Source organism: Anastrepha ludens, chromosome 5, assembly GCF_028408465.1.
Source record: "Anastrepha ludens isolate Willacy chromosome 5, idAnaLude1.1, whole genome shotgun sequence".
NCBI lineage: Eukaryota > Metazoa > Arthropoda > Insecta > Diptera > Tephritidae > Anastrepha > Anastrepha ludens.
The window spans coordinates 20,477,922-20,599,817 of record NC_071501.1 but is presented as its reverse complement, the minus strand read 5'-3'; the positions used below and the strand labels follow the sequence as shown (position 1 = coordinate 20,599,817).

Below are 121,896 nucleotides of genomic sequence, written 5' to 3'. Positions count from 1 at the left end.
TACATATTTTGTATGCCAATGTATCAACAGCTGTTGCTTTTGCTGCTGCCGCTATCGCTGCCACCGTCATCACCTCACCTCTGCAAAACAGTGCAGTCGACAGTGAATTTCGGCGTAGTGTAGGTTCTTACCTACACTCCCAATAAACACCACTCGACGGCGACTAGCATCAACAGAGTTGCTGGTCTCCGATGGTCTGGTCTGTTGTGCTATTGTCTGCGTCTCGGACAACAGGTCTCATTCTCGGCTGTCAGACTAGCTTTCGACATCATCGATATGCACATTCAGTTGGTCGGTCAGCTCGCTGTCAGTTATCGCGTTTCATTGGAGCTGTTCGGTTCAGTTTAGCTCAGCAATAGCCAACGTCTTCGTGGTCTTCATTGTGGCCGATAGTGATTAGCTTGAGTGCGCGCGTCTTAATCCCAAAAACCGACAAAACAAAATACCCAGACATCGGCAGGCGTTTAAAGCAGACAACACATCGTACACAAAGGCAAAAGAGTGCGGCCGAGACGCTTGGAGTCGCATTGAGTAGCGTTGAGTTGAACAATTCGAAACGATTCTGCTGTGTATTACGTTCGGAAAGTGGTTCAGTCAGTGATCTTTGTCGGTTAGCGCTAGACGTACACGCGGAAGCTCGAGAACTCGCAGACAAACAAACCATAAATCAAAAAACAAAAAATCTTACAACGAACTAAAATTTTTCTCACCAACAACAACTCATATTTGTATTTCATTGTAGGAATACAAATTTGAGTTTTTTGCCGCAATAACCGTGAAATAGAAAAGTAAATAAGCTAAAAATAAGTTTTCGAAATTACAAAATTTGTTATATAAAAAAATGTTTAAATAAAAAGAAACGAGAAAATTTTGTTTCAGTCCTCGATTTGTAAAAGCGCAAAACAAGTGTGAGAGTGGCGATATTTTTGTTAGTTTTGTTTGTGTAAATTTCCTGAGTTTTTATATGACTGCGCTTTTATTGCTCTAATTCCTTTTCGATTTTATTTTGCTTGAATATTTGCATAAAAACCGTTTCAAGAAGTATGGGTAAAAACAGACTAGTGAATTGCGCAAAATCAGTTGTACTGTGAAATAATAAAATGAAAAGATTCTGGCGTAAAAATACTTATAAATTTTATTCTTGTACGAAATTTTGCAGAAATACAAAAATTATAATACAAATATGATTGGATACCTGGAGTGAATGAAATTCGAAATTCTGTTTTATGTTAAAACAATTTAAGCAAACTAATTGGAATCAGTAATTTTTAATTTATTTAAAACAAAACTGCATCAACAACTTTTTAAGTGAATCAAAATCGTATATTAAAAACAACAGATTTATAAAAAAATTTAAACTAAAACTAAATTAGATTGACACCAAATTTTTTTATTTTTATCTTTGCGCTTGAAAATTGGGCAAGAAAAAATTATTATTTTTTTATAGCTTAAAACTAAGCATCCCTAAAGGCAAAACCTTCAACTAGAGAAATTTAGTATAACAGGGCAAACAGGAACATATAAATATTTTTAACCAAAAATGGAAATGAATGTGATTTAGAAGTATTTAGAATGAGAAGTAATTCTGAAAGTTTATTATGCGAAATTCGAATGCAGGCAATTTATTAAAGCAGTAGATTTCCAAATAGAAAATGTCTAAAAACTGAAAAATCTTAAAAAAATACGTTGTTAAAGAATATTTCTGGAAAATATATATTTCATTTTTTTTAACTCCTACTGAAGCATAGCAACACTTAATTTTAAAAATTTCTGGGCTTAGTATGGAGAAACAAATCAATTAAGAAGAATTTAAAATTTAAAGAATTTTACTTGCAAACTCCATATTTAAAACATAGCAATAAAATAAAATAGTGGAAGAATTAGAATAAAATTAATCAAATTAAAATGAAATAAAAATAAGTATAAAAAAAGAAAAGAAAAAAAATAATGAAATGAAATGAATTAAATTAAAATTAAATCAAACAAAATAAAAATACAAATACAAAATAAAATAAAAAAAAATTAAAAATTTAAAAAAAATGGAATTAAATAGAACAAATTAGAATAAAAAAATTCTGTGACAGATTTTGTTATATAGGGTTTTTCAATTGGCGCGGGTCGATTTTGGCGCCCTGTGACAGCCATTTTGTTTTGGTGACATCTGTCAAATCTTTTGTTTATTATTCAGTTGTTTATACCAAATCATCATGGCAAGTTACACGATTGAACAGCACGTTCAAATGATAAAACTTTATTATCAAAATGAGTGTTCATTAACGCAAACGTTGCGCGCATTGTGCCCATTTTTCGATAGATGTGGTGGCCCTTCCAATTTCTTATGGCCAATATGGACCTAGACGACATGTGGTTCCAGCAGGACGGCGCTACGTGCCACACAGCAAACGCCATTTTATTCCATTTCAACATCTACCCGACCTTATTGAAAAACCCTTTATAAAACCAAATTATATTCAAGAAAAACCAAATATAAAAAATTACTTAAAAACTTAAATAAAATGGAATATAATCGAATAAAATATTATTAAAATAAATTAAAATAAAAAGGTTGTACAAAGCGAGGGAAGTCAATATACATATAATATGTAGTACCAATAATTATAGCTTCCACTGGATTAGTGCCTAAACATCCAATCAAAAATTTGAAGAAGTATGGCTGCCAACACCTTTTAGAAGACGTGGAGAAGTCAACCATACTGAACACATGTGGCCGGTTTTTAAATATTTAAGCAACCACCACAGCTCCACCAGAGCACAACCTCTTGAAAATTTAATCCAGGATGTGTAATCTCCCGGAACAACCGAGATGGATTAAGCTCAAAAGGTTTAAAATTTAAAATTAAAAATTGAAAAAAATTAAATTAAATAACATAATAATAATTCATAATATAACAAATTAAATAAAATAAATAAGGATAAAAAATAAATTAAAGTAAAATAAAATGAAGTAACATAAAATAAAAAAATTAAAATTAGTTAAATAAATTAAAGTAAAATGAAATAAAATGAATGAAAAATAAATAATTTAAAAAATAAAATTAAATAACATAATAATAAATAATAATAATTAATTACAAAATAAATTAAATAGAATAAATGAAAATAAAAAAATAAAAAAAGAATAAAAAAAATAAAAATGTAAAATTAAAACGACAAAATTAAAATTATTAGATTAAATTAAAGTAAAATGAAATAAAATAAATAATTCTAAAAATAAAATTAAATAGTATAATAATAATAAATAACATAATAAATTAAGTAGAATAAATGAAGATCAAAAAATAAAATAAATAAAAATTAAAAATGTAAAATTAAAAAAAATACATTAAAGTAAAATAAAATAAATTGAATCAAAATAAAATTAAAATAAAAAATATTAAACCATAAAACAAAATAATTTATAAAAATTTAAAAATTAAATTAAATAATGTAATAATAATTAATAACATAATAAATTAAAAAAATATGTCAGGATAAAAAATAAATTAAAGTAAAACAAAAAAAAAAATAAAACAAAATTTAAAAAAAAAATTAAAATAAAATAGAATGAGGTAACACATAAAATAAAAAAAAATAAAAATGTTAAATGGAAAATTAAAAAAAAAAATTATTTAATTAAATGAAAGTAAAATAAAACAAAATGACTCAATGTAAAGTAAAAATAAACAACTTGTAAGCTTCTCATTAAGGACGCACTAATCAGGTCTGTAAATCAAAGATGGATTAGTGTCAATACCTGTGAAATTGCTAGGCAAACATGGCCATGGCTAAATTTACGTCTGTCCAAGAGTATTATAAAACTGAGTAGACTTCAAATAAGGACCTTAGTAGGGGCCCTCACAGGACATTGTCTCATAGGAAATTACGCAAGGAGATTTGGCGTTTACACGCAGGGTTTCTGTCGTAGCTGCAGAAATGAGGAGGAGTTGGAAACAATTCAACACCTTTTTTGCACAAGCCCATCTCTAGCCAGAAGCAGGAACCGATTTTTAAAATCCTGCTTCTTAACGAATATAGATAATTGATACAGTTTAGGTATCAACAACCTTTTGCGATTTGTCAAAAGCTCAGGATGGTTCAATATGGAGAGGGAAATGTAGCCCAGTTCCCGCGGCTCACACTGGACCCATTTCGTGGTCTAAGTGGCATCGCTGTCTCTATGTGCGATCCGGCTGCCAAACCTAACCTAAAGTAAAAATATAAAAATAAAAAACAATAAAAAAATAATCATTTAAAAAAAATGTATACCAAATGAATTACATAAAATAAAAAAATAAAAATTTAAAATTAAAAAAATAAGAACTTAAAAAAACTTAAAAAAAATTCAAAAATTAAATCAAGTCAAATTAAAATAAATTAAATTAAAATAAAATAAGATTTTATTATATTGTACAATGTAAGGTAATTTTACCTTTATATAACCGAAAAAGAAAACGCACTTTTCCACTGCTCGGTTGCTTTATTTCAACTCACTGTACATTTGCATTTGCATTAAAAAAATATAAAACAAGAAAACAACTAAAGAAATACATCAAATTCAGAATTCACTTAATACAAAAAGTACCTGAAAATATGCTCAAACCCGCACTCTCAGCAACTCCACATGCGTTTGCCCCATCCCCTTAAGAGAGTTTTTAAATTTAAGTCTCTGCCGCCCAAAAACAATACATAATTGCCCCTCACAGAAGTCATTATGAATTTATAATTATAATTACAAGTCAGCTAGTGTGAATGCAAAAACAAACCAAAAAAAAGCAAAAACAATAATTGGCTCATTCTTATTGTATACCTATTCATTTTGTGTTTTTGGTTTTTGTTTTTGATTTTTCGCTTATCATCTATACCTTTGTAACAACAAATTCTGATACACCCGCGATAGGAAACAACAACAATAACAACACAGTTCGATCATTTTGAGCTTCTCGCAGTCGGAGTGTTAGTCGGTCGGTCAGTCGTCAAGTGAACGCGTGCAAAATGTCGACAAAGAAGAATGGCAATGCCGTAACGGAATTCCAATTCCCTCAACCTAAGGAGAAGAAGACCTGCATGGAAATAATCTACAATAGCAAGGATGGCACCTATTTCGGACGCACACCCAAAAATTGGGGTGAGTAATTGAGCAAACACATATTATATTTTATAATACATACAAACATGCGCGAATAAGCAGAGCAAATAAAAATGTTCCAAAACAAAATACTCGTATATGTAGTATAATCGTATATGTATATATATATACATATGTATACGTACACTAGGCAAAACAAGTCAACGCCCAGTTTCCCTTTCTACAATATTTAGAATGTTTTTTATGCTCAATTTATGCCTCCAATTTCTTATGCAAATATAATTCGTACTACAAGGTGGCGCCAAGTTAACCAGCCCATAGAAAGATTTTTAATTTTTGCAAATGACGTCGTGCATCAGTCGTATTTGACATTGGTGAACTAAACTTCTGCAGTATACGAACAGACAAGCAAAGGAGCTCGTAAAAGTCAAAATAAAGATTTCAATCAAAACAATTTTTTTTATGTAGTAAAAAAGTTATTCAAAAACAAATTACGTGATTAATTTTGCGCCACCTTGCATACAAATTTAATAAAAATAAAATAAAATTCAAGAAAATTTAATAAATTTCAAATTCTCATAAAAATAAACAGAATTGATGATTAATTTTGGGACACCTTGCATAAAAAAATCTGTCAAAGAAAATTTCAAACCTTGTTCAAAATTCACAAAAGTTTAATAAATTTCAAATTCTCATAAAAATAAACAGAATTGATGATTAATTTTGGGCCACCTTGCATAAAAAAAAATCTGTCAATCGAAATTTTAAACTTTGTTCAAAATTCAAGAAAATTTAATAAATTTCAAATTCTCATAAAAATAAACGAAATTGATGATTATTTGCGCCACCTTGTATAAAAAAACCTCTAAATTGGCATTTCAATTTAACACAAAAATTGTTAAATTTCACAAAATTCTCATATAAATGCCAGATTTTTTTTTAATAGAATTTGAAGAATTTTTTTAGGTATGCAGTTTTGTAGTTCCTTCAAATTCTATAAAACAGAGTGCAAAATAAGAGCCGCTCAAAAAGCGCTTTGATTTTGGACAATTTTTTTTTTTCGTGCAATGTTGCGCATTTTATTACGAACATGTTCGTAAGTCTCGTACTTTTTCTAGTCAGTGTAACATACAATATATAGTAATAATTATAATAATAAAGAAATTATAAAGAAGGAAATTATGATGACAAAGGATAGACCGAAGTTATGAAAAAATTATAATATTAAGGATATTAATATTAAAAGCAAAGGATGGCCAGAGATTTTAATATTACTCGAATAATCGATTATTCGGTCCCATTTCGTTTTTACGGTTACTAAGCGGTTTATGATATTTGAATAATGGTTTTTTATATCTTAATCAAATACTGAACATATTAACTGGCTAGTAAGAACTTAAGTTAAGTATTTGGCTGTGTTGATGTAGCGAGGCCTCCAGTTCTTAAAACATGCGAGATATGTATGAAGCCTTCTCAGGTTTCATTTACCTATTAAACCGCACCAGAGTACCTGCAAACCACATTGAACCTACATGGACTAAGTGAGTTGGCTACTCTAAGCCGACTGCCACAAAAAAGGCGGATAAGGATGGATCTGATGTGGCAGTCAGATGCTGGGTGCTAGGAATCTGATGCTAAGAGCTTGCCATTAATTACTTATTTGTAACTTTTATTTTTGAAAAGCGTCCTCGAAATAAGAAAACAACAATCTACGACACTTTATTCTATTTCTCATTCCCTCTATAGCAGCCTAAGTTATTTCATTCTGACTGGGTTGCTGTTTTTTCACGTGCAAAATAACTAGAATTCAGTGGTTAGTTTAGTTTGAGAAAGCGTTGAAGAACTCAGCACCCAAGTAGCATATCAGTGTCATACTCGTATTACTAAGTTAATATTAACAAGCGATGCAATTGACATTGTCGGGAACGTTCCCACGAAAGTCGGTTCTACGTTACCGGAACGACCCGGCTTTATATTCGGCCATGGACTGCCACTCCAGCAGCATTTCCCGTACATTTATGGGGAATGTTTATGCTGCTACAACAACAACATCGTTATGAATGTTCCCACGAAAAACGGTTCTACGTTACCGAAACGACCCGGATATATACCTATTCGCGCAATGTTTATGCTGTTATAGCAACAACCATAGCGTTGGGCTGTAACGGTGGGTCTGAAGGTCTTACTCATAATTGTGCTCAGCTATCTCCAGATTAGTCATCCGCTATAAAGCTGGGCGTCTATACATCGAGGCACTCACTTATCTAATCATTTTCTTACCTGCAATCTTCGCAGCTACCATTATAAGCAATAAGTATAGCTGGCCTTCAGAAATGAATTGGACGATTTCCAATAAGAACTGAGATGAGCTTCGACATATCAATTCTGGCCTTCACGAATAGATTGCATTGGAGTGATAAAGAAATGCTACAGTCTATAATTTTATTTGGCCTGGTACTCAATCCCCGCTAAAGGCCGTCATGAAACACTATTTGGCTAAATAATCAGCGGCCTCTGTTCAAAAGTTATTTCGAAGTCCAGATACAAATTAAGCCCACGGGTTATGATTTGGTTGTGAAAGATGTCAGAGTCTGAATAACAGCCTAGTTGTAGTTGGATAGTAACGAGCTCGTCTTGAAATTGCTGTGGCTCACTGTGCTTCTAAAGACAGCAGGCTTTGACAAACACTTTGATGAAACATTTATATTATAAGAGAGTTTGTTACCTTTTGTACTTGGTGCCCAAAAGTGAAAACACAGTAAAATTGTAATGAAAATGGCTTTACAGCTTTTCAAAATATACTCCTTGGAAGTCAATACATTTCGGCATTCCCTTGAACCGCGACCCTATGCTCTAATGGGAGCTGAAGGGAACGATTGTGATCATGATTATGATTCGGTTGAATCAATTCCCACAGAACCTTAAAAACTAGCTATTTAAAGGTTTCATTAGCAACCGCTGAAAACCGTTGGCCTCGCATTTTATTTTTGATGTTCCAGAACAAAAAGAAATCATTAGGTACCAAATCAGTGCGGATAACCCATAAATTTGTTCTTTGAGTGCTCAAAAACTCTTTTGTGTGAGCCGATACTTTGTATTAAGGAAGATGGATTCGTCTGCAACGGTTGAGTTTCCTTAATTCTCCAAAATTATCTGTTCAACAAATGCTTCTGTATCACTCACAATTGACGGTTTTAAGTTTCTCTACTGGTACAGTTGCCACGAAACTAGATTTTTCTTTTCGTTTCTTTTGGGCGAGATGAATTTTTCAACTCACTGAGAAAAGGAATAAACAAAGCTTGTATGCGAGTTTATGCTAAAAAATACCAAGCTTTTTCATAGAAATATCGAATTACAGCTCGTCACACGTAATGCTGCAAAGGCGCAAAATATAAAAGGCAGCGCTCGTAGTAAATAGTCTACTTTGGAAAACAATAGCAAAATCAGACAGATGTAAGGAAAGACCAAGCCCAAATACCGGTGCTTTCTTTCAAGCAAATATAGTAAGTGGAATTCCTGGCCTATTGACAGAGAAAGAACTCCAAAGGGTCACTATAAAAATTTTGGGTCTAAAATTGATATTTTATTTACCTGTCACCTACTTTATGAGATCTCGATCGAGAAGTTCTTTAAAATAGAATTCAGTATTGATTATGTGTAGAAATGATTTCGATTTGCCAAATACAGACTCGTATGTCTCAATAGATTATAAACTTTTAAAACCAGCGTCTAATTGTATTATTATTTTGAACATGCTAAGATAGAATTTGCAGCCTGTATAGGAATGAACTTTGAGTTTATAGTTCTCCAAAGATTTCTCTTATTTTTCATACCCCACGACTATTTACTCGAACACAATAGGCCACAATATCGTCATAAGCGCTCTCAGAGAGTCAAATGGAAAATGACTAGGGTCATATTATTCTTAAGTGCCTACAGACTGATAAAGTCAATAATAAGGAAAAATATTATCAAAATGTATTTACTTAGCTTTCATTCAAACTAATTAAGTAAGCAGTGTGTTAAAATATGGCATTAGATAAAACAGTCAACTAATCTTTAAACTGCAATTATCAAGATAGGAGCTGGCAAAGCGTAAACAAATGACAGCAAGGCAAATATGTGGGTGAAATGTTGAAATGAATTGTCGATTTTAATGTACTTTATGTTGATATGGAATATTGCCTATGAATATGAAAAATGTAGAAAAGTCGCATTTTAGAAATAAATATCCGCACGTTTTGTGGAAATTATAAACAAAAAGGTGGATGCATAGCTACATATATACATAAGTAAGTTAACTTATTCAAAATAATGAAGAGTGAATATATTTTGTAAGTACACATCAGCCATCGTAGTATTGCCACTTAGAGAGCTGGTAAGAAGTTATAACGAGATAAGAGAGCACTACAAATTTGAATAAATGAGTAGATAGGTATTCACATATTTGAGAACTCACACAGGAGAGAACAAACATACATATCCAACGGAAAATCACGAAGACGCAGATGCTATCAGATATCGAAATATGCAGTTTATGCGAAGGCAAGTCTTATATTGAATTTAAAAATAAATCAATAAACCAAAAATGTTGTTTTTATACTTAAAAAAAATTAAAAAAAGTAAATAACTAGTAATGCTAAAACTATGAAAAAAATAAATAAATAACTAGTGATGTTAAAACTAGTTATGACAAGTCGTTTTAAGAAAAACTACACCCAATCCTAATTCGATCACCTTCCGATGTTAACTTGAAAACAATTTTATAAATTTTTTTTTCAATTCAAATCAACTATACAATGGTTGGCGGTACTAAAAAAAATACCGGTATCTCGAAAGGTCGTTATTCGGGGCATCAAGATTTGCGGGACTATCAATTACGCCTGCTTGTTGACGAGTATGACACTGAGTTAATACTTGGGTGCTGAGTTCTTCAACGTCAACTCAATCTAACCTAAGCACAAAGTTCTGCCTTTGGAACTAAAAAACGTCAACACAGCCAGAATGAAATAATTTAAGCGGATATAGAGGTAATGAAAAAGAAGCAAAACTATAGTAGATACTTTCTTTCACCCGAATCAGTCAAATGGAAATATAACGTTTTGATATCATGAAGGAATGAATGATTCTGTAAGATTGGGCGAAAAAGGTTAAGAGAATATTTAATATATTACTATTCTTGATAAGTTAGGTGTTTGGCAGAGCTCTAATCTACTCTAATTTGAAGTGTGCGCTTACTTAAGGGAGGGGTCTAGGGTTTGAGCATTTTTTTAATGAATTTTTGAGACTTTGCTTTAGAGATATGAATAGTGAAAATGTAATATATTTAAACTTTTTGTACATTATAAAGCATCATTTCCACAATATTGTACTAAATTTTTGTAAGAAAATATCCGGAAATAAGCCGGGGAGGTAACTTTGCGGTGACTATCGTATCTAGTTGTAGAATCATCTGAAATAAAAAAAACAGAATTATTTGGTTAAATTATCACCAAAACCTCCCCCGCACTGGCTCCGATTTTTTTTTTTTTCATTTTTACGTTGCCAGCGCGTTTTTGAAGCAAAAAGTGCGATTTTCACTGATTTTTTCGCTGTATAAGTGGAAACCGCCCTTAATGTAAAACAAAAAAGTGAAAAATCTCTCAGGGGGGGGGGAGGTATTTTATATATAGAAGTTGTATACCAAATTTGAAAAGGATCGGTTAAATATTGTTGAAGTTCTAATAGTCACGGACTTTGAAAAAGTGGTTTCGAGAAAAACTTTAGATGTTCTCGGCATTTTTGTAACGCTCCACTCCAAACGCTCGCAGCTGTCGCAGAGGAGTGGGGACAAAAACGTCTATAACTCCAAAAGTTTTGCTCCGATTGAGCTGAAATTTTGGGACAATATTTTTGAGATGATTTACTATAAGAAAAAGCTATTTCCAAAAAATCGATTTTTTGAAAGTCAAACCCTAGACCCCTCCCTTAAAATTTTCTTTCTATTCGCATCAAGTATTCAGAAGATTGTGGTGCTCAAAAATTACCGGGATCCCGAAGTCCCTTGAAATAGTTCATCACATAAAAATCACACCGCTGTTCGATTACCTTTGGATGTCAACTTGAAAAAAATTAATAAATTTTCTTTGAATTCAAATCAACCACTCAAAGGTTTGTGGTACTCAAACAGCACCGGGATCCTGAAATGCCATTATTCGTGATTTCGGAGTATCGCAAACCTTTACATAATTCATCACAAAAAAATCACATCAAACCCTGTTCGATTAACTTTAGATGTTAACTTGAAAAAAATTAATAAATTTTCTTTTAATTCAAATCAAACATTTAAAGGTTTGTGGGATGGTTTATCGGGATCCAGCTGTTTTTTTTTCTTCTATAAGATTGGGATGCCGCTATTTTTTGAGTATCGCAAACCCTTAAATAATCCATTTCAATTCAAGAAAAATTTTATAATTTTTTTCAATGCCGTTTTTCTGGACCTCGGGATTTCGGGACTCAATATTGACTACAAACCGAACTATTTTCGGTACTTAAAAACACCATGGTTCAAACCAACTATTGAAAGGTGTCTGAGACTCAAGAAATATCGGAATCACGAAATTACGTCATTCGAAATTTCGGGATCCCGTTTTTTTCGAACCGCAAATATTTAAGTAGTCCATGTCAACTCGAGAAGAATTTAAAAATTTGTTTGTATTTCCGTCATTCGGGACCCCGGGGTTTCGGGACTCAATATTGGCCACTAACCAAAATATTTTCAGTACTTAAACATACCATGATGTCAATCTCGGAATGCCGAAATACGTCTACCCTGAGTCAAGAAATTACATCCCTAATAAAGATTTTAAAGATTTAAAGATTTTTAGACAGCTACTCTACTGACCAGATCATTTCTTACTATACTGAAAGCCGTCCACGTGGTATCCGCTGATGCTGCCAGAGAAAGAGTAAAACATCCTTTCAAGCAGAGAAAGATCAAGTGTTAGACAGACTTGACTTCACTTGGTGTGTCCCACTGAAATAGTTTAGAGGTTTACCGCACCCATCAAGAGGAGAAATAACACAGATAGTCGTCTAAGTTCAGCAGTCAGCTTCGAGCTGGGTATCTACATATGCCCTCATATACAAACTCATACATACAGATAACACTTACATATACATATGTACATATCTAAGCATGCAGGCATCATTTGTTACGTGTGAAATCAGCTAATAGATTTACAAGAGAGCTAATTAATTCAGCAAATAAAAAACTCACAGCAATTTTATATTTAACTTGACAACAGTTAAGAGTTTTATATTTTTCCGCAGTACTCGCGCAACAAAAAAGGGAATAGGGTGGAAAATAAGAGTAAAAACAAAGAAAAGCCAAATGGAAATAAAATGAAATAAGCAAATCAACAGAAATTCAATACAATCGCTGTAGGGCACACACCCATCCCCCAACCCCCCGTCGTTATACACCCACCATACAGACCATACAAACCACAATCGTTGCTTTGCGGCATACCCGCATAAGTAAAGTAATGAGAACAAAAAAACAAAAACAAAAACAAAATTCGATTGTATGAGTCGAGCGAAAAATATCAAAAGTGCTGATAAGAAAATTTACGCGCACGAAGCGACAAAAAGGCAAACACTTGCATGCACACCGTTGATAGATGGACGTATTGATGAATTACTGTGATGAGTGAATGCATATTTGAACGCATGAGGAAATGATTAGATGATAGTGCGCCTATGGCAGCAAATGAATCAATGGCTCACGCTATCTAAAGAGAGTCTAGGAGCCACATGTCGAGTGATGACTGTCGATTACTAAAAACAAAAAACACAAGAAAAAAACAAAAAATGAGTACGAGTATACGCGGAAAGAAGGCGCTTTAATTGCAAGAAGCATTAAACTCGCGTATAAATATCTGTACATATATACATATACACATACATGTAATCAAAAGCGGGAGTGTAACTCGCGCACGTTTTCAATAGCCCTATGAATCACTGGGTCAACAAGTTGTCAGGTTTAGCATGGGCTGGCCGGCCTACGCTTTTTATCATTATAATGAAAAAATATGTACTATGTAGCTGAAAGAAAGGAGACGACATGAAAATGCCGGTGATATGACTGACTGCCTTAAGTCCACCTGACCAGTCATTTACCGCAAAACTGTCAGTGAGTGGTGTCGTCAGCGACATTTCCGAGTCCATTTGGCGCGCCAACACGCAAAGTGGGCACGTGGATAACGACTGGCCATGGGTACAAGTCATAAGGTGTTGTCATTAGACAAGGCAATCACTAAAAAAGTGAATATACAAACCAAGCCAAATTTGTCTTGCTTGCAAGCGTACATACAAGACCTTTTATTTCGCTTGTGTATTTGCTCAGAATTTGTAGTTGATAATTTATGAAACAGCTTAAAGCGCATGCTTTAGAGAGCCACATGCACAATTGACTGCAAGCAGTTTTTTTAGACTAAGTGGCAACTCCCTTGTTACCATGTTAATTTTGCTATTTTTAGACGACTATGACGAACTGAGTTTTATTACTATGGCGAGAGGACTCACAACTTTGAATTGAATTTGGGAAGCATATGGCCGTAAATAAACAGCCGTCCATCTCTCAGCTGCTTGGAAAAGAGCGCAAACAACTGCGAACGTGACTGACAATAAGTGTGGCGAGACTGGATCAGCTTTACAGCTAAAAAACAACAAAAAAAAAAAGGCTGGTGGTATTAGTTCCTTCAGCGTTATAATATTTATTGTATATTAATTTCTAATAAATATATATAAAAATAAAAAAAAAGGTTGCCAATGTTTAAAGTTTTTCTGAATTGCCACTTTTAACTAATTTCGAAGATGGCAGATTAATGCAATGGATTTAAGCTTCACTTATAAAGTATTTAAATTAACATGATAACAAGAGCTGCCTTTGGTATTCAAGATAGAGCCTCTCCCTTACTAGAACAATTATCTGCTTTCCAATCTTGGGTATTGAGGGCAAAGAACTTGGCACTAGACACCACCTTTGAATCACAGATAGTTGTTAGTACTTTCAAGCGTTTCCATGTCAAGTGATCCAAGTACTTTGGGCATAATCTCTACTATTTCTAAAAATTGGTTTATTTCTTGGCTTGAGTAAATAGAAGTAAACTGAGAAAACCTTGAAAAAAATTTATATTTTTTAAAATTTTGGTGTGGATGGATCTTTTTAAAAAGTCTAATATTTTATAGTTCTTTCTAACATTTTTAAATTTTTTTAGAATTATAGAACTTAAAAAAAAATTCTTCATATTTTACAAAAGAAAATTTTTTGAGTTTTAAAAATTTTGAAAAAACAACTATTTTCCAAAAATACAATATAAGAATTTTGGAAAATATATTTTGGAGGCATTTTTGTTTCATGTTTATTTTACTTTAAAACATGAAGCCAAAAAAATTTTCTAGGAAATGAATTCTAAGAACTATGAGCAAAAAATATTTTCTACTTAATATTTTATTTGGAAAAATAATTTTTTCTATTTCCAAAAATATTTTCCAAAAAATATTTTTATATTAATATTTTGTTTTGGAAAAATATTTTTTTTTGGAAGTTTTTGTTTGTTTCATTTATTTTATTCTAAAACATAAAACACAAAAATGTTATAAAAAAAACTCATGAAAATTTTGAGCAAAAAATACTTTTATATTAATATTTTCTTTCGAAAAATATTTTTGTTTGGAAATTTTTTTTTAACTTAATTTTGTTCTACAATATGAAACACAAAAATGATGAATGCAAAAAACAAGAAAATCACCCAAACATTTGGGAAATACTTTTTTGCTAAAAATATTTAGGGTTTTTTTTTTGTCAGAACAGAAAAACAACGATTTTTTCTTATTTTCTTCATTTTTTTTTCATGTAATAAGAAATAAACTGAGAACATCTTGGAAAAATTTAAAGTTTGAAAAACATTTTATGGAGCTTTTTGAAGTCAAATATTTTCGGTTCTTTTTAACACATTTATAATTTTTGTGTTAGAATAGAATCAACTATAAAAAAAATTCAAAACAAATCCTAAAAATTATGAGCAAAAAAATATTTTGCCAAAACACAATATTGGAATTTGGGAAAATATTTAGTTTGGAAGCATTTTTGTTTTAAATTTATTTCTTTCTAAAACATGAAATAAAAAAAATATTTTCCAAAACAAGATGCCTAATGATTTTGAACAAAAAAATAAAATATACATACATATATAAAAATTATATTATTATTTTGTTTGAAAACATATTTTTGTTTGTTAAATTTATTATTTTTTTTTTAAAATTTTTCTCCCAAAATTTATTTAGTGTTCATTTGGAAAAAAAAAATTTTTAATTTCTTTGTTGAAAATTTTTTTTGCTAAAATTTATCTATTTTTTGTCATTTGTAAAAACCACAGAAAAAATTTGAATTTTTTATTTTGTTTTTTCATTAGAAGCTGAGACTACGCTCAGCAATCCCTGAAAGTTTCATAGTTACACTCCAATAACTTTTGCAGTCATATTCAAATACGCACAGCGAATCAATGAAAAAGCAATGCAAAAAAATTTAAAATTTTGGTATGGCGATTTTTAAAGTCAAATATTTTAACGTTTTTTTTTTTTTTTAAAATTCCAAACAAAATTTTTTTTCTTCAATATGTTTTTAAATTTTAATTTTTTTTTGTCATTTGTGAAAAACAGAACAGAAAAAATTTAAATTAAATTTTATTTTTCATATAATATGAAGTAAACTTTGAAAATCTTCAAAAAAATTATATTTTTAAACAATTTGGTATGGAGCTTTTTAAATCAAATATTTTACTATTCTTTTTAGCAATTTTATAAGTTAAAGAAAAAATTTCCAAAAAAAAATTAATTTTGCTCAGAATTGCAGGTATCTCTTCTTTTTTTTTCATTTGCACATACAAAAAGAACTGAAAATTTTGATTTTTTTCTTATTTTAACTTTTCAAGTTATATTCAAATACGCACAGCGAACTAGTGAAAACTCAGTGAAAAACCAGTGCAAATCACTGCTGTTGTTATTGTTGTAGCTTAGATTAGATTTGTTGGGAGGTTGGACAAGTCCAAGCACTCAGTTAGTAGACCATTGTACTACACCCGGATAGATATCAGTAGAAAAAATAAAGATAGGAAAGGTAAAAAGTGGATGGTAAAACGGATAAATTAGTTTGAGGTCACTCCTCCACAAATCTCTTGGATTCATTGATGAATTTTGTCCGGGAGAGCAAGAGTATGCACTTTGTCCATACTCAGTATATCGCAACCCAGTATCCTAAGTCTGATTCTGGAAAATGCAGGGCAGCTACAGAGAAAATGCTCTGCAATGTCGTCATTCTCAAGACAGGATAGGCATATCGGGTTGTCTACGACCCCCATGGTAGCCATATGCTGACCACAGACGTTGTGTACTGTGCGTTGTTGTAGCTCACTAAACCCTGTCAGTGCGATGGACTTACTGGTCGTCTTCGTCTAACTCACCTAACGGTAGACCCGGGAAGCGTGCTGTTTCGGCACCAGAGGGAGAGGGGTGTTAGGTGAGTTGGTTTGCATCCTGCGCCACAACTTTCCTTATCTTCCTCTGTTTTGAGCCGTGGCCTCGACAAAATTACAGACGATTGCTGACCACATAGATAGCGGACCATCTCTTCAGTCCCATGGCAGCCGGTTCTACGTACCAGATTAACTCGGGTTTTTCACGATCAAGGGTTGTCGTCCCAGTAAACTAGCTCTTTCTAGTGCACTGAATCTCACCGCTCGTTTATAAATTGGTTATCTTCATTTTTTTTTAAACGAACTAGTAATCGGATAAAATTAAAGTTTTTTCGCTGGAGAGAGAATATGACAGCTATCAAAACGCAGTTTTTTGTTGTCCAGATATTTTTTTCTTCAAGGCTAACCTTTAAAATTTTATTTTCTGTAATTTTCTCTGAAGAAAAATTTTAAAATATCACTTTTTTTCATTCGCCAGGACTTTCTTCTTTCGTTTGATACTCCTGTCATTAGACTGCGTAAAATGTAAACCATGTTTTAATTTTTTTAGTGAAAAAAGCTTAAAATTGTTCATGATACAGACCTCAGGTAGGCATTATTTCAGTAGGCTTGCCCCTAAGCGACAGAGTTGACTAGCACGTTGTTACAAAAATTTAATGACAAAAAAACTAAAATAGTGTATTTATTTTTAAATTTTCATTCTTACTCGCTAATTTTTCTCCAAATATTTACACCCAACGCCACCAGTTCGCTCATTCGGTCAATATTATTTACAATCGACACATTTTCTCTTCCACTCGGTTAACAACACGCAAATGCTATGTTAATTTTAATAATCAGCCACTTCCTTATTGCTGGTATTCATAAAGTATTCGTACACAAATTGTTACATGTGTCATTTTCGATGGAGTTTCAAAATTGGGGCAGTGTCCTCAAATAGTTTACCTAATTTATAGTGAAACACGAAAGCAGGTGGTCAGCGATACTTGCATGTGTATGTGTGTGAATACACACCTACGACAATACGAACATATGTTGGAATGTGTGTATGCATGTGAGGAGCAGACTGCTGTTGGTGTGGGTCAGTGGGTGGCGCCGCACCCAAAATAAACCTTTGCGAAAAATGCTGTTTGTATTCTACTAACTAAAGCGCAACGCTTGGAATGCTTGAAACGGCTGTTGCTGCTCCTATTGCTGTTGCTGTTGCTGTCTCTGTTGTTGCTGCTGCTGCTGCTGCTGCTGTTGAATGAACGCTGCTGTAGACATGCGCCAAAAGGTTAACAACCCTTTGGAACGCATTGACGGGACTGTACGACGCTTGCATATCCTTATTGACTGCAAATACAGGCGCACACGCAAAAGTAGGGTATGTATGTGTGTGTGCTTTAGCTTTCGCAAGTATGCATGCGAGAGAGTTATGTATGCGTGCGTGTGTGTGTGTGTATTACTATGTAGTTCAGTTGCAGGATGTAAAAGCGAAAAATTTTTACTACGCCACGCCATTAGTATACGTAGCATAGCAGTGCGGCCAAGTTGTAGCAATACGTACCGATTTATGTGTGTATGTGCGTGTATGTACAATTGAAACACGAAAGTAGAATGAACTCAATATTGTGCAGGACATTTATGCAAGGACCTGCGCATATATTTCTCATAGTTAGGTATACCTGTATATGTGTATGTGTGTATATGTGTGGGTATACAGGTACATAGCGGGAATATAGTGGAAATAGCGAAAGTGTAACAACAGATGCCCGCCTCCCCACCCAACTTGTACGTACGTACTAGCATCTGCAACAGCAACTGCAGCAACAACACTTTGCCTTGAATGGTAAATAAAATATCCATGTCAATGCATTAACCGTGAGTGGAGCAAACAAATATGGAATTCACTTCAGTCGCTGGGACAGTTGCAGGTGTTGTGTAAAAATCATCGCTGATTACTGGTCATTAGAACGAGGACATGTGAGACAGCTGAGTTTTATGTCCTCTTACAGCAACTTTGATTCTCTGGTGTAGATTTACTGTGAAGGGAAGTGCTATTAATGCCAGTAACTGCATTTTTATGGCAATATTTTCATGGAGAATAACCGTTTTCTGATTTCCACAACAATTTTACTAAGCATGTGAGGGTCACAATTAACGGGTTGTTTACTGAATGATAAATTTCCATATTCTTGTTTTTCCCCAAGGAAAGATATTAAGTGTTTTATAAAATAAAATTGCAATGATGTTGTTGTTGTTGTTGCTATTGGTGATGTAGTTGTTGTTGTACACATTGCGTCAGTGACGCCAGCAAGAGGAAGCGCGCAACCGCGGCAATAGCGCATACACAACAAAAATTTAGCGAAGTCCTCAACTATCTGTGCGATCCTTCTGGCCGAAAAATGTGAAACACAGATGGCGCTCTAAGCAGGAAAAAGGAGGAGTGAACAAAGGCAAAAAAAGTGTTTGTTGTGGTTGTCGTTATTATTCTTTTTGGTATTTGTTGTTGTTGTTTTTGTATTAGCAGATATGTACGGCGAATTCGTTTAGAGTGTCAGTCCTTGGCCTGATACATATGCACTATACGAAGGTACAGGATCCGAGAAACCCAATGAACGTAAGGCAACTTTGAGAAACAGCCTCTGCATACGCTCTATCCTATCCCATCAATGTGGTACTGGTGGAAAGGACGGCAGATTGTTGCAACATGCTCCAGATGCGCGCGAACAATAGAGAGAAAAGAGTTTTATGGTGTACGGATTGGAAAATTCAGTGCTATTAAAAAATAAATAAATAATTAATGCCTACACTCCTGTTAGGTGCTTGGCCGCGCTCCTCTTCCTCCTATTTGTGGTGTGCGTCTTGATGTTGTTCCACAAATGGAGGGACCTACAGTTTTAAGCTGACTGAGAGGTTTTCCATTGCCTGCCGAGCAACGACCGCTATTAGAAAACATACTTTTGTACTATATGACGTTTCATGCCCATATCGAATGGTAGTCACGCACATCATTCCGCTACGGCAGGCACGCAATGATGGTAGTATTAAAAATGTAAACAATTTTTATAGTATACCTTCAGGAGCAGTCAGAACAGTAACAATACAAACAGAACAGGGAGCATTACCTAAATTTTGTGTGGTACAATTTTCGTGCGGAAAATTACTTTTTACTTTATATTTAGCATAAATGTATATTTTCGGTAATACGCGAAGCAAATGATTTAATTATTTGATAATAACAGACTTAGTATTGCTAAAAAAGCACACAGCAGATGTGAAACTTGTAAATAACATAAAAATGCGGGCATGTCTGTTAGCGATCTGTTATCGGCTAGAATCAAATGTTAAGCTAACATTATTGGAGAGAAAGGGCTCTAGCATAACAGAGCACTTTACTATGGTTAAGTTTTTGGAAGTCATAGTCGAAAATTTCAATTTAAATGTTGATGCTTCAGAAAAAAAAGGATCGATTTTGCGGTATTGTGAGCGTAAGCCGTACCATCAAATAGAAAAGCCAGACCATCAAATAGAAAATACTACAACGAAACTAAGTGCAAATTATGTTAGAAAATGATATAATAAAAAGTATCAAAATACAATATAAAGTTTATACCTACAAAACCGGAAATTTTTATTCTTCGTAAATGTTGAAAAAATATTTTTAATTTTTTTTTCGCAAATATTTTTTTTCGGAGATTTTTATTTTTTGGAAAATATTCATAAAACTACTCATAAAATGTAGTAGAGTTCAAGTATCTTGTGGCTTCGCCACAAATATGAGTAAATATGAAGCTCGCTGAAAGAGGAAGGCCTCTTTAGAAAGAGAAAAGGCTATTTTGCGTTAAAAAGATTAAGTGGAAAAATTATTGCTTTTGTCCAACTGGCAGCAGTTAGCTCGAGAGAAAATGTAATGACTTATTTAACTGGGACAAATTCGCTTATTTTCGCGTTATTGCACCTATTAAGAGGTTACATGGGTTTCGTTGGTTCAAAAAATCGATTTATTTTTTTTTGGCTTATTAATTTCTGCAACATCTCAGGAATATTATCTTAAATTTTCAAATCGATCCGAATAATAATTTCGGAGATACATCCTTTGGAATGTGTGCGCTCCAAGCCACTTTTATTGTTACTCAAAACTTTAAACGCGTTTTTCTCGGAACCGTGTTTTCAAAGTCGGTTGTCAAATGTTCTCGAAAAATACTCAACCGATCTTGACGAAATTTAACACAGGTGTTCGAAACACAATTTACTCGTGCTTGAACGAAGGATTTTGTTTTTTTTTTCAATTACAACTATTTAAAAAAAACAATGGCAAGCAAATTTGACCGAAACTTTTATTTTTTTGGAAAAATGTCTGCCAAAATTCCAATTTTTATTTTTTTTTTCTTTCGTTCGTTCAAGCACGACTTTATGGTCTTACGAGTAACTAAAACACTTATTTTCGTTTTTTCATTTTTGATGAGCCTGTCAAGAATTATGCTGACAACCCCCTTTTTTCGAGGGGTCACCGGAAATGACGTCTCAATGGAGGAGTTATAATTTTTTTTTGTTTTTTGAAAATTTCAGAAATTATTCTTTAAATATGTATCTATTAGGCAGAAAAAAGTTTGAATTAAATAAATAATTTTTTACACAGAAAAAAAATATTGAGAATAGGCCTTTTTTTACCCGACGAAACCCATGTAACCCCTTAAGAAGGGGAAGTTAGATACGTTCCCGCGATAGTCGACTCTACGTTAGCGGAACGACCCGTATTTATATCCGGCTGTCATATCAGCGGCATTCCCCGTACATGTGTGGGGATCGTTTATGCTGCTACAACAACAAGAAAAACAACGTGATAGATTTAGAGTTGTTAGGAAGCAATTTAGAAAACTTTTGGTCTAAAAGTTGTTTCACAAAAAAAAAATTGTAATAGTTTTTCCCCAGATTTCAAGAATCTTTTAAATCAAAACATTCGAGATCCTTGCAGAATATGGGAAATTTAACGAGCAGGGGAATCCTTTTATTATTATTATTATAGTTTGCTTAAGCACCGATTATGTGGCGCATAGTGCCAAAGTTAATAGTTTCCACATACTTCTATAATTTCGGTTTTGCCTCAATTGAGTCCAGCTGAGATCGTTGCGAGGTATTTCGCCATGCAGGCTGTGTCGCCAAGATCATCTTGGTCTACCCCTGCGTCTATGCCCTTGTGGGTTCCACTCTAAGGCCATCGTTGGTATTTCTTGTGCTGGTTTTCTGAGAGCGTCCAACCCATGCCCACTTCCTCTTATGGATATCGACGTCCATTGTAACTTGATTGCATCTTCTGTGCGTTCTTCAGTGTTCGCTATCCAGTTTTCTGACCAACAATCGCGTATTATTGTGCCGATGCATAAGTTTAGAGGCATCAGGTTTTGCAGTTGAAACACAATCTGCAGTGATGTTGGCCAGGATTCACAACCATACAATACAAGACCGGTCTTTGGTGTTAGAATTGGAGTATCATACTTTTTTAAGCGTCCCAAAGGCTGCTATTGCTTTCATTAAACTTGCTATTATATCAGTGGAAGAGTCACCATTTGCAGTATTTTGGGCAACCGAGATACGTAAACTCTTCACCTTCTTCAATATGTTCAACCTGTTGGCCAGCAATGGTAATATTATTAGGCTGTATAGCATTTATATTAATTGATTTCGTTTTCCGAATATTTATTTTGAGGTCGTACCTTAAAGATTGGTCGCGCAAATCATTCGGTTTGGACTGTAGATGAGCCTATGTTTACTTGAGAAAAGATCGATGTCGTCAGCATAATCGAAGTCCTTTTGATGCTCGCCGGTTAGGGGATTCCATACAACACCTAAGCTTTTATAAGGGCACAAAACATTTGCAAATATTCAGTCACATGACCAGCCATACTGAACAACTTAGACTTAACTGAAACTTAGACTTACTTAAAAAAAAAGATTCTCTAACGCCCCTCTCCTGCCACCAACTCAGTGGAAGTTTCCATTAATAGCATCCACAGATGAAAACTCCACTTCACTGCTCCAAAAGCTACCCAAAAGAACTAATACTAACACACTCAAAGGGTCGAGTTGACACTAAACTACCGCAATTTCGATTATAATAGGACTATGAATAAGTTCGTGCGGTTTTACAACAGATGGCGTAACTTGATTATTATTCCATCGATCCACATTTCCAAACATTCATTGGAGAGCTACTGTCGTAAGGCACAAACGTCAGTATAAGTTTTTTATTTGAAGCGTAAACAACAATATTTTTACCACACTTGAAAATGTCGAATTTCGTGCCAAATAATGTGTTTTTGCGGGGAATTCTTCTTCATTATTTTAATATGAAGAAAAAAGCAGCCGAAAGTCATCGTATCTTGGTGGAAGTTTATGGTGAGCATGCTCTATCTGAGCGAACGTGCCAGAAGTGGTTTGCACGCTTTAAAAGTAGTGATTTTGGCTTGGAAGACGAAGAACGCGAGGGTGCGCCGCCAAAGTTCATGGATACCGAATTGGAGGAATTGCTCGATCAAGATCCGGCTCAAACGCAAGAAGAGGTTGCAAAAACTTTGGGAGTTGATCAATCAACCATTTCCAAACGTTTAAAAGCCATGGGAATGATCCGAAAGGTAGGCCATTGGGTGCCGTATGAATTGAAGCCAAGAGACGTTGAACGCCGTTTTATGGCATGCGAACAACTGCTTCAACGGCACAAAAGAAAGGGTTTTTTGCATCGAATTGTGACTGGCGATGAAAAGTGGGTCCATTACGACAATCCAAAACGTCGGGCAACGTATGGATACCCTGGCCATGCTTCAACATCGACGTCGGCGCAGAATATTCATGGCCTGAAGGTTATGCTGTGTATCTGGTGGGACCAGCTGGGTGTTGTGTATTATGAGCTACTGAAACCGAATGAAACGATTACGGGGGATGTCTACCGACGACAATTGATGCGTTTGAGCCGAGCACTGCGAGAAAAACGGCCGCAATACGCCGATAGACACGACAAAGTTATTTTGCAACATGACAATGCTCGGCCACATGTTGCACAAGTGGTCAAAACATACTTAGAAACGCTCAAATGGGATGTCCTACCCCACCCGCCGTATAGTCCAGACCTTGCGCCATCCGATTACTATCTCTTCCGATCGATGCAACATGGCCTGGCTGACCAGCACTTCCGTAATTACGATGAAGTCAAAAAATGGATCGATTCGTGGATTGCGGCAAAACCGACCGAATTTTTCACAAAGGGAATCCGTGAATTGCCAGAAAGATGGGGAAAAAGTAGTAGTAAGCGATGGACAATATTTTGAATATTAAATTTGTAACCATTTTACGTCAATAAAGTTTCAAATTTCGAAAAAAACCGCACGAACTTATTCATAGTCCTATTAAGTCACGTCACACACATTCAAAGCCAAATGCAGGCACGTGCTAACTGAGTGTTCATTCCACAAAAACAAGTAAAGGAACAGAGAAAAATAAATGCGTCCAAACGCTTTAGCCTTCAGCGCAAACTGTTGAAACAAAAAAAAAGTCTTTGTATATATTCCGCCGTTGCACCGAAGGGTTAAGAGCACGCTGAGGCCGCATGTGTAGCAGCAACCCCATTCATGATTTTCGTTTACCATTCGCTTTACTACATGCACAATGCCCTGAGCATGTCAAGGATATGTTGCCGTGGTATGACTTGGTTTGGTTTCTGGTGCATGGTGCACGCGTCCAGTGAGTGATCAGTGCAATGGACGCGAATGAAAACATAGTTTATGCCAGCATCGCAGCAGATTTCATGCACACCAATACATATACACATATATATATATATATATATGCACAAACAAGCACATTATCCCATTTAGAGTCCATTGAACTCGACATAAAACAAGGAATAGGAAAATGATTTGAAGGATTAAAGGCGTCATTTATGGCATACGAAGGCAGCCAAGTGGCGCGGTTGTAAAAACAAGTAACCGCAAATGCTTGTAGATTTTTTAAGATAAGAGCGCACATAAATTGAAAAATTCTGGTGCGACGACAGGCAATTTGATCTGAAAAAAACGAGCAAAAAATTGTAATGGTTTTTAAAACATTTTTTATTGAAAATGACTTTGTTTAATATTTTCTGCACAAATTCATGTCCATTTTATTTCTTCATGTGCATACATACATACATACTTCTCTACACATATGCATACATACATACATACATATGTATTGCATGTATCTACATACATACATATGAAACAAGCTACAGTTTTCACTTCGCAGAAAATATTGATGCTTTTGCTCTTGAAATATTCAAAACGAAAGACAGAAAATCAGAACAATTTTACATACATACGTTACAATATAAAAATAGGAATGTGTAATTAATTTTCTATTTTGCTACTTAAACGCAAAATCGGCACGCATTCCCTGTAGGAAAGCCACTAGCACGGAACTGGTTCGCTTTGAGTGAAATTTGGCCCATGACGCATTCGCATTTTCATTATTCTCCATATAAGCAGGTCATTTGGTCAGTTTAACCAGGTAATACTTAAGAAATTATGATTTCTTTTTTCGCTGCATATATTTTTCAATAGCTCTCAATTAGTACCAAATGCGGTGGTTGGGAACTAGTGTGCACTACATTCCTTTTGTGACAACTCAGGACCAGTTTAGAAATAAAAAATTCTAAATAATATTTATATATTTATTACAATAGCCAAAAGAGTTAGTGCGCTTTGAGGAACCCTGCAATGGGTTCGATTTTGTGAGTAGGTAAAAAATGTTCAATTATTCGATTTTTTTTTTCAAATATTTTTTTTTTCGTTAACTGAATTTAATGTCAGCGTTCCGAGAGCAATCTTTAGTTACTAGTATTGACCACCAGTCGTTTTTCTTTCGGAAATTACGTTATTTTAAGCTTGCGAAAGGAAAGCAAGGGCATCGCTAAAATGGCACTCGAGTGGAACTCCCAAGGCTCACGAAGGAGAGGACGACCCGTACTTCTGGTTTGGATACTAATGGAACAGAACGGAATGGATATGAACGGTACATGTGGAATGTCAACAAAGTGGTAGCAGGTCTTATGATCGAGGAATCACACAAAATCATAATAGATGGAATTCGTTAGTAATCGCCCTAGTTTCCGACTAGGAACGACAATAAATTGTAACGTTACATATATTTTTTTTTTGTTTTTGTGTGTATTAAATTTATAGTCAAGGAAATTAAAAAAATTACCACCCGGACAAGGCATCCACCCAGAGGAAGGCCTCCTCTGCGTTAGAAAGATGAGGTGGAGTTGGACTTGGCTTCCCTCGTTGGGTCCAACTGGCGCCGTTCAGCAAGAGAAAGAAACGACATTAAACTCAAACGACATCACTTAAGCGGTTATCACGCCAATCAAGAAGGAGAAGAAGATGAAGGGCAACCCAAAATATGGTCCAGATTTTGTTTAAAAATAAACCCGTTTTACAAAAAATAAAAAAAATATTAAATTTGAGTTACATTTCCCAGAGAATATTTCAGCATAGTTTGCACTAAATAAATATTTATTTTTTACGTTTAGAACTAATTAGATATAATAATTTCTGTAATAATAGCAACATGGTAACACTGTGTCGAAAATCAAGTGAATGTCAGAAATAAATATAATAAATTAAATTATCTCAGCGCGAGAAATAATATAGAATAATTTGCTCTTAGGCCGTCAGACATTTCTTTTTTCTTCAAAAATCAACGGGATTTTCAAGCTACTTCAAACATGCACTTTATTAGACTAAAATTCAACAAGTTATAACCCTGCGTACTCGAAATTTTTTTAAAAATTCAGACTAAAAAGTTTGAAATTTTGATGAAATAAAAAATACATTTTTTTTTAATTTTTTTTTAGTGTGCACAAAGTTTGAAACTTCGATTTAGTAGAATAATGAATTAAAAAAAAAAATTATTTAAAACTAACAAAAGGTAGGTAGAACCAAGCTTTTTCACAAGAGTTCCTATCACCCAGTGATCGCTACAAGCTTGGAAATTGAATGGCAGGGATGCCCAGCATCCTGCTTCTATCGTACTGAGGCCAAAGCGATTTTGAGATAGCACACGGGGAAATAGATTGTGCAGAATCACAAAGTTGCACATCAAGACCACGACACGTGCCTTGAAACCCCATTTTTCACCGAACATAGATTGACAGGAGTAGAAAGCTATGCTGGCCTTCTTTACTCAATTTTCGATGTCCAGCTTCAATGGAACTTGCGGACAAATATTACACCAAGGTACTTGACTTCCAACGAGAGCAAAAGAAACTGGTTGATTAATCTAGGAAGTCTAAAAGGCGAAGGTTTGTATTTTCTAGTAAATAGCACCAGCTGCGTTTTGTCAAAGTTGAATCTAACACCTTCCGAAATTTAAGCCATGACTGAGGGGAAGTTGCCTGAAATCAGCAGGATCAAGTCATCGGCATATGCTAGCACTAGAAATGTTGTTTCACTTGTTTAGGTTTTCCCTACAGGGGCCTTACATGTATGCACACATACTTTTGTGAAGAAAGCATGTCCACACACACACAGAGACACACTTAGTCAGAAGTGTGCGCTTTACTTAGCAACAGTTTGGAACTGTGCCGATTTTTTGAAATAAAACAGCGCCCACTTGTGACGTTCGGAGAAGCGGAAGTAATGAAATACTGAAAAGAAAATTGGCAAGTCATAGAATGAAAAATGAAATGAAAAAATTCTATTGTAAATCAGCAAAGATCGAGTGCAAGTCCTTCTAAATATAGTTAATTTTTTTCTGTTAATCTTAATAATTTTCCGAAATTTAATAAATTTTATAATTCCGATGGAAAATCAGTAGAAAATATTTCCTTATGTTTTCGTGTGTTTCTTGTATCGATATCGATAACTATGGTTTTACAGCTGAGAATGGCAAGCTGTGTTAACACATCGCTTCAGTAAAGATAAGCAAGTCATGACGAAACCTGTAACGCCAGAACAACACTTTCAAATTGTGGAAATTTACTTTAAGGGGTTAAGGGTAGTCAGAATTTTTAAAGTCTTGGATTTTTCTGTTTGCATTTTCTTAAAGTATAATATCTTAAAAGTATTGTGTGAAAATTTAAAGTGAATCCGTCAAATATTTTTCGAGTTATTCAACAAATAACAAAGGGCGTTCGGGCGCTCCGGAGCGTTCAAGAGCAAGTAGCTAATCTTTAAATGCGTTTTTCTCAAAACTATGTTTTTTGAACTGGTGATCACTGTTACTTAAAAGCCGCTTGGTAGATTTCAATAAAATGTATACTGCTTTTAAAAAACGTAAAAAACTCGTGCCTGATCGAAGAATTTTTTTTACAAAATTTTTATTTTTTTTTAACCAATTAATTGTCGGTTTATTTCTCGAAAATCTGAAAACTATTTCCCGAGGCCGATATATTGTTAATTTTGAAAAAAAAACTAATTTTTCTTGTCCGAATGATTTTAGATGAATCTCCAAAGACTTGGGATGATAACCGGAAGGGACTTCTGGAGAAACAGGCTCCACATAAACAGCGATAACTCTTAAAGTTATAATTTTTTTTTTTTGAAATTTTGCTAAAGTTAAATCGAATAATGATGTACCTATTAATGCTATGTTTTTATTTTTGTAAAATAAAGCAATTGACTAGCAAACAAAATTCATTGAAAATCTTCGTTTTTTTTTTGGGTCTCTGACTACCCCTAACCCCTTATAAAACAGAGGTTGTCTGTAACGTCATAAGAAATACTAACGTCATAAGAAATACGGAATGGTTGTATTTTTCAAAAGAAAATTTTAATTTTGTTTGTTTGATAGATATTTTGTATGGATATAGAGAAGGAGGTAAATGGAATCGCAATGGAATAGGTCAAGTTAAATTTACTCAAACGTGAAAAATGACGAAACATTTGTCAAATTCATGAAAGATATGCTCAATTTCGATTGTGCATCAGACGTTAATAAGTCAACAACACTAAGAGGCACCATCAGCGATTTGACTTTTTCAAAACACATTACACTCGAAACACTCCCTTTCATTTCCTACTTTTTCTATCATCGTCCTATTCTCAACAGAGAAATGGTTCATTACCATGCACACAGGAAGAAGTCATATGCAAATACAAATATGTGAATTTTTACACCTATGCGCATATACATACATATATATGCTCACTCAAGTAGGAGAGAGCCAGATGCCAAACTTTGCCGAACGCGGGGGCCGATTGTGCCTCTTTGTCGTTCGTTCCGCGCTCTCGCTCGCAGTTCAAGCAAGGTAACGACGCATTTTTGGTGCATGCAGCCGGCTGCATCGAATTATAAGACGTTATCTATCAAAAATAAATCTGTTCGCGAAATTCATATAGCGAAGTGTTGAAGAAGACGTCGAAAAGTCGATTCATCGCCGTTCTCAACTTATTGGCCTTTTTCCTTCGACTACGTGGAAATTTTATCTAAGAATCTTGGCTAACGCGCCTATAAAATACAGCTCGTGCCAAAATTGAACCCAAAGGAACATCGTTTGCGTAGCATTTTTGCTGATTGGGCTCATTTAAATTTATTATTAAGATTTATTGTTAGTCGAAAAATAAAAACTAGTCGAAAATTGGACTGATCGATGAACTGAACGTAGCCGCGGCGGCTATATTCGGCATATTGATGATTTGAATAATAATTCAAGAAATGGCCAACCAGAGCACAATAACAACAATATTTCTGTTTCTTATTATAATTTTAGTTTCTCAACCTTTTAACAAACACCCGATATTTAACAGCAAATATTGTTAAATTTGTTTATTTTCATAAGCTTTTTTGTTGATCCTCCTTAAATTTGCTACATAACACATGTACATATATATATGTGTGTGTGTGCTTATGTGCATGTGTGTGCGTGTGTGCATGTGCGCTTGTATGACTCCATAAACACCAATTTATGATTACAAATTTATTCTAAATAAATATCGAATTGCCTTCGAAATCAAGTCGAATGCCTCATAATTTTATTTGCACTCGCATTTATTTTTCGGCGCTGCTTTATTTGAAAAGCCTTTACACTTTTTTCACGCCTATCGTTTGCCGATCGATTATTGATCTAATTGCGTGCGATCAATTTGGAGCACACAGTCCCTTTCCCTCTATGCCCCTCTCGCATGCGCTGAATTGTTACACCTTCAATCGATTGCATACAAAATTGTCATAATCAAAACAACAACAATTAGGAATTGTGGTGTTTTCGGTTGCGGTTGAATAATTCAAAAGTCAATATGAGTGCAAGTAGACATACGCACGTACGTCTGTATGTATGTGTGTATGTATAGCCGTATGGATTTGTAAAGGCATACACAGACTTAGTAAACAATACTAAATATCTACATAAATGTGTGTGAGTAGAAAAGGCGCATGGCGGGAAAATGGAAAAACATTTTCTAAATGCGCGCTTGTCATAGGAAGGTCGCATTCCCACCAAAGCAATTCGATTCGATTCGATTCAATTATGTCAGCGCATTAAAGTAACTTAAATGAATTTAAATGCATAGTGTAGCGGAATTGTGCGAACACGCACGCAGATTACAAAGAAAAGGGGGGGCGAGTTACCGGAAAGCGTATTATCGAATGTTAACAAGTCAAATACTATTGATTTTATTATAAAATTACTCGTTCATTGGTTGAAGGGAAGTCTTTCAGTATAGTGGGGGTTGAAAAATTGTAAAAATGTCTAAGCTCAGTGGTAATGATAGGAGCATAAAAGTACGCGCGCATACAATATTACATACACGCATACATACGCAGATCATTAGAGACCTACGTATAAAAAAAATCAAGTTCAAGATCATTTTGTAAAAGGCTGAGTAATGTAAATTTCATCAGCACGCATTTGGCCATTTACGCTTGGTATGAGCACAGGTAGATGCGGGGTGGATTGCAGTGGCTATCACTACAAAAGTTGGCACACTTACCCTTTCTGTTAGTCAGAGAATAATTTCCAAATTAGGCGATTATTGCACCGCTCGCACAGTCTATAGAGGAACTCCTCAAGTAGGAGTTCTTTGTCCTCTTCTGTGGAACCAGACCGTCAACGATTGCTGCTCGATGGACGGGGCTGTAAAGTAATTGCTTACGCAGATATTATAGTTGTTGCCACATGGGACAAATATCTTTCAACTCTAAGCAATCTAATGCATACCGTTCTTTATAAGCTGCCTAGATCGGCTCTACATAGCAGTTTGGGTGTGAACCCTTAGAAAACAGAATTAGTGCTGGTCTAGAAGAAATACAAAATTCCACAATTTGTGAATCCAACAATAAATATTGTAAGGCTGGAAATAGAAGATAGCGCCAGATATTTAGGTGTAATTCTCGACAATAAACTAAATTGGAACATGAGTTGAGTAAGGAAAGATATTGAGGCTCTATTCTCATGCAAAACGGGCATAGGACGTAGATGGGGTCTTTCTCCGAAGAACACTCACTGGTTGTATATGACCCTCTGAGCCTCCGCCTTTTAAGCTTCCAAGACTAAACCACCAGTGTCTTACACTCGCAGCGGAAGTCAGGTTTCTCGGTGTAATACTTGACCCCAAGCTCCACTGAAAGCTGCACATAGGAAATCGAGTTAAGAAGGCCAGTAAAGCCTTTTATGCCTGTAAATCTACGTTCGGCAAAAAATGGGGTCTCAAGTCACGTATCGTACTTTGGATGTACAACTTAGTGGCTCTGCCAATTTTAACATATGGTTGCCTAGTTTGGTGGGTAGTTCTTCAGAAGGGCTACAACACCACTAAACTAGAGAGAGTGCCGAGAACTGCATGTGTGGACATCACTGAGGCTTGTAGAACATGTCCCACTGCTGCGCTCAACGTTATTCTGCATTTACTGCCTGTGAATCTGCAAGTTAAATCAATTGCTGCTCAGAGCGCTATTAGGTTGAAGGAGCTTGGCCTCTGGAGGCAATTTCCTGTAGGACATAGTAGCATCTTGAAGCAGATATCCCCTTCCTTCTCTGTTCTTCGCACTGAGCTCTCCATCCACACACTGGGATTTGAGGGTTGTACTAAGGCTATCTTTCCGAGCAGACAAGACTGGAACTTCTGTTTTCACTGACGGATCCAAGATGGAATCTGGAGTGGGAGCGGGCGTTTTCTCTAAATCAGCCAGCATTTCGGTCTCCTTTAAACTGCCGGAAACGAGCAGCGTTTTTCAAACAGAGGTCTTCGCAATCCTGCAGGCCTGCAAAATGCTTCGGGATCGCTGTTGGGAGGAAGACATTAATATTTTTTCCGAAAGCAAAGCTGAGATCAAGGCCCTGTCGTCGCCGTATTGCAGCTCTCTTCTGGTGAACTCCTGTAAGGAGGAGCTCAAACATCTCGATCGAGCAGGAAACATCTTCCTTATCTGGGTTCATGGGCACAGGAATATAGAGGGTAATGAAATTGCCGACGAGCTTGCCAAGAAGGGGTCGACTGCACCGGTTTCAGCTGTCCCCCTCTCAGACATCGGTATCCGTTTGTCCGTTGTTAAAGGGAAACTACACAATTTCTCTAAAAAAAAAGCGCAAAACAGATGGAGGTCTATCTCATCGTGTGATATTTCGAAAACACTATGGCGTCAATACGATAGAAACAGATCGCTTAAGGTTATGGGAATCCCCCGCCATTCAATTTCCAAACTCATTGCGGTGTTCACTAGTCACTGGGTGATCGGTACTCATGCGGAGAAGGTTGGAATTGCGTACAACCCCTATTGCAGAAGCTGTGGGGACCCTGCAGAGAAAGAGACTGTTGAACACTTTCTCTGCAAATTTCCGGCTCTGGCGGCTAGGCGCTTGAGATTCCTTAGCGTGCCCTTTGGGGGTGACTTGAAGAAATTCTCCAGCCTAGATCCCTTTTCTCTCCTCCACTACATCAACAGCACTGGATGGCTGTAGAAGGCTCTCTCTTCCCAAAAATTTATCTTTGCACAGGTAATGGTCCACATTATGGTATCAAAATGGCACGTAAGTGCTACTTGAAGTGTGCCTGTGGCACTCTTGCCATTTTACCTATCCACCATATGACCTTTAGTAAAGAAGTACTCGATCATAGTCTCGTGGACGGCTCTCAACAAGACTACGATTAGAAACAGGCTTCAGAGAGTTCAACGTATGGTGCTTAAATGTATCAGCGGCGATCTTAGAACCACACCCTCTGAGGCTCAGAATAATCCTTTCTTCTTATCTCTCCTATATTTAGTTGGTAAACAAAATGTGGGTAACACTGCTGCTCAGCTTGCCGCAACTAATCAATGAAGTGATTTAGGTGTTGTTGTTGTTGTTGTTGTAGCAGCATAAACATTCCCCATACTTACATACGGGGAATGCTGCTGGAGTGACAGTCCTTGGCCGGATATAAATCCGGGTCGTTTCGGTAACGTAGAACCGACTGTCGTGGTGTTCGACACTCGGTCTGGATCCAACTAATCCTGTTGATTATTGTCTGAATTAACCATACTTTAATAGGTTTTTAGTACTAGAATTAAAGCTAGACTTAAGTGGGTCCACAATATAACTGATGGGAAAAACTGCTTACGATTATTTACAGATGGCTCAAAGCTTGACGTTAAAGTTGACTTTGGTGTCTCCTGTAAGAAACCAAAAGTCAGAGTTTCAGCTCGACTTCTTCATAACTGTAGCGTATTTCAGGTTGAAATTCCTGGCATGGTAGATACTTTGGCTCATCATTTTTGAATGATACAGATGACCTTTATGATGAAGTGTCAGCGAAATCAAGGGGCTTGCATTTACAATAAAATGATTTAAGAAGGTACTGCGGTATCACAATGGAGCAGCAACGGTCTAAGTGAGTTGGTTTAGAGACCGACTGCCTCGCTACTTGCCGACTTATCACATCTGTTGTCATATCAAGGGTACGAATTTATTTTATATTCTTGAGCTCCCTACTGCCTCCAAGAAAAATTTACCTCTAAGGCTTTTCACCATTTAGTATTCACTACTTTAAATGGGGTTCCCATTGCAAGCTCTGTTAATTTTTTTTTTTTGTGTTACCAAATCCCGTCGCAATAATCAGATGTTGTGATTCAAGTTTTGTGAATTCAAGTAATAATAGAAATTGGATAAGTCGTGTATTCATTGGAGATAAGAGATGAGAATTTGGGATGAGTTCCCAAGACAGTCGGTTTTGCATTACCGCAACGATCCGGATTTACATATAGTATATCCGGCCAAGGACTGTCACTCCCAACATGCTACAAAAACAACAATCTGTAAAGAAAGTCAACAGTAGGTACATAGGAAAGGGGAACATCCAAGGGTTTTATTATTATCGGCCGTCGTACCAGAATAGATTTACACGTTGCTACCATTCACTAAGCCCACTTTGGGGTGGGTCCTTTATAGGAAAACTTCTTCTGTTCCAGTACGAAGCTAAGATAAGAGCAACTCTCGTAAAGCTTGGATCCTGAGATACTTTACAATCATTGCGATTGCTGGGGCTCCAGCTCCGTGGTCGAAAAACCGAAAAGCAAGGCAGAAAATTAGGTCTTGTTCCTTCCATGTTCTACCACCTGGAAATCGTTTCTTAAAATATCTCTCAGAAACGGGCGCGTTAAATTGATCTGCGACGTTCAACAGACAGCTAAACATTTCATTCAAGGCTGAAAGCCGAGCGCACCTAAGCTTTATATTTCCCCTTAAATCTATACAACCAAATGGTTATGAACCAAACAAATTTTGCTCAGTGTAAATTACATTTAAATCAAAATGTTTGCAAAAATATGCATTCATAATTTTTATACACATTTTCACTTTAAGACTGCTTTTACTACCTGAATGTCAATGTATGTATGTATGAGTATATTTGCGTGTATGTATTTACACTTGTATATATACTATAGTAGGCACATATTTGAGTTACGTCCACCTAAGTTGTATCACCGTTCAGTATTTCAAAACTGACGTTTCTTAAGTGATAAGCATTAACTTATTAATATATTCTCGTGTAGTCGGTATGGTTTATACTTCTATATATTCATACGAACGAATAGGCCTTTAGTAACTACTAAAATCGTTGAGTGTGCATTAGGGTGGGATATTTTTTCGATATGGTGTCTAGTTTCAGCGGTTTCAAGTTACATAAAATTAGAAAAAAATAGAACATAAAACAAAGCTCTAAAGTCAATTTCGAGTCCCTCAAGTTTTAAAGGAAGCTATCTCTGGTTACTGATGTGCCCGAAATGGCGGAAGGAGTAGGAGCGGCTGTCTTTTGTCCGCAATTCAATCTCCAAAAGTCTTTCAGACTTCCTAATTAGTGTAATATATTTCAAGCTGAAATGTATACCGCAGCAATAGCAGCTGAATTGGCTCTGGAATTAATTCATTTTAATACTCGCGCAAACATTTAATTGATATCCAAGTGGTTATTAAAGCAATTGTGGCTCCTTGAACCAACTCAGAATGTGTTCAACAATGCAGATCCGAAATAGATGGACTCTGCGCAAATGGGCAGGTCATTTTTTACTGGATATCGGAACACAAAGAAATATAAGGAAATGAGAGAGCTGATGTGCTCGCTAAGGCAGGTATTCAATTGCTGAGATTGAGCACGTCGGACATATACCCATTACTCTCCCTTCTGAAAACTGAGCTAAATGAGGAACTAGCTCCGAAAACTCAGTCGATATGGCAACACTCAACCTCTGCCAAAATTATGCTAAGGACTTGGAATACGAAAACTACAAACTTTATTTTATGATTCTCTCGAAAAGACTGCAAATTATTGGCTGGAATACTGAAGGGACAGTGTCTAACTCCACAACACGCAGCCAAAATGGGGTTAGTCTAGAGGAATGCGTGTAGCATATGCAAGGAAGCGAATGTTAAGGGTACTTTGGGACTCCTACTTTACCACATCCCTTCTCGTTGTAGGAGTCAGCAAATGTGCCTAGGATCAACATATTTTTCATTCTTGAAGAATATTGCTGGCAAAAGGCTGAACGACTTGTTAAAACTCGCGAAGCATTAAGAAATACATCTTATCTTCCACTCCAAAAATGTAGCACTGGCAACACATTGGACCCTAGTGGTCTAAGTGAGATCTTTTTACAGATCAGCTAGCACTACCTAACCTAACCTATCACGGGTTAATACAAAGTTAATGTGAAGATTAAAATTAACTTAAGCATTATGAACGATATTTTTTTTAATATGAACGTCCGCTTGGGCATTTTTGGGACGAATAATTTTTTATACAATATATTGTATAAATTTTTTTTTTTAAAGATCCCAAAGATGGCGATTTGCTAAAGCAAATGGTTGCAATTCTTTAATATTTTAATAGGAAAAGTGACCGCAAGAAATTTATTTATTTGCAAATTGCGAAAAACTAAAAACAATTAAATTTTACAACATTTCAAAAATGTAATATATTTAAAATTTTTTTTATGTAAATCAAACTAAAACCAAACTTGAAAAAAACTATTAAATTTTATAATATTACAAAATTTATTTACAAATTTTTATTAATCGTTTGTTTTCTATAATTAAAAAGTATATACTACAAAATCACTTTAGTTTTAGAGCCCTTTTACTAAGAACCCGTTTTTACTTTAGCCCGTTCAACTGAGGTATAATTTTTCTACTTTCTATCTCATAGCCATAACTTTCGTTCTTATTAATTATTAATTTAAGATTTTCTTATAAATTCAAGATTTTAAAATTTTCGGTACAGGAATTTGATGCAAATTTGTTCCTAGAATTATATGTAGAATCCGAATCCGCTAGAAACGATGTCGAAAAAATGATTCCATACAAATTGACCCACCCTAGTGTATATACTATACTAACATATATACGTATTATATAAATTGTTTAGACGTGCTTGGGTTCCTACTCTCATTGTGAAGGGCAAAGATAGTGTAATCGTGTGCCCATACATTCATACATGCATACATACCTGCAGTTGGAATTGTAAATATTTTAACTGTAAATGAACGAGGATCGGGTATACAGCATTTGCGTAATGGTCTTCAGGATAAAAAACTGAAAAGTAGTGAAGGATGGCTCAGATATATCCTTAGATCAGATCAGATAGGGCTGGAAGCCTAGAAAATTAACGAATATATCTGCAGTATTGTCCGAGTTCTTTACCACCATTTAATAATAAAATCCAGTAGGTAGGTGAAATGGTTGAAGTGTCAGTTTTGCACTACTCAAGTAGCACTAAAGCGCCTCCAGTAGCAATCTTAAAAAAAATGTAACGAACTGTCATAAACTTTTTGGTCTTCTGTTAGTAGGCAACTTCAAACTCTTGAATTGTTTTCCATCAAGCATCTTAAGGTTGTGCGAAGTACTCTCACATTTCGGGTATTCTCTTGTTATGCGCTTTTGCTGTATATTTAGTCCCAAGTAGGCCCAAATTTGAAGGCGTGAGTCACAAGCCTTGGCTCAAGCCTTGAGTTTTCTCCTTTGAGTAATAATTAAATATAGTTTGAAGTCACACAAGAAATGGAAAAATGCTTTATTAGCTTTTCAAATTATGGCTTAAAAACTTGTTTTCATAGAAAAGCATTTTTATATAAGTTTAAATAAAGTTCCTTTAGGGTTTGGCAAATCGTGTGTTCGATAACAGCTAATAGGACGTAGAACATCAATCATGTCGGAAAACTTATTTTTCTAATAGCAATCGGAACTCGACCAACGAAAGTGAACCTTCGAGTGCATCTTCGTTGTGAAAAAGTTTCACATAAAATTCATCTAGCGTTCAGAAGCCACATAAATCGTTAGGGACCCTTATTTGGAGAACAAAATTATAATTAAAGGCACCATAGATTCCAGACGAAACTCGCCTATTTGCTTTGCACTAGCATTAGCATTTTTAATATTTATTTTTATATTTATCAATTTTATTAGCATTTTTAGTATTTATTTTTATATTTATCAATTTTATTATTCATCGGAATGCGCAGATTCGCTGCAAAACAGGTTTTTCAATTTACATATTCACACAAACATACATACATACAAATATGTAGGTATGTTTTTTCTTTGGAAAAGTGTGAATAGTTCTTTTGAAAAATTATAATAAGCCGCCAGCAAATTAATTGTACAATTAGCACCTACTGATATTTTTTACCATTCTGTTATATGCCTACAGATGTGTGTTATGTATGTATGTAATATATGTATGTCGGTTTATGGAAGTTGTTATTTTTCATGTTAAAATAAAGTAAATAAGAGTTTAAAAATAAAAGAAAAAGTACCCAATAAATTATAGGATTTTATTTAAAAACTGTTATGTATATAAGAAAGCCATCTGCCAAAAATCGAGGTTGCTAAATATATCAATTAATAAGAGGAACGTGCAGAGACCCATCTGTAAATAGATAGAGTCTCTCCTATAGACAAAGCAAGCTGGAGCCGCAACGGCGAAGAGTACTATCCAACCACAAACAAGTACAGGGTATCCGCAGGGTGGAAGAGACCTATCAACCATCCAGTCATGGATAGCTGGATGACCTCGACTAGAATTACAGTGAGGCATGCCGAAGAATCAGTTAGGCCCGAATTAGGCAGGTGAGGCACGCCTCACTATTACCCTACCAGGCCCACATTAGGCAAGGCAAAGATTGGCATGCCAGAACAATACCAAATTTGATTGTGGTCACGAAAATCTGTGGCAGTGTCTCACTTAGGTATAAATTGGAATCCCTAACTGATTTGTAGAAGGGCATCCGGAGTATTATCGAAGTTCGGTTTTTCGAACCTGCGCCTAATGAGGTAGATGTCTGGCGATACCTTTCGGGACTTGGGCCTAGTTTGGCTGCCTTATGAGGCGCAATTTTGGAATGCAGTCTGCCTTAATTGCGCCTAGTCACCGCCTTACCAAAATTTCTAGTCGGGACGTTGTAATTATAGCAAAAGGCAAGTTCGAAAACGCTCTTTGCGACATAATGCAAATAGCTTTAAACCTGACGTACAGATGGTGTGGATTGGTCGGCGAAGTCAAGTATCTTGGCCTTATCCTGGATGCTAAACTTAACTGAAAAATGCATGCCCACGCAATCTTGTTCGAAACAACAAAGGCTCTCATGATCTGCAAACTTTTAGCAGGCAAATCCTAGGGTTGTGGTCTAAGAATCTTCTGATGAATGAACATCATGAAAATCAGGCAAATGATAACGTATGGAGCGCTTACTTGGTTATTAGGAGCCGCTCTCTCGCCAGTGCGGGCAGCACTGACTAAGCTTCAGCGCATCACGAAGGCGATACTAACCTGCCCTACGGCTACACTTGAGGTAATGTTCGAGCTGACAGCGCTTTACATTATTGTTCAACAACCAGCCAAGCATAATCTGCTAAATATTACCAGGGAAGGCTTCGGGAGAAGAAAAGTGATGCCATCTATATTAAAAACTTGGAAGTGCTGAGTGTGCAGCTCCAACTTACCCAGCTATCCACAGATGATATCACTAAAGTAATCAAATTCCAAAAGAAGTTCAGAATTGAACTGTACAATAAAGTAAAAACCTGCACTTGAAAGGAAGCACCAATAGAGTATCCTGCACTGGTACACAGATGGCTTGAGTACACCAGGAGGCATAAGTGCTGGAAAATATAGGGCACAAAACAAAGCATTCTGTGCCGATGGGTAGTTTTCCAAGCATCTTCCAAGCTGAGGTGTAGGCCATCTGTCTTTCCGCAGAGATCAACTTAGACAGAAACCTATGGAATGAACGAATTACCATTCTGAGCGACAGTTAGGCGGCATTCAAGATGTTGTCATACTGTGATATTAAGTCCTCACTGGTCGTTGAGTGTATCGAGAAACTAAATTTGTTAGGAACGCACAAACGCATCCGGCTCATAAGGATCCCCCGACACAGGGATATAACTTGGAATGAAGTAGCAGATGCATTTGCTAGAGAGGCTGCGGTTTCGTTACCTACCCACACCATCAAAGGAAACTTAGGAATCAAGAGCTACATAAGGCCAGCTGGCACAAAATTATGGGGCTACCCCAGTCAAAGTCCTTATTGAGTAGTTATAATAAAAAGAGGTTTAGCAAACTCATAACGCTCCTTAAGAATAAACTAAGAATGCTCACTGGTATTCTCACAGATCAATGCAGATTCTTGATGTTTCTGAGACTAGTCCCCGAATACTTCAATACATCTTCGCCTTGAATATGGCGCTATAGCGCGGATAAGTTTGAGACATCTCGGCCAATTTCAGCTAAAAGAAAGACATATACGCGTTCTATTGTTTTTAATACACTTTCATTTACTGATGCTATCAAAATTATGATTATTTTCCTAAACATAATCACCCAAAACGAAAGTCCTTCACTTCCTCCGCAGTGCATCAATTGCCGTTCAAGTTCAACGCTTCGTTTTGCCTTGTCCATGTTTATGTAGGTATGTAAATCGCTAAGTGGCTAAGTCGCCAAGCTTAGCAGACACTCAAGCACTTATGTACTTGTCTATTAGAGTCGTGACATTGTTATGACGCCACATTTTTTTACCTACAGCACACACGGGTTCAATTTTTTTTTCGCGCATATGGAAAATTATCAAAATGAAAGTGAATTAAGTGCCACCCTCGCGTAACGATACCCAGTTGGACAGTGTGAAGTAAACAAATGATGTAATCTCGGCAAATTTATACAGAAGTTCTCTTGCTAAATATGATTGAAAATGGAGACTCAACAGTTTTTTCTGCTTTGTTCCCTCCCTAGGAGGTTTGTCTTTGTCCATAGGACGCTGACCAATATAAGGTATTTTCGAGCCACTGCAGATGTTTATTGACGATTTCCAGATCTTCAACTTTGGCCTATGTGTGTATGTGTATTGAAATGGTGTGGTTGCTTCAACAGATATGAAGCTGGATCGTTTTAATAAAATAGATCAGACTTTCTTTTCAGTTCCTTTCCTCGCGCTCATCTGATACCTCAAAGCTTTAGCTTCGAAATTATGAGCCGAAGTTTACTGCATCTAAACAGCACTTCGTTGCTGCTTACCGCATTAACTTGACTGCTTCTCCGGCGCCATAAGTCATTTTTGATAATGAAAACTGGTCAAAATATTGATGAGCTTGCATTTGTCGTGGGATGTTGTTCGCTTTTATTAAAAAGCAAAGAAATTTCGGTTTATTGTGTAACCCTGCAGACGTATTATTGGGTATACAAAAAGTTGTTCCCTATTCTTATTACATTCATTTAGTAGTGAAGGGTCATCGAAAAGATTTCCGACTGGGTATTCGCACATGTAGATATACATATTATATATATGTGGTGCACAGTTCCGTTGGAAAATTTCTTCGCTTCTTATTTTCGCGTGTGGAATAATTTGGATTTATTTTTTACCAGATAATATTATTTTAATTTCATTTATCCCCTCCTTGAATGGCTGTCAAGTGTTTATCATAATCGAGTATGCTGATGTGTTTTTCGTGTAGTTTCACACCAGCAATTCAAATCACATTAAAATATCCGCTATGTAAATAGCGAAAATTCCATTACCGAGCAATAAATAAATCACAAGCCTTATTCTTCCTGCTTGTTGTAAAACGATACTTGTGTTTGTGGGTGTATGCTCCTATTTTTATACTACATACATACATAAATGTGTGGCTTCGGCCTTTATTTACGGTAGTAGAACTGAAAAAATAAGCACAGTAAGTCAAGATTCGGTAATAAACCGATAAATAAATTAATATTTGTAAGCAAACCGATTTTCAAGGGCACAACAGCTGAGTAGAAGATGGGCGGAAATCAGGAGATACACCATTAAGGGCATTCATGAAGTTGTTGTTGTGAAGGGTGGTTAAGTTTCAAGGCCCGGTGTTGATTTTGAATAGAATACAATTTTTTAGGGAATAATTGTCATTTCTCTTTATTATGATAATATTGGTATGGCTCAATTACGTATGGAACCAAATATTGGACAAATGGCTGCCGCGGCCTCGGTGGCGCACCTCCATCCGATGGTCCAAATTTTCGATGACGCTGAGGCATAATTGAGGTTCTATGCAGTTAATGTGCCGAATTATCTCATCCTTTAGCTCTTTTCTTTCAAATAACGCCAAAGAAAGAAACGGTGTCGTGGACGTTTAGGTGTGGTTCACATTCAACATCGGCCCCTGAAATTTAACCACCCTTTATTAGAATATGTAAAATGCAGACTCCAAACTACTGGGGGGATTAAACTCAAATTTGGGCACAATATTTTTTTGCCAGAGAAGCAGAGGTTTGGGACTATTTTGACATCCCTGCAGTGGAATTCGTGTGACCTCACTGCAGAAATAAATAAATAATTTTTATTTAATTAGTTAAAGCTTAGATCTTATACGCTTTCTCACTGCGAGGAATTTCCGGCTTTCTCGCACTAAATCGACAGCGACTCTCTTTCTTTACCACCTGGATGAAGAAGGTCAAACTGCAGTTAAAAGTGAAAGGCGACGATACACAAATACCGACAATAAAAAACCTCAAAATGGTAGGTATCACCTTCTCTAATGTCCAAACCCCCAACAAGACCCTTAAACCGCTAGCTGGTTTCACTTGGGGAAAAGACAAAGAAACATTGCTGACGACGTTTAAAGCAATTGGCCGGTCGATTGTGAATAATGCGCGTCCGCCTGGTAGCCTGGCATTAGTGAGTCGCAGTAGACAAAGCTTCAGACTTGTCAGAAAACAGACAAAATCAGGTTGCAGGACAGCCGTAGCATGCCTTCTGATGTCTCAGCAACAATATCTCCACAACGAGACTGTCCGGGAACTCCCGGTTAAGGAATACAGTAAGATGCTCAGGAAGCAACTCCACCTGGGCTGCTACCACAGGAATCACCCCTGCAGACATTTGCTAGAGACTAGGCCACCTCCCATGCGAGTTAAGAGACTTTAACTACTCGACCAGATAGTTTACAGACGGACGGAGCCTCTTACCACCTTCTTAAATTCTGTCATCGAAATCCAATCACCACCCATCGCAGACGAAAGGCTGCAGCTGCCTCGTGAAACCTGCATTATCTTGGCACAATCGCGTGCAGAATAGTGTTGTAGGTTAAGTTCCTACCTATCCAGAATTGACCCCGATATACTCAACATATGCCCAGCATGTTAAGATATCCCGCTCGATACCACCCACCTATTCACATGCCATCTTAAACTCATTGACCTAGCATCCCTCTGTCTTTGGACCAACCCATCGACATTGCATGTTTACTGAGCCTGCCGTTAGATGAGATAGACGATGACGATGGCTGACTTTACTGTCTGGCAGGGCTTGATGAACTGCTACAACCACAACAACAAGCTAAGACTAAGCATTACAAAATTAGTAAAATAAAAATATAATTAGTTAAAAACTTATGAAAAATATCATTAAAACGCATTAAATGAAAATAACGCGGTCCTGAAATATATCCGTTTAGGGTTGCCAACTAATTTTTAATAAAAAAATTTAGCTAAAGGAATTGTGAAAAATTGAGTATACATTATTATAATATTGCTACTGCAAGAGAGATAAGGAAAAGATAAAAAGTTGTGTTCTGAGGATAATTTTATTTAGAGTTGCCATCCATATTAAATAAAAACGTACAAATTATAATAGTTAAAACCTTAAGTAAAATAAAAGTTAATTAAGTCAAATTTAATTCAAAAATATACGATACGAATATGAATAGAGTTACCAACTAACTTTTAAAACATCAAGAATAACTTTGGTTACACAAAATTCTGGTATAGGGACGCCATCTATATCACTGCCCTGCAAATTTCAATTTTTCTGATGCGAATAAGATGTGACCTAGTGTTCCCGATTACCATTCGGAATTCACAGAGAGGTCGTTGGTTCGAATCTCGGTGAAAGCAAAATGTATAAAAACATTTTTCTAATAGCGGTCGCCTCTCGGCAGGCAATGGCAAACCTCCGAGTGTATTTCTGCCATGAAAAAGATCCTCATAAAAAATATCTGCCGTTCGGAGTCGGCTTGAAACTGTAGGTCCCTCCACTTGTGGAACAACATCAAGACGCACGCCACAAATAGGAGGAGAAACTCTGCCAAACACCTGACAGAGGTGTAAGCGCCTATTATTTATTTATTTTTAACTGGCGGTGTAACAACCAAATTTAAGCGTAAAAAAGCGTTTGGAATAACTTGTTATTAAGTTTTGTTTGTCAAGTGAAATTTATAACTCTTTTCTATTCAGCTTCTATTCCCGACTGTTCTTTTAAAAATTTTTTTAATCAAAAATCAGTAGGTAGAAATTAAAATATTTTTATAAAAAAATCATATTTCAATATTTTATGGCAATGCGTTGCGTATGGGAAATGACGTCGAACGCATCGCTCGAGCTGTGAGCTGTGAGTAATCAGTCGAAATATCTCCAATAGCAGTGTTCCATATTAAGGAACAAAAGCCTGAAAATAATAAAAATACAAAGCCAACAAAACGCTGCTTATCATTAATAAAGAGGAAGAAGTAAAAAAAATCTAACAACAACAAACAAAAACAAACCCAACGCAACAATTCCATTCATACGTATACAAGAAGTTGAAATGGTCCGCAAAATTAAGAAACAGAAATTCAGTTAAGTGATTCAGATGTAGAATTTATGTGAGAATTAATTAAATTTGATATCAATTATTGCATGATTTACACACTTTCGTGCTTCTTTTTCTTTTCTTTGAAAAAAAGCTGAGCTGATTTCTGATGGGAACAGTGCGCGATAGAGCGCGCTTTATGAATATTTAAATTTGAAAACTGATTATTTAGATCTCTAATTTCATTGGTTGCAACTAACAAGTTGCATCCTCAATTTGCATTTCCACGCATTTTTCATTTCCCCCTATTTCACGTATTCTCCCGCCGATTCATTGCTTGCACGCATTTAATATTCTGCTCGAGTTGCTAATACGCTAAATGCAACATGTTGTAAAATAGAATTAAACAACCGTACGATAATAATGCGCTAACGCCACCAACTTTTCTAGGGTAGATCTAACAGTGGCGGACATGAAAATTGGGATGACAAACAAAAAAAATGTTTGCAGCTTAATACAAAGGGGAGTTGAGCTGCAAAAGCTTGTATACCTTGCATGCTAGGAAGGAAAGTGATAATCACGCACATTAGAGCTTAGCAAAAGCTGTAAATTATACAGGTAATGGCTCAGATTTTAAGCGCTATAAAATTTGTGGGATTAGATATAATTCGGCAGGCAATGGCAAACCTCCGAGTGTATTTCTGACATGAAAAAGCTCCTCATAAAAATATCTGCCGGTCGGAGTCGGCTTAAAACTATAGGTCCCTTCATTTGTGGAACAACATTAAGTCGCACACCACAAATAGGAGAAGGAGCTCGGCCAAACACCCAAAAAGGGTGTACGAGCCGATTATATATATATATATAGGTATTATTCGTATTAACATGGAACTCGAAAATATGAGAATTGTGTGGGTTTTTAAAACAAATTTTTTATTAGGATCATCACTAATGATCACATAATGGACTATAATTTTACTTAAAAAAACGCACACTTCGTCTAAGGCCTGATCTCAGATTAAGAAATGGAGTACCTGTATTCCTTCAATGCACTGTTGTTGAAGTGGGTGAGTTTTTCTATTGAAATAATCCTCATTAGTGACTAACGTCATTTTACTACCACTGCACTCGTTTGCTGTCTTGCTCAGTAGTTTTTGTTCTTGTTTTTTTCTTTTTTGAATCCGATCCAAGTAAACCAACACACTTTTTATCTCTATGTCTGAAATGCCATTAATTTTCTGTAGGAAAGGCTTATCGAAAGAGCGAAGTCTTGCCCTAGCTAAACCTGAACATTCGCATAAATAAAGGGTTTTCTAATAATAATAATAACTGGTGAATGGATTGCGCTATCGAGATTTGATTAACGATTTTTTATTGCCGGAATTGGATGGTATTGATCTGGACAACGTTTATTTTCAACAAGACGGCGGTACATGCCACACAAGCAACGAAACCATTGATCTTTTGCGGGAAAAGTTTCCGGACCGTGTTATCTCTGGAAGAGGTGATCACAATTAGCCACCGAGATCGTGAGATTTAACACCTTGTGACTTTTTTCTTTGGGGCTACGTGAAAGAGAAGGTCTACGCCAACATCCCAGGGTGGATTCAAGACCTCAAAGATGGAATTCGTGAGGCTATCGAGGACATAGGGCAGCCACTTTGCAATTCGGTTATGGAAAATTTCATGAAAAGGATTCTGTCTGTAAGCGTGGTCGTGGTGGTCATTTGTCTGATGTTATATTGCCACTATTAACGGCATACCTTTCTCTTTATAATGAAATAAACATCCGATCATTTATATTACAAAATAGCATTGGGGAACCCTTTATATGGAAAATACTTTCTTTCACCCCCTCCGCCTGAGAGCTTCTTCAGATGGTATTAAAAGGAAGGTTAAGTCTGGCTGCATGATGTTCTACCTTCCCGTGACCTGTAAGGGTTGTAGTGATACGTGATATGCTCGGGCGAGAGCATCCTTTCAGGCAATTCGTTCTATGGATGTTGTACAGGAGCCATGTTTTTCTTATTGTAGTGCATGTAGTTAATTGCTTGCACCTAAAGAATAGTAGTGTGAAGCAATGGATGTTTTTATGGTGTTAAATGGGATAGCAACTACCACCGTCTCTGTTATATTATATCTAATGCCGAACCTTTTCTTGCTAGCTCATCTGCTATCTCGTTAAACTATATTTTCCGCTGACCTAGAACCCATATCAGAGTAATTTGAAGCCAATGACCAAGCAATTCTAGTTTCTCTCTACCCTACAAAACTAGTTTAGATGAAATGGAATAGGAATCCAAGGCCTTGATAGCCGCTCGACTGTCTGAAAAGATAGCTACTCTTGCACCAATTTCTTTGTAGTGATTTGCATGCTTCTCTGATCGCTAGTAGTTCTGCTTAGAACACACTGGCATAGTCAGGAAGTCGCATTGATTGGTATAAATTGAGCGGTTCCAGCATCCACACCACAATTCATCTTAGAACCGTCAGTGATCAATGGCGAATCTACCAATCACCTTCCCTTTCCTACATTCATCTCTCGGTGGAAAACGTACCATAAAATCTTTATTGAAGTTAAGGTCGGGGATTGTGAAGTCTGATTCGTTTTTGAGCAGTGAGGGTCCCTGTAGGAGGAACTTCCAATGTATCTATAGTCCAGAAATAAATATTTTTGGAATAAAATCCAAATAAATAATACAGATTTTAAATTTCCCCACGGGAAGCAAAAAAAAATATATGAAGAAACAATTTTAGAAGAAAACAGGTTGTCTGTAAAGTCGGTTTACTGACGATAGTTTAACGTGACAACGTCATAAGAAAATACTGATGGAATGGTTGGATTTTTCAAAAGAAAATTTTAATTTTATTTGTTTGATAGATATTTTGTATGTCAAATTCATGAAAGATATGTTCAATTTCGATTGTGCATCAGACGTTAATAAGTCAACAACACTAAGAGGCGCCATCATCGATTTGACTTTTTGAAGACACATTACACTCGAAACACTCCCTTTCGTTTCCTACTTTTTCTATCATCGTCCTATTCTCAACAGAGACATGGTTCATTACCATGCACACAGGAAGAAGGCATATGCAAATACAAATATGTGAATTTAAATACATATGCGCTTATACATACATATATATGCTCACTCAAGTAGGAGAGAGCCAGATGTCGAACGTTGCCGAACGCGGGGGCCGATTGTGCCTCTTTGTCGTTCGTTCCGCGCTCTCGCTTGCAGTTCAAGCAAGGTAACGGCGCATGAGCAAGATAACGACGAATTTTTTGGTGCGTGCAGCCAGCTACATCGAATTATAAGACGTTATCACTACAAAATTAGCCTACTGCTTTGTGTTTTTCACAAATCTCTCGCAGTGAATTTGACAGAATCAGTTGATAATTGCACATTTGCTTTTATTTTATGGTTGTATTGATTTTCAATGTGATTGTTGTTATTCACAGGCGATTTCTTGTTTGTCCCATTGTAACATCAGTATCAAAATTTTTTAATCTATCATTTTTGATTTCACTGATATTTTGTGTCTCTCTACACAAGAGTCTATAGAATTTCTTTTAATATTGGTGAGGTAATAGCGTCTACTTTTCTCCAAAAAATGAGTACAAAGGGCAAAATAAATCGCATTAAATACGTAGCTCTGGACTTCTTCCTCTTCTTGATTGGCACGATAACTTCTCGACAAACCGCGTCAGGCGATTCTTTCTCGTGCTAACCGTCGCCAGTTAGACACACCAAGTCAAGCCAAGTCCTTCTCCACCGGATCTTTTAAACGCAGAGGAGGCCTTTCTCTTCATTTGCTACCACCAGCTGGCACCGCATCGAATGGTTTCAGAGCCAAGTAATTTTTATCGCACTGCAAGGCCTTTCCATTCAAGCTAAAATTTGTCCCTGCTCAACTTCAGACAAAGCTTTTCCGCGCGGCATATATCTTAATCCTAAATGAAACCAAACTCATAAATATGAAAACGAGATAAAGCAATACAAAACTCTTAGAATTAAAAGGAATGGGATTGGGATGTAAATTCATGGAATTTTTCTAATTTTCATATAAAATTTGCAATTTGAACTTATACGGCTTTTGTTAGGCAATGAGATTAACTTAAAAAAAAAAGTCAGCATCAATAAAATAATCAAAAAACAATTGTCAAAACTGATCAAACTATTCTTGTGCGAGCCTTTGTTTCGTTCTGCATGCCAGATAAGTTATTAATTCATTGATTTAAAAAAAATCCCTTCACCATCCTTCTTTTATGTTCGCCACTGTATGCTCGGATGCCACCACAGATACTAATTGAACAATCTGCCTTGCTGCGCACATTTCGACACATTGCGTGATGAGCTGATCAAAACGTCACTTCTAACGAAAATTAAATGAAAAAAAAAAAAAACCAAAAATATTTGTGTAACAGTTTGACGAATGCAAACAGCAGCTTTCAACAAAATTCTAAATCGAAATTCGATTAATTACACGAGTGGGTATACCAAAACGCGCGTAATGGCATTTTCAGGTAAATAAAATGGAAATGAAAAGAAAAAGCGGCAAAAGGCACACGCACACATTCAATGAAAAATAATAGCAAAGGCAAAACAAACATTAAAGGAAAACTAAAAATAATAGAAATAGACAAAAAAACTTTCAAAATAAAAACCAAACAACACACACACTGCCAGAAACCCAAACGTGTGTCACACTAGCTGACGCTTAACAGACGCTAATCGCCAAGCAGCCAGCCACAGCGCAATGAATAAATTAAATTAAGCACAAAATCGAAGAGCAGAAAACAATAGAAAAAAAAAAATACTCATTAGAAAATACAATGCATCCGAGCCCGCAGCCATTACACTACGCTCGTTACTCGCCATTAGAGTAACGCTCGCAATTATTTATTTGCTCACTGAATAAACCAGTCACAACTTTTTTCTAAGTAAATTTTTAATTGCAAAAAAAAGTAAACAAACACATAGAATCACATAATAGAGGAAAATATTTATCATCTATCATTGACGTCACATGACTGTGGATGTATGTATGTATGTGTGTATTTACGCCACTTGGCAACGAGCGATTTTACTGGATAGTAAAAACTCAATTTTCAATTTATTAAATACGGAAATTTTTTTCTCGAATTGTGATACATTAAAAGTATATGAGACTTGCTATGAAGCAATACTTGAATTTCACTCATCCAGTCTTATGTGCTGCCCTATGTCACGTGAGTTTCTGCAGGACCGCCACTTGGTCGATTCCGATTTCGATGCCACCTGTACGCATGAAATATCAACTGGTAATAAAATTTTGTTTTTTAGTTATCACTTCTCGGCATACAATGACAAATCTCAAAATACTCGTATCGGCATGGAAATCTGCAACAAACAAAAGATTCTCCTTAAAACATTAATGCCAGCCGGAGTATAGCGCCTGTATGACTCTAGGCCTCTGCAATTGTGGGAAGGCTATAAGGAACCCACTACAATCTTTGTATTACAGAAATCACCCCTGTAAGAAAACCGTCCTACTAAACTTAGATTAGCCCAATGCTTTCGCCACTGTGGCTCACGCCATGCTACTAGTTGATATTGTAAATTCCACTTTCCCTCAGGGACTAAAGTATGTGAGATCAAACTTCTAAACAGAGAGGAATAATGCAAGGGGATATCCTCAAGCCTTGCTTTAAAACCTCCATATTTCAAAGCTTTCTCATTTTCCATATCAACCAGTGTTAAAAGGGTTCATCATCATTGATGGCGCGACGGTCCGAATTGAACCTTGGCCTACCTAAATAATTTCGACCAAGAATCTCGATCCTTTGCAGATGTGTTCTAGTTTTTCAGTCCAAAGATCTTGGCCTTATCATCAACTGTGTGAATCCAGGTTTTCCTTAGACAAACCCTCTTATAAGGTACATACAGCCTACTATTGTAGATCCGTTTTGCAATTTCGTTTGAGCCCATCCTCAGCACATGTCCGCCACACTTACGTCGCTGCAGCTTGATGTAGTCAGCAATTTGGAATTCGCTTAGCTCAGCTAGGCCTTTAACGCTGTAACGTAGACGATAATTGACGTGATCTATCCGCAGCGGTCCAAGAACACAGCGTAGTATTTTTCACTCAAATATGTAAAACTTTTCTTCATTCGCCTTACGCATCTCTTAGGTTCAAAGGGTAACCACACCGAATTTTCTTCACTGCGACGAATCTAGCACTTTCCCAACTAAATTCAAGACGACGCTTTTCACCGCATGGACGAAGTAGGTCAAACTCGAACTGAAAGTAAAAGTCGATCTCACAATGCCGACCGTAAGCCACCCTAAGTTATTGGGTGTGACTTTCGATAGTTTTCTCTCCTGCTCGTCGTCCAAAACTGCGGTCACCCACAAAGTTACAGAACCGCAACAAGATCCTTAAGTCGCTAGCCCGCAGCACTTGCTGTCAACATTTAATAAGAACGGGCGGCCAGTTATAAACTATGCCGACACGGATTTTTATGCAGCCAAAAACTGTTACTCCAGCAGCATTTTCCACTCGTTTATGAGGAATGTTTATGCTGTTACAACAACAACTACGCTGCTGACTAGCTGGACGAAGTGAACGGAGCTTCAAGCCTGCCAAAACTCCTCACGCACAATAGCAACGTAATGTCTTCTGATGTCACTCGTACATCATCTGTATTGCAGGCGTGAATTGTCCCAGTTAAGAGGCATAACAGCATACTCAACTAGCCGTTGAAAAAATGCCTTTTGTTGAATCCAGAAGCTGATACACCTCCCAGATACTTCGGAAGTCATCTCTCCCAAATAACAAGATCTGGACACACACCAGACAATCACTGCACGCGAGGAAGTACAGACAGGCTTTAAACGAAAAAGATTTAAATCAACTTTATAAACTCTCGTCACCCAGTGCCATTATTGGCGTTCAACCACCACCTACAGAAGATGAAAAGCTTTGAAAATTGAAATTTGCCTTCTGGATTCAGTAGTACATAGATCAAATTCTACCTATCCAGAATTGAACCTGAAGTATTCCACCTAAGTAACTCATATAAAGGTACCACGCGTAACACTAAAAACTCTTTACATGCACACCTAAGCCTACTCATCTAATACCCCTCTCCCTTTGATCCCACCCTGTCGAAGTAGCCTGTTTTCTGGGTTAGCTGAGGTTTATGGCGCTGACTCAAAGGTACATCGCACTAGGCAATCTTCCTTGTTTCACTCCTCTTAAAAGCATAGGCCCATAAAGCTCTTAGCGAAGTCTCCAACCATCTATTTTCCTTTCCTCTACGCATCAAGCAGGGATTTGTAACCTGGCACGACAAAAAGAATCCTACTCAAACTGGATAAGTTTTCCAAGAATGGCTTCCTAAAGTGCGCTGTTTCCTCTCTTTACGCTTTATGTTCCTATAAATATCCACACATACCTGGGTATCATTATCTAAAATTATAATATTTAAACAAAACAAAACAAAAACAAAAAATCATTTTATTTTATTCTATTATAATTTTTTTTTATTTATGAAGAAACCGATTTTTGGAGGTATTTTCAAATCAGTATGGCTTACGCAAATCCCAATACTTTTTTGAAATATTTTACTATTTTGCCTTAAAATATATTAAATTCTATGATTCCATGGAAAAACAGCAAACTTGTTTGGTAAGGCACCCAAATTTTCCTCTAAGTATAGGCCAATTCCTAAAATATAGGTGAAGGGGACTTTTTTATATGCAAATACTTTTAATCTGTTTGTTTGTTTTTATGGATACTCAAATTATTTTTTTTAATTATATGCATTAATCATCGTTAAATATCACCGCTTCTTCAAAGTACCTGTTGTATTTGTATATACATAAATATAATGTTTACCATTCTAGTTGTCATACAAACTCACTGTATTCATATTTTACATACAGGAGGCTTTTCTGCATCAGATAAACCAAAGGAAACCAGTCTGAAATGAAAATTAAAAACAAAACAGAAAAGTCACAGAGAACTAATTTTTTGTATTAAACTATGTAAATGTAACTGTAAATGGGAAATCACGCACAGTGTCATAAAATTAAAACACATTAATTAATGATAATTAACCTTTTTGTAAAACCCTGAAAAACGAGTTCCCTTTACACCACATGACGTATTGTTTTTTTTGTTTACTGTGTTACTGTGTAACTGCGAGATAGGTTCGAGGTTTCAGTTGTTGTTGTATACTCGTAACACTTACACATTTCATTAGTTTTTCAACTTTAGTATACAGGTATCGATATGTATGTGTGTGTGCGCATGTGTTTGCGTGCTTTTCTTTGTGTCTCACCTGAGCCCTTTTAGCCCTTTAAGCGATTGTGCAGCGTTAATCACTGGCGTTGCTTACAAGTCCCTCAACATTTTCTCACCTTCCTCGGGTTTGAGCCGCTTAAAACCGCTTGAGGGCAGCTTAAACCAATAGCCAGATTTTATTTTTACCTCTGCCAGCATTGCGCGTATGCTCGATTGCTTGATCGCTTGTGACAATGAGAAAGATTATTCTAAGGCAGTGTATGTACACCTGTGTGCAGAATAATAGGAGCAGGGCCAATAACAAAGGTTTAACTTTCTTTATATATATTATTTTTATTTATAATTTTGTTTATGCATTCTACCACAAAAATCTTTCTACAATCAAAAAACGAAAAAAAATTCATCATTCTCAACATTTTTAGAAAAAAATTGTTACGCAATTTATAACCTATTATTTTTTTATGATTTTTGCCAATTTAAAGGGGTTTAAATTCTTGCTGATGAAAACAAAAATTTTAGCTGCGGGGTTGAGCATTTTCCTCCATATAAAAAGGTTCCGAAAATGTGATTTTTATATGAATTAGCAAAAATCAACGTGATTTTTGAGCGACTTCGCATAGTTCGCAATTTCATACTAGGAGTTTGGACTGGAGATGAACATTTTTTAAATTGTTCCTTCTCTGGAATCTCGCTGTAAACAGTTTGCTTCGAAATCTCGAAAAAGCAGGCTGCAAGGTTGTAGCCTATGCAGATGAGATTGCTCTCTGCGTGTCAGGCAAACACCTGAATACCCTCACTGAGCTCATGCAACGCTTAATCAATATTCTGTCAAAATGGTGCACCGAATGCGGACTAAATGCGAATCCAGCAAAGACAGATCTTGTTCTCTTCAATAGGAAACAACAATGTCCTCCACTGCAAACAATAACCTTAAAAGGGGAATCATTACTTCTATCTGATTCAGCTAAATATCTAGGAGTTATTCTAGATAGGAAGTTGAGTTGGAAATTGAACATCGAAAACAAATGTAAAAAAGCTTTCATAGCTCTCTATACTTGTAAGAAAGCTATAGGCAAAACCTGGGGTTTTTCACCTCGGATCATTTATTGGATATATACCTTGACCATCAAACCGATACTCTTCTACGGTGTGGTTGTATGGTGGACAGCACTCGAAAAACAGTGTAGAGTAGCCACAATTGATCGAGTTCAAAGAACAGCCTGCTTCCTGATAACAGGAAGCTTAAGTACAACACCTACTAAGGCTCTAAACACGTTGCTTCACTTGTTCCCTATCGATCTAGCTGGAAAAGCGATTGCAGCGAAAGCAGCGACACGCATGAATGCTATATCGAAATGGAATAAGTATCTTGGCCATTCGGCCATACTGAACAGGAACACTGTTATCTCTTCCGACATAGACTATCATGTAAGTCTTCCATCACCACCCTTGCTATTCTCCTGTTCACTCCCAACTAGGGAAGAATGGAAGACAAATCTTACCGAAATCGGTGGCCCTCTGATTATATATACAGATGGTTCAAAACAAGACGGCAAAGTGGAATTTGGAATCTTTTCCAATTCCCCTCACATCAATCTATCATTTAGATTACCCGACTACTGTAGCGTATTCCAAGCGGAAGTATGCGCTATCTGGTATGCTGCGAAAACTCTCTTAGAAAATAGAATATCACTAGAGGATATCCGCTTTTTCACCGACAGTCAAGCGGCCGTTCGAGCACTCAGCTCCTCTTCTACCCACTCAGATGTGGTTCGATCCTGTCTCTTGTCTCTTAACGAGATAAGTGTTCAGAATTCTGTCCAAGTTATCTGGATATCGGGTCACAATGGATTCGAAGGTAACTGCAAAGCTGATGAGCTCGCAAGAGCTGGAGCTGCGCAATCAAATGTTAGTAACTTACCCACAATCCACATTCCGCTCTCAACATGTAAAATGCTCATCGATCGAGAATTTCACAGCATTGCTGATCGGAGGTGGCGAGTGGAAACTACTTGCGTTACGACCAGACAAATCTGGCCATCCTACAATCTGAAACAGACAAAAACCCTTATAAGTCTTTCGAAACATGAACTAAGGCATATAATATCTCTTATCACCGGCCACTGCCTTTTGGGCACTCACGCACGTCGGCTCGGGGTTCCTCAAAACGACCTGTGCAGATACTGCGAGGACGAAGATGAGGAAGTATCGAGCAGACATTTGCTGTGCAGTTGTCCCGGTCTAGCCAGAAGTCGACTCGCTCTTCTAGGCTCTCCAACAATTGACAATCTTTCAGGACTCTCGAACCTGAAAATCAAATCTCTCATCAAATTCTCGAAACGAATTAATATCTTTGACCAAAATCTACAATAAAAATCTCGGTTAGGTGGGGAAATCATTTAAAATAATGAGCTCTAGGGCAACACAACGGACCCAACTTGCGGTCTATGTGGCACTCGGATGCGGGGTCACCCTTAAACCAACCAACCAACTGAAGAAATTAAATAAAAAATTAGAAAAAAAATTAGCTAGAAAATGTAGATAAAAAAAGCATACTTTAAACTTAAAAAATTTAATGAAGAAACTAAATACTTAAAAAACTATATAAAAAAGTAACTGAAAACATTAAATAAAGAAAATTAATTGAACTAAAAAAATAAATAAATAAAGAATCAGAAAAAATTCTGTCCAATAAAAAAATCAAACTATAAAAAATTAAATACAATATAAAATAAATGCGAAAAATAGAAAAACTCTATTAAAAAACTAAAAGAAAAAATCTTGATAAATAAAAAATTAGACTTAAGAAAAAAATTTATAAAAGAGAGTACTTAAAGCTTGGTAGCTCGTCGCGCGTAAATTAAAAAAACTAAGTATATAAAAACCTGAAATGAATAAAAAATGGAATAGAAAAAATGTTATAAAAAAAATTCATTTAAAAAAATTAAGTACAAAAATGAAATAAAAAAGCATACTTAAAACTTGGTAAATCGTCGCGCTCCTAAAAAATTAAGAAAAAAAATTATATAAATAACAAAAATAATTAAACATTTAAAGAAATATAAAAAAAAAATAAGGAAAAAAAAAATAATAAGGAAATAAAATAAAAACCTAAATATATAAAACAATTAAATAAATAAACCATTAAATAAAAAAGCAAGTAAAAAAATTAAATAAATTAAAAAATTAAATTTATAAAAATTTAGTAACAAAAAACCAAATAAATAACTAAAATAAATAAAAAGTAAAAAATTCAAAAACTCGTCGCGTTTATATTATTTGGTACATAGCTGTATATATGAACATAGACATGCGTATGTATAAGTGGAGCGTCTCTGCCACGCAAACAACGTTAATTATTTGTGTCCGGCTCTGGTGGCTCTGGTTGCAACACTGTGCTGAGATTTTTCGCAAGTTTTTTTTTTTTTACCCAATTGTGGCGCTACTACGCGCTAATTACGCAGATGTTAATTTTCAATTATGTCTAATTATTGCCTGCTACTAAGCGAACAACTGATTGCCGCTCATGGACGAGCAGACTAAGTATGGGACATATTTGCATGCATATGCGAGCACAGGCTTGGCGGATGAACCTTGCACTAACACACCCATACATCTATAGTTAGTTAGTGCACATTAACGCCGGCTTGTGGTTTATCGCATTGTATTCGCCTTCGACGAAAGCCGCTTTAAAGCGCCCAAAAGCGCCTAAAAGCGGATTTCCATTTCCATCGCTGAGCGGGCAGCCAATCGATCTTCTTGCGCGTGTAATGTAATACTTACAAACAAAGTAACACAGAGCGTGTGGGCCCTTATTTGCTTTTGTGGCCTACAAAAAAAACAGAAAACAAAACAAAAATAAAAAAAAACTTCATTCACACCAGCTACCACACTCCCTCCTATTGTGTGCTTGTATAAATAGCAAAACACTCCTCATTTAGCTAACTTTGATAAATGGAACTAAATTGAACCAGAAATCCACGCGAGGTACCGCTGCTTGTGGCAGACGTCATCAATACCGAAATTTCACCAAATTGCCGAACAAAGTTTGGTAGTCGCACATATATCCTTAATTCTTGTGCACACATACACAACCACACCCACACACACACATGTTTGTGTGTTCTTCTCAAATATTTAATGTTCGATGCCGCCACATAGGCGCATTTCGTCAATAAACAAATAGACTGTCTAGGATAAAGGAAGAAGATGGTAAACGGAAAACTGGAATACACACCTTTTGGCCGCGTTTAGCATTTAGCCTTCGAAATTCAATGGCAGTTCAGGTGTTGCTCTACCATTTCTTCTTCTGCTATGTACTTCTAAGGTGTATGGGGAATTCAATGCAATACACAATTCTATGCAATATTCACTTATAAGTATACAAATAAATATATGAAGTCACTTGGGATGTGGGTGGTACTTAAAAACAAAACTCAGACTTTGATTGAATACTTAATATGGAGACAATATGCGTTTATTAAAAGCTCTTATGTAAAAATAAGCAAATACGAGTGGAATGCTGTGAGGTGAGTTTTTCTCTTGAAGCCGAAAAGCCTCATAAATCAATATTTTTCTGGGAGACACAACCATCCCTACAAAGTAATATATCACAAAGCAGTTTGCTTAGTAACAGATAGTAGACCTCCTAACATTTAACGAATTCCCTGTATATTTGATATCAATTTTAAAGAGCGCATCGAGAGATCACTCCCACGGCAGCGAGTTCTGCGTTACCGGAATGACACGGATTTACACCGAGCTAAAAACGGTCACTCCAGCAGCGTGATTTACAACAACAACGAAATAAGCTAAAGACTGCTTTAATTACAAGTTCCCCTATACGTACTGTGTTAACTGCTCCCGTATACAAGGTGGCGCAAAATGAATCACCCTATCGAAAGATTAATAATTTTTTTGCAAATGACGGCCTACGTTAATTATATTTGAATTGCGAATTAGGCAACTGCAGTATACAAACAGACAAGCAGTAGAGATGGGGAAAGTTAAAATTGGATGATTAATTTGGCGCCACCTTGTATTAAAAAATATTAATTTTTGGATTTGCCCTCTTATGGATCTACACAAAAAAGTGATTCAATAACAAATTGGATGATTAATTTTGCGCCACCTTGTATAAAAAAAATAATTTTTGGATTAGCCCTCGTATGAATTTACACAAGAAAGTGATTCAAAAACAAAATTGGATGATTAATTTCGCGCTACCTTGTATTTAAAAAAAAAATTTTTGGATTAGCCCTCGCATGGATCTACACAAGAAAGTGAGTCCAAAACAAAATTAGATGATTAATTTTGCGCCACCCTCTATTAAAAAATATTAATTCTTGGATTTACCCTCTTATGGATCTACAGAAAAAAGTGATTCAAAAACAATATTGGGTGAATAATTTTGCGCCACCTTGTATGTATGCTGGTGTTTCTTTTTTTCTTTTGCAAGAGAGCAAAATAAACAATCAATTGATATTTCAAATAAATACAAGAATAAAAAATAAATAAAAACAATTTTTTTGATTATTTACTTATTTTTTATTAATTTTTTTTATATACATATATGTATGTAGTTCAAACCATAACCAAAATCCTGTAACTCAAAGTTTCAACTTTTGTAAAAAGAAAAGCAAATCAACAAATTTTGATGAAAGTTCAAAAAAAAATTTCAAAATCTTTAGAACAATTCTGTGTATACAGTTTTGTAGCCTATTCAATTTTAGTAAACTATTCTGTAAATAAAATAAAATTAAATTAAATTAAATGTATTTTTTTGCAATTAATATACTAATTTATTTAAAAAATAGTTGGCAACACCATTTCAATTTTTTAAATTTCTATTAAAGCTCTTTTAAACGCCTTTCATTTGATGCCTATTAATATTTAAACAAAAAAATAGGTGGCAACACCATTTAAATTTTTTTAATTTTTATTAAACCTGTTTAAACGCCTTTCATTTAATGCCTATTAATATTTTAAGAAGAAAATAGGTGGCAACACCATTTACATTTGTTTATTGCTTGAACGCCTTTTATGCCTACCCATATTAATTTGTTATTTTTGCGATAAATTTCAAAAACAAAATTTTTTTAATAACATTTTTTAATACATTTTTTTTGTAAATGCTTGCTTTGATACCCATGCTGTAAAACTTTTGATTATTTTTTAGTAAATTAACTACAAAAAGGTGGCAGAACCCAGCTAAAATGAATACACACTACCTGCCTTGGACCCATAGACATGCCAGCGATGAAAAAAATATTAAAATCTCGGCAATAGTTTGTGCGTGATGCTCTTGTCGTGCATTTGTTATATGGAAAAAATGCGCAACACCTACAAGGAAAAAAATTATAAAAATTCATTGAGATTTTTTAGCAACTTGAAACGCATACCTTAATGAAGATGCTTTCCATTTCAATTCAACCGGGCTATTCGGGTCATGTTCTTCGATTTCGATGTAACTTAGATATGTTGCTCTCTGGTCAAAATAGTGACACACCTATTTTTTTGTTCGCCCGAAAAAATTTTTTTTGAAGCTTTATCAGCAATTTTGTTTTTCGGCTCAAAATCGATTTTTTTTAATAATATAAGAAATTTTTTTTTTTTAATGCTCATAACTTAGTCAAAAATGAACCGATTTTAATAATTTTGGGTTCAAAATGATCGCCATTACTTACACGAGCGATTTTATGTAGTTGCGATTTTAACAGTTGCAAAAAAGTAGTTGAAAATTTTTAATTAATTATTAAAATCGGTTCATGTTTGACTAAGTTATGGGCATTTAAAAAAAATTGTATCTTATATAACTAAAAAAAAAACGATTTTGAGCCGAAAAACAAAATTGCCGATAACTCTTGAAAAAATTTTTTTCGGACGAACAAAGAAATACGTGTCTCATTATTTTGACCAGAGAGCAACATATTTGAGTTACATCGAAATCGAAGAACATGACCCGAATAGCCCGGTTGAATTGAAATGGAAAGCATCTGAATTAAAATTTAATAAACTATAAAACTGCAAATAAGAAATCTTTCTGGAAATAACTCTAATTAATATAGATTTTGGATGCAGAGTTTGTGGAATTTTTTTAATTTTTTTATAGAATTTAAAAACTGGGTTAATACGGTTTTTGTTAGAAGTATAACTCTTTAATTCGATAATAATGAACACTAAAAAGAAAAAAAAATTAAAAAGAAAAATAACAAAAAAAACTAAAATAGTTTAAACAGGTCAAAATATTGATTTTATACTTTTGTCGCAGGGCGCATAAATCGTTTGACTCTTCATTTGTTTTTTATTTACAAAATTATAGGCCAACAATTCTAATATTTCTCCCTTTTTACTTAACTTACTAATTTCTTTAACTACAAATCTGTGAAAAGTATGTTAAAAATGATTTACTACCCATTGGCCTTAAGCGAAATTTCTCTAAATCAGAGAGGGTTTTTTTGCAGACAGGGTGTAACACTTAATTTAATATAACAAAATAGCTCAAGCTCCACTATACGAAGTCCGATATCCACCACTATTTAAATTTAAAGTTTTATGCATTTATTTATTTATTAAGCCAATGAATGTAATGAATTCTTATAGGCTAAGTAGACATATTTTAAGGTTAAAAACCAAAAAGTACAACTAAACTTCATATAGAAAATATTCAAAGGATTCGAAAGACAATCTTTGGAACCTAAAAAATCTATCTCAATAACTTTGGACATTTTATTAAACTTAATAAGGGCTTTAGTAGTAAGAGCATTTCGAGCAAAAAGATTTTTTTAGAGCTCTGCCCGGAATGTTAAAGAAAATCATTTCAAGAAGTACGAGGCAGTCACAACGAAGCAAATCGAAAACGAGAAACAAAGATAAGATAATTCTCCTATTCTCCAATGATTTTAAGCTAATCAAAAAGCATCGCGCTTCATAGGTAGTGATAGCATCCGGTAAGCGCAATAGAACCAGAGAACTTGTCAAAAGTCTATTCTTTAAGTTCATTTATTTTTTGTACCTACAGGAAGGTAGAAATTCCAAAACAAAAGTGGCACAAATTCCCCAACTAACCTCCATAACCCCCTAAATACCCAAAGGTGGAAATCATATAGTTGGAAATCCCAAGCACTGATGACAATTCATACTTACATAACTACAAGTACAGATATGACATCATTTTGAGTAGCTGGAGCGAAAATTCAAATAAATTCGGGCAGTGATTGAAGGCTTTTCGTCAAACCCATTAATGACTACTATTAAGAGTAATAGGAAGTTACACTTGCACACATACACCTGCTTATAATTGTTTTCTAGAATACCTCAAATATATTATACTCGTACATACACACGTACATATATATGTAACAGACTACTGTAACAATTCTTCGCATTTTGCCTATATTTGTTTAAGTTTTTTTTTTTGCAGCCAAATACATTTTTAGAGCATTTATTTATTGCCATAACTTAGGCAATCAAAACTTTTATCACATGTAGATGGTTCTTCAGGTTTACGATTCTTCCATATATCTCTACAGCAATAAACTAAATTTTCATTAATTTCCATACATCCAATTAACAAATTCTCACAAATAAAGAGATAATTTCCTAATCTTATCATTCACCTCATATTTGACTAAAGTAATTGTCGATGCTCATTATCGAGTAAAAAAGCGAGTGAGAAAGGCAAGATATTTGTATGGACCCTGCAGGAATATTAAAGTGGGTAACAAAAGTAACAAAGCTGGCTGCCGAAATTTGTCATTCAAAGTCAGCTCTTTCAAGCAAACTACCAGATTGATAATAACCATGCATTAAAAATGGCAGCAAGCCGACGAAAGGGCTATTTTAGAAATATTGGGAGAGCAGATGAATAGGTTGCGTTGCTGCGGGAAGAGCAGCCACTTACTATTAGAAATAGTAGAGCAGTTGGAAAAGCTATTTTTCTTGAGCTGCTCAGTCATCTTCTCGACATAATTTTATTCACAATATTTTTTTTTTACTTCCATTCATTAAAATTTAACATTTACTAAAAGTTTGTTAACTTTGGTTTTTGTTGTTAAGCCCTACCAGTGCGGTGTAATTTCGATAAAATTCCGATAAAAATTAACGATTTTTTTGTAATTCGCAAGGTAATTGAGGCTGAATTCAGACTCTCACAATTTTATGTGGCAAATTACGTAGCTCGTAGGATAATTGGCAAGTGATCCGTTAAGCGGATCTGATCTAGTTGATACAACCCACGATTTGTTTGCTGTAATGGTGTACCCATCCTTGATCCGCTTTTTGGAATTTAAATATTTTCTGAATATTTTTGTTTTTTTTTATATATATATTTCACGCCTTGATGTTGTTTTCAAATAAAACATGCAAAAATTAAGATCTTTCACTATTTTTATTCAAAATACGGTTCTTTACAGCGGGAAATTATATGCACCATGAGCACGTCTACGGTAAGATGCGCTAAAGAGTCGATTCATAAAAGCATAATTGTTGAGCACGTCGAGCTATCGATGTTGTAGGTTGTTCAGCAACACTTTGCGCTACAGCAAGAACACTTCGCAAACAAAATGTCCAGTTCTTGGTCTGTCAGTCCTTTTTCTATTTCAGAACTTCTACCAGTCCTTTTTCTGTCCTCCGCAGAATCAATTTCATGAAAATTTTCACCAACCTTCAAATTGTCGACTCATTCGGTTGATTATTTCCTCCAAAAAAATTATTTATTTTGCGAAATGTTGTTCTTAAAGATCGACCATTTTTATAATAAGTTTCAATAATTTTTACGCGTTTTACTATCGCATAAAATTGTACATCTGTTTACAAGACAAATGTCACAGATGACATAGAATAAAGATAGCGTCTAGGAATTATTCACTAGTTGTATCGAGGCGTCACTTTTGATATACCCTTTATTTTCAAATTAATAGTTTTTTATTTGGTGTATAAATGATTTAAATACAAATTTATAATTTTTTTTTTCATATATAACTTTATCTTTATTTATATTATATATCAGACACCGAAGTTATAGTCGCGTCTGGAAGCAAAGAGTTGAGGTTATCTTGTAAGGCCTCTCACGTGAATAAGTAGTGAATAATGATGAAAAATTGAAAAAAATTACACCTCAGATCGTTACTTGTACTAGGCCCACATAGATTCTAAAACTTACAGAATTTATACTGAAAAACTTTGTATGTGAATTTTTAATACCAATAAGAACAATCCAAACATTTTAATCTAAAAACGTGAACAACAATCTGTAACTTTGTGGCTTTCATTCGATCCAAAGATGTTCCATCAGGTGTTATTTAGGTGTTTGCAGTGCCCAACTACTAAAATGTTTTTTTTTTCTTTTTAAGTCATTAATGCATCATTTTCGCGCTCGGCCATCAACGCTCATAATCAAATGCCACTAAATACTTTTAATGTGTCATTTTGCTTTCATGCTCAACCTTCCCTTCCCACTTATACTAGAGTTAGAAGCCGCAACTAGTATCTGGATGTATTTCCACCACATCCTCGCTACTTATCACCTTTTAGAACACCATTTAAGCGACACTTTGGCGCCTTAGACGCTGTTACCCGGGGTGCGTTGTTGTCATATTATCATGAAAGGTCACACGGCAACAAAAATACTTCACACTCGCTTACGCAGTCTTATTCCCATTCTGGGAAACAAATATCCTTTACGATGCGTAAAGTACACAACGAGGTCACACCATGGGCATATGGGCATGCAGACGTATATACATATGGACATGTGTATGTATGAGTAAAAGACTCATTCCTCATCATTCAATGTACACATTTTTCTCTATGTTGCTTATTTACTACACAAAGTGTATTGTGGCTTTGGAATTTGTGCCACTTCATGGTCAATTCTGTGAGTTAATGCTTCAGCCTTTATTCTTTTATGGAAAATGGCACACACGTTATTTTGGATTGCTCTAGGTACGGGTTAAACGATACGAATCAACCAATTAATTGTATTTGGGAAAATTTCTAATTAGCTACGAAGGCAATATTGTCAGTGGATAGTTATGAACAAAAGTATGTACATACATAAATAGCCGATGTATACCTATGAAAGCGGAATTCACACGTTGAGGGCGCAAGTCAAGTATGATAGGTTTCAAGATTTGGCCAATAACTATGGATAAAAAGAAAATTGTGTGGAGAATTTCGGCTATCACGTCACGGGGGACTCTGCACGATCATTTCACATGCATTCATACACTCCTACAATCAGTCGTTTTGTTTGTTTTGTCATTGTTTTTTTTCGTATATCACGAACACAATCACAGTTTTTTTTTGTAATCAAACCCCGGTAGCGTCAGCCAATCAGCTGATGCTTTCAAATTCGCTGAGAGTCGATTAACGGTCTGATATTTTTTCACCATGATCACCAGCCATCAATCGAAATCAAAAGTGTAAGAGAAAATTCTCTCTCAAAGAAAAGAAAAATCTAGAAATTAAGGAACTGAAAATTTCCCATCACTCAATGACGGAAAATGGAGCTGGAGTTTCAAACGTACGTAAAGCATGTTTAAGAAATATTTTTCGAAAAATTTCAATTCTGTTTATCGTAAAATGGTTATAAGGTATCCAAATGAGAACAAACAAGGGTCGCCTAGAAGAGGCTCGGAGGAATTGAACTGGGCATTAAGTCAACCTAAATTCCCTCCAAAACTCCAAAACTCGCTACAAATTTCAAAGCCACGGGATATTGTACAAAGACCACTGCCGCTTAACTGATAACTTTCCAGAAATTTCAGAAAAGTAGACATCTCGGCCAGCAGACACGGGCATACGCTCAGCCCAACCTACCTCATTCCTAAAAAATTATTATTTTTTGTATTTATATCAAATCTGGTGGCGGACGTAAATTCTCATAAGAGATTAAAAAAAAAAGATTAGAAGATATGATAAATGACGCCTTTTTATAGTTTCGGTTTGAATAAAATATTTTGGAACATTTGCTAAAAAAAAAGAGGTTGTCTGTAAAGTCGGTTTACTGACGATAGTTTAACGTGATAACGTCATAAGAAAATACTGATTGAATGGTTGCATTTTTCAAAAGAAAATTTTAATTTTATTTGTTTGATAGATATTTTGTATGGATATAGAGAATGAGTTAACATTAACATAACATAATATATTGTACTTTAACATAACATAACATAACATAACATAACATAACATAACATAACATAACATAACATAACATAACATAACATAACACAACACAACACAACACAACACAACACAACACAACACAACATAACATAACATAACATAACATAACATAACATAACATAACATAACATAACATAACATAACATAACATAACATAACATAACATAACATAACATAACATAACATAACATAACATAACATAACATAACATAACATAACATAACATAACATAACATAACATAACATAACATAACATAACATAACATAACATAACATAACATAACATAACATAACATAACATAACATAACATAACATAACATAACATAACATAACATAACATAACATAACATAACATAACATAACATAACATAACATAACATAACATAACATAACATAACATAACATAACATAACATAACATAACATAACATAACATAACATAACATAACATAACATAACATAACATAACATAACATAACATAACATAACATAACATAACATAACATAACATAACATAACATAACATAACATAACATAACATAACATAACATAACATAACATAACATAACATAACATAACATAACATAACATAACATAACATAACATAACATAACATAACATAACATAACATAACATAACATAACATAACATAACATAACAAAACATAACATAACATAACATAACATAACATAACATAACAAAACATAACATAACATAACATAACATAACATAACATAACATAACATAACATAACATAACATAACATAACATAACATAACATAACATAACATAACATAACATAACATAACATAACATAACATAACATAACATAACATAACATAACATAACATAACATAACATAACATAACATAACATAACATAACATAACATAACATAACATAACATAACATAACATAACATAACATAACATAACATAACATAACATAACATAACATAACATAACATAACATAACATAACATAACATAACATAACATAACATAACATAACATAACATAACATAACATAACATAACATAACATAACATAACATAACATAACATAACATAACATAACATAACATAACATAACATAACATAACATAACATAACATAACATAACATAACATAACATAACATAACATAACATAACATAACATAACATAACATAACATAACATAACATAACATAACATAACATAACATAACATAACATAACATAACATAACATAACATAACATAACATAACATAACATAACATAACATAACATAACATAACATAACATAACATAACATAACATAACATAACATAACATAACATAACATAACATAACATAAAATAACATAACATAACATAACATAACAAATTACCCCGTATTAAAGCACTTATCAACAGCTTTCATTTGATACCCATATTGCACATATACAACCAAAGGTTACCCGGGTCCACGTTTTGACCTATATCTCGAGACCCCAGTCACGAAGCGGCATGAAAAATACTCTGTACTAAAGCATTCACCAACAGCTTTCATTTGATACCCACATTGTACATACACGTCCGAAGGTTACCCGGGTCCACGTTTTGACCTATATCTTGAGACCCTATCTACCAATACGTATTCACACTATACGGAAATCATCTCCAATACCTACTTAACAATGTGTGTAACTTTGGTTTAATTCGGTTCAAAGACACGGCGGGTCCACGTTTTGGCATATATTTCGAGACCCTAGTCATCAATAGGTATGAAAATTACCTCGTATTAAAGCACTTATCAACAGCTTTCATTTGATACCCATATTGTACATACACAACCAAAGGTTACCCGGGTCCACGTTTTGACCTATATCTTGAGACCCTATCTACCAATACGTATTCACACTATACGGAAATCATCTTCAATACCTACTTAACAATGTGTGTAAGTTTGGTTTAATTCGGTTCAAAGACACGGCGGGTCCACGTTTTGGCATATATTTCGAGACCCTAGTCATCAATAGGTATGAAAATTACCCCGTATTAAAGCACTTATCAACAGCTTTCATTTGATATGTATATTGTACAAACACATTCTAGGGTCCACGTTTTGGTCTCTATCTCGAGACCCTAGTCACGGAGCGGATGGAAATACTCTGAACTAAAGCATTCACCAACAGCTTCCATTTGATACCCATATTGTACATACACATCCGAAGGTTACCCGGGTCCACGTTTTGACCTATATCTCGAGACCCTGTCTACCAATAGGTATCCAAACCATACGGAAACCATCTTCAATACCTCCTTAACAATGTGTGTAAGTTTGGTTTAAATCAGTGCAAAGACACGGCGGGTCCACGTTTTGGCATATATTTCCAGACCCTCGTCATCAATAGGTATGAAAATTACCACGTACTAAGCACTTATCAACAGCTTTCATTTGATATGTATATTGTACAAACACATTCTAGGGTCCACGTTTTGGTCTCTATCTCGAGACCCTAGTCACGGAGCGGATGGAAATACTCTGAACTAAAGCATTCACCAATAGCTTCCATTTGATACCTATATACACTTTCGAAGGTTACCCGGGTCCACGTTTTGACCTATATCTCGAGACCCCAGTCACGGAGCGGCATGAAAAATACTCTGTACTAAAGTATTCACCAACAGCTTCAATTTGATATCCATATTGTACAAACACATTCTAGGGTCCACGTTTTGGTCTCTATCTCGAGACCCTAGTCACGGAGCGGCATGAAAAATACTCTGGACTAAAGCATTCACCAACAGCTTCCATTTGATACCCATATTGTACATACACATCCGAAGGTTACCCGGGTCCACGTTTTGACCTATATCTCGAGCCCTATTTCCAAAATAAAATATAATCCATGTTACTCGTGGAGGGTGTAGCTTTCGAATGGTGAAAGAATTTTTAAAATCGGTCCTGTAGTTTTTGAGCCTCTTCATTACAAACAAACAAAGTTTTCCTCTTTATAACATTAGTATAGGCAACATATCTTATAAGGTATATGGTAAATATTACCATACATTTTTTCCTTCATATATAATAAAAAAATTAATAATAACATTAAAACAACAGGTATTATTAACAAACTTGGTTTTATTTTAAATTCTTCAAGTGAATCAAATTAATAATAATCAATAAGAAGGCATATGCAAATACAAATACGTGAATTTATATATGTACATATGCGCATATACATACATATATACGCTCACTTAAGTAGGAGAGAGCAAGATGTCGAACGTTGCCGTTCGTTTGCTTTGTCGTTCGTTCCGCGCTTTCGCTTGCAGTTCATGCAATGCAATGAGCAAGGTAACGTCAAATGAGCAAGGTAACACTAATGAGCAAGGTAACACTAATGAGCAAGGTAACACTAAAGAGCAAGGTAGCACTAAAGAGCAAGGTAACACTAATGAGCAAGGTAACTACATATGAGCAAGGTAACACTAATAAGCAAGGTAACTACATATGAGCAAGGTAACACTAATGAGCAAGGTAACACTAATGAGCAAGGTAACGACACATTTTTTCGTGCGTGCAGCCTGTTAAATCGAATTATAAGACGTTATCACGTCAAAATTCCGGTTTCATAAGTATAAATTTGGTATATGGTATATACAAAAATAAACTAAACTTTTCTTCATTTCCCTTTACAAAAATTAATTTCCCTTTGAATAAAATATTTTGCACCATGTGCGGAAAATAAAAACTTCCGGTTTCATAGGTATATATCTGGCAAGAAAATTTGGTATGCTTAAAAATAAAAAAAAATAAACTAAATTTTTCTTCATTTCCCTTTGAATAGAATATTTTACAATATTTGCAAAAACAAAAACATAAAAAAACTCCGGTTTAATAGGTATAAATTTGGTCTCTTTAAAAATACAATAAATAAAGTCAATTTTTCTTATTCCCCTTTGAATAGAATCTTTTACAAGATTTGCGACAAATCAAAAACTCCGGTTTCATAGGTATATATCTGGCAAGAAAATTTGGTATGCTTAAAAATACAAAAAAATAAACTAAATTTTTCTTCACTTCCCTTTGCAGAAAAATTGACCTTGATTAATTGATTTTCCTTTACAACTTTAACTTAGTAGGCTGTTCATTTTGCGCTATTTAATTATGGCAACTAATTCACATTCTGCCTGATTGACAATTTATTAGCTAAAGCGTGTGTAAGAAGAAGAAGAAGAAGTGTGTAAGTGCTTGTGCGTTTTACAAATCGAAGATATTTATTTCATTAGCCACACGTGTAGTCAGGAATAAATTATAACATTATTTTGGTTAAAAATGATGGCGCTTCCAAAATTAAGTACAAAACAGCATTTACTAATACTTCCAGTGAAGAACTCTAAATAAATCACCTGCTTAAAAAACTTAACTCTCAAATTACATTTTTTGCACCGCACTCATTGGATTTTGCTAAGTCTGGCTTAGCTTGGCTTGTTGTGGATGTTTCTACAGTTGTATGTACTCGTATTCGTGTGTATTTATCTCGTAACCGAGGTGTTACAAAAATACCGGTTAAAACTGGTTACTGTTGCGTATTTATAACTGAAGTGTTTGCGCTTTTTTTAATATTCTTTGAAACTCACACAAAGCGAGGAAATAGTTAATTTTAATATGCCCGTATGTATTGACGATTCTGTTGACTTTTGAAAAAATAAGACATGTGACTTTTTAGCTGCTGAACGGAATCAGAATTATAGACAGTGGAGTTTTACAGAAGTATTTGAATGCTGTTAAATTTCTGCTGGAGTTATAATTGCGAATAGGTGGCTTAAAACGTGTCGCTCATTCATTTAGTGCTTTCAGTGTAAGCCGCAAGAAAATTAGCTGTTAATGCAGCTTAGAAGTTTTTGCACACTTCGATTTCGCTAAATGTTTTTCTTATTTATCGCTATGAGAAGAAATATTTGCATATTCTCATATAGATTTTTTTACAAAAAAAAAAACAAGCAATCATATAATCCTTAAAGTCCAACGTCACATTTTCTAGGAATATATTCTGGGAATGACTTCACTGACTCACATTTAATGAGCAAGACATGACTTAAAAAGGTTGATACAACAACAAGCCGCTAAAATGTACCACAAGCTCAGAAACAACCCATGGAATGGATGATTCTATATCAAGTGGCTGAAGTACTTTGAACATTTTCGTAAATTTTTCTGAAAATTTGTTTATTTATAGGCTTGAATTTCTAAGAAATAAATTGGAAAAACTTTGAAAAAAAAATGTAATAATTTTGAGATCAATTCACTATTGAAAATATTAGTATTGAGTTTTTAAAAATGAAATGGTATCTTCGTTCTTTTTTCACATACAAAAAAAATACGTTTTTTTACTAAATTTTTTTTTTATTTTTACTAAATTTTTATTATATTATTTTTTTTATTCCTTTTTTATTCTTTTTTAATTGGTTTATTTGTAGGCTTGAATATCTAAGAAATAAATTGAAAAAACATTGAAAAAAATTTAATAATTTTGAAATCAAAACAGTGTTGGAAACATTAGTATTGAGTTTTTTAATGTGAAATATCTTCGTTTTTTATTTATTTATTTTTTTTTTGTGTTTTTTTTTGATAAAATATAATTTATAAAAAACTTTTACTCGGAAAAAAATGTAAATGCTTTAGTTAGAGTTTTTAGGGGAAACACAATTTTTTTGGCATTTTTAAAACATTTTTAGCACTCCCTCTAAGATTTTTTACTTACTTTCTTTTATTAATCACAGAGCCTACGCTCAGAAATCCCTGAATAGTCCTAATGGGACTCCCATAACTTTTTAAGTTTTATTCAAAATACGCACAGTGGACCAGTGAAAGTTAGTTTTTGTGTTTTTGTTTTTTTTTAATGGTAAAAACAGCCATCTGCAAAAGAAGTTTTAAAAATTTCTCAGGATTTTTGAGCCACTTTACATATGCACTTCATTAAACCAAATTTAATGGTTAATTTAATTGAATTACCGAATCCCATGGGCTATAAAGTGCATACTCGAAATTGTTCTAAAAAAATTCTGATTAAAAAGTGTGAAACTTTTATGAAATTTTGTTGATTTTTTTTTCCAATTTGTACAATGCTTGAAATTTAGATATGTATATATGGTTCAGAATAAAATTAAATAAGAAACTAATAAATTGTAAAAAATTGTCAATAAATCCCGAAGATATAGCTATTTAATGCACTTTATACATATATAAGTTCTTATGAAGCTTTTGTTTTTATGAATTTACTTCCCATACTTACTCCTGCATTGTGGCTGCTAAACCAAGCAAAAACAAACAGTTACACATTGCATCAATGGCGCCAGCAAGAGGAAGCGGGCAACCGCGGTAATAGTGCAGACAAACTAAATGTAGCAAGGTCCTCAACCATCTGTGCGATCCTTCTGCTAGAAAAATGTGAAACACAGATGGCGCTGCAAGCAGTAAGAAGACTTTGTTCCTAAGCAACGACAGGTGGGCATTTCCACCACTTTAGACTGGTAGCGACAGACTAATCACCTACCCTGCCAGAAAGCAAAAATAGGTTAACGAGTCCAACGCAAGACGGAGTCTTGTCAAGGCCCCATGCTCCCGAGAGGAGTGAATAAGGAAATCAAAAAAAAATAACTTCGGGTACATGACCCAAGAAGAGCTCATGAAGACATTAGAGTGAAAATAGAAGTTGTCCTTATTGGAATAATAACTTATTCTTTTTTAAAGACGGAAGTCAAATAACCATAATAGAAAAAACAGATGTTCAGAAGGTTAAAATGGAAGGCATCTAGAAATAATGAAGCTTTATTCATTTATAAGAGCTACAGAATGGGTTAAAAAGGAACCTATCGTGGAGGAAAAAGTTCCAGTGGTGGATCTACGACAGCCACCCTACTTAGAAGATTAAACATTTTTATATTTTTAAGGGCCCGAAATCCTCTCAGTAATCCTCCTCGTAAGTTTCAAATACAGACGCCCTTTTTTTGCAGACGCCCCGATGACATTGACATTATGGGCCGCTGTAAGCGAGATGTCACGGCTGCGTTTTCTGCTATCGAGAAGGAATCATCACGAGTGGGTCTGGCGGTGAACGAGGGTAAAACAAAGTATATGCTGTCTACAACGCGGAACACACGGCGTGTAGGAACGCACGTCATTGCGGACAACTATACTTTCGAAGTTGTGCCAGAATTTATTTATCTTGGCACCGCCGTTAACAGCAACAACGATATCAGCCTGGAGATCAAACGGAGAATCACTCTTGCTAATAGGTGTTACTATGGGCTAAGTAAGCAATTGAGTAGTCGAGCCCTCTCTCGCATGACCAAACTGACACTTTACAAGACGCTCATCATACCCGTGTTGCTTTATGGCGCAGAGGCATGGGTAGTGTCACAAAGCGATGCAGCCGCTCTTGGGGTGTTCGAGAGAAAAGTTCTGCGTAAGATCTTCGGTCCTGTGCGCGTTGGCGAAGACTACCGTTCAAGAATGAACCACGAGCTGTATGAGATCTACGCCGACATTGACGTAGTTCAACGCATCGCCATCCAACGCCTGCGTTGGCTAGGGCATGTCGTGCGTATGGATGAAGAAGCTCCAGCAAAGAAGGTGTTCGAGGGCGAAGTCCAAGGAAGCCGACGCAGAGGAAGACCATTGCTCCGGTGGAAAGACCAGGAGGAGGAAACCCTATGCTCGCTTGGTGTACAGAATTGGAGAAGCCGCGCGCGGAGCAGAGGCGCCTGGAGAGAGCTAGTGAGGTCGGCCGTAACTCGGTAACGGGTTGTTATGGCCACCTAAGTAAGTAAGTTGGATGAAGATGATGGTCAAATGCAAGAAATGATGGCAGAGCAGTTGGGACTAACCCAAAAAACCATTTCCAAACGTTTGAAAGACATGGGCATGATTTTAAAGGTCGGAAGATGTGTGCTGCATGAACTGACAATGTATCAATGCAACGCCACATCGAACAAGAGCGACCCGCGAATTGGTGGAGACGTACGATTGGGAACCGCTGGTGCATGCGGCTTACTCACCAGACTTGGCGCTTTCCGATTATCATTTGTTTGCATCCATGGACCACGCACTTTCCGAGCAGCGCTTCAATTCTCACGAAGAAGCCAAAAAATGGTTCGATGCTTGGTTTGTGGCCAAAGACGGCAAATTTTTTTGGCGCGGCATCCACAAATTGCCTGAGAGATTGGGAAAAATGTGTCGCTAGCGATTGCTATTATTTTGAAGATTAAATTTGTAAGCATTTTTTGTTAATAAACGTTTGAAATTGAAAAAAAGTCTCATTTCATAGATATACACGTGTATAATAATAAATATAATAAAATTCGTAACAAAAAATGCTTTAACCTCACTCAAAATTATTAATATTTAATTATTTATTAAATAGTTATAACAAAAATGGTTATATATAAGCGAAAAGTACTAGCTCCCAGGGCGTACCACTCGAGTTCTACCTTGTAGACCCCTGATATCTTTACTATTGATACATTGTCTTATCATTTTATGGTTCAAACATTCTAATTATTGCACACAACTTTTACTAGCTTAACAAAATATTCGACGCCAAAATCCGCTTTATGACTATAATAGTTATAATTAAAAAAATGTTTGTTACTTTTCTTTATTAGTATTGCACTCGTACATATGTACATACATATGTCTGTAGTTGCATATATTAAGCTTGGAACAACAGATAGCGCCTTCTAAATAGGAAAACGCTGTTTTAAGGTCAGTTGATTTATGGATGGTGAGAAGAAGGGGTTTTCAGAAGCGCATACAGTGGTTCAATAAAGAACTTGGGCATAGTTGGCATGCAGCTTCAAATTCAAAGTTTTTGTAAGAAATGCAAGTGTTCAAATAGGATTTTAAAAATAGCAATAATAATTTACAAATCCATTACCTCCTTGTTATAAAAAACTTATCATGCAGCATTCGCGAAATTGGTGTCAAAAACGAAGTCGGTCAGCTTGCATTATTGCGATTGTTTGGCACTTTACAAAGGTGGAATCCAACAATTCATTTTGTCTTGTTTGAGAGCAGCGCAAAGAAAGAACCAAACGTAATAAAGTGAAATACAATTTCAGTCGTTTTTTGATGAATAAAAGTACAAATTATAAACATGAGTAGACAACGTGAACAAAGCTCACTTTGAGTCAGAAATTTAATTATTAGTCATCACGAAAAGGGTAAAAACTGTTCAAGAAATCGCAGAAATAGTGGGTGTTTGGCCGAGCTCCTCCTCCTTTTTGTGGCGTGCGTCTTGATGTTGTTAAACAAATGGAGGGGCCTACAGTTTCAAGCCGCCTCTAATTTGCAGATATTTTTTATGAGGACCTTTATCATGGCAGAAATACCCCATTTCTTGCCGAGGGGCGACCGCTATTAGAAAAAACTGTTTCTTCATTTTGGTCTTTCATTGAGAGAATTCCCTCTGAACTCCGAATGGTCGTCACGCACCAACCGATTCCGCTATGTCGGCCGAACGTTTTAAAGAAACGAAATCCGTGGAGAAGCCCGGACGAGCAAAACTGTTTTCGCATGTAGATGAATGGTGGATTAAAGAAAAATCCAAATTTGAGCGCTCCTAAGCTCGCAGTAAAAGTCGCTCAATGCTTTAATATTAACTGCAACCCCTAAAGTATGTATACATATACATAGTGTTGCGATAGAATAATTATAATGGAAGAATTCCACGAAAAAGCTTCTCATTAACGATATTAACCGACACAAGAGAATAAAGCGTTGGGGATAAGGATTTCGAGTTCTGGAAGCACGTTTTATTTGCAGCTGAAAGCAAGTTTAACATATTTAAGTCAGATGGACAATCAAATGTGCGGAAAAGATCTAATGAAGAGTTGCTGGAAAAAAATTTGCGTCCGACAGTTAAACATGTGGGTGGGTCGCTAATGGTTTTCGGAGTTGTATGTCCGCTGCTGGTACTGGAAATTAAAAACAAGAAAGACCTAGAAGACGCTATTAACGAAGAATGTGGGAAAATATATACTTTAGCATACAAGAGGCTGGTCGATTCCATGCCAAGAAGGCTGAATGCTGTGAAAAAAATAAAGGCTTGCCGACTAAATATTAATTACACCCTTTTTCTTAAATAGTATTTGCCTAAGTCTACTTTATATAAATGTCCGATTTTTTTGTCATGTTTTCTGCTAAGTTTTTATTTTTGTATTTTCCATGCATGAAGGAGTTAAAGTTTGTATATGTTTTGGTAGTTTGAAAAAAATACACTTGAAGAGCGAAAGTAAATGTGACACATAAAAGCATTAGATTTGCATTTTCATATATATTTTTAGTTTTAAAACCAGATCACTTTGGCGACCGAGTTATTTATTGAGCCACGGTAGCAACACAGCAACCCGAACACATAATTTGTTTCCTGCGCTGAAGTGCAATTCCCTTTAGTTCTCGACACACACATTTAAAAGCCCGACAAGCCAGTCGCCAATGAAATTCTAGCAAACATTTTGCAGGAAAAGTAATTATAAATACCATCACTTAGACATCACAACTCCATGAATTGTCTGCGGAACAATTAATTTAGCATTTCAAGCGTTGCTCTTTGGGTCAACGCGAGAACGAGCTCGAGAGCACAAATTCATAGTTTTCGCAATGAATTCCTTCATTTCCAATATGACCACACTCCCGCTTTCATTTGCGCAACACTTTAAACACATTTTCAAAGAAAAATCATTAAATTGCAAAATTTATAACCAAAATTACCATGCAATTAATTCAATAACACAACACAAACAGCTGATAGCCTGCAACAAGTAGTTGTATTGGCGCTGTCAACTGTGCGATGATTCTGCTTGCGTGCCAATAGTGCGCAGAAACACATTGCATAGACACATGCTGCAGATATACATGTTGCACACACACACGTTGTTCGCAACATTGAAGTGAAATCGAAGCCTATTCAAAGGGGAAATGTGCCAATCAAAAGTGGAAAAATAATTGGAAAATGGAAAAAAATATTAAATATACTTTAAGATCAAATAGAACCGCCTAAAGTTAATGATTAAATTTAATGCTGCATATAACGTATGGGTGTGTGGATGATTGTATGTATGTACGGACAATAGTTTGACAAAGAGTTCGTAAACACAGCTGTTTCGCGAATTCTTATCGCTGTGAATATATGAACGTTTATGTATGCATAAAAATATGTTTATTTGCAGCAATAAAATTTTAATTGTTGTTAAATATTATGTTTTGGCACTAGTAAAAGGGGCTTAATTAAATTCAGACATGCTTTTAGAGCTCTAATTTGACATAACTGAAAATTTCAAATGTACTTACAGACATATATACATAAATATTTATACCTTCCCCACTAGTGCGCGAGGGCTTTATAAATTTTTTGAGATAATGGTAGTTTGTAATAGCTTAATGAAGAGCTTCGGAATATTAAGGGGAATTATTTTACCCATCAACAGCTCTCCTGTGAAAGTTCGAGTAAAAACTTAATGAAACTTACCTACCGAAGGTATTTGTTATCTGGATTTCAAGTCTAGTATTGATTTTATTCTTGCTTGAGTTCAACATTGAAAAGCAACCACGGTTACCTCCCACGTACAAAAACAAAAAATTAATTGCCTCCTGGGGGCTGCTAGTTCTTCTCTGCATAGATGCGTGTCTTGCCCCGAATATTCCTTAGGTAATTATTACTGTGACATTTCACTCGAGGTCAGCATGCAAGTAGGCGATGCGTCCCTAGTGACCCAAAAAGTATTGAAATTTCAACAATATTCAACTTGACTGCAAGCTTACTTTCTGGGTCCAGATGCGTCATGCGACTATCAAAGCAGCAAAGGCCACGGGAATGCTAAGCAGATTAATGACAAACATCGGTGGGTAAACACTGAGCAAAAGAAGGCAAATCATGGCGGCCACAAACTCAATTCTCCTGTACGGCAGCGAAGTATGAGGAGATGCGCTAAACTGCAAAACTAAGCGCAAGGAACTGGAGGCTATGCAACGAACAGCGGCACACAGAGTTGTCTCAGCCTACCGCACTGTCTCTGGCACTACAGTTTTTGGAATCTACGGAGAGATACTCATCGACCTCATGGCCGCAGAATGAATGGATGCAGAATGAATGGACACCAAGTAGAAACACGTCTTTACTAGCTTCGCGGAATGGATATGCCAATCCATGCTGCGGTGGAAAAGCCGATGGGACACTGTATCAAGTGGCAGATGAACGGCGAAGCTGATTTCTACCATAGGTGAATGGGTTCAAAGAAACTTCGGGGAAGTGAATTACTTAATAACTCAGTTCCTCTCGGGCCACGGATACTACCGAAGATACCTATACCACATTTGCAAGGTAAGGGATCCCAAGTGCATGTACTGCGAAGTGCCGAACGGTGACGCTGAACACACGTTTTTTAGTTGTAACAGATGGCTCTCGAAAAGAGATACTCTGTGGAAGCAGATTGGTGACGTCGCGTCGAGCAACATAAACAGAAAAATGCTTGAACGCGAGAACAGCTGTGCAGTTGGAACGCGATAAAGAAATACATAGAGAACATACTACGGTAAATAATAGACCTCTACACAATGCAACAAAGCCTCACAGACAGAGAAACAAGAAGACGAACCTATAGCATGAAAGCCGGTTACAAATACGGTGGCCTCAGAAGTGGGTGAATAGAATTGGTCACTTATGGATGCTGTTCTATGCCCTGCCCACGTAATGTAGAAAGTAGTCCCGGATGACTCCCCAGAAGTAGAGAAGGGATTGTTTTAGTGGCCGCTCCACTCAACGCAGTAGACGACGGTCGCTGTAAGTTCAAAGGCATTTTCAGCCCTACCTCACCCACCAAAACAAAAAACAGCATACGCCGGGTATACAAACTTCCATATCCCGCAAGCTCGGACTTGTTTTTAGACTAATTAGCGCTCAAATAAAATATATTTATACTAAATTAAAATAAAAATTGTTTGTGTTTTTCTTGAGATTCAAATTTTTTTCACTAATACCACCTTTTATTGCGCATTCGGAAGCTTCTAAGTTTGTATAAAATTATAATATTTAATTAGCAAACAAATAAAGGCATTTCTATTTCTTATTTGCACAATAATTTTTCTTATACTACCACAGCTAAAAATATTTCTTACTATTCAAATAAGTGAAAATTAAATATAATGTAATTTATATGTGACTGGCACCTCGTCAACCAAAATACGTAAGTAATTAGGAAAATGCACAATAAATTGACACAGACCGGCTAGAAAAAAAATTATTTTTGGTCTTATAAGATTAATTATTTTCATCTGTCTGACTGAGAACGGCAAAAGTCTAGAAAACTGAGCGCGTGCCTCTAATCGCGGTGCTGTTGGTGTTGTAGCTTCAACGTTCCCCATATACAAACGAGGAATGCAGCTGGAGTGACAATCCTTAGCCAGCCATATATCCGGAACGCCCGGATAACGGTAACTTAGAATCGACTGTCATGGGAACGCCCCGCTGTCTTCATCCATACCTGTAGCTTTGCTGGTGTCGCACCAGGAGCCTCATGCTTGATGATTGATGGCATGAGGCTCCTCTAGGGATTCTCTGTAGATATCTAAATATTTCCCGCATCAGAATAGACCCTTAATTTTGGCAAGACTGGCGTCAGATTCTCACAGTTAGCTCCTTTCCTTGTCGTTGACGGGTGTTGCTTCTCATCCGATTTTACAGCTTGAAAACCACATAAAAGAAAAAAATGGTACTGGTTTTCTTCGTATACATGTAGAGTTTTTAAGTCGGAATTGGTTGGTGGTGTCCCTGATTTTTGGTCGCCCAGAATTTTGTGCATTGTGCGCCGTTGGGATTGCGAAAGCTGTTTTCACTTTTAAGGGGATTTTAATTAAATTAATAAATGAGTTTGAAAATATATTAAAATTATTAAATTACCAACACATATAGCCACATATGCACGTAAATACTTTTTGTATAGGCAAAATATGTACTTAGCCTGCCAGCATTCTTATTAATTACAGTGAGTGACACTGCACATTTTTTTTTTTTTGTGTGTGGCAATATTCGGCATTTTTTCTTTATTTAGATATATTTTTCGTAAATTTTGATTTGAATTGTTAAGAAAATAGTAAGAACTAAGGGACGATTTTTTTTTAATAAAAACAAAATTTTCCTTAGCATTTTGTTTGTTTTTTGTATTTAATTGTTAAGCCCACAGATTTTAAACCTGATTTAATTTATTTAAATAATTTTACAAAATTTCATCAAAATTAAAAAAATAAATTATCAGATTTTGTAGCTCTTTTTTTATTTTCTAGGTATGCAGATTTATATTCCTGTAAAATTCAAATCCAATTTAGATTATTTAAATGAAATTTAGAAATTTCATCAAAATAAAAATTAATCAGATTTTGTAGAGCGTTTTTTTTCTGTTTTTGGATATGCAGTTTTATAGTCCAGTAGAGTTTAAATCCAATTCAATTATTTCAATAAAAGTTACAAAATTTCACCAGAATTAAAAAAAAAATAATAATTAGATTTCATAACTTGTTTTTTGGCGTGCAGTTTTATATTCCTGTAAAATTCAAATCCGATTTAATTTATTTAAGTAAAATTTAAAAATTTCACCAAAATTAAAAAAAAACAAAATTAATCAGATTTTGAAGCTTGTTTTTTGGCATGCAGTTTTATGATACAGTAGATTTTAAGTCCAAATTAATTTAATTAAATAAAATTTAAAAAACTTCATCAAAATTTCAAAAATTTAACCAAATTTTTTTGGGCATGCAGCTTACAGTCCAGTAGAATTTAAGCCTTACTTAATTTATTCAAATAAAATTTGGAACATTACCTCAAAATTAAAAAAATAAAATTAATCAGTTTTTGTAACTTTTTTTTTTGGCATTAATTTTTTATAGTCAAATCCAATTTAATTTATTTAAATAAAATTTAGAAAATTACCCCAAAATTAAAAAGAAAATTAATCAGATTTTGTTGTTTTTTTTTCTTGCATGCAGTAGCCCAATATATGTCGTTTAAATCCAATTGAATTATTAAAAAAAATATTAAAAATTTCAATAAAATTTAAAAATTGTAATCAGATTTTTTAGAATTTTTTTGGGCAGGCAGTTTTAAAGTCCAGTAGAATTTAAGCCTTATTTAATTTATTTAAATAAAATTTAGAAAATTTCATCAAAATTAATAACAAAACTAATCAGATTTTGTAGCTATTTTTCGTTTTAGTACAGTAGAGTTTAAATCCAATTGAATTTCTTAAAAAACATATTAATAATATTCTCCAAAATTTAGAAAAATTGCGATACGATTTTTAAAAATTGCTATAAGATTTAAAAAAAATTTTTGTGTATGCAGTTTTATAGTCCACTAAATTTTAGTGGCAAAAAATAACGCCAATTCATACTACGGCGGAAATATGCAAGATCCTCAGTGAATACTCGATCCTCATAACTTCGAAGCTTTCAGCACCAATGACGTAACAGCGTGATGAAGCAGCTCAAACGGTGGCCAAACCAGGACAAACGGCCAAGAAGGTTCTACTGTGTAGTTGGTGGGGCTTGAAAGGAATCATTTATTATGACTTGCTTCCGTGTGATCAAACACTAAATTCAGATCTCTACTGTCAACAACTGGACCGTTTGCAGTTAGCGATTGACCACAAACGGCCAGAATTTGCTAACATAGGAGGTGTTGTGTTCCATCAGGGCAACTCAAGGTCACACACGTCTGAAGAGGCTTGTCAAAAATTACGGGAGCTTGGTTGGGAAGTTTTAATGTAGCCACCATATACAAATTTATGGCTAGAGTTTTTTCGCAGGTAGACCAAGAAACAAGACTTCTAAGAGAGAGGCATTATGAAGCTACATTTAAAATGAAAACAAATTATGCAAGAAAATGGTATATATTTGACCGAATTAACACAGTTTGAAACATCTTAAATAAAGTTTTGTATTTTACGCAAAAATGATGAATTTTTTCTTCCCATCTAATATTAAAAAAAATGATTAAGGTGAAAACAATTTTTCAGATTTTTTTTTTTGATTTTTTTTTAATACAATTTTTTTAAAAACTTTTTTTCTAGTAATAGTTTGCTTTGGCTACTTGTGTAGGCAAAAACTCATATTTAAAAAAGAAAAAATTAAACAAAGTAAGCAATAGAAAAAAGTTTGTACGATCTTTAGCGACCCTCACTGTACCTATGTATAGATATTTGTATTTTGTACAAGTATACACGTGTATGCGGTTAAATAATTTGCGATCAGTTTGCCACTGCCACGCTGTGAATATTGACTGACTATTGATTCACGGCACGTTTGCTGACAACGGCACATTGTTGCGATTTTCACTAGTAAACTTTTAATTTATGTACTCTACTACTTGGCTACGTTGCAGCAGTAGTGAGCGGGGTGCTGACTTACAGTTGTAAAAATTACTGGTATTTATTTAAATAAATATACATGAATATTTACTCACTGAAAAATATAGAAACTTAAATAATTATTTATGTACTTATTTACCTGTTTACATACGTCAAATAGAAGTGAAATTCCAACTGTGCTTATTTTAGCAATTATACAATATATATATATGTATCTACTGCTTTTCATACCTGAAATCCTTATATCTCACTACAAAGCCAAGTATTTATCAGCGCTTTTGAGTTCTTAACCGCCAAACGCACATCTAGCGACCTTCGCCAGTCTCCAAGAGGTAATTGTTGCTGTAGACGACAATGGCGTTCAATTGTGCGATTTTTCGCTATGAATATTTCATCTTTTCCAACTAAATAGCTACCTAGTTTACTAAGCTACTACTGAGTAGTAATACAAATCTAGAACTATGTGCATAAATATGTAAATGCGAATGCCTACATCTTCAAGGCGCGTGCACAGGAAATATTTAGTTACGTATACGCCAACGCCTACACGCATTTACTTTTATTTTTCTCCTCTATAGAAATATTTGCGCCCAAAAACCTCAATCCCATGACTTTGATTAGTAATATGGGGGCTATAAAAACACACATACACATGTAAAGCTGCATATCGGGTGTTGTTTCTAGCTGCATGAGAACTATCGATATCGATAACTATGGTTTGACAGCTATAAATGGAAATCTGTGTTGGCATTTCTGCTCAGGTTTGGCAAATCATTATGAATCGTTTAACGCCAGAAAATTTGTTACAAATTTGGAAATTTCCTTTGAAAAAAAAACAATCTATGCTCGAAGTGTTGAAAAAGACGCCGAAATATCGATTGGTCGTCGTTCTCAACTTTTTGGTTGTTGTTGCAGCAGTTTACTAGATCCTGCTAGTGCGGTGTAATCACCAATCATTTTCGTCTAACTCATCAAACGGTAGGTCCAAGAAACGTGTTGTTTTAACAGGTTGGGTTCAGAGAGACAGGAGTGTTAGGTGAGTAGGTTTGATGGGGCGTGCGAATAGCTGGTTAGGGTCGTGTCGGCGTCGATTTTGTATAGGTAGGAGTTGAGCCAAAAATGCGCGGATCTCGCGAGGCAGCTGAGGCTCTTCGTCTGCAATAGATGGGAGTTTGACTCAGATAACATTCGCATTCGGTGATCGGGAGTTTAGGAAGTTTATCTGTATACTGTCCGGCCCAATAGTTGTAGTTGTGCTCAACTTGTTGGCCTTTGTAATCCGATTACGTGGCAAATTTTAAGTGAGATCTTAGTACCTATAAAACACAGCTCATGCAAGAATTGAAACCAAAGAGATTAAATTATTCCGATTTATTGGAAAAAGTAAAAAACAAGTGAACATGGATCGAATAGGCCATGCATCTCATAGTCGCGGCGCCCATATGCCGAATATTATATTCCAAAAATAAATGGCATGCAATTATTTACCAGCTGAACACACACAAAAAATGTATTCCTCGAATATTTCTTCTTTGTATTATCATTATGAAGTTGTGGAGCTCTTAAAATAACACCCTGTATTAGTATGTGCATTAAATTATTCATTGACATTTTATTGCATTTACTAAGTTATGACTTTATAAAGCATTTCAACAAACTGTCAAGTACTATGAATACTTAGCTTTTCGTCTCGTAGCAAACACCTCACTTGCGATTACCAGTAATTCGTTTCCACTGTGCACTCGAGAGATTGCAAGTATTTACGTAGTGCCGGCACAAAAACAAAAAAGCAGAACAAAAAACTAGAAACTAAGCTGAGTTGAAGTTGAATGTTTATTGTCATTGCAAGTGACGCCTATTGAACTGAATGCACACAAGTAAAATATTCATATCTATGTACGTGACAAATGTTTTTTAAATAAGTAATTTTAAATGCGTAAAAATGCGATTTTTTTTAAATGCAGTAGTAAACTTGAACGATCATTCGCTTATACAAAAATGGTAGAATAAAGTGTTCGTGGAAAGAGAAAATTCGTGAAGTGATTGTTTAATCACTTAATTTTTAAATGAGAGATCAGGTCATTTTGAAAAATGCAGTTCCAAGAAACACACACTCCAAGTTTGCTCATAGTCAACGCGCACCAAGATGAATTCAATCACAGGCTGTAGTTCTTCTACGATTATTTCGTTTAAAAACCCTTACACGGTATGCTGGAAAATTATCAGTGCAAACTAGTTAATTATGCATAAAAAAATAAAATTTTTGAAAAAAATTAAATAAAAATAGCTAATAATACATAATAGATTTGCCCAATCACAACGGAATAGAAGCAAATAAGAGAGTTGACGAGCTTGCTAAGGCAGACTCCCACTTGCATATGGTTAAGTACGTCAAACATATATTCCTCACTCTTAGTTTTGAAGACGGAAAAAGGCTAGGAACTAACTCTGGGAGCACAGACTATATCGGAAGCCTCGAACTCCTATAGGATAAATAATGCTACGAACTTGCAACATAAAAACAACCAACTTCACTTTATCACTCCCGAGGAAGCGAACTGTTCTTCAATCAGCAACCTTATCCTGTATGTGGGATCCTAACCTAGAACTAAAAAAAATGAAAATAAATAAATTATTAGCGCGTACACTTCTGTTAGGCGTTTGGCTCAGCTCCTTCTCCTATTTGTTGTGTGCGCCAACAGTTTTAAGCCGACATCGAACGGCAAATGGTTTGGTTTGAGGAGTTTTTTCGTGGCAGAAATTCACTCGGAGGTTTGCCGTTGCCTACCGAGCGACAAGCGCTATTAGACATAACTTTTTCTCTTATTTTGCTGCCGAATGCTAGTCACGTACCAACCCATTCAGCTACGGCGGCCACCTAACCTAGAACTATGTTTATTTAAATGTTTGCCTTAGTTGTTTCATATTTTTTCAATCCCTGTCATCCTGGGTGGGATATGGGACCTCAGAGTTTTCAATTGTGGAACCAATTCCATTTCCGTTTGAGCATGAATTTTGCACCTCCAAATTCAATGTGCATATTGCCGAAGCCGGTGGATTCTCCACAAAAATGTGGGCACCACTTGGAGACTGTTTTCCGTTACACTCAATTTTTTTTTTCTAAAATTTCATTTGACTCAAGAAAGGCGGAATATTTCGATAAGTTACCTTAGGAAGATCTGTTGACTAAGGAAGATCTGATCTGCACGCAGTCTTTATCAAAACACCTGCTTATATCTTTTCGGTCTTCGATGAAATGCTACCGGAACTTCCGGAGGAGAGAAAGAAGTGGGACAGTTTTATTGACACACCACTCAAGTAGAAATGTCTGTCACTGTATGGTGCGAAGACATTTTAAACCTTATGGCTATGGAGTTTTTTCGAAGGAATTAGGACTGGAACTATCCGTTTGACTACCAGACTACTGCAGTGTTGATCAGGCAGAGGTTCTAGCTATACAAGAAATGGCTTCATACCTAAATACGCATGCCGTAACAAAAATGACCATAAATATATTCTCGGATAGCCAAGCGGCCATAAAATCAATGGATGCGACTATACTAAGATCAAAGGTTGCACAGGAATACCGGGCAGCCCTAAATGATATTAGCATCGTATTCAAAGTCAGCCTTATTTGGGTTCCGGGACACAAAGATATTGAGGGAAACTGTAGAGCTGATGAGCTAGCCTGCTCTTCAACTGCTCCGTGATAAAAGTACCATTGGGTATTCCAATTCGGCCACGAGTAAACTAATAATGAAAAACAACATTACCCAAGAGCCCAATAGGTCATGGGAAATAAACAAGAAAAGACAAAGGAATTGCTTAGCCTCTCAAGAGATGATAACTCGAAAGTCGTGGCTTGTGTCACCGGTGATTAGCTATTTAGCAAGCATTACTTGGGACTAGGAGTATTCTCCCATGAATATTGTAGAAGTTGTAGAAATGAGGAAGAGGAAGAAAGATTTGAGCACTTCCTTTGCAATTGTCCAGCCTTAGCTTAAATCAGAGCAGGTTGTCTAGGGAAACACTTTTTCAATTCTCTTACACTATCTGGCGCGGGGATTAGACCAATCTTGCGCTTCATAAGAGCCACAAAATGGTTTCATGAAAAAGAATAAACAAGGTTCCCGTGTCGCACGGTGGTATACGGACCTGTAAGGTCTAAGTGAATTACTCATACGGACCGACTACCACCATAGCCTAACCTAACCTATCGTCTGTTTAAGTCAAGTGTTATGCAAATATGCTTTTAGAGCCGAAATGTTACTTCGATTGACAGATCCGTTTAAGACAAATCTAACCTAAAATATCCAAATAAATTACCAAGTATTACAAAAATCTAATAATATTATCTTCCTTTCCTTCCAGGTCAACTGATGCTCTTCTACACCATTTTTTACATCGTACTCGCTGGTTTGTTTGCCATCTGCATGCAGGGTCTATTCGCCTCGTTGAGCGACAAAGAACCAACTTGGAAGTTGGAACGTTCACTAATCGGTACGAATCCCGGTTTAGGCTTTCGCCCACTGAGCGAGGAGACCGAACGCGGTTCGGTGATACAATTCGACACAAAGAAACCCGAGGAAGGACGCTATTGGACGAGTTTGGTTGATCAATTTCTACAAAGTAAGTTGTGCACATTGAATTTCGTGATTTAATATTTAATGCATTTTCCGTTTGCGTCGCCCAGAATACCGCAGCAGTGGCGAGAGGAAATTCTGCCGCTTCAATCAGACACATAACGCCAATCAGGTTTGTGTTGTCGATGTGAACAGCTTTGGCCCATGTTCACAAGAGAATGGCTATGGTTATCAGAATGGACGTCCGTGCATTTTCCTGAAATTGAATAAGATCTTCAATTGGCAGCCACAATTCTTTGATAACCCCAAGGAACTGGATAAAGAAATGCCTGTTGATCTGAGAGATCATATCGGAAATTTAACCGATGTAGAGGTGAGTCAAAGCACAAGCAAAAATGGGTGCAAAAAATGCAATCTACATCGATTTGTGGAATTAAAAATAATCATACTTTCATAAGCTGCCACTTAGCAGGAAATGACGAACTCCCAATTGCAATTTTGTCAAGAAAAAGGTTTATAGGAATTTAATAGGTTAATCGCGCTTGCTGCTTCTTTTAGACTTCCTAGCAACTTGTCGAAATAGAGTTAAGATGTGATAAAAAAGGAATGCGAATGATAAAAATCATTTCTTTCCACAAAACTGAATCAAAGCAAAGTTGACTTAGCGTTAAATTTTTATTCGCCGTATGCTTCGACTAGGAGCGACAAAAGAGGTTTTTTTAGTGCTCTTTAGTGCTTCTTAAAAATGTCATGTCAAAGAAAATATTTATTATCAAGGAATATAAAAATTCTAATTTTATTCAGTAGGTTAATAATGAGAGAGAACCTCATAATCACCTCTTTTTACTCATCCAGGGTACGTTGACTATTACAAACCTGGTATTATAATTATTATTATTTATTTTTTTTATTTTTATTTTTATTTTTTTTTTTTTTTTTTTGTATAGAAAACGCGATTTGAAAACCAATCATACTCCTCCACGGGCTTAAAAAATTTCCTTTAGTCTTGCTTCCTCTCTCGGTTAGATTAGGTTAGGTTGTAGTGGTGTCCGCTTTGTATGACCAACTCACTTTGAACTTGCAAGTCCATTGTGATACCAGTGTGCAACACGCGAACCTCATTTAGTTTGCTTCGTAAAACCAATTTGTGGATCTTATGAAGCACAGAAGCGGATAGTTCCGCAAGAGACTTTAAAAATTTCCTACCTAGAAAACCTGCTCAGATTTTAGCTCACGTTGAAGAATTAAAAGGAAGTTTTCTACTATTTCTTCCTTATCCCTATAACTTCCTCACCTTCTACAACTTCCGAGCGAAACTTTAATATGAACTCCAAGTCCCTCGAACACATCATGTCGTCCTTTATTAGATGATCACCCAGGATTTTTTCATTTGTGCATCAGTGCAGAGTATTACATTTGTGTTTTGCAATTTTCTCTACTCTACAGAATCTACATATTTCACACAAATAACTTTGCTGTTTAGTCAACTGATAGTTCCACCTACAATTTAGGCCTAGAATTTACGCGATAAAAGATTGTTCGGTTAGAAGGTTCCAAAGTTGCTCTAAATTACTTAATACCTCGATAAATTGTTGCAGCATAATTTCCTACGCGCTTCTTCCGCCATCCTCTTTTGTTAGGGTTAGTACTCCGTAGGTACGTCACAGAAGAACCGTGTAATTATACAAGAATTCTCCCCTCGTTGCGATTTTTTAAGCAATCTCGTTTTCTTCAATACCAATGTAATCCGAGGGCGAAAGAAACCCAACTTGATCGGTCAATAGTTATGGAGCCTTTTCATTTATCGACCTATCATTCAATTCCATTCTAAATCTTTTCCAATTCCTAAATTCATTTACTGAAATCCTTTGTAAATCACCTGATTAGTAGCATAACTTTCACTTTTGACTGACTTTGACGTGGTATTTTGGCTTTCGGTTCATGTGGTTAGCGCCATTCAGCCGCCTGTTGACTGGTTTGCATGTCAAACTCATCACTTGTTATGATGCGCTAGATAAACGTTGTGCCCGAACTCATTTGCTCAAGCAAGGCTTCAGCTACCTTCTTCTCATGAATTTTTTGAAAGAAATTCAACTCTCTTGGAACGAGTCTATCAGTTACGCGTCTCATGCCCAATTGACGGTGTAAAATATCAACGAAATCCCGTTCAAAACTCAACATTTAAGACAAATTCTTTGTTCGATATTTTTATCCACGCTCAAACTCTGCGACACTATAGAGGACAGTTGTACCAACATTCCAGCAAAAAAAATTTAGACATATGTGTAACGCGCGCTTTATAAATGCACAATTTCCGACATTTTTTTGACAGAATGTAAGTTAGCTATTTTGACACTTAGCTACCAGTTCTCTCACAGTTCGTTAGCCTTTCTCTTCCTAACATAACTACTGTTTTTTTTTTAATTTGTTATTTTAACACCTTTCTTTTACTTTCTCTTCTTAGCCTAACTTGGAATTTTTTTTTTTCACAACATCTAGCTATTTTGACACGTTGCACCCAGCTATCTCTCACAGTTAATTCAAATTGGCTTCGTAACTTAACTTTTTTCTTTTCAGCAAAATGTAGCTATTTTAATTGTCTCTAAAAGCTCTTCCTAACCTAAAATTAAAAATTTTCAGAAAATTATAATATTACAATATATTGTATAAATTAGTTATTTTGACACTTTCCACTTAGTTTTCACTCACAGTTCATTTATATTCTGTTTCTAGCCTAAATTTTTCTTTCGTATCTAACTTTTGGTATTGTTACACCTTCTACCTACACTCATTTACATTAGTTTCCTAACCTAAATACACATTTTTGACGTGATAACGTCTTATAACTCGATTTAGCCGGCTTCACGCACCAAAAAATGTATCATTATCTTGCTCATGCGGCGTTACCTTGCTTGAACTTGAAAGTGAGAGCGCGGAACGAACGACAAAGAGGCACAATCGGCTCCCGCGTTCGGCACCGTTCGACATCTGGCTCTCTCCTACTTGAGTGAGCATATATATGTATGTATATGCGCATATGTACATATAATATATAAATTCACTTATTTGTATTTGCATATGCCTTCTTGCTGTGTGCATGGTAATGAACCATTTCTCTGTTGAGAATAGGACGATGATAGAAAAAGTAGGAAATGAAAGGGAGTGTTTCGAGTGTAAAGTGTCTTGAAAAAGGTAAATCGATGATGGTGCCTCTTAGTGTTGTTGACTTTTTAACGTCTGATGCACACTCGAAATTGAATATATCTTTCATGAATTTGATAAATGTTTCGTCATTTTTCACGTTTGTGTAAATGTAACTTGACCTATTCCATTGCGATTCCACTTACCTCCTTCTCTATATCAATACAAAATATCTATCAAACAAATAAAATTAAAATTTTCTTTTGAAAAATACAACCATTCCATCAGTATTTTCTCATGACGTTGTCACGTTTTTTTCGCAAAATTTAATTATTTCGAAAATTTAACCAGCTCTATCTATCAATTCATCCCACCTAATTATCCCCACAGTTTCTTCATATATACAATACTTCGTAACTTAAATTTCCGGTTTTTAACAAAATTTTGCTATTTTCACACATTCCAATTAGTTCCCTCATTTACATTCTCTTCCTACCCTAAATTTTTAGTTTTCTCACAAAATTTAGCCATTTTAAGACTTTTCAGCTAGTATTCTCCCACAGTTCATTTACATTTTTTTTTGCTAACCTAGCTTTTTCTTTTTTAACAAACTTTTGCTATTTTTACAGCTTTCACCTTTTTCTCTCTATCAACTCATTTCATTCTCTTTTTAAACTCACTTTTCACCCTTTCCTTAAGGGTAGCTATTTTTATACTTTCCATACTCATAGTTCCTTTTTTTCATCTTTTCACAAAATGTAAATTTTCATCTTTCCACAAAATGTAGCCATTTAACACGATTGACCTAGTCCTCTGTAACAGCTCATTTACATTCTCTTTCTACACTAATTTTGTATTCTTTCTTTAGGGTAACTATTTTGATACACCCCGCCCAGTTTTACAGTTCCTTTGCATTTACCTACTTGCTAATCTAAATTTTCATCTTTTCACAATTTTTAAAAAATCTTTTTCACACAATTCATCCAGTTCTCTCTCACAATTCATTTATATTCTCTCCCTAGCCTAACCTTTTATTTTCTTTTTTGCACATTTAGCTATTTTGACATTTACTACCAGTTTACTCTCACTCACATTAACTATTTACCTTTATCATTCTAATTTAAATTTTAATTTTTTCACAAACTTTTTGACATTTTCCCCCTAATTTCGGTTCACATTTCATCTAAAATTACACCACGTAAAAGTTACTTCGAAAAGTTCTACTTGAATCTCCGTATACCTGCATTCTATGATTTTTTGTTCCTATGTAATCTTATTACTTGAAATCTCTTCAAAAAAAACTAATTAACATTAACTCTCTCTCTCTCTCTCTCTCTCTCTCTCTCTCTCTCTCTCTCATTCCATTCACAGCGTCAACAAGTTTGGGTATCATGCAACGGTCTGCATGCCGTCGATAAGGAGAGCGTGGGCGAAATGAAATTCTATCCAGGTCGTGGCTTCCCTGCCTTCTACTACCCATACCTTAACCAGCCAGGCTACCTCAGCCCACTGATCGCTGTACAATTCGAAAAGCTGAAACAAAATCAATTAGTGAACATTGAGTGCCGCGCTTGGGCCAAGAATATCCAATACAGCGGCAGTTTGAATGCACGAACCGGTTCGGTAACTTTCCAGCTGTTCGTCGATTAGACAACAACTCGCAGTTCAGCAACAGCAACAGCAACAGTAAAAAGCTACAAAGAGAAACGCAAATAATTATTTGTACGCAACACAGCGACTTAGAAAATGAACTCGTAAAAGCAACAAAACACGAAATGAAAGAGAGCAGAAAAAGCAAATACTTACATACGTAAAACAAAACAAAAAAGAAATATTTTTTAATGTAATTATGGCGCATGTAACGCTTATCATTTATCTTATCGATAAGAATTTTGCGCTATAGCCTTTACAATTACCATCTGGAATAAGCGAATGCAAGGAAAAGCGGGCAATTTTATGAGTCGCACGAGTTGTTGTTGAAGCGAAATTAAAGTAAATATTAAAGCGTTTAAAAAAGCTGAGATATCAAATTTATTTGTAAACGAGAACGTTTGAAGGAGTGGAATGTGGTAAACGAATGTTTTTCTTTTTTTGTTTTTTTTTTTTATAATTTTAAATTGAATTAAAGCGTATTGAGAAAAATGTAAAATGTAGCTATTGAAAAACTTAAGTAAAAAACGAAATAATGTAATTTTTGCATAAGTGTTGGTGAGTGGCAAAAGAAAAAACAACAACAACAAATGAGTAACAATAAAAATTGTTTATTTGTAGTGAAAAGCGCAAAAACAAAAGTGGAAGAAAATAATAGCTGCAACAACAAAATCAAAATATATACACACATACACACCCACACACACACACACGTGTGCATATACATACGATGTAGGTATTTTATTGCAGTGTACGCAATTCGAAGATATTTTTTTATAAGTTTACAAATTTTACAACAGCAAAAATTTTATTAAAACTCGCGAATGTATTCAAATGGATATTGCAAAAATGTACACACGTATAGTATATACATACAAATATATATATATATATAAAAAATGCAGTTATCAGTAGCGAAATATGTAACGTAACACACGCAGCTGCATGCTTTGTGTATGCTTGTATGCATTTATAAGATACATACCAACCGCATACACACACCAACACAAAACACTCACACACACACACATACATAATAAACAAAAGCAAACACCAACAGCAGTGAGAGGCTGCTTACGAGTATATTAAATTTTTAACTATTAGTTTTTCTTATTTTTTGTTGCTTTGCTAAGTTAAAAATCTTAAAATCTAAAAATCTTACTTTCTAAGCTGAATTTATGAGTATTTATGTATGTATGTAAAAAGTGTAAATTAAATAATAAACACAAAAAAATTTGTTTTACTTTTTTTTTTGCTTTGTGATGTTAAATAATATAATGTTATAGACCTTTTCAAAATTGAACTTAAAAATTATTAAATTGTTTTCTGCTTCTTGTTTTCGGGAAAATATTTGCCAGCTAGTTACATAAACCGTTGGTGCAAACTGTAATGAATGCGGTTAAAATATTGCACAGTTGTTGTTGTAGCAGCATAAACATTCCCCATACTTACATACGGGGAATGCTGCTGGAGTGACAGTCCTTGGCCGGATATAAATCCGGGTCGTTTCGGTAACGTAGAACCGACTGTCGCGGAAACGACGCGGAAATTGCATTGCACAGTATTTTATGTTGCTGTTGTTTTCTTGAACCAAATTCGTTTTCTACCTTAATCGTTTTTCAATTCATTCTGCAACACTGCTTAATTTACTGTTAGTTTTACTGTTAAGTAGCTTTTAAATGGCATTCGTTTTAAGTCTTTCGATTTTGATTCGATTTGATCTCGAAAGTCTTTCAATTGTTTTCCGTGCATCTGGCAACACCAACATACAATACACAAGAGTTGATTAACATAGTAAGTGCATTTAGCACAATTAATAAGCGATAGAGAAAAATTTACTGCATATTGTTCAATCCAGCATACATACAAATAAAATAAAGTAAAATAAATATATAGGCTTACAATATTTGAATTAATTAAGTAAAATATTTATTTAGTTATTTCAAAAATTTGAAAAATTACAATTCATGTTATTTGTACAATATCGTAAAAATAAAATTTTAAAACCTGAAAACCTACAGGATATTTGCGTTATTTAATTATTTTTATTTAAATATTTTTTTATTAATTTTTTTTTATAAATTGTTTTTTTTGTGTCGAGTGTATTTTGTGAGTTCGGTTTGGTCAAAGCAAACCCTTCGCTGTAATAAAATATGCGTTCGTACGATTGAGAGAAGAATATAGAATATAAGAATATAAAGGGTGATTTTTTAGCCATTATATTTTTAAACAGTTGGTTTAAACAGCTGACACACGTTTCGTGTTTTGTTTCACTGTCAAACATCTTCAGTTTGGTCTATAATTTAACCATGAATCGTCTTACAAGCGAACAACGCTTGCAAATCATTGAATTTTATTATAAAAATACGTGTTCCGATAAGAAATTTTATCGCGCGCTTCTTCCATTTTATGGTCAGTTTAATCGACCCACTGAAGCGGCTATTCGAGCTATTGTGACTAAATTTAGAACCAAATTTACATTATTGGACATCAAACCACCAACACCCTTACGTAGAGTGCGAACTGAAGAAAATATCGCAGCTGTATCGGCCAGTGTTAATGATGACCATCAATTATCGATTCGTCGCCGTTCGCAGCAATTGGGTCTCTGTTACTCAACAACGTGGAACATTTTGCGAAAGGATTTAGGTGTGAAGCCTTTCAAAATACAGCTGGTGCAAGAGTTGAAGCCGAGCGACCTACCGCAACGCAGAATTTTTGGTGAATGGGCTCTTGGAAAGTTGGCGGGAGATCCACTTTTTTATCGAAAAATTGTGTTCAGCGACGAAGCTCATTTTTGGATCAATGGGTACGTAAATAAGCAGAACTGTCGATTTTGGAGTGAAGATCAACCAGAAGAATGGCAAGAGCTACCAATGTATCCAGAAAAGGTCACAGTTTAGTGCGGTTTATGGGCTGGAAGAATCATTGGACCGTACTTCTACAAAGACTGACGTAACTGTGAATGGTGAGCGCTACCGTGAAATTATATCCAACTTTTTTTTGCCCAAAATGCAAGAGCTTGACTTTCATGACATGTGGTTTCAGCAAGACGGTGCCACATGCCACACAGCACGCGTAACAATAGACTTGTTGAGAGGCGAGTTCGGTGAACATTTAATTTCACGTTCGGGACCTGTCAATTGGCCACCCAGATCGTGCGATATAACGTCTTTAGATTATTTTTTGTGGGGCTATGTTAAAGCTCATGTCTATTCAGACAAGTCTGCTTCAATTAACGCTTGGAAGACAACATTAAAGCATTTATATGTGAGATACCGGCCGAAACATTGGAAAGAGTATGCCAAAATTGGACTAAGCGGATGGGCCATTTGAAGCGCAGTCGCGGTCAACATTTGCATGAAATAATCTTCAAACATTAAATTATATGGACTGTACTATCGATTTATTTAAAAAATGCATGAAATTTTTCTGAATTTTACGTGTGTTTTTGAGAAACTTTCCTATAGCTCTTAAGAAATCACACTTTAGAAGATTCCATTTCATAGTACAGCTGCTCGGCTCTCTCTAAATTTCGGTAAAAGCAGCTGTTGAGCAAAAGCAATTGTAGAGATCTGTTCACATTTCTTGTTTGGAAACTAGTTTTTTCACACTTCTCTTTTTCTCTTCTTTTCTTTTCTTTTCTTTTCTTTTCTTTTCTTTTCTTTTCTTTTCTTTTCTTTTCTTTTCTTTTCTTTTCTTTTCTTTTCTTTTCTTTTCTTTTCTTTTCTTTTCTTTTCTTTTCTTTTCTTTTCTTTTCTTTTCTTTTCTTTTCTTTTCTTTTCTTTTCTTTTCTTTTCTTTTCTTTTCTTTTCTTTTCTTTTCTTTTCTTTTCTTTTCTTTTCTTTTCTTTTCTTTTCTTTTCTTTTCTTTTCTTTTCTTTTCTTTTCTTTTCTTTTCTTTTCTTTTCTTTTCTTTTCTTTTCTTTTCTTTTCTTTTCTTTTCTTTTCTTTTCTTTTCTTTTCTTTTCTTTTCTTTTCTTAACTTTTTTCTGCTCTTTATTTCCTTTTTTCTTTCTATCCTCCCCAATGCTTACCTTAACCTGAGCTAACTTTTCACTTTCGTTCAGAAAAGCGGTAAATTTGGGAACTCTCTTCTTAGTGCTCTCACACAACTCATCTAAAAGGTGACGTGCATTTTTCCACTTTAGTCTGCGTAATCTTGTACTCTATTATCTTGATTCATACAAATATATGGCGCAAAATTAATCATCCATTACTTTTTTTTTTGAATAACTAAACCATTTTTACTAACTTAGAAAGCAAAATTGTGTCCTTTACGTGCTCCATTGCTAATCTGTTTGTATACAGCAGCTGTCTGCTTCACAAATGTTAAATATGACTAATGCACGCCGCTAATTGCAAAAATTAAAAATCTTCCGAAAGGGTGATTAACTTTGCACCAGCTGGTATTTGATAGTATATGAAGAGTAATATTCACTACAAAGTAGTGTAAGTTTTCCTCATCGAGATTGGAGGTACTTCTTCCAATAGGGGTTTTTTTTGACAGATCGATGCGACTATAGTCAAACTAAATACATAATTTCTTTCAGTATTCATTGAAAAGACTTACGACTCAACAACGTTTACAAATCGTACAATTTTATATTACGAAAATTGACGCTCTGTGAAAAGTGTTCATCGCGCGCTTAGGTAACTCATGGTGTTCAGCGATGAGTCTCATTTTTGAGCTGAAGAGCAACCCGAAGCTCCATTCCATTCAACAACAGCCATTACATCACTGAAAACATAGGATTGGTGCGAGTATAGGAATCATCGGCCAATATTCCTTCAAAGACAAGACTGGCGCCAATGTACGAGGGGTGCCTTTTATATGTCGGGATTTGGCAACCCTGGTATTACAATCTGGCAACTGACAGCTGTATCGCAAAGTTTGACATTTTTTGGCTTTTACGTACTCAGAACGTTTTGAAATACCAGCGCTATTTGTGTTGTTTACAGTAACTTAAAAGATTCATCTCGGTCCAAAAAACTTAATTCATTTCTTGGCGATGAAGTTCTATCAAGCACCAGTGTTTATCGATGGTATGGTGAATTCAATCGTGGTCGTAGTTCACTCCAAGACGAATTTCGTGAAGGTCGTCCAAAATCAGTTGTTGTTCCGAAAACCATTGATGCTGTGCGCGAACTGATATTGCAAGATCGTCATGTGACCTATCGTGAGATTGAGACAATCTTAGGCATTAGTGGGACCAGCATACATTCAATATTGCATAAACATTTGACTGTCAAAAAAATTTGTTCGCGTTGGATCCCACACAATTTGTCAATCGCTCAAAAAAAGGCTCGTGTCGATTGGTCGAAGGAAATGCTCAAAAAATACGATCGCGGGGCTTCGAAACACGTCTATGACATCGTGACAGGTGTAAATCCATGATTCATATTTACGCGTATGAGCCCGAAAGTAAACAGCAGTCGACTGTATGGATATTTCAAGATGAGCCAAATCCAACAAAAGTTGTTCGCGCACGAAGCACTTCCAAGCAAATGGTCGCCTGTTTTTTCGGAAAAACTGGACATGACGCAACCGTACCACTAGAACAACGCGGAACAGTAAATTCTGAGTAGTACACAACCATTTGTTTGCCAGTTGTCTTCCAAGAAATTAGGAAAACCAATCGCCAAAGACGGATCACTCTTCACCAGGACAATGCGAGCTCTCACACATCGGCTCAAACAACTGCATTTTTGAGCACCCAAAACATCGAATTAATGGGTCATCCGCCGTATAGTACTGACTTGGCATCGAATGACTTCTTTTTATTCCCGTACGTAAAAAACAAACTGAGAGGTCAACGTTTTTCGACACCTGAAGAAGCGGTTGCTGCATTCAGAATGCATGTTTTGGAGGTACCTCATTCAGAGTGGCAAAAGTGCTTCGACAATTGGTTCAAACGCATGCAAAAGTATATAGATCTTCATGGAGAATATTTTGAAAAACAATAAAGTGATTTTCGATGATTAAAATTTGTTTTTGTTCTCTAATATCGACATATAAAAGGCACCCCTCGTTACAGTGAATGGCGAACGCTATCGCTCCATGACAAACGACTTTTTGATGCCGAAAATGGAAGCCCATAATCTATACAACATTTCAAACTTGATTCCAACAAGATACAGTTATTTACCACACATCTTTGAGACAATGAATTTACTGCATCGTCGTTTCGGTAAGCAATTTATCTCTCGTCTCGGACCAGTGGATTGAGCAGCAAGATCGTGTGATATCACACCTTTGGACTTTTATTTGCTAAATGCTATGGGGATAAACCAGTTTCGATTGAGGCATTGGAAGCCAATATTACTAAAGTTATTCACGAGATACCGACCGCAGTCCTCCACAGAGTGATTAAAATTTGGTGTTTACGTATAGCCGATTTACGACGCAGCTACGATCAACATTTCAAAGAGACTGTCTTTAAAAAATAAATGTCATGAATAGTTCTACAAAAAAATATAAGTAATAAAGATTGCTCAATCAATTTGAATTTTGGTTGTCTTATTTCAGTTTATAATCCGATACCTCTAAATTGATCACCCTTTATAAGTGAATATAAATAAACGCTCTCTTGATTGGCTGGTAGCAGCCTTGCCTAAGCAGAATGAAGTGCCACTTTTATTTATCTGAAAGAGCTCTTTGTAGTCCTTCGCAAGTATTTAGCAATTTTCTGCGGGTTTTCATAATGTCTTGAAAAATAGGTAGTCGACAAAAGGACAAAGATATCCAGTACTTCAGAGAATTTATCGGCTCGTTGATGGCAATGGAATCCTCCCTGCATAGTTAATAAGTTAACACTTACTTGTTTCATAATTATCAGTTGCATAATTATCATCAATCATTATAAGTTTCATCAAACAAATTGAAATGCAATCCTTATTTTGAGATTTTTAAATTTGTGATTAAAAATAATATTGTAATATAATAATAAATTTATAAATAAAAGAAGACAGGCATTCAATGTAAGGAAGAAAACACCCAACCCCGTTTGCAAACAAAAATTGTCAGAAGTGAACGAGATTTCTGAGTCACTTCCAACTTGTATTTCGTTATAGTAGAACTCTAAGCTATAAAACTGCATACTCCAATTTTTTCTGAATTAAAAGTTTGATTAAAAAGTTTGAATGAAATTTTGTTATATTTGCACAAAGTTTGAAACTTGATTTTATATGGTTTTTGCAGTACAGAATAATATACATATTTATAAAAAAAATTATATAAATGGTCAAACCTTGTCAATAAATTCTTGTGATTCTGATTATGAGAATCAGCTCATGGGCTGACGTCACTTCAGATGTGTTTACAAACTAACTGAGATTGTGTTGGTTATATATGAAAAAATTAGCCAATGACTGATTGCACGAGTGTGTGAATATGTGTGAACTGATCGTGCAAATTTCGGCTGCCGAAGTTACTCTCACAATTTTCTTGGTTAAAGAGCAAATCTTGTCAATCTATCATCTCAGCGATAAGGTGAGTTGAGGCGACTTGAGGTGATTTCAGATGACTTGAGGGGGTTTGAGGTGACTTGAGGTGATTTAAGGTGAGATGAATTTAGATGCAGTGCGGAGAAAAAATAACGCTCACAAAATGATTTTTATGTTCGATCAAAAATACAGAACTTATAAAAAATTATTATTTCTAATGAAAAATTATAAAAAAAATTGCCATTATTTTTAATAAAAACATAAAAGCACTTATAATTAATTTGGATGAAAAATTTAAAACTCATAAAATTATTAATAGGCGCGCAGATAAGGTCCTGCTGTTTGTCAACAGATGCCGCCAGGAGTGTGTGCTAATCGATTCTAACATAACCTAAACGTCATAAAGCAAGCTTAGACATATGGTAAACAAACTGCTTCGATACATTAGCGATTTTGTTTTGGTCCCATATACTTTTGGTTTTGTGAAAATGTCTGATTTTGTGCCGAGTAATCGTCATTTGGGGGAAGTGTTGATTTTCAGTGTTGACTTACATTCGAAAAAAACGGCGACTGAAGCGCATCGAGAGCTACAGAAAGTTTATGGAGATGCTGCTTTAAGTGAAACAACGTGCCGAGATTGGTTTCGTCTCTTCAAAGACAGTGATTTTAATGTTGACAATCGTCCGCGTGAAGGAAGGCCCAAAACCTTCGAAGACGCTAAATTGGAGGCATTTCTCAATGAGGATCCATGTCAATCACAAGAAGAGCTTGCTTCAGTACTAGGAGTTACCCGTCAATCCATTTCCAAGCGATTGCATGGTTTCGAAATGATTTAGAAACACGGGACTTGGGTTCCTTATGAGTTAAAAGCAAGGGATGTTGAACCTCGTTTTTTCACCTGTGAACAACTGCTCTAGCGGCAAAAATGGAAGGATTTTCTGCATCGCATCGTGACGGGTGATGAAAAATGGATTCATTACAACAATCCAAAGAAAAGAAAGTCATGGGGACTGTCCGATCATGCTTCTACGTCGTCGCCTCGGCCGAATATTCACACTGCGAAGGTTATGCTATGTATTTGGTGGGACGAAGTTGGTGTTATTTATTATGAACTATTAAAACCAAGCCAAACCATCACTGGCGATCGGTATCGACTTCAATTGATGCGATTGAGCCGAGCACTGCGCGAGAAGCGGCCGCAATAAGCGGAGAGGCATGAAAAAGTGATTCTACAGCCGGCCTCACATTGCCAAACCCGTTAAAATCTACCTGGAAACACTGAAATGGGAAATCTTACCCCACCCGCCATATTCTCCAGATATTGCGCCGTCCGATTATCCCCTGATCCGATCGATGGCACATGGTCTAGCTGACCAGCAGTTCCATTCATATGAAGATATCAAAAAATGGGTTGATCTGTGGATAGCCTCAAAAGATGAACAGTTTTACAGCGACGGTATACGAGATCTACCAGAAAGATTGGGAAAAGTAGTAGCCAGCGATGGGCAATACTTTTAATGATTCACTTGTAACCATTTTTTCAGAAAAGCTTTGTATTTTCATCAAAAAAAACAGCAAGAACTTAGTTGGGCACCTAATATTATTGTTGATGAAAATTTTAAAATTTGCGATTTCATTATTTTTCATGAAAAACTTAAAATTCACAAAAATTTTTTATTTTTATAAAAAAAATTTGAAATTCGAAAAAATTGCATTATTTTTGGTGGTTAATTTAAAACTCGCTAAGATATCATGTTTCCGATGAAAAATTTTAAACTTAAAAATCATCATTATTTTTTACTGAACATTTAAAACTCAGGAAGTAATTATTATTTTTAATAAAAAACTAAAACTCAAAAACTAATCATCAGTTTTATACAAACTTGAAAACTTTTAAAATTGTCATTATTTTTGATGAAAGCTTCAAAATTGGCAAAAATATGATTTTTGGGTGATTAATTTTAAATTATCACTTTTTTGATGGAAATTTTAAAAATTATAAAATCACCATTACTTTTTATCAAAGGAAATGTAACTCCATATATGATTGTATTTTTTGAGCGTTTGATTCAAAATCGAAATGTGATTTTTAATGGCCGTAATATACATATTTTATAGATATCGCTCAAAATCTTTCTTAAAGAGCACCAAAAATATTTTGTAACTTTGTTATTTTGATTTTTTTTTTCATTAAAAATTCTAAAATAATGATTATTTTCGGTCCCGGATACAAATAAACACACTGCTAAGTGGTTTGCTTTATACCAAAATTCTCACAAAATCTTCACCAACATTCGGAAATAATTTTATAACTCCCAGTTACCCATTTGATATTTCTCTGATTACATTTACTTAAAGCGTTTAAATGAGGGCACTTTTTCACTATTTGCTTCTTCACATGGCGTCATCGTTTGCGATATTTGCCTTTAACTTTTTCGAATAGTACAAATTAACTGTGTGTGCATTTTTCAACCGACTTTTCTCGCCATTTTAATGCTCTGCCATAAATAATTTTACGATGCAGTCAAAACATTCATATCACTCGAGTGTCTTATTGCGAAGGGATTGCATTGAAGTGTTTATTTAGATACCATCTGGTGTTTTTGTAGCTATGCAAAAGAGTTTTTACAAATAACCATATTTTTTTCTCTTAAAATTTAACGCAGTACAATTCAAGTCAACAGGTACGAGCTAAGGTCTATAGATAGAGTGTGGACAGGTTGTTAATAAATATAATATCTTAGTTCACTGAGTGATTTATTTTGTGTGGGCTTAGATTTTTATATGTACCTCATTAGTAGAATGTTTTATGGATTTAACGGTTAATATCACTTTAAATTGTGTTGCTGTTTTTTAGCAAAAAAGTACACAGGTCGACATGCTCTTTTTTTGTGTATAAATGTACATACATACATACACACTTACATATGTAGAGTTGACAAATTGCTGTGAGGAAGAATTTGCATACATATACATACTATGTGGCGCAAAATTAATCATTCAATTTCGTTTTTGAATAACTCTTTTATTAAATAAAATACTAAATAAAAAATAATTTGTTTGAGTGATGAAAATCTTTATTTTGACATTTAGGCGTCCCATTGCTTGTCTGTTTGGGTACTGCAGCTTTCTAGTTCACAGGTATCAAAAATGATTCGCGTACGACATAATTTGCAAAAATTATAGATCTCCCGATAGGGTGATTAATTTTGTGCCACCTTTTATATACCACTTTTTTATATCACAATTTCTCTGAATATTCCAAATATGCATTGATATGCAAATTTCTCTGCTAAACTAATTAAATGTAAATACACATATGTTTACATACACATACAGTGTCGGACAAAACATATTGGATTGATACCTATTAGTGAAGCTATTTCTTTTTACTCTTGCAAATATTATTTAAAATACGAAAAACTATCACAGAAATGAAAAGCAACTAGTTGTTATATGAAAACATAAAAAATATTTTCCAAGATAAGACTGTATTACATTATTTGCGAAAAAAACAAACATATACAACATCCAGTGCGACAGAACGTATTGGACTCGTCTTTGTTTATCGAAGTAGGCGACCGAAATGCCGTTAGTTCTTTTTGCTACTGTACAAGCCATGTGTTGGTTGTTTGGTTGGTTAAAATGGTGATTCTTCCAGAATCCAATTAGCGCTTCCGCACCATTTTGTTGCCACATCCTCGATACCAACTTGTTTAACGGTTATTTACAGCATAACTATATCCAATCTGTGTGGTTAAGGAACCTTATTAGGTTGTTGACGTCTAACCCAGATAGTTGTTCGACACTCTCGAACAGCGCTTGGCCCAGGGTTAACATTCTGTCCTTCCATAGGGCAGCGCATTCACAGAGGAAATAGAAGATTGTCTCCTTTTTCTCCGGTTGTTTGCAACTGTGACAATATGTATTGTGAGGGATGCCCATTTTGGCTGCTTGTTCTCCGATAGACCAAAAGCCACTTATGATTGCCGTTAGTCTACAGGTGTCTCGTCGTTTCATGTTTATCAATGTCGTCGTTTGCTTGAGGTTGTAGGTGGGCCATAACGTTCTGCTAATTTTGCATTTCGTCTGGACTTTCCACCTACAGTCCGCGATTCGGAGGTATTTTTGGGAAATTGTACTCTCGACTGCACCTAATGGAGTGAATACCGATTCTGCAAGAGCGTTATTCATGGCAGATCCCCCTCTTGCCAGTTCATCTGCTTTTTCGTTACCTTCAACGTTCCGATGTCCCGGAACCCAGATTAAGGTAACTTTATGGTTTTCACTCAAGATGGTGAGGCTATTCCTGCTTTGTTCCATCTCTTTAGAGGTTGTAGTAGCCGAACCCAGGCCTGGATTGCAGCATGTCTATCCGAGAGAATAGCGATATTACCATTAAAAGAGAAATCTGCGATTAGTAGCCTACAGGCTTCCCCAATTGCCAGTACTTCCACCTGGAAGGCACTGCTGGTATTAGGGAGACGCACAGATTTCTCAATTTTAAATCTATGAGAATATAAACCAGCTCCAACACCACAATGCATTTTATTGCCATCTGTATAGACTGTGGTATCGAAGTTGTTTAGAGAGAATCAAGGGATTCTGCATTGCATTCTTCCTTAGATGGAAAGAGAGTGTCAAAATTCCTATTGAATGTTACCGTCGGGACGATGTAGTCAGTTCTCACCGAGATTAACTGAGTTTGTCGCAATAATAGACTAGCATGACCATAAGTTTTTTCTCTCCAGCGACCCGCTTTATTTAACCTAAATGCACTCATGGTTGCCGTCTTCTTTATAAGTATGATAGGTATATTGGAATAACGTATATCAGTGCATTGAGAGCCTCTCTAGGGCATGATCTGATTGCTCCGACCGTTATTGCACAGGCTGATCTTAGTATGCTGCCGAGTAGTTTGGTATTGTACTCACTCCCTAGAGCCTTCCACCAAACTACCGAACCATACGATAAAATAGGTCGTATAACCGTCTTATACAACCATAATGTATGCTTAGGTTGAAGACCCCATCTTCTTCCAAGTGTACATGTACAGGCATGTAAAACAATTTCTGCCTTCCTTACCCGTTTTTCAACATTTAATTTCCAGCTTAGTTTGAAGTCCAGAATTACCCCTAAGTGCTTTGCGCTGGGTGATAGTGAGAGAGTTTGTCCGTTAATATTCGGTAGGGTAAAAGTTGGTACCTTGTATCTGGTGGTGAAAAGCATAAGTTCTGTTTTACGTGGGTTTAAACCTAGACCACAGCCTGTGGCCCAAGAGTTAAGTCCGCCTAACGCCCTTTGGATGATCCCACTGTTCGTATTAGGACACAGTCCTGACGCCATTAACACCACATCATCAGCGTACGCCACCGCTTTTACCCCACCTCTATTAAGTTTTGTTAAGACTTTGCTAATAACGCCATATGTACTAAGATATTTTTTTTTATTGTGGTGAGCGTTAGAAAAAGAGTCAATAGTAGTTTCCTATTGAAAATTCTAGAATTCTGTACTTTTATTAAAAAAAAACGTGCTAATCGCGGGAAAAAACATTCAGTTCAATTGAAAAAACTAATTATAAACGACTACTAGCACGGTTTATCGCAAAAGGATATTTGTCAAAAGTTCGCAATGAAAAAATCAACAGTTAGTTCCATTATAAAAAAATTCCGAGAAACTGGAAGTGTTGAAACTCTTCACCGTGGAGAACGACCCAAAGATACTACACAGCACGAAGACTCGAAAATATTGATAGAATTGAAGAAAGATCCAGAGAAGTCGGCAGCTAGTATGGTTAAAGAGCCGAACTTAAAGGTTAGCAGCCGAACTGTACAACGCAGAGCATGTGCAGGTGGACTGAACAGTTATAGAGCAGCAAAAAGGCGATTTATTTCCATAAAAAATTAACCAAAGCGGTTGAAATTCGCTCGGGAGCACCTTAACTGGTCAGTGAAACCATGCAGAACTATACTTTTTTCTGATGAATCAAAATGCAACTTGAAATACTCAGACGGAATGAGAAGAGTTCGCCGGCCAAAAAATAAAAGTTTAGATCCTCGATACTGCAAAGGTACGGTTAAGCATGGCGGAGGTGGTATTATGGTGTGGGGTTGTTTTTCTGGGTTTCGTGTTGGACCTCTCCACCTAATAGATGGAATTATGGACTAGAGAGCGTGATGCTTCCCCATGCTGAGTAGAGTATGCCACTTTCGTGGTTGTTCTAACAAGATAACGACCCAAAGCACACCTCGAAGTTGGTAGCGAATTGGATCGCATCGGAAAAACTCAATATGCTCGAGTGGCCAGCACAATATCCGGACCTCAATACAATTGAGAACTTTTGGGTGATACTCAATAGGAGGATAGACAGGCAAGGAGGAAATGGGGACAAAAAGAAGCTATTTGAAGCTGCCAAACAAGCCTGCTTGGATATTCCACTCGACGTTATCGACAATCTAATAGCTTCCATGCCAAAAAGATGTAGGGAAGTTATAAAAAATAATGGTTATGCTATAAAATATTAGTTAATTATTGTTATGCCAATATGTTTTGTCGCTCTGAATATCGCATATGTTTTGTTTTTTACGCATATACTTTTATGAAGTAAACTATTTGCTAAGTTTTTTTATGCATTCAAGAAATAAATAGTTTTATCTTCATTTCTGGGTATTTAATTTATATTTGAAATGACAGTTCACGTTAGGAAAATATAATTACTTCGAAGTTTGAATGAGTTCCATATGTTTTGTCCGGCACTGTATATGCATTGTATATTTAGAAGCATGCTTGTGTATGTGTACATGTCCTTTTGAGAATTTCGAATCTTAAAATATGCCATTTCTAACTTAAATGGCCTCTCTAAATGCCTCCTTTGGCCCCTAGTAACCAAAATTGCAAATGCCTTGTTGACATTTTTCAAAAATATTAATATGAGAATTTACAAAGGTATGCACATTAGGGTTGTCCATATGTTAAACTTGCACAATGAAACCATCAATTGGCACTTTCACACAACACCAGCAAAGAAAGCGTTTTTCTCGTATAGTTCTTGTTCTTATCTCGCATAGTTTGTTCTTAAAATTATTATTTCTTTTATGTTTATACAAAAATTAAATTATGGTGTATTGCTTTATAGTTCGATGTGACAAATGGAATGTCTGGCGCATAACATAGTTTTTCGATATATTTTTTTGATTTCCGAAAAGAAATTTTTTTTAATTTTTTTCGTTATTTGCTATTCAGCTACTCCATGCCAACCGACAAGCAACACAGTTTTGTTATATTAAATACGGTACACAAAAATTTGTAGCTACTCATTCTGACAAAAAATTGTAAATTAATGTTAATAAAAACCAAAATTCAAAGTAAAATTAAACTTAAAATAAACTAAAACTAAAAGAAAAAATGATTTTGAAATTAAATTTAAATAAACTCAACTCCAAACTCGGACCAAAACTAAAACTAAAAAAAACCCTGTGGGGGCGGAGCCGCTCGACGAGGAGCGTTGCTGAGGACGAGAGGTATTGGATTGCGCAGGAAAGAAAATAAATATGTGGAAAGTTATAAAAACTAAGGCTTTATTTAACTCAAGAAAAATTGTTCATAAAATCAAAATATAATTATAAACAAACTACTATCACTGTTAATGTTGAAATGTCTGAGTGGATTCCTTATTGCACGGATTTCACTTCCACTTTACGAAGTCATGCCGTCATCTTCCGTCTTATCAGAGTAAAAGTCATATTCGTCAGAACTGTCACTATCTAACGTATCATCTCTAGATCGCTTATCCATCGTGCTTAGGTTAAAATATAAAAAACAAACAAAAAATTAAAAAAAAAAAAAAAAATATAAAAAAAATTAGAAAAAAAAAACAAAACAAAAATAAATAAAAAAAAAACTAAAAAAAATTAAAATAAAAAAAAAACAAAAAAAAAAATTAAAAATAAAATATATAAAAAGCCTGCTGGTTCCTCTGCCATTGACACTGAGAGACTGAATCGAAGAACTGAAATTCGTTCAGGCTCTATGTCAGATCGTTAGTTTACATTATAAGGAAGATAAAACTTCATAGCTAATGGCCCCTACTGTCTTTGAATGAAAACGTGACTCTTTTACTATACCTATGCGGTTCATATCGCTCGGAACGACAGACGTCGCGAGCCTTGCAGCTATGAACTAATTTAGGGCGGTTATATGCCAACGCTCGTTGGGTTAAATTTATATTAAATTTACAACTGAATTAAAAAAGAAAAATAAAATTAAGATTAATATTAAAAGTAAACATAGATTAATAAAATAAAATATAATGCAATAAATAAATAAAAATAAGGGTTGAAATTTAAATTAAAACAACGAATAATTAAAATTAAAACTAAAAATAAATTTAAATTGAAAATTAAAATTAAATTAAGATTAAAATTAAATAAAAAATTAATAACAAAAATAAAAATGAAAATAGAATAAAAATTAAAAGTAAAACCACAATTATTATGAAAAATAAAATGGAAAATGAAAATTAAATTAAGATTAAAATTAAAATCCAAATCCAAATTAAAAGCACAAATAAAAATTAATATCACAAATAAAAATTAAAATTACAACTAAAAATTAAACTTTAAATTAATTCTAAATTAAATATTAAAACTCAAATTGAAAATTAAAATTTATTATTAAGAAAAATTAAATCAAAATTAATATCAAAATAAAAAGTGAAAACAAAAATAAGATATATTTTCAATTAAGATTGAATACAATTAAGGTACAAATACAATTAAAGATAAAAATACAATTAAGATTGGAATTAAGATTAATGCTAAAATGAAATATGTTAATGGCCCAGAAGCTTGGACGATGACAACATCCGATGAAGCGACGCGTGGAGTGTCTGAGAGAAAGATTCTGCGCAAGATTTTTGGACCTTTGCACATTGGCAGCGGCAACAGATAGATAGACAGATAGACATAGCGCAGCGAATAAAGATCCAGCGGCTACGTTGGCTGGGCCATATCGTCCGAATGGATACAAACACTCCGGCTCTGAAAGTATTCGATGCGGTACCAGCTGGTGGTAGTAGAGGAAGGCCTTTTCTGAGTTGGAAACATAAGGTGGAGAAGGACTTGGCTTGACTTGGTGTGTCCAATTGGCGCCGGTTAGCACGAGAAAGAAACGACTTTGTTAAACTCGGCCAAAATCGCGTAAGCGGTTATCACGCCAATTACTACTAAAAAAAAAATAAAAATAAAACAAAATTAAAATTAATTCTAAATAATAAATACATAATAATATGGACTGAAATTTAAATTAAAAAAAAAATGTTTAATATATCAAATTAATATCACAAATAAAATTAAAAATAAAAACTAAATTATAATTAAAACCAAAATTTAAATAAAATTAAAACTACAATTAATTTTAAAACTAAAAATAAAATTAAGATTAAAAATAAAATTAAAACTTAGACCTTAAATTAAATTTAATCCAAAATTAAAATTAAAATTAAAATTAGTAATAATTCAATATTATAACTAATAAAAATAAAAATTAAAATTAAAATGTGAATAATTTTGGAATTAAAATTAAATAAAAAAAGGAAAATTAAATTAAGATTAAAGGTACTTAATTTTATTTTTCCTTTTTAATTTAGTATTAATTTTAACTGAAAAGTTCAAATAAGAATTGCACTAGCGACTAAACCTAATACTATAGTACAACTGGATTTTAAATTAAATTTGTGTTGGACTAAAAAAGCGGAAATTTTTTTATGGCACATTCTAAAAGTACATCATCTTAAACATATAAATTCAAAAAATCATAAAGATCGGAGCACTAGAACGAAAGTTACAGACCGTGGAAGCGGAAAAATTATCCATAAATGAAGTGCACGCAAAACTTTAGACGCGATTATCTCGAAGTCGTTTTGAAAATTAAGGTCGCGGTGATCATTATTTATCAAAAAAAAACTATATGACCGATTTGCAAAAACTTATTTTTTAATTATTCGAAGTTACAACGTCGTGAATCTGAACGGTTCACTTTATATAAATATTTTTAAATTAATGAATTAATTTTTTTTTTAATTTTTCAACCCCTCAAAAATCGTTTTTTTGGTGTAAAGCGGTTTTCATATCAAAAAAAATTTTTTTTTTGGGTAAATAAACCGTTCAGATTCACTAAAAAACATTTTTCTACAATAATTATTTAATTTTTTTGATTTCAGTTGAGCTGCTCATGCGCTAAACAATGGCGTTTCGGGGAAGGGGCGATATCAACAATAAATAATAACATATTTTTAAAATAAAAACACCAAAATGTATTCTTCGAGAGTTACCCTTCAGTATGATATATGCCTCATCAGTAAAGGTTCTAAAACATATTAAAAAAAAATTATGACAATCGTCTATTTTTTTCGGGCTAACAAGGTTTATAACCCCTTAAACTAAAACTCAATGAAAATTTAAATTAAAATAACTGGACAAATTATTGAAATTAAAATTAAGATTAAAAACAATACTGAAATTAATATCAAAACGAAAAATATAAAATGAAATTAAGATTAAAATTAAAACTAAAAAATTAAAATTGAAACTGAGATTCAAAATAAAATTAAAACTAAAATTTAAGTTAAGTTAACTAAAATGAAGTTAGAAAAATTTAAATTAAAACCGAAACTGAAATTGGATTTAAACTCATTTAAATTTAAACTACAACAAAGAAATCTGAAAACTATAATTAAACATAAAATCAGAACTAAAATTAACATAAAAATTAAAATAATTAATTAATTAAAAATTACAAATAAAACTAAATAAGGACATCCCTAACGTGCATACTTTCTTCGCTCATTAACAGTACAACTCTATTTTAATTACAACATTTTCTATAATATTTTATTTTTAATATTAATTTTAATACCATTTAACTAACTACTTGAAAGTTGGAGTTATGTCTTAAAGTGGGCGGGGAAAACAGCTCAGGACTCTTTCGCACCCCACGAATCGGTTTCATGGTACATGCGCATTATGTTGTCCTTGATGAGCTTGGTTTTCTCTGAAAAGATTAGAAATTTTTCATTTCATACTGTTTTCGTTCCGTTTCTACGAAAAAATGTTGCCCTTCTACAGTGCACAAATTGATCAATATTGCACTCAAACTTGTAAATTGGCATGTTTTTGGCTACTCAGAAAAGAGCACGAAGCACAGCGAGTAAGTATCTATCTTTGTCAGACGCACGGGTTCCCTAAAATGTATGGCTCAAGTAGTTTAGATTTTTAAGGCAACCCCTAACAAAGCTTCTCAAAGTAGAAAATTCGCACCCTTTTCTCTTGTTGAGTGTAAGATTTTTAGAAGCGAGCATAGATTTTACTCGCCAGACTTCACCTATTTTAGAATTGAGCACTTAAAAAGTGGAGGCAACATTTTTTTGGCAGAAACGCAATCGTGAATAATTTAAAAAAGGAAGTCAACTATACGCACCCTTTGATAAAGTATGGCTTGCCGTTGCCGATTGTTTTTTCAAAAAATCTAGGCACATATCTTGAGGTAGGCCCAATGAGTGCATATTGCAACTAAAGGCCCTGGAAAAATGTAATAATTTGTTGAAGTAGTATTTTAAAAAAATGTAAGCGACTTTCAAAATGACTTTATTTTTTTTTTTTCTTTGCCTTACCCCAGTTGTCGAAACACAATATTCTCTATGGAGTGCGGATCGAGTTGTTGCTGCTTTTCGACGACCACTGCAGAGCTCGAACCGCCCACCAATGCTGTCGTCTCCGCCGAAGCACCGGTGCTACCGATTGCAGAAGTGACTTCAGCACTTGCCTGCGAAGCAGATTTCCTAACCGACTGCACCTTTAAGGCCACAATATTGCCATGATTTGAGGAACTGGACGTGGAGCCGACTTCCCCTTCTACAACTACACAAGCACTAGCAACGTCCGCCGGCGCCTTGTTTGCATTCGATGCATCTGCTAGCGGCGTCTCTTTCACAATGGACTCATCCGCAGTCTTTGCTGCGAATTGCGCTTTATTTCGTCGCTTCTTCTCCGCACGTCGCTTACGCAGGTTCAAACGATGCTCACGTTCACTCTGCACAGCCTCGAAGCAAGCGGCACCCCAAAAGCGTTGGCTATACCAAATCGGCTGCCGTCTCATATAAGTGAAGAGGTACTCACGATACGGATCACAGCCAGGAACTTCAACTGCAATGATTATGCTCGTATTAGTTTATATAGTGGCACAGGCGCATATACTCACTGTCATGATAGAAAATAAAACAAACATTCATAATTATCGCCGCCGGTGCAAAGTCCTCACATTCACCGCACTCGAACAAGACAATGGCGAAATACTGTACCAGCGAATGGAAAGTCACCTCATCGACACGCTTCGATTTAGTTTTCTGCTCAAGCAGGAAACGCGTGAACCATTGCCGCCCCGCATCGATACGCGCCAGCGCGCCAAATTCCGCCTTCAATTCCAGTCCAATTGCCGAAGCGTTCGTAAAAAGCACCTCAGTGAAACGTTTCATGAATTCCTTCACCGGTTCCTCACCCACACGGCAATCCAAACTGATGGAGGACGCCCACGATGGTACCGAATTTTGCGACTCAGAGCGTATAAAATTGCGCCAATCTGTGGACTCGATGCTCGGACTAAATTGCACATCGGGATCGTCGCGCAAACTAGTCACCGTGCTGCTATTCGAGTTACGACTGCGCGGTGGCACCACCATACTTGTGCCTGACTGTGTCGTGGCTGGTATATCCATGTGTAAATGCGTCGGATGATTGCGATGCTCGGCGGAGTTGTTGGCGCATTCTCGATCGGATGGTGGTTGCACATCGATATGTGGCGCACCAGTAGCGCTTGTACCCGCGGCAGCGCCAGCATTTACACTTAGCAAGTCGGTTATGCGCGACAAGTCTCTTTGTATGTCGAGTTCACTGCGTCGAGCGCCCGGTATAGCACGTCCGGGTCGTCCATAGCCACCAGAATGGCGTGACTCTATAGAATTGGAACGCGTAGTGCTGCTTACGTGCGAACGAGTGATGGGTGGTGTATTCGAAGATGATGTGGAGCTGGAGGTTGAGGAACTCGAAGCGGAACGTCGTACTTTGTCGCGTGCGCTGATGCGTGTGGCCTCTAAACGGGGTCCTATAAGAAATGGAGAGGCGTTACTACGCATTTTATAAAAATCAATGCAATTCTTACTTGGTGCTAAGTTTGGATATCGAAATCGTCCTGATATGATCTCTTCATGCGCTCGACGCGCCTTAATGCGACGAAACTCATAATCAATTTGAGTGTAATCGATAGTATCGTCAACTGTAACATTGCAAAAGGTATTGAACAGACTTGAGTTAGTTCACTTTGAATTTTTTATTTTACATTTAGTGAGCTTACATATAGGAACCTCTTCGTCATCATCACAGTACTCCGATTCGCTGGAGCTGATGCTAAGTGTGAGCTAGAAAAGTAAATTAAGAAGTAATTAACTGCTCAAGTTTCTCAAAAATCCTTAATAATAATGATTAATTTAGGATAAATATTTTATAATAATAATAATTAATATAAATATTTTTATGGAACACTTAAACCCATTAAATCCTTTGTAATGAGTAATTTTTGTTCAGTTCGAAATTGACATAGATGTTTTATCGTCACCGTATTTATATTGACGGCTAAAGATAAACATTGGCATTGGATTAGGAGTGTACTCGGAACAATTATCCTTAAATTGCTCGATTAGACTTGCATACTCCCGGTGTAGCGTCTTTCAAGCTTAGATCTACGTTATAGATAAAACAGCAAAAACGATAAGACTAATGGACTTTCCTCCAGCAAACCTTTTCGTTTATAGTCAAGCAGCGATCATTGCCGTCATCATACTCGGCACGCGTTTTTTACGCATCATTGAACCAGGGAAAACAAAGCCGCGACAAAACCGTACAGACAGCTGCAACAGCTTGGAGGGAAGCGAAACCGACAGCAGAACAGCTCAGCCGCGTAGACGTAGGGATACGAAACACATATGGCCGGAGAGATAGTCTTCACCACGGCAAAGGTTTCATGAACAAGTTCGCTTATCAAATAAAGCTACAGCATATTGCGAAAGTGAACACAATTTAAGATGTGTTAAAGAGTGCAGGAGGTCATTCTCGCTTACCCAATAACACAACACCACACTTTGTTCGGTTCTCGGTCACTCTAGAGTGGAGGGAAATGAAAGAGCGGATAAGTGTGCAAGGAAAGGCTTTGAACTGGACCTTCAGCGAGTGGTAGAGGACATAAGCATTCCTCTAAATGAGCTGTACACAGCGATTGACTTGAGTGTAATCGCGGAAACTTATAGACGGGGGTCACTGCCTACTAACTGCAGGGTCTCCAAAACGCTCTGGCCAAAACTGAATCTTAAGAAAAAAAAATGTCTGCTTGGATTCAGATCAACTACCTTCGTCCTCACTGGTGTTATAACGGGTCACTGCACTATTTGCACTCTAGGCAGTAGAATGGGTGTACCTCACCATTACTTCTGCATGAATTGTGGAGATAAAGAAGAAATTGAGTCGACACAACACCTCCTCTTTGAATGTCCTGCACTTCAAAGAAGCAGTACCAAATATCTAGGCGATTATTTCTTTGCAGACCTGGGAAATTTGCAAAATGTCGCACTGGAGGGACTGCTTATCTTCTTAAAAAGATCTAAGTGGCTTAAATAACTTAGTTAGGGGATGGAAATCAAATGCAATTGCCTTAGAGCCACCGAGTGTCTTAGACAGACAACCTGGCTAACCTAACCTACATACATAGAACTATTGAACACTTCATAGTTACCATAAGTATGTTCAAAAAGTGGAAGATGTACGCCTACTTTCCGAACAGGAACGAGCAGGCGTAAATATCGCTTTGTATGGATATTTAAATTTTCTTAACCTGTCGCACTCAAAATCGGCTGACGAAACAGCAACTCTGAGAGTTGTTCAATACCGATAGATATACTATACTAGCCTTTGAGAAGAAAAAGTTATGGGCATTAAAGAACCAGAGGATGGAAGAAGAAGTAAGCAAGCGCAGCGCCAAATACAGGACGAAACGATAGGGATAGATGGCAAGACCGCTAGAGAAACGAAGCACGTGGCAGATGGACGGCCAGGCTAATAATAGACGTCGCTATGTGGTACAGCAGGAACTTCGGTAAAGTCAATTCCTATACAACCCAAGTGCTTTCGGGGCCTTTTTCCAACTCATGCACAAGGGAGCAAGAACGTCGAACGCTGGAGTAGGCAGTCGGTCACATAACCATTAAGAGGCACGACCTGCAAACACATGACTTCTGCAGAAGTTGTCTAGACGATAAAGAGGAAGAGACGATCCCGCACCTTCGGTGTCACTGTCCTGCTCTATCCAAACGTAGACTCGCCATTTTGGGCGGACATTTCTTTAATGAATTAGAAGATCTCGGCTCTGTCGAAATTAAGGATCTTAGGGCACTCTTGAAAAGTGCACATTGGTTTCAGGAGGAATAAGGGCTAGTTCCCCACGCGGCATCACAAAGGGTCATGAGCCTGTATCCTACAGTGGACAAACGCCTCAACCTAACCTAACCTAACCACTGAAAATGTAATCAACAAGATGAGAAAACTTAGATCAAAAAGCGAGACCTGAATGCAGGCATACAAGCGTAGACCTTGTAATGAGAAAGATGGAACGCCGCTCTGAAGTAAGCCAAAAGCAGTTCAAAACGAGGGGGAGTTTTTTAGTCTCCGGACATACTATTGCTGCGACGGCAGCTTTGATGATGCATTAGACATTTTAAACCTCCTCATCCGCAAAAAAAAATCGGCTGATGATGTTTAGGGCACCAAGCATTTTAGCATCTCTCGGATGCTTCGATAACGGGTGGGCCATATAGCGTTTGCTTTTTGAATCACCTATTTTTTTGAGAATGGTAACCCAAATGACATGTCAAATGTGTTCATAATTTACTTAAAGGTTTGACATTTACGAAAGGGGACGCTATACGCTTGAACAAAATTGGGAAATATTGAAAACCTATTTCCAAAGTGGTGAGTCTTCTTCTTCTTCCGCGGTTACAGTAAATGGCGAGCGTTACCGTGATATGCTCAACGAGTTTTTGTTTCCAAAAATTGAAGAGGATGACATGGACGACATTTGGTTTCAACAGGACGGCGCAACTTGTCACACTGCCAAAGTTACACTCGAACTTTTGGCTACCGTTTTTGAAAACCGAATAATCAGCCGAAATTCCGATATCAATTGGCCGCCTCGGAGCTGTAATTTAAGCCCGTTGGACTATTTTTTGTGGGGAGCCGTTAAGGACAAATGCTATGCGAACCATCCAGAGACGATTGATGCTTTAAAACACGAAATCGAAGTTGCCATTCATGAAATTGGAGCCCAAACAATCGAAAATGTGCTTAAACATTGGGTTGATCGAATGGCCTACTGTAAAGTCAGTCGTGGCAGTCATTTGAACGATATTATTTTTCATTCATAAATGACAATGTTCAATCTTCAAAATGAGAAAAACAGTTTGAAAAAAAAATTTTGATCAGTTCTTTTTTTATAGCCGATTTAAAAAGCAAATTTGACATGGCCCACAAACCGAGTGGACTGACACGACCCAGTCAGCGTGGTTGCTGGATGTTTTTTCGCTGCGCTATGTCTATGTCGTCATAAAGCTCATTCATTGCCTGCCATATTCGCCGTTGCCAATGTGCAAAGGTCCAAAACTCTTGCGTAGAACTTTTCGCTCAAACACTCCAGGGCCACTCCTGCGCCAAACTAAATGATTATCTACTTTTATTTATGATATTTGTCAATATTTCGCCCTGAAGTTCTGGGAGGCAAGAAAAACGTCTTGGGTAGTCTTTTAGTAGGAAAGAGGTAATCTTCTCCTAACTTATCTTATCTAATCTTAACTTATCTTCTCTTTTCTTCTGTTATCTTATTTTATTTTATCTTATCTCATCTCATTTTATCTGAGCTTGTCTTATCTTATTTTCTCTCATTTTATCTTATCTTCTCTTTTCAGCTAATGTAAAATTATTTTATCTTGTCTCTGTATTTTTATTTGTCAAAGATTTCGCAGACGCTTCAAATTTAACATAACCGCCAATTCAGTTTGTTTTTGTTTTTTTTTTTTTGCTGCTTTGCAGATTCCATTGAGTTAGAAGTCCTCACTTCGCTACTCTTCATAGTCCTTAAAAAAATGTAAATCAATAACCACATTTTTGCACACATTTCATTAATCTCTCACAGCCGTCAGCTCCGTCACTATCACCCACCCCATTTTTTCTACACCCACTTACGGCCTTCTTTTTCACCATTTACGTAGAAACCTACAGACATACTGACATGAGTAGGTATTTCTTTTACATGAACTTAACCCAGATGTGCCAATGCTCAATGACCTCGACAATGGCACAATCGAATTGTGGCTGCAGCAATTGGCAACAAACATTGCCTCTGTCCCAAAAGCAAATGAAATATCATAAAAACACGAAAAAAGTAAAAATAATAAAAAAGCTGTAGTATTTTACATTCCGGTCAGTTTGTTGGACCTGTTTGGCGCCCCTGAACTTAACCATGGCGCAGCTCATACACAAGTGGCATTGGACTGACTTGACAGGCCGATCTGTGGGTGCAGCGGTGTGCTGTTTGGCTAGTCGGCTGATGTCACAGTGGATGGCAGTCGAGGCAAATGCTAAGCGATATTGAATAATGTCAAGTATATTTGATGCAACAGTGGGGGTAGGTGCAATGGTGCGTTGGTTGTGCGGCAGCAAGGCATTACAGAAAAAGTTACATCAAAAAGAGTATCTAAAACAATACTAAAAGCCAAAATGGCTCATTGGACCATGAATATTTTGGGGAGGATTTTGATTGGCCAGCACAAGTCGTCACACCTGACAACATCCTGGCAAATAGTTTCTGAGGTATTACACAAAGAGACTGATCTATGTACGCAAAGCGCGTACCCGTCTAGTACTCAAGAGCAGTATTCGGCCAGAAAACGTTAACCTAACAAGGGAAATATAATATTTTTCCCTTCTAATGGAATTTTTTCCATTAGCTGACAGGTTACTTTTTTAATTTAAATACGAGTATTATACCTTTCTGGATAGCAAAAAAGACTAAGTTTATAAAATATTTTCCGGACTAGTGTTGATAAAAAAAGTTTAATGATGTGAAGTAGGAAGCACTTAGAAAAAAATTGTAAATTCAAAACTCAAGCAGCAAATTCTTCTGTCAGGGCATTAGCCAGTAGGTAAGTTCAACTAATCAAATCTTGCAAACATAATTTTTCTTGATAAAAAATAATTCATTCAGCTCATTGGGTTTAATGTCATCACTGAGTCTCTGTATGAAAGAAATAAGTCCGGTTTTCTTTATTAGGTTCAAAATTGAAAAAAAACGCAGGCTGCGCTCAGTGTCAAAAATAAAGAGATTATTCAGTCAAAATGGATGTGTGGGGGCAAACAGAAATGGTAATCAAGTAATACAAAAATTAAAAACTTCTGAAATGAGCTACGCTCCTCTTGAGTAGGCACCTCCCTTGAGCGGACAAAAGTTGACTGACGGTTGGTATCAGCCCAAGTAGGTTTCACTGTATGTGGAAGAAAACATTCAACACAGTCAGAAGAAAAACTAATCAAAAATCAACTCAATTTTGAAACTTCTACCGGAGAGCTTGAAATTTTGATAAAAAATTGCCGAGCTTTTAAAAATTATACAAAATTCGAACCTTTGCTTTATATGTTTTTTTATAAGACAATTTTTCATGGCAGAAATACACTCAGAGGTTTGTCATTGCTATTAGAGAACACTTTTTCTATCTATAGGTGTTTCGTCACCGGGGTTTCAAACTTAGGCACTATCGTATAGCAGTCACGCACCAACCCATTCGGCTACCGAAGCCACACTTTTCCTTTGATGCTATCCCCTAAATTTGCTGTAGGTATGCCCAAATTAATTTTGTTTTGCTTTTGGAAGGTTTTCAAGCTACCTATAAAAATAGTTTAAATGTTTCTTTTTAAATTAAGCATAGGATATAATTTTTTATGCACTTGTGAGGGGAAATTAAAATGAAAGATTAAATAAATTAGATCTGTAAGCATTTTGTACCAAATTTGTGGAAAAGTGTATTTTTTCAGGGGAATTCAGTGGTAATTTTCGAAGCGTGGGCGGTACGGGTAAATGGTAAATTAAAACCTTGGTGCCTCAAGTTTTGGCAATGGAGAGTAACAGCGAGATAAAAAAATCGGTTTCGGGGCATTCTAAAGTATAAGCTTAAGGTGGCGCAAAATTAATCATCCTATCGGTAAGTGGTTACTTAACAGACCACTCTAGCCTAAGATATTACTTAAACGAAATTGGTCTCTCAGAGACCATCACCTATCGATTCTGTGAGATGGACACCGAAAAATCAAAAAACATTCTTTCTGTATGTCCTGCACTAGACAGAAAAAATCTACCCAACCTTGGTGCTATTGCCACCGATGCATTTATAAAAATTAATAAAATCAATAAGCTCTTGAATGTGCTAAAATAAAAAAAAAACCTAAAACTGCAGGGTACCAGCAGGATTTGCACAGTACTGAGTTGTCCAATAAGGTTTGCGCGAACCGAAATAAGTGAGAGCGTAGCTACTAGCCAATTTTATTTTTTTTTTTTTTTGTTAGACGGGTACACTCTTCATATGAATGTAGGTGAAGTTTCATTTCAATCTGTTCATTTAGTATATACAATATTTTCCACAATGGAAAAAGTAGAGTATCGGGCAGTGATTAAATTTTTATTTTTGGAAGGTTTAAAAGCAAAGGAAATTTATGAACGAATGTCGAAAGTGTATAAGGACTTTTCGCCATCAAGTAGTAAAGTAGAAAGATGGGTGGCTGAATTCAAACATGATCGTATAAGCCTTGAAGGCGATCCCCGACAAAGACGTCCAAAAACAGCAGCGACACTAGAAGCCTTAGAAGAAATACAGGATATCGTATTGGAAATTCATCGAGTGACTGAAAGAGATTTAGTAGAACCAAGAAGCATCTCATGGGGCAGTGTTAGCAGTAATTTGACTGAAATATGGATTTCAGGTAGCTGTGTGTATAATGGGTGCCACATTCGCTAACAATGGAACAAAAGCACATTCGAATGCGACTTTCTCCGCAACATTTCGAGCGTTTTCGAGAGTACAAATTGGACTTTGTGCAGCGATTCTTGACTATGAATGAGACTTAGGTCTATAACCATGATTCTAAATCAAAACCAGAGACTAAAGAGTGGTATGAACCTGGTTCTTCTGGTCCGAAACGAGTTCGTGTCCAGAAATCGGTCAAGAAAGTGTTAGCATCAGCTTTTTGGGATGCGAAAGGTATTTTGTTTGTAAATTACTTGTAAACTGGTAAAACAATAAACTCGGAATATTATTGTAACTTTCTAGACCAGCTGAAGGAGAAAATTTGTCAACAAATACCCAATCGAAAAAACTTCTTTTTCATCGCTTCACAAGAGCATTTTGACAATGGCTAAAATCCATGAATTAAAGTTCGATTTGTTGGAACACCCACCGTATTCACCAAATTCGGCCCCAGCGACGTTCATTTGTTTCCAGACCTAAAAAAAATCATACATGGAAAGCGTTTTTCATCAAATTATGAGGCCATTACAACTGTGGAAGCCCATTTTTCAGCCCTTCCAGACTCTCACTTCAGGGATGGAATTCATAAATTGGAATCCCGCTAGAATAAGCGTATTGATGTTCAGGGGACTATACTGAATAACAGATAGTATATCAAACCATAAAATTGTGATTTTCTTATCAAATCGCAAAACTGATTCAACAGCTTAGTAGATCACTTTTGGCCGCAGTATTCAGTAGCTTAATAATAATAATAATCGGATGATTTACAATTTTTGTAAATCGCGTGGTACGCCAGTCATATTTGACATTTGTGAACTAAGTAGCTGCAGTAAAAAAACAGACAAGTAATGGAGCGCACAAAAAATCAAAGTAAAGGTTTTCATCTCCCAAAATCAATTTTTTTATTTATTTGTTGGGTATAGGAATAATTTTCCGCTCTTGTAAAAGAGGTGTCACTGCTGATACTATTTTTGTGTTCGCTCTAGTAATATACTGGTGATTTGAAGGTGTTTATGTGAAATCTCGAACGCAGTAGTTGACATTTGTTTCAAGCGTAAAAATTCTTTTTAACTGACGATAAAAAATGTCTACGTTCGTTCCGAAAAAACAGCATTTGCGGGAAGTCATGTTTCATTATTATCTTTTAAAGAAAAGTACAGCTGAAACGTGTCGTATATTGACCAATATTTACGGCAATCACGCTCCATCAAATACAACTTGTAAAGAGTGGTTTCGACGCTCCCAGAATAGCAATTTCGACGTATCACTCACGATAGCGATGGGGCACTGAAAAAAATCGAAGATGCTCAACTACAACAGTTATTGGATGAAGACGCATGTCGAACCTCGAACCTTTGATGATATGTCTAAAGAGTTGGAAGCTGAAAGATCCACCGACGGTAAACGTTTGTACGCGATGGGAATGGTCCAGAAAGCAGATAACTAGGAAGGAGAGGGATATCGAGAGACGTTTGGTGACGTGTGAGATTCTTTTTGAACGGCAAAAAAGAAAAGGTTTTCTACATCGCATCGTCACTGGCGATGAAACACGGATCTATTATGATAACCCTAAGCGTCAAAAATGTTGGAGCCTGCCAAATGAACCAGGTGCATTGACAGCGCAAACAAATATTTATGCTTCAAAGGTTATGTTGTGCATCTGGTAGGTTCAGAAGGGTGGCATCTATTATGAACTCCTTAGACCATCTGAAACCATCACTGGCGGTCGTTACCGACTGCAGCTAATGCCAGAATGGGACGGAAGGCATGACAAACTGATTTTGCTGCATAACAACCGCAGGCCACACGTTGCTAAATCGGTACAGAAATATTTAGGGGGACTGATTAGGGAAATCTTGCCCCACCAGCCGTATTCCCCAGACATTGAACCAGCGGATTACCATCTGTTCCGTTCAGCGCAGTGAGCCCTTATTGGAGAGCGGTTCAATTCTTAGGAGAGCATCGCAACTGGCTCAATGAATGGATCAAGTCAAAAGAACTCGAATTTTTCGTCAGGGGAATCCGTATGCTGCCTGAAATATGAAGTAAAGTTATAGCTTTCAATGGCACATACTTCACATAATATCATGTCCTACCTAATTGTTTAAATAATTCGTACCTTTGGCTAGGAAAGAATAGAAACTTATTCCCATGTCAATAATAAAACTCCAAAGAAGATTTGATATTTTAAGTAAATGGTTAAAAGATTGGAAAATAAGATCCAATGAGAAAAAATCAGTTCAAGTAACTCTTACGCTCAATCGCAGCATTTGCTCTCCCGTGAAACTCAATAATGTGATAATAACCCAAAATAATCCTACGAAATATCTTGGAATGCACCTTGACAGCAAGCTTACATGAACAACGCTTATTTTCACTAAATGTAAGACAGTTGGAATCAAACTCCGAAATCTATACTGGTTACTTTATCAAAATTCTCATGTTTCTCACTCTACATAGCCATATTACAACCGATATACACCTACGGCATACTACTCTAGGGGACTGTAACTAACTCTAACATCGAAATACTCCAAAGATTTCAGTCAAAAACCCTAAGAATGATTTCAAGCGCACCATATTACGCGTTTAGGGATAGTCAGAGCACGAAAAAATTATGATTTTCAATCATTTTTTTGCTAGTCAATTGCTTTATTATACAAAAATAAAAACATAGTATTAATGCATCATGTTTCGACTTGACTTTAGTAAAATTAACAAAAAAAAAATTACTAATTGCAAAAGTTATCGCTGTTTGTGTGGAAACCGGTTCTCCAGCAGTCCTGGCGTTGCCCATCTCAAGCCCTTGGAGATTCATCTAAAATCAATCGGACCATAGAAATTAAATTTTATGAAAAGGGGATCTTGTGCCTGATCGAAGCTGTTTTTTTTTCAAAATAAACAATATGGCGGCCTCAGGAGATATTTTTCAGATTTTCGAGAAAAAATCGAAATTAAAAAAAAAAAAAATTTCGGTTAGGCATGATTTTTTTATGTTTTTGAAAAGCAGTAAACATATTATTGAAATTTTCTAAGCGGCTTTTAAGTTACGGTGATCACCGGTTCAAAAAATATAGTTTTGAGAAAAAGGGATTTTAAATGTTGCTTTCGATTTATGTAGAGTTACTCGATTTACTTAATTACTTACACTGTATCATCTATTCCTGGGCCATATAGAAGTTCTTCAGCCATCAAAGCAACTTCCAAAATATCGATTTGCTGTTGCCTCCGTAGCATTCTATCTTCTCGTGTGTTCGTTAGTGCGCGTATCTGCCACTTTCATACGTCGAACGCTCCGGAGCGCCCGAGCATACTTTGTTAATTGTTGAATAACTCGAAAAGTATTTTTTGATTCACTTCAAATTTTCACACAATAATTTTACTTTAAGTAAATGCAGAAAAACAATACAATTTTTTCAAAATTCCTACTACCCCTAACTCATTACATCACAAATTCAACCATCGAGATCTTAAATTTTCGACAATAGCTCAAGAAATAACAAAGCTTGCAAAGCTTCACACAATATAAGATTCCACTCGCACCCCAAACCTTTTAAGTGCAGAAATAACTCTCAATCCCATCTAAATGGATTCCAAAAAAAATTGTGTTTTTAAATTATTCAAACACCAAATTGGTTGATTAATTTTGCGCCACCTTGTGTAAATTTCACTCACCTTATTCGAAATACCATTCAGCAGCTCATTACTATTCCCCAGCACTGTTAGAAATTTCGACTTGAGTATTCCAATGCCTGGAGTGCGTCCCATAAAGCTTTTGATTTTAAAGCGTTCGCCCCCCGGTGGCGTAGGCGGGCAAGTATTTAAGTCGACCATCTTTTTTTGGTCGTTGTGGATGTTGTTGTTGTTGCTTTTCTGCATTCACTCCAGCCGCCGCACTTAGTTAATTGATAATACGTCGC

The 121,896-nt window shown here is 35.6% G+C and overlaps 2 protein-coding genes across 2 annotated transcripts in view; one reads left to right on the top strand and one right to left on the bottom strand.

Moving 5' to 3' along the window:
- Positions 1-255: 255 nt before the first annotated feature.
- Positions 256-92,387, top strand: LOC128864999 (sodium/potassium-transporting ATPase subunit beta-1). Its single transcript, XM_054104833.1, has 5 exons — positions 256-788; positions 4,898-5,125; positions 85,362-85,619; positions 85,684-85,946; positions 90,086-92,387. Exons 2-5 carry the CDS (start codon positions 4,993-4,995, stop codon positions 90,362-90,364), a joined length of 933 nt encoding a protein of 310 aa, XP_053960808.1. The 5' UTR covers positions 256-788; positions 4,898-4,992; the 3' UTR covers positions 90,365-92,387.
- Positions 92,388-108,750: 16,363 nt separating this feature from the next.
- LOC128864944 (uncharacterized) overlaps positions 108,751-121,896 on the bottom strand; it is a 13,716-nt gene continuing 570 nt past the window's right edge. The window contains exons 1-7 of the mRNA XM_054104730.1: positions 121,652-121,896; positions 111,214-111,277; positions 111,022-111,135; positions 110,065-110,964; positions 109,478-110,009; positions 109,285-109,385; positions 108,751-108,858 (exon numbers count right to left, since the gene is read on the bottom strand). The exon at positions 121,652-121,896 is cut by the window's right edge and continues 570 nt beyond it. Of these exons, the coding sequence (XP_053960705.1) occupies positions 108,782-108,858; positions 109,285-109,385; positions 109,478-110,009; positions 110,065-110,964; positions 111,022-111,135; positions 111,214-111,277; positions 121,652-121,855 (1,992 nt within the window). The 5' untranslated portion in view covers positions 121,856-121,896 and the 3' untranslated portion in view covers positions 108,751-108,781. The remainder of the gene's footprint in view (positions 108,859-109,284; positions 109,386-109,477; positions 110,010-110,064; positions 110,965-111,021; positions 111,136-111,213; positions 111,278-121,651) is intronic.

Coding starts and splice junctions, on each gene's coding strand:
- LOC128864999 (XM_054104833.1), top strand. CDS start 4,993: ATGTCGACAAAGAAGAATGGCAATGCCGTAACGGAATTCCAATTCCCT. Junction 5,126..85,361: donor ACGCACACCCAAAAATTGGG/GTGAGTAATTGA, acceptor CTTTCCTTCCAG/GTCAACTGATGCTCTTCTAC. Junction 85,620..85,683: donor GGTTGATCAATTTCTACAAA/GTAAGTTGTGCA, acceptor TGCGTCGCCCAG/AATACCGCAGCAGTGGCGAG.